Raw genomic sequence first — 144179 nt, 5'->3', positions numbered from 1 at the left:
ATTGAGAGAGAAGAGAGAATGGTGAGTAGGGGAAAACTAGCAACCTCTGGCATGTATGACTATCAGATAATGGGAAATTATCTGATTTAAATAACTGATATTCTAAACAAATCATATCTTTGCTTCTTACTAACTGCACCTCCCATGGGTGTGTTTTCTTGTTCAGGAAATAAATGGTGATTAGTATTTATGAGATGTCTGTTACAGCATCTGGTACATAGAAGCAGTCAACAAGGAAGGGTTTGTTTCTTCTCCCCTTTCTAGGAAGTGCATAACTCTCAAAATCCTATGAGGACATTGTATTGTACAGCTAGCTGAAGGCTTAGAACCCAGATCTTTTCATGGGAATTTCATCTTCTGGCTGCACATACACACTGAGAGACAGCAGCTGGAAAGCTTACGATAAATGATTTTGAAAGCTTCTCTCTGAGCATACAGAGCTCACAGAGATTAAAAATAAAAGCCATAAGGCAGCAGGATGTATAGTATATCCAAAGCTTGGTAATCGAGTTAGAAAAGTATGTTTCTTCCAACATACTAGGTTGGAAACAGAACCCCCTAGAGTGGATAAGTTGAGGCTCAATCAGGCATTAATGCCTCTATAACAGAGATATCTACCCAAAAGATTAAAAATAAATAAAGGGAGCATTGAGACTTTCTACACCATGAAAATGGAATTTAAAGGTCATTTGTCATTTCCCTGTTATTTTGCCGTCTCCACGAGCAAGCCAATGCCTCCACCCCATCCAGCAGATGGGCCCTCCTCTTACCTGGGGCTTCAGTGGCTAACTCCCTAGGCTTTGTTTCAAGGAGGGATTGGGGAAATCCTAGAGGCATGGGTTTTATAACGATTGCCTCTAGACACATGTCAAAACAGGGCTTTTCAGCTTTAGAAGGTGCTGCTGTATATTCTAGAAATCCACTCCTTCCTTTGACTTGCCCAAAGACACACAATTCCCAGGTCACCCTCCCCCACCCTCCCAGAGAAGAGTGAACGTGTGTGTGTGTGTGTGTGTTGGCAATGCCTCTGGAGTTCAAATGCAGCAAATCCCTAGTTTGGCTTTATCATACAGAAAATGTAAAGTCATGCTTGATTTTTTTGAACAACTTTTTAAATGTAAATTCATTTGTTTGTTATTTTGAAGTCAAATAAGGCTGGAAAGAACAGTGTTTTATTTACATTACAGCTCCTCTACTTTCTAGCTTTCTGAACTTGGACAAGTGACCTCCAAATGCTTCTCTGTGTCACAGTTCTGCATTCAAACCCTGCCAGCAGAATGAAAATGCCATTAAAGTACATATGTTTTCCTTTTTTGACTAGTGACGTATCTGTTATAGGTAAATGGAAATAATCATTCTGTCTAATGGGATTATTTTGAAGTTTAAAAATCATAAATACGCAACACACCTGGTCCTGAGTATGGCTCTTAGTGACTTGTTTAATGGTGACTGTCATTGTTTAATGATGACTGTCATTATTATTTGGGAGTATAATACTGTGTTGATTAAAAACATAGCTTAAATGCAGTTTTATATCTCATTTTTCAGACACCATGATTACCTATCGCCACCAGGAAGATATTGGCAGAATCTGCCCACACTCTTGTATCTGTGACCATAATATATGGGCACATTCCATCAGCATTCCAATGAAACTACCCTTGTCAAAGCAATGACTTCCATGTTGCCAAACCAATGGCACATTTTCAGTCAGTGCTCACCCTCCATGACTTATCAACATCATTGAGGCAGTTGGTCATTCTTCCTAAAATGCTTTCTTCACCTGGCATTCAGGACACCCAAAACTTTCCTGAGTTTTCTCCTACCTCCCTGGGCTGCTCCTTCTTGGTGTTCTTTCCTTGTTCCTGTTCTTCTTCCCAACGTGTTATGTTGACTGTCCCAGGAGCCAGTGCTTGGGATCCAAGGCCCTCTATCAATATTCTTTCCCAGCATTGTTCAAGGCCTGGACAGGAGAAATCTAGGTCATGTCAGGAGATCTTAATAATGGGAATTTTGATGAAGATGTGAACACAGTTTAGGAACATCAGTGATCAAAAATCCACTCTTCTGGAGTTAAAAACAGTGGGGAATCTGAAGGGCTAGAGGCAGGAGTGGTTACCAGAACCCAGAAAAGGCCACAGAATAAGTGGGCTGACTGATGGGAGCTATGGCCTTTGATACATAGTGGGGGGGGGGGGAGGTAGGTAGGGGTAGGGTAGAAGAATTGTTCTAGATTAAAGGAGACTAAGACAATAGCACAAACAATTGAATGTGTGAGCACTAATGGGATCCTGGATTTTTAAAGAAAATTTTTAAAGAAAAGTTTCTAATGTTTATTTATTTTTGAGAGGCCAGGGGTAGGGGCAGAGAGAGAGAGAGAGAGAGGGAAACACAGACTCCGAAGCAGGCTCCAGGCTCTGAGCTGTCAGCACAGAGCCTGACACAGAGCTCCAACTCATGAAGCATGAGATCATGACCTGAGCCAAAGTCGGAAGCTTAACCACCTGAGCCACTCAGACACCCCAAGATCCTGGAGTTTTAAAAGTCAGCTCTAAAGAATTATCATAAAGATAATTAGTGAAAGGTGAATATTAGGTGGCTATAGTTAACATTATTGAAACAATATTAAATTTTAGGGGCATGATTACTTAAAAAAAATACAAAAGAAAAACACTTTGTCTGCTAAACATCAGCCAAACTTGACTCTTGTGCTTGTCTGGGTTCTTCCCACCCTGTTTGTCTTTGATGATATAAGAGCAGGTATGCATTTTGACAGATAATATAATGCACCCAAATACCAGGATCAGAACCCTAATGTTTACAAGGCTCCTACCCTTTGCTGACCATCTAGTCTTCCTGTTCCCACTCGTTTCAATCACACTTTTTAATTTTTAAATTCTCTTTAAATCAAAGTTAGTTAATATAGTGTCAATTACATTTTTTAAGGGGCTCTGGCTAGTAAGCTTAAGAAGGCAGGGCTCAGACTTCCTGGGTGGCTCAGTTGGTTAAGTGTCTGACTATGGCTCAGGTCATGATCTCATGATCCGTGAGTTCAAGCCCCACATTGGGCACTGTGCTGACAGCTCAGAGCCTGAAGCCTGCTTCGGATTCTGTGTCTCTGTGTTTCTCTCTGCCCCTTGCCTGCTCACACTCTCTCTCTCTCAAAAATAAATAAACATTAAAAAAAAAAAGGCAGGGCCCTTTTCCATTTTATTCATTGAAAGACTATAAACATCTAGAAAGGTGGCACATACCAAGTGCTAAATAAATACTTGTTACTGAATGAATTAGATACAGAAAGCCAACTGATATTGGCACATTGATTTTGATATTGAGCAGAAGAGTGGAACCCACGTATTAACTCTACATATTTATAAATTATCCCTTGAGTTTTCTTTGTGTGGCTGTGAAAAAGGACGTTTTGTTTTTTGTTTTTTGTTCAAAATCCTTGCAGATTTTATTTTTTTTCTTACTATGCTGACAGGATCTCTAATACAATGTTGCCTAGAAGTGCTGGCCACAGGCTTCCTTGCCCTGTTTCTTACTTCAGAGAGAATGCCTCTAACTGATTACCACTAAGAACAGCACTCTGTGAGAGTTTCATAAATGCTTAAAAATCAAGTTAAGGAATTTCCTCTCTACTTCTGGTTTGCTAAGAGCTATTACTACTACTACTACTACTACTACTACTAATGGATGTTCTCACTCATTTTATACCTGCTGTTTTGAGGAACAGTCTTCTAATACCACTAAGAGACTGTAGATTTGACTGTGAGGCAACGGAAAGCAAACAATTTTTCATTAGTTTTCAATGAAGGAGGCACGTCTCCCCCTTTATCTTTGGGGCACCATAAAGCATGTCAATATGGAGGAGCAAATCAAAGGTTTAAATACTGGCATTGGGTCAACCTCGTCTTAATGTCACACTGCATTACGGATGAGCCACCAGGAATAAGACACTCCACTCTGAACAAAATGCATACAAATGTGAAATATACATTGCATGTTACAAGTCAGCTGGCTTCTGGAGCTGTAGGGTGAGAGAGACCCCGTATCTCTAGGATCTTGACTCTTGTATTGTATGTGTGAATGTGTTGCATTGCTAATTACCATAGCCTGGAGATCTCAGCACAACAACAGGATAACAATGACAGCAGCTAGAAGACTCAGGGAGGGAGAGCGATTGATTTTATTTTTTTGAAAGTCGATAAAAATTCAACTGTAATCTATTTCCTGAAAGGGAGTTAGCAAGCCAGCCACTCCCTGTGGCTGCAGGAAGCTTAAGAGCTCAGCAACTCAAAGCAGGGTTTCAGAATTCTCTGGACTCCACTCCCTTTCATTTCTTGTCATTCTACACCCCCACCCCTGCCTCCCCTACCCTCTCAGTCCTTGTCCTGACATCTGTTTTTTTCATCACTGTCAGTGAAAACAAGTGTGTGCTGTCTGAAACCCTTGAACAGCAACCTCCAGGGAAGAAAATATAAATCATAGGTGTGTAAATCATCATCCCCGAGAGTTAGCATACCGCCGCCCCGCATTAGAGACTGCATTTTCATTTAATGCTGGAAATCAGCTTTTATGTGTATGATTGCTGGCGGGGAGGGTGGATATAGAAGACACAATGGTTTCAGTGACTCAGAACTGGCAAAAGCCTGTGTGTGGGGAGAGAGAGATTGGTGGATTCATTTTGGCATCTAATCAGTCCCTGAGAACAGTAAGAAAATGAAAAGGGAGCCAGCTTATCAGCATACTGACTCGCAGTGAAAGCCCCTGTTAAGTATTTCCCAGTTCCCTGTGCAGAGGGAACTGGGCAGGAAAGCCACAGTCATAGGAAAAAATGATTTGCCTGAATATTCTCTTTAACGAGTAAATGTAGTCATTTTCTGGAGAACACTCTCATTTTGTCTCTATCACATGAGAAGAGCTGGCTAGTGTGATTAATTCCAGAGAACACCCATCAATTCCGTTAAACAACCAGTGGGGAGGAAAACCCCCAGAAATCAATAACAGTTGTTTTCACTGGATTGATGGGTTACTTCAAGTCGTTCAGAGCCATCTGTTGGCCTGTGTGTTCTGCTGCTGCCATGTCTGGAAAGTGCCGTAGGGGCTCCAGGCCAGGGTAGACCTTGCTGGAAGGCCTGGAAGGTGTCAGGGGACAGAGAAACAGGCTCACCCTGGCCAGTGGGTGTGTCCTTGCTGGGAATGACCTTGCTGCTCTGTGGAACCACCATCAGCATCGCGGGCAGCTTGCCTCTAGTGAGCACCGCTTGCAGAGTGCCTTCTGGGAAGGAGACACGCTACAAACATTACTACTTACCTTTAATAAACCAGCCAAGCGGGAATTATAGTCTCTCCCTGCTCTTTTCTTGCTTGAAGATTTTATTTGATTAAAAAAATTTTTTTTAACATTTATTCATTTTTGAGAGAAAGAGAGAGATAGAGCGTTATTGGGGGAGGGGCAGAGACAGAGAGGGAGACTCAGAATCCGAAGCAGGCTCCAGGCTCTGGGCTGTTAGCCAAAGCCCGACACAGGGGCTCAAACTCACAGCCGGTGAGGTCGTGACCTAAGCTGAAGTCAGATGCTTAATCGACTGAGCCACCCAGGCGCCCCACTTGCTTGAAGATTTTAGAGAAGTCATTGACTTGGTTAGCCAGCGGTGGAAGGCAGAGGCGGGATTTGAACTCACCTCCGCCCAGTGTGAAAGCTAATGTTCTTTCCAGGATACCGCCTGTGTGTTTGCATAGCATAGTACCCAAGAACATAGGTTCCGAAATCTGAGGGAGATGGGTTCAAATCCTGACACTCCTTGCTGTGGGACCTTGGGAAATTCACTGAACTTTTCTGAATTTCAATTTTCCTATCTGCAAAATGGGTATAATGCCTATTCATCAAAAGAATGTATATAAAGTCCATTGTATAGGGACTGGATCATTATAAATATGGAAAAGGTTTTTTTTTCCTTAGCCATTATTCTTAGTAATATCAATAAAGGTAGTGACATGAGAATGCCTTGAGTTCCTCTTATGGCTACAAGCCTTCCTCTTTTCTCGTTCTTGCCACCTGCAAATCCTTGGCAAGGCCTTCGTAAGAGGCATAACACAGGTGTCAATATTTAATTGCCTATTGCTGAATTTTAGTGAACATTTATTAGCCCATGACTCACTGAGGCTTCTACTAAGCCTGCTTTATTCCTTCAACATTTAAAAAAATGTCATTTGGCTGTTCACTCACCTGCCTGGAGGAAGGCAAGGAGTGCCCATGAAAATGCTGGCAGTAAAAATCCCCAAATCTCATTTCTATGAAGTTCAACAACAGGCAACACTAATCTAAGGCAATAGATGTCAGACCTGTGGCTACCTCTGGGGGTGGGGGTGGGGATTGATGGAGAAGACGTGGGGGGGCCTTGGGGGTGCTGGAAATATTCTATAGCTGGACCTAGATATGCACATATCATATTTCAGTTTATATTTACGATTGGGTCCTTTACTTGTGTGTGCTCTTCCTCAATTAAGGAGACTTCACAACTTAACTGTGCAAAAAGCACCACCTGTGCTCAGTAAGCAGCAGGTGATGACCGAACTGTATTCATCTACCTCCGGGAAGGGGTAGCAGGTGGGTTGATGACTCCCTTACAGTGGAGGACCAGCCTAATGAATAGTAGGTCAGGGCAGGCAATTACACTGTGGAAAATGGAAACACACCCTATCCCCAGCCACGCCGAGGAGCCAAATGCCACTAGATTCACTAGTGCTCTCTAACAACAATAATAACTACTTTTGGTCCAGGACCTATTTTGAGCTAAGTATAGATACACATATTTTTTTCTATAGTCTTTATAATCACCTTAAAAGGTAAGGTGTCTTTTGTTCTATTTTACAACTGAATTTAGTTTAGAGAGACCTTATCATAAGTAGTGAAGTAAGGATTTTTTTTTTCTGAGAGAGCATGCGCAGAGGAGGGTCAGAAAGATAGGGAGACACAGAATCTGAAACAGGCTCTGGGGTCTGAGCTAGCTGTCAGCACAGAGCCTGATGCGGGGCTCGAATCCATGAACCGGGAGATCATGTCCTGAGCCGAAGTGGGATGCTTAAACCAACTGAGCCACCCAGGCACCCATGAAGCAAGGATTTTAACCCTGGTCTGTCTGGCCTTTTGATATGGAGCACAGGCTCCAGAAAAGAGTACCTGGGTTTTGAGTCCAAGGTCTGCATTCCCTAGCTGTGTAACCTTGGGCAATTTCCTTGACCCCTCTGTGCCTTCATTTCCTCATCTGCAGAAAGGCAGATGATAACTGCAGCTACGTATCACAGCATTCTTCTAGGAGTTGAACTATGCAAAGCACTTAGAACATCGTATGCACTTGGCATATAGTGAGAACCATAAAAGTACCAGCAGTTATTCTGTTGCGTCATGCAATCTCCCCAAAGTGGAAGGGCCAGATCCAGTGATTTTCTGAGATATAAAGTAAAATGTTCAGGCTACCTATGCCATGTTTGCCCTCTGTCTCCTGTCCTAAAGGTTCAATAGCAAAAAATCCTAAGTATCCAGTAGGCTTATCTGCTTACCTCTTTCTTCAGGAGAGCTCCTGTGTTACCCTTCAGGTAGTGCTGTTGAGGTCTCTTGCTGCTTCAGCTTTCTGATTACACCGTGATTATCCTTAAGGTAACCTAAGAGAAAATGTCCCAGGCTTGTGGGTAGTCCCTCCATCCTGTTGGACACAAAGGAGGACACATCCTGATGCTACAAGGATTTTTCCAGTGTGTGCCATCAGGATGTGTGCCTGGATCTCCAGCTCCATTCCCACCCTGATGCTGGGAATTTCCCCCTCCCAGATCCACCTGGGGACTGTGAAGGTCACTCCCCCAGAAGTCAGGATTTAGAAGAAATGTTCATGTCAGCCTAGCTGATCTTTTTAATGGAAGAGATTGGAGTTGAAAAGCGTAGACAGCCACTTTCCACCTTGTCTCCTTGAAAATATACTGAGAAAGGCAGCGTGCAGCAGGAGGGGGAGAGGAGGCAGGTGCTCAGGGGAGAGCAGAGACAAGGTGCAGAGACTGAGAAAGACTTGTCACTCTGAGACCTGAGACTTGTGACTACCGTGCGTGCTCATCTGTAAATTACCCCTCCTTCCCAAGCTGGCCCCACCAGTAGCTGAGGAATCCAAACCAACACACCGGGGCGGAATAATTAAGAGGAATGAAATTCACTCTGTGAGTTTTTCTAGGAAGCCTTTCCTGACTCCATACCTTGTACACCTGACACTTCCCTCGCACCATAGATTTAGCTTGTGTTAGCCCCAGTCACATCCTTTTTAAAGCTTAAACCTCCTGCCTTAAAAATGCATTTGTCTGTAAAATCCTTAAAGAGTTTCCCACATGGAGTCATATTAGATGTGCAGTGTCTAGATTTTTGTCTGATCCGTGCAGTTTTTGCATTATTTGTTTATATTCTTAATATTTAATTTAGATTTAGTTTGTATCTATTTATGTTTACATGGCTTTTTTAAACTGAGACTCTTCCTAACAAATATTTAAGAATCCGAGGTTTAATATTTTAGATATATGTTTTCAAACATACGTTACAGTGAATATGCATCTTTTTAAAATAAAAGATATTTATGCATCACCTGACATCATCTCATGCACCATCTTGGAAACTTACAACCCAACCTCTGAGCCCATTGAAAGCACGGATGATAACGTATGCATGATCAACCCCCCACCCTTGGGTCTAGGGCTCAATGTTTCTCTGTTACAAAACTTGGCCTAATAAACTGTTATACGTGCAGTTAATTTACTGCCTGTAGGACCCTTGTCTGCATCATTTACTGCTCTGTCCTCACTGTCCTTAACTAGGTCTGATTCCTGGTTGATGTTTAATATAGATGTAGTAAATGAAAGCATACATTGGTAAGTGAAAACCAGTGGAATGTTCTGCAGCCACAGACGCCAATCCACGCTGCTCCTGACTGGTGGTGACACTCCCATTCTGTGCAGTGCTTTTTGCACTTGCACCTTGGTCACAATAGTAGGTCCTGACCTTAAAGGCTTCAGTCTTTGGTTTTGATGGCAGATTGGAAGCAGTTCTCCGATGCTGACGATTCACATCCTGCTTGGTTGTGCTCAGAGCAGCTCCATGGTTTTCACAGCCCAGTTTGAAATGAAAATGTTTGTTCAAAAAGCAGGAAACTGTATAATCCAGCAATTCCACCGCTGGGCATATATCCAAAGGAATTGAAAGCAGAGTCTCAGAAGAGATACCTGCATGCCCATGTTCAAATAAGTGTTATTCACAGTAGCCAAAAGGTGGAAGCAACCCAAGTGTTCATCGGTGGATAACGGGATAAATAAAATGTGGATATCAAAATGACAGAATAGCCTTATGGAGGAAGGACATTCTGACACATGCCACAGGGTGGATGTATCTTGAGGACGATGTGCTAAGTAAAATAAGCCAGTCACTATAGGACAGACATAGTATGATTCCACTTATATATGGCACCTGAAGGAGTCAGATTCAAGGAGACAGGAAGTAGAATGGTGGTGTTAAGGGCTGGGGATGGTGAATAAGGGACACACCATTTAATGGGGAGAGGTGCAGTTCCACAGGATGAAGATGGTTCTGGAGATGGATGGGTGGCAGTTACCAATCATGTGAACATACTTAACACTCTTGAACTGTGCATTTCAAAAGGTTAACATGGTAAATTTTATGCTATGTGTATTCTGCACAATTAAAAAAAAATGCAGGAAAAAAGCTTTCTCCTTTCCTTTGTGGTCTCTTTCTTGGCCTGTCATGATTTTCTATTTGGTATTTAACGTTGCCCTCCCTTGGCCACAACAACGCATAGGTAGGTGCAGATTGTGATAGGTGCTCAGGATCCCATCTGCGACCCGATGTGCAGGAAATGTGTGTCTGACCCTGATCCCCCCAAGCCCATGCCCAGACGCCTATGGGGGCACAGAAGGTAGCAATGGTTACTGGGCAGGGCCAGGGGTGGGTGTCGGAGAACCAGTTCTGGGAAGGTGCTGGGGGGGGGGGGCGTGTGAGCTCGGATACCAAGTCCACAGCAACTGCTCTATTACCCCACCAGTCTTCACTTGTAAAACACCCACTCAAAGATGAGATCATTAACGACTTTTTTAAAGAATTATTTTACCTTCATTTATCTGAGAGAGAGAGAGAGAGAGATCATGTGTGTGGGGGAGTAGAGAGGAGAGAGAGAATCCCAAGCACTGGCAGCGTACAGCCCGATGTGGGGCTCGAACTCATGAACCGTTAAGGTATGGCCTGAGGTGAAATCAAGAGTTGGATGCTTAACCAACCAAGCCATCCAGGTGCTCCAAGATCATTGTGGATTTTAAGACTGCAACCAGAGCACACTAACCCATCAACCCCTTCTGAGTGTGGGCCCCAGTTGGGAACACTGGATTCACCCCAACTAAACCAGCTCTCCTTGGACTGCCTCACAGGGCAGGGCACTGTTGGCCGAGTGTCTTGCTCTTACTTAAAGCAACCAGACAAAACGTGCAGGCATACCCATGGGGGGAGACCACTCTAAAACACCGAGCACTGGCAAATCCCCAGGGAGTGGACCCTCACGTTATCTGTCCTTCAATGCTCCCTCCAGCAGCAGAAGCATCTCCAGGGCCCCCTGGGGCCACGATGCACCTCTCGTATGTGTCAGAACCACAGCCAACCAGGGACGTGGCTCAAGCACCCAAGCCTCAGAGCCTGGAAGGCCCAGCTGTGGACTTCCAAGAACCCAGGTCCCAGACATCAGCATTTGGGTTTGCCGGAGCCACCCTGACCTGTTTTTGCTAATGGCAGGAGGAATAAATGGAAGCTCAGTGATTCGAGGACTTAGCTATTAGAGTAAATTATTACGGGATTGAGGTCAGTGAGCAGGAGACAAATTTCCTCCGTTAGAATGCTAGGACCGAAGCCACATTTCCTAGGAAACAAACAGGTGATGTTTGTAACCAAGCTTTTCTGAAATGAAGCTCGCCTAACGTGCACGCAGGAGGTGTGTGATCCCACTGTGACTGTGGTGCCTATGTGCATGTGGAGAATCACACAGGGTGGGGGCACACCCCTCCGAGCACTGCTACACTCAGTCCCTTCCATCAAGCCTATACATATAGGCAATTTCTAGAAGCTTGTTTCTGCAGTCTCCACTGGGTGGTGAGCATGGACAGTGATTCTAAGTGCAATGCCCATATGAATCATCTGAGGAATCTTGTAAGAATAAAGATTCTCACTCAGGAAGGCTGTGCCGGGCCTGAGATTCTGCATTTCTAAAAAGCTCCCGGCTGATGGTGATGCTCCTAGTCCCTAGACCACCCTTTGAGGATCAAGGGTCTAGACCAGTCTGGAAAATAAAATGTTTCCCAGTTCAACATTCATGTCTCTGGGTGACTGAAAGGCTCTGGGACCATATGGACCTGGAGCCCTATAGATTCTCCAATCGGCTGTCTGGGCTCAGCGGAAATACCTCCCCTCCTCCAGGAAGCCTTCCTTGACTCACCCAAACCAAGGAGAGAACACATTCTGTTCATTGCTCCCTCAGGGCTTGGTGCAGGATTTCAGTGCATAGCATGTTGCTTTGACTACATGTATGCATTTTTCTGTCCTTTTTGGACCATGTGACACTGGAGTACTGGGACATCTTGGCACCCTATTATAGCTGGCTCAGTGCCTGGCTCATAGAAGTGTTCACTTTCTATTGCTGCTGCAATAAATTCCCAGAAATGTAGTGGCTTAAATCAATACAGATTTATTCCTTGGATTTCTGTAGGTTGGAAGGGTAATATGGATCTGAGAATCTGTTTTCTTTTCCAGCTTCTAGAGTTTGCCCACATACCTTGGCTTGTGGCCCCTTTCCCCGTCTTCAGTGTGTGCTGAGATCTTCTCATACCACATCACTCTCACCTCATCTCTCGACCCTTCTTCCACTTTTAAGGACCCCTGTCAATACAGCGTCCTTCTAGATAATCCAAGATAATCTCATGGACTCATACTGATTTGCAATCTTAAATCCATCCATCTCTAGGTCCTGGAGATTAGGACATAGATGCTTTCTTCTGATGGTGGGTAGGGGTGTCATTATCCTGTCTCTACAATGCATGACTCTTTGGGATCAGCTTAGAGCAGAGGGGTTCTGAAAGACTGACAATTTGATAGTTCTGGACTTCCTGTGGCCCCTTTTACGGCATTTCTGGTATTTTTCATTCAGCCAGAATTATGTCATCCATAATGAAAACCATAATTTGGTTTCCATTCTGGGCCAAAAAATAGGGATGGAAAGATGATTACTGTCACAGGGCTCATTGTGACTATCTTTCTGGTGTCATAAGGAGTGATCTCTAGGCAATCAATGGGCTCATCTGGGCCAGTCCATTTCATTTATGAGGATGGTCAAAGCAGCTTTCTGGAGAACCAGACAGTCTCAGAAGATGTTTATAGTTAGTACTGCTGAGAGTGTATGCAATTTACACAGAATTTGTGCCAATGGCGACAAGATACATGTTTTAGCTGGTGACCAGGATGGAGAAGTGTATTAAGGGAAGCACTTAAATTTTTTTTTTCTTAATTCAATTTTAAAATGTTTAGTTGTGGTAAAATGCATCCAATATAAATTTTACTATCTTAACCATTTTAAGTTAACTTAACACACAATTCGGTAGTATCAAGTACATTAATACTGTTGTCCGGCCAATCTCCAAAACTCTCCGGGAAGCACATTTCTTCACGGCCACCTTTCCAAATGAGTGATGTTCTAACTTTACTTTCTATTGGACCATCCTGAGTTTGCTGCCGGCACGTTCTAAAAACAAAGCCCGGGGGTGTCTGGCTGGCTCAGTGGGTAGATAGAGCAGGAGACTCTTGATCTAGGGGTCATATAAGTTTGAGTCCTACACTGGATGTAGAGATTACTTAAAAATAAAGTCTTAAAAAATAAACAAAACCAGGGGCACCTGGGTGGCTCAGTCGGTTAGGCGTCCGACTTTCGCTCAGGTCATGATCTCACGGTTCGTGGGTTCGAGCCCCGCGTCAGGCTCTGTGCTGACTGCCAGCTCAGAGCCTGGAGCCTGTTTCAGTCTGTGACTCCCTCTCTCTCTGACCCTCCCCTGCTCACACTGTCTCTCCCTCTCTCTCTCCTAGAAATAAATAAAAATATTAAAAAAAAAATAAAACAAAAACCCCAATAGCTACGTCCCTTACCTTTCTCAGTAGGTGACGCCTGTGGCTATAAATTTGAGTGAAAATTATGAAGTACAGTGACCAGGCACCCAAGGATGTTTGTCTGCATGATGATGACAAAATGCCCAAAGACTACCTGTTAAAAACCTTCCCGATTCTGAGGAAAGTTGGGAGTTCCTTGAAACAGGTTCCTAGTAAGTAAAAATGTGAACAGTACAAGTTTATCCCATGGTTTTGTCTCCTGATCATCTTCGAAGCATGCTAATGACTCCTTTTGTAGAGTCCTACGATGTTAGTTCAGAAGGGGAAGGTTCCTTGAGCTGATTTTGTATCTATGAAAGCTTCACGCTTCCAAAGTTTGTTTGCTTCTCAAGTATCCTGTTCATACACGCAAAGTTTATACATGCAAAGATGTGAAAAAATGTGTATCTTGTATCTGTTTTCTGGAGAGTTCTGTTTCTTGGGCTAAATGTGGACTCTGAAGAGAGCTGGTGTCTTTCTGTTCCGGTTACACCCCCACCATCTCAGCTCTGCTCCCACATGTCAAAGAAGGTGTCATTACCTACCCTCATTCTTACCCAGTCCTTTTGGTTTGTGTGTCTGGGGCTAATCAGTTGCAACCAGGCTACCATTCATCAAGCAAAATGATGACAATGACCAGGCTGAAGGACTTTTTCAGCCTGGTTGTCCAGAGTTAATGCCTCTGGCCTGTCTTACGAGTTAAGCCACTTTTCCAAATGGCTCTTTACGTAAGGGGTCATTTTCTAGCGGACTACATTTGTATCCATAGTTCAGATCTGCCATGTTTGTTGTGCAAACATCTTCACCCTATCACAGTTGCTAATCAAGGAAGGTATAGATGAAGCCAGATTTCCAAGGGCTTCTCTGATTTCAGCCTATGGCCGCTTCCTATAGAAGATCTCTCTCTGCTTTGGAAAAAAATTTCTGAACAGCCTTGAACCAAATGAAATGATTGGAACTGTGAGCTGCACAGGTGAAGGGCGCCATCTAGTGGTAAAATATGAAGCTGCTACTGCAGTTATGGAGTGAAATTAGCAGAACCCTTGACATTCCCGGCCAGCTTTTCCTGTGGAGCCCAAGGAGGGCCCTGCAGAAGCCTCAATTCCAAATCTTAAAGAGACCAGCCTTTCTCTAAAAGTGAGTGGGGCAGCAGTGGGCGGTCCAGGAAATGCTTTGTCAAGGGAAGGAAAAGAGGCTTCATTTATGTTCCAGGGAGATGTTCCCTGTGCCCCTCTCCATAGTAAAGGGAAGCCTGATCTGGAGTCAGGAGCAGTCAGCCTTCAGAGAAGCCTGGGCCGTTGGAAGATTCTGGAACCCCCGGGAGCCTCAGCATTGGGGAGCTACAGCATGGTGGGACTAGCCAGGGACAGTCAGGGCCCGTCTGGCTAGAACCCAGGGGGAGGAGCACACTTCCTGGGTCCTGGTGCCCGAGGGGAATTTGCACCCTCTGCGGGTGAAGGGGTTTTACTCCTCTCTTTCCTAAGGCAGGTCTTGCCCCTGGGAGTAGATTCCTGTCCATCAGCTAGAAGCCCTGCCATGTGGTGGAGGGAAGTCGTCTCGTTCCTTCTCTGCACCACAGATCTGATCCTTAGGTGGCCATCCCACACCCTAGTGGGGCCTCTGGTGGACCCGTGCAGGCTGCTGTCCATTTGTGAGTCTCCTGCCTCCTCACAGCTCTGCTTCCCTTTTAGTTTATAGGTCTCCGCTTAGATGTCCCCCCCGGGGGGACTTCGTGACTCCAGGGGCTTTCACCTCCGGCTGTCACCACTGTTCTCTGCACGGCACCCTCTGCTTTCCTCAGTGGTGCTTATCGCAACTTGCTGTGTTGAGTGTTTCCATGTTTGTCGTTCTCTCCCCAGTGGGGCAGGGACTGTGTCTGCTGCAGTGCCCGGCCCCGGCGTGGAGTTAGGTGCTCCGGTGTGTGTCTGAAGGGATGGAGAGGCTGGAGCCCAGCGGCTGGGAGGCAGGGTGGTGGAAAAGGCCCACCAAGACCACCTCTCTGCCAGCCCTTGCGTGTTTCCAGTCCTCTCTACTAGAAATAATACTCGCGGTACAATTTACCATGGGTTGTTAAGGAAATCACATGGGCCCTGAGTGCTCTGCAAATGCAAAGTGTTATCAAGTGCTGTTTCATTTCCATTTGCTCGGTTCCATTTACTGTAAATGCATCTGCTTTCCCGGATCCCTTTATTGGGGGAAAAGAGGCATGAGGTAGGGGAGGGTGTGAGGTAGGGGAGGGTGTGAGGTAGGGGAGGGTGTGAGGTAGGGGAGGGCCCACCCTCTCCCAGAGCCCAGGGTCATACAGGGATGGCAAATGTCACACACAGGAGGGCCCTCGGAGATCCCCCCATCCAGGGCTCCCCAAGCCCGTCGGCATGCCCGCATCAACTGAGCAATGTGCAGCCACAGGCCCGGGCCTCACCCCAGAGGTTCTGATTTAACTGGTCTGCAAGGAGGTACAGGCACAGGCCTGAAACAGCTCTCCAGGTGATTTTAAAGTGCAGCCATGGCATGCAGCCCCGATGCGAGCCCCCTGCGCTTACAGACTAAGCAGAGACAAGGAGGATGACCCTGGAAATGTTTCCCAGGGCACCTGCCTCACAGCCCGTCCCCCTCTCACCGCGCCGGGAAGGGAGCCACCAGACGCCCCAGTGCGATTTGCTCCATACCAGACTCATCTGATAGGTGGGTCCCTTGCATTTAGGATAAGAGAGGTGTCCCAGCACGTCCAGCCCAAGGTCGGAGAGCAGCTCGTAGACTCCGTGTAGATATGGAGTGGGAACCGGTGCAGCACACACATCTGGGCAGAGCACCGGGATGGGGCAGGTGGTCTGGACCTGCAACTTCCTTGGGATGGAGCCCCGCCCAGCCCCTGTGAATGTTGCTAAACTCCCCAGCGCCCCCGCCTGTTGCTGCTGTTTCCTGCTTTCTGGAAGGGCCTTCTGAGGGTGAGGTAAGCTGGGGAAATACGGAGCTTTCCCGCCGGGCGGACCATCCACATGAGCCACTGGAGGCTGAGAAATCTGGCCAGATGATAGATGGAGCCCAGACACACACTGAGATTGGGGGAAACCAGAGCTCTTGGCAAAGGGCAATTTAGTTTACATGTGAGGGGCAGAGAAACACGGCTCATGGATAGCGAAAGGGTGAGAAGCCCTCTGGTGCTCAAGTCAGTGTCTGCTGTTATCGCAGCCTGTGGTGGGGTTCTGAAAGGTCTTGATTTTGCAGACACTCGTCAGAAGCTCTGGGGTGTCAAAGGAGGGACAGACCTCTTCTACTGTTGAAATACCTACTACATAAACAATTTAGAAACTCCAAAACAGATGCACCAATCAGGGTGAATGTATAGGTTTATATTTAACAAAGAAGTGCCTTTAACAGAACCCCAAATGAGCAATGCAAAATAACCGTACTGTTTACGAGACAATAATAAGATTTATAAAAGTATGGAATCATAATACACGTTAGGGGTGTGGTCTGAAAACAGGCAACAAGGTAAAGTCCAGTAGTGCACATTTTTCCGTTTTGTGGATGCAGCTATATGACTGGGGGGTCTTAGTCAGTGAGGGCTGCTATACCAGCAAGACCAAGTGGCTTGAACAACAGACATGTATTTCTTACAGTTCTGAAGGCTGCAAACCTTAGATCAAGGTGCTGGCTAATTTGGTTCCTGGTGAAAGCCCCTTCCTGGGTTACAGATGAGAGCCATTTTCTGTCTTCACATAGGAGAGAGAGAAAGAGAGAGATCTAGTGTCTCTTCTTATAAGGACACTATTCTTATCATGGGGGCTCAACCCTCATGATCTTCCAAAGGCCCCGCCTTCAACAATGGGGAATAGGGCTCCAACATATGACTTTTGGGGGGACACAATTCAATCCATAGCATAGCATTTGAGAATCCCCCCAATGGTCTTTATTTTGAGACCCTCTGTGAATGTGAAGCTTGAGTCAAAGTGACCCCTGCCCCTCCTCTCCAGGGCCTGCCCCAGCTTATTTATGTTTCACAAGAATGGAGGACAGAAAGTAGGGAAGGAGAAAGGGAGCTGGGCTGTGAGGGGGTCTGGACACTGACAATCACATAGATATTGATAATGAATATTATGGAATATTCATGAATATTACTTGTGTAATCAGACAACACATATATATGTGGTCTTAAAATATTAATGTGAAGGAAAGGAAGAAGAAGGAAGGAAGGAAAGCAGGATGGAAGGAAGGGGGAAGACAGAGAGGAAAGAAGGGAGGGAGAGAGCCCATCCCTCCCTTAGTGCTTGGTTGGTTGATTGTCCCTCTGTCCAGGGGCCCCAAGAACTGGGAGACAGAAAAGGACAGAGATGCCAGCTTGGGGCATAGAGGGGACATACAGTCCTCAGGACTGTCCTGTTCGTCATTCCCTCCCCCTAGCGAGGGAAGGTGCAGATGGGGTCTGTGCTGCTAGGTGGCACAAGTCACAGCCCCCATCAGGCAGGGCGGGACCCTGGAAGCCACAGACTCAGCCTGCAGCCTGCCCGAGATCTGCTGTCTCGGGGGACACATGGGGACTCATGGATGCTCATCCCAGAGGGCCGCTCGGGCTTTGATTCCACTGTCAGGTGCCTAAATCTCAGTTATTAGTGATGGAGCATGGCTTAGAGGTTCAGCACAGGGCATCATTTTGGTTAATTAGTCGGTATAAACACATACACTGTTTATCAACATAAATAAATTGCATAATGGGTTTGTTTAATTTCCACATGCAGTCTCTTTGGTTTTTAGGATAACCAAAAGCTGCACATGTATGTGGCTGTACTATACCCACAGAGGCACAGACATACACACACACAGACAGGTAGACAGAACACACATACAGAAACACACATACAGATAGACACACACACACATACACACACAGCTCTCCTCTCTTATGGGGCCAAGTGCCCAACTCTTGCCGCTCTCCCCCTCCTCCCTCCCCTCCCCCTCCCTCCACCACCCCTGCCGTGTCCCTGAGGAGCAGAGGCAGCCAGGAACTGACCCGGGCCAGGGCCACACGGTCTCTCTGACCACGGTCTTCCCACTACCCAGCACACTGGGTGCTTGGTGCATGTTTTCTGGGTGAACGAAAGATGACATGAGTGCATTCCCAGCACTTCTGGTTTACTCTTGGCCTCTGGGGGCCTGGCCTTGGGCAGGTCAGCCCCCTGGCATCAGCGTCCATCCCCCAGGGCTGTGAGGAGGTCTGTCTCTAGTGCCCTCGTCCCCTGGCTGGTGCTCTCTCCCAGCGGGTACCGACTCCGGAACGCCTGACGATCATTTGGGGGAGCTTCTTTGAACATTGAGGCTGAGGCCCGGGAACCTCCCTACCATCAGGCACTTCTGTGGCCCGTGGTCTTTCTGGGAGGTGCCCTTTTACAGTGTCCCTTCTTTGGACAGCCGTCAGGAAGAAAACCCGCTGAACTCATTCCCAGTGCCCAATGGCTCAGAATCGGACTCAATGACTGTGTACTGAGAGCCCAGTCCTGGGTCGGCGAATTCTCTCCCGGAGAATGAGCAGCAGCCGGGGGTTCTCTGGAGGATGCGACCCCCCTTGCATTTTAGATCCAAATCCATCTGGGTTTCACCTTGCCTCTTCTTTCCGGTTGGGTTGAATATTCTGTGTCTTGCCATCACAGAAGTGAAATAAGTCAGCCCAGGGTGGTTTTGAGGGCCACGGGAGAAAAACGAAGTGCCCAGCAGTGAAGAGAAGTCCAGCAATGAGAGCCGTTGAGGGGGGGTGGGTTACCCCACAGGCTAGGCTGGGCCAAGGGGGGCTGGGAGACACCGGAGGGCCTGCTGAGGGCACGTGGGATGCTTGCTAGCGGAGGCCGCCCCTCCAGCTCCTGGTCCCCGACTCTGGTCCAGCTTCTAGCAACACAGGTCCTCTAGGCCCCCAGCCCAGGAGCGCAGGTGGGTCCTGCGGTGCCAGTGGGGCTCCCCTAGGGCCGTGCCTGCCGCCTTGACTCCTCCAACACGTGGTGAGCAAGCCCCTGAGTTATAGCCCCCTGCTTAGACATACCCATCGCCCCTCGGTAGGGGCTGGATCCTGACCCGCACAGAGGGAAAGTACTATGGCCTGGAAAGGCGAGCGGGCGGGACTGACCGGGCTCGGGGGCAGCTGCGGGCAGACCCCCAGAGCCCTGCCAAGCACAGGGGTGGGCAGGAATCTCAGAAGGTGGAGGGCCTGGGGGTTTGCCCACGAGGCGGAGGCTGCTGAGCGAGGCTGGGCTGGGTCTCGGGGCCTCCTCCCCAGCCCCTGGCTGCCCTCCTCCAGGCGCGTTGGGTCCACGCGGTCCCGAGGCAGAGCGGCCCCTAGTAGGGCAGCCTCTGTCCCCGCACCTCTTCCCTTCCAGACGCTGGGCGGGCACAGCACTGAGGCCCGGCTGCCCAGGGGCGCCAGAGAGCCGACTGGGGCCCACTGTGACCGTCAGAAGCAGGCGGTGGGTGGGGCTAACCTCACATTCGTACCCTTTCTCCCTCGGTGGCCCAGAGGAACCCGCTTTCTTGTGTTTGGCTGTGGAGCAGTGGCCAGAGTGGGACAGGTGGCCAGTGCCTGCTTCCCCCCACCTGCTCCCCATCTCTGCCCTTGCTCTCACTGTCCTTGGGGGTGTGGGTGGCTAGAGGGAAGGCCCGGTGACCTCCTGTGGGAGGCAGGAAAAGCGGGTGGAGGCCGATCGTGGAGGCCTCGAACTCCTCTCTACTTCAGCACTACTATCAGGACTGAATGAGTCGATAAATTGTCTAGACTGCTGCCTGGAACTTGGTAGAATTCATAGCTGTTGGTTGGTAATCCTTCGCGATGTGTCTACAATTTCCCTGCAGCCCCTTTCCTTTCCTCCCCTCTCATCTTTTAAAATTCCTCACGCACCAGGCACTTGACCCCGACTGAATTCCTCATTTGTCACAGCAGTCAGGTCTGGTCTTGGTCTTTGTCCGTCAAAAAAATAAGGGGTGCGGGGGTGGGGAGAGTAACAACGGCCAACCCCGACCTTGTGTTCAGAACCCCTGTGGCAATCCAGTCCTGCTGTCTCTGGCCATCTGTCCCGTGGCAATCTGTCCCCTGGGAGGCCACTTCCCAGGCTAGGAAAGAGAAGTCAACACTCTCACACATCTCTATTTTGGACCCTGTGAAGGGCTCCCATTTTTTTGCACGATACCTCCTATTTGCAAATCTGTTACTGTTTGCAAATAAAGCGCCCCAGAACCCTGGGATGCATGTGGGCAATTTAACAAATGGATCAGAAGCTAATGCTTTTTAAATTTGCAGCTCAATTCCAGAATGTCTTAACTGCAAGGAAATAATTTGAATATTCTCCGCTACATCCCTCTCTCATCATCAGATCATTAAAATAAAATTTGCCTGGATGCAGTTCCTCTATTTATTCTTTATATATTACTATTAACAAAAAGATGTTTATCAGCCAACTAAATGGGGCCAACAAAATTAGAGTGAAATGCTTATTTTAAGCATTAAGACAAATGCATTTCATTGGCACTGGTCTTCATGTAAAAGTATTGGTTACAAATAATCCCTTATTAAAAGACCAATTAGGGGCACCTGGGTGATCAGTCAGTTAAGCGTCCAACTTCAGCTCAGGTCATGATTTCACGGTTTGTGAATTGCAGCCCCGTGTCGGGCTCTATGCTGACAGCTCAGAGCCTGGACCCTGCTTCAGATTCTGTGTCTCCCTCTCCCTCTGCCCCTCCCGTTTGTGCTCTTTCTCTGTCTCTCAAAAATAAATAAACGTTGAAAATAAGTTTTTTCATAAAACAAGAAACACATTTCTGGTATGTGGTTGTTACTCAGTAGTAACTCGACCCTTTCTGTAGCTTCCAAGCTGTGGTTATACACATTTAGCTCCATCCATGAATACAGATACTCGCACGCACATTTAGCTCCATCCATGAATACAGATACTCGCACGCACATACTTGAAATTTGGGCACACGAATCTGGACAGGTGTCGCTCATCCCAATTCCCGTTCACCTTTAGTATGAAGGTGTGGATGGTTCTTGCTTTGCTCTCCATGCGGACCAGAACTGGGCCATCTGTGTGAAGGTGCTGTCCTCTGGTGGAAGTTAGAAGATTTGCATGGTTAGCTAGATGAGAGAAATTGCAGGCACCACAGTAAGAGCCAGTTAGCTAATCACGTCAGGGTTGTATTTATTTAATGACTGACAGGAAGGGGAAAGTCCAAGGAGACAGAGAAGGAGCAGCCATGGGAAACCCCCCACAAGAGCCTGGGACAGCAATGAGCGCAGAATGACCTCCAGAAAATATTTGTTGCTAAGCCTGGGGGTGGGGCTTGGGCACCTGGGTGACTCAGTCAGTTAAGCCTTCGACTTCCGCCCAGGTCATCATCTCACGGTTCCTAGGTTCAAGCCCCGAGTAAGGCTCTGTGCTGACAGCTCAGGTTCTGTCCTGCTTCGGATTCTGTGTCTCCCTCTCTCTCTGCCCTTCCCCCACTCACACTCTGTCTCTCTCAAAAATAAACAAACATTAAAATAAATAAGTAAATAAAAAAGCTAAACCTGGGGGCTGTAGATACTGAATCATAGATGGGGGTGGGCTCTGATGCCAGCAACCCAGGTGACCTAATCCTGCACCAGCAGTGAGAATTCTGCTGCACTTTTTTGTGAAATTTGTCAATACTTACTTCCAGTAGTGGCTTAATCCACCCACCGCTGTTGCAGAGGTGTGAGGCTTCTCTCCATCAGCTCTTCGAGCTACAGCATAGAAATAGCGAGCCATTTTCCACTCGGAAGGAGTGAAAGGATTTAGAGAGAAAATATGCATTCTTGAACAGTGCGATCTATGCCCCGGAAACCACAATTCAGTCAGGCATCAATATGCAGGGTACGGGAGCAGTTTCCCTCAGATTCCGAGCAGAGGGAAATAACATGCTTTGCCGGAAGGGACGAGCCAGGACACTGAGAATTTAGTCAGAAGATGATGCAATTTTAGGTCAGGAGGGACAGGTCTCTGGCACGTTTGCCAATCTTCTCGCAAACCTTGGAAAATTTACTGCTTCTAGCTACACCTGTTCCTAATTTACTTGTCATGAATAAGAGTGGCACCTCTGTCCAGGAGAGAGGCTGTCAGTGCATGGAGAGACGAGGCAGGTTGCTGGCAAGTCCAATGACACGGAGTCTGAAACCATTCTTCAGGCCCCCTTTTCAGCTCAGACTGGAGGAGGGAAAGAATAGCAGATCTTACATAGAGAGTTTCCCTCCAGAGTCAAAGTAACATGTTTCTTTGGAGTATGACCAAACCCTCCAAAAATTTCTCATTGAACTCTTGGGAAAGATAAAGGATGACTCTGGATGTTATGGGAATAGAGGTTTAATATGGGAGTTAGGGCTTACTTGAAGTGAGAAGAGCTGAGGGGGTGAAAGCAGCTGGAAGGTCACAGAAACAGCTGGAGAACAGCCTCAAACACCGAGGTGGGTGCTTCTCCAAAGTGTGGTGAGAAACTGCTACCATTCTCAAGAATCCCTGGGAAATCTCCTGCCGAGTCTGGTGCTGGCTAGGAAGCCCGAGAACCTGGTGTCTAGTCTGAGCCCTGTGACCTCCTGAGGATAATTGCCTCTCCTCATTTCCATCTTCCAAAGCTCAGGCAAGTTCCTCTCATTGAAAACTCAAGTGGGATCATGGGAAAGGAAGGAAAGGAAGGGAAAAGAAGTGGATGGTGGTACAGCAAAGTTGACCACTGACCACACAACACAAGCCAAAGCCGCTGCGTTCTTGTATTGACTTCCTCATTAAGTGAGACAAGTTATTAATTCATTAATTCAATAAATCTTAAGTACTTTCGGTGTGCCAGGCACCAGGCTAGGTGATAGAGGCAGAGTAACTCTGTAGAATTGATCCCTGCCCTGTGAGAGCTCACATTGTACTAAAGGGGAAGACCGAAGGTCCACACCAAACGTTAGAATGCACAGTAGGTATTAAGGCTGCTCACGAAGAGTCTGGCTGTCATGCAGGCACGTGCTAGGTCTGCCTTTCCCCACCTGATAGGAAGCTGGGAAAGAGTGTGTGACTTGCTTCGGTCAATGAAGTGTGGGCAGAAGTGGATGTGTAACTTGCACTGGAAGGCTGAGGAACAACACACCTTCCACCCTGCCATCTTCCACCTGCCATGGTAAACTCATCTGGATGGAGCTTCTGTCAGCCTGAGGCCCTGAGAAACTAAGAACAGAGCCCCCGGCCAACTTCAAAGGACGTTGGAACGTGACCGAGAGGGAAGTCTGTGTCACAAGCCAATAAGAGTTTGGGGGGTTACCTGTTACCACAGCAAAACTCGCTCATGCTACCAACACATAACACATGAGTGAGCCTGATATATCGTGAGGGTGACTGAGGTAGAAGGAGGGATGGTTGCTTCTGGATCAATACACTGATTGATCATTTGCCACATGTGGCTCACTCTCTGGGGACAACCAAAGAGAGTCGATTGCTGAAGGAGGTAGAGCAGTGAACAAAACAGGCACAGAACAACCCTCCTCTCTCCCTCTGTCCTCACCACACAGCCCCCTCTCACTGCTCTGACTTTAGATGACAGTGAACTGATCCATACAAGATTGGTGGGGATCAAATGAGAAAGAGAGTTCTTTCAAAGATCATTTTAAAGTGATGATTGGGAACAAGAGCAGAAGTGAAAAAAAAGAAGTGATCAGAATAAAGACCCACAGGGTCCCAAGGATGTACGTTCAAGCAAGATTCATCACAGGTCACTTGGGGAGGAGCTTAGTGTATTGGTAAAACCTGTTTATAGTGGGTGTGAATTAACTAAAAGCTGGCACGTTATAACAAGATGGTAAGACTTAAAACTTTTTTTTTTAAGTTTATAAGTGCTTTCATTTTCTGATCCTATATTCTGACCATACATATATGTATATTTCTGTATATATTCTTTATATAAATTCTTTATATATTCTTTATATAAATAAATAAATATATAAAAATGAGACCTATTCCTTTTTTTAAAGTTTATTTAAAGAGAGAGGGTGCACATGCAGAGGAGGGGCAGAGAGAGAGAGAGAGGTAGAGAATCCCAAATAGGCTCTGTACTGTCAGCATAGAGACTGACATGGGGCTTGATCTCATGAACCGTGAGATCATGACCTGAGATGAAATCAAGAGTCAGGTGCTTAACCGACTGAACCACCCAGGTGTCCTGAGGCCTATTCCTTTTTTTTTTTTTTTTTAATTTTTAATGTTTTATTATTGATTTCTGAGAGAGAGAGAGAGACACAGCGTGAACAGGGGAGGGTCAGAGAGAGAGGGAGACACAGAATCTGAAACAGGCTCCAAGCTAGCCATCAGCATAGAGCCCGACGTGGGGCCAGAACCCACGAACCATGAGATCATGACCTGAGCGGAAGTTGGACGCTTCACCGACTGAGCCACCCAGGCGCCACATGAGGCCTATTCCTATAGAAACTTATGACACTTGATTTTGGATAACATAAACTATTTGGCCATTAATCTTAGCTGAATATGCTTAGAATGATAAACTGACTGGGGAATATACTATACCTCAAGTCAAGCATAAGTAACTGTGAGAAAATGCTTAAAAAGGAAGATAGGGGATTACCCTTAAAAAGGCTGCCCTCCAAAGAGGTCCTCACCCCTCCCTGGCTGGCCGTCACGGCTCCCTAACGGAATGTGGCAGGCTGTTGTCCTGGTGGCCTCAGTGGGCCTGTTTTCTAGTACTCACATCCTTGGGTAGTCCCTCCCCTTCATCTGAGCTGGCTTCATCACAGAATGCGGTGGAAGAACAGGGAGCACACTCGCAGCTCGCAGCTTAGGCCTTAGGACTGACCTTTGCCTGTGGTTGGAGGCCCTGAGCAGCCAGGTAAGAATTCTGGCTACCCTGCTGGAGGGTCTGTGTGAAGAAGAGAGGCCCCGCTGTCCCAGGCCCCCAGCTGAGCCCAGCCCTGGCCTATCCACGGGTTGAATGCGGGCATAGGGGTGCCACTGACATCCCGACCAAAGCCCCGCTATATTACAGAACTGTGAGCAAATAAAATGATTGTTGTTTTAAGCCACTGAGTTTTGGGTTGGTTTGTACATAGTAATAGATCAACGAGCCACTAACTTTTCTTAAATCTTATGGAACTCTTACTTTAGGTTTCTACATGGAATTTTCTCACAATCCCACTTGCCACACCATCTTCTGCTATTAAGTTCTTAACCAGTCAGGCTTGTCATATACAGTTATATGGGTTGTGCACTGCACCTGAGTACCCAACAAATGGAGCCAATGGGGACTGCTTGCCTGGCCTTCAATTCAAGAGGGCATTTTTTCGGGGTGCCTGGGTGGCTTAGTCGGTTAAGCGTCCGACTTTCGCTTAGGTCATGATCTCGCGGTTCGTGGGTTCGAGCCCCGCGTCGGGCTCTGTGCTGACTGCCAGCTCAGAGCCTGGAGCCTATTTCAGAGTCTGTGTCTCCCTCTCTCTCTGACCCTCCCCTGCTCACGCTGTCTCTCTCTCCTAGAAATAAATAAAAATATTAAAAAAAAAAAAAAGAGGGCACTTTTTCTAAATTGCATGACTATGTGTTAAGGACTCCCAGAGTGCTGACAATTAAATTCAGTTGAATTGAATTCAAAGTTGTCCTTCTGGCCTCCAAGCCTCCTTTTCACTGCCTAATGCCACCTTTGCTCTCCCGTCTAACTTTCCCTCTCACTCCGCGTCTCCAATCTTGGCCCAGCCGAGTTAGCCTGCCTCCCATCCTGCCTCCCAGTTGGCGGATATTCCCAAACTGGGGTTGTGTCTTCTAGGTTGTGCGTTCTACAAGTGCAGCCACCGGCACTCTGCACTCAGGTCAGGGCAGTTTTAGTCTTGGGAACCCCAGAGGACCTGATATTTGCTTCCAGGCACATTTTAAGAGATTTCCAAGCCTGTTAAAGCACAAAGGCACAGCGAAGCCATCCGTTATTCCATTTTCAGGCTCCACATGCAGACGGCCCAGCACCGGGGGGCCTGAGTTTCTCTGCTTCCAGAAGGGTGGCGCTTTACTGGACAGAGGTCCAAAGGCACGAGATTCCGCGTCTGAGCCACAGGAGCCTGTCTCTGGGGAAATTCTTTTCCTTTCAATTCATAGCACAACCCGAAGGCAAAATGTTCCAATACGGTGTGCAAGTGGACCAACGTGACACGGGATACGCGTCATCAAACTTCGTAATCTTACCCTCCATTAAAGATTCAGCGTGGACGATTTGATCTCTTCCTTTTCTCAGCTCCCCCCTCTTCCTCTGCGTTCCCTCCTTCATTCCTCCTCTCTATTTACCTGCCTTCTGAGAAGTGCTGACTCAGGGTCTCTTTCATGTCAGGGACACAGCCAAGGGGGTGTCCAGGCACGGGATGTGTGGACAGACCATCTGCTTTGACTCAGGACTCTTTACAGGAAGGGCGGTTGGTGGGAGTGGAGAAGCAGCTCCCTTAGGATATGTGTCCCCCGCCAGGGCCACCTAGGTTACAGCACAGTAATGGTCAACATACCCAACTGTGAAATGGTCAGGTGTTCACCTGGCTTTGTGCTGGAAGGGAAGGTATGCCTGGCCATGTGCCCTCGAAGCAGTGGGCTGCTCGGGACAGTTAGCATCCCTGGAGAAACAGAGCACCATCCAGGACAGAGGGCTCAACCAGCGATTTCCGTGCCGACCTTTCCCAGGGCTGGCCTCAGGCTGTGATAGCTACAAATACTGAACGTTTAGAGGCAGAATATTTGCCTATGACAATAGTCTGGCAGCTGCAAAAATAGTACTAGTAGCAATAATATCTTTATATTATTGTAAAAGTTATTGACACTTTTGACCGAGCAACTATGACTTGTTAAGTATTCCCTCTCTGGGGCGCCTGGGTGGCTCAGTCAGTTAAGCGTCCGACTTCAGCTCAGGTCATGATCTCAAGGTTCGTGGGTTCGAGCCCCGCATCAGTCTCTGTGCTGACAGCCAGCTCAGAGCCTGGAGCCTGTTTCAGGTTCTGTGTCTCCCTCTCTCTCTGCCCCTCTCCTGTTCATGCTGCCTCTGTCTCTCTCAGAAATAAATAAAACATTAAAAAAATGTAAGTGTTGCCTCTCTATCTCCTCATTTAATCATTATTACAACTCTATGAACTAGGTCATATTCACTTTTGCAGATGAGAACACCAAAACTCAGAGGTTAAATAGCTTTCCTAGGCTGGGAGGTGGTAGATCTGTGACCCAGACCTGATTTGAGGGAGGCTTATGCTGGCATTCTTTCTAGACACCTGCCCTGCTCCCAGGGCCACAAGCACGGTGGCAGCTCTAGCACAGACTAGGCTGGTGTGAAGCTCCAACTCTCTCCCCTGCGCCTCCCTCCCGTGGTCACCATCACCTGGCATTGGCATGGACGTGGAAGGAACCCTCTGGGTCCCTCTGCACCTCTCTGCTGCTGCCTTGGGATTCTGCCCTTGCAGTTTGAGAAACTCTGGAATCAAGCAAGGCTTGATACACTGAGTCACCTTATGCCCATTCTCAGGGGCTCTAGTCAAGCCACAAGTCTCTTGAGACCTACTCAAACACTAGGTGTGCTCTGTGCTGAGTGAGGAACTCAGCTCCAGGACCAGCTGGCTCCTTCCTGTGCACAGCAGGGCTGGTGTGAGGGGCTGGGCTGGGGGGTGAGGACGCAGGCCGAAGGGCCTTCCCCCCCTACGTGCTTGCCCCGTATTCTCCAGGATGCAATGGAAGAGTCAAACCTGGGGTGCCTGACTGGGATTTGATGGGCATTTGTAGTGTCCTGGAAATATAATTTTTAAGACCACAAGGTGATTTTATACCCATTTCTTTTGAAGGCTATGAGAAAACCTAAATGAGGTATAAAGGCAGGTATAAAGACATCTTACTACTTAAGATGAATTTTCTTGAACAGAGACCAGTATTTTTGTAGGGAGAAAGTACCCTCTCCCTTCAACTCTCTGAGCAGGAGCTCTGGAGAGAGAGGAGGCTTCGAGCTGCTTTGATAAGGAGGTGAGAGTCAGCTAGCTGGGCTGTGCCTACTGCCAATGTCCTGTTCTTTTGTTTTCCTGAAATGCTCTGCTAGTGATGTCACTAGAATTGTCTTATCAATTTTTTTTTCATAAGGTTGGTCCTCATGAAGAATCTTAGATGGGAAGTAGGAACAGAGAGGAGAAAAATATACAGGAAGATAGTTTCATTCTCTTTGTGCTCAAGAAGTTAGGTTCTTGGGATGTTCTGGATATGATATTGATTAGAGTTTATTTAAAAATTGTTTCTTAACATTTATTTAGTTTTGTGAGACAGACACAGAGCACGAGCAGATGAAGGGCAGAGAGAGAGAGAGAGAGAGAGAGGGAGACATAGAATCTGAAACAGGCTCCAGGCTCTGAGCTATAGCAGAGAGCCTGATGCAGGACTCAGGCTCACAAACCTCAAGGTCATGACCTGAGCCAAAGTCAAATGCTTACCTGACTGAATGACCCAGGAACCCCTAGACTTCATTTTTTATCTATTTAAACTTTTTCTAAATCTATGTAGAATTAGTATCATCATGAGCCCACTTATGATGAGTGGCTGGGAAAGGTCACAGTCCCTGGATTCCTCTAGGAAGAAGTTCTGTCAGTTCTTGTCTATCCTAAGTGCTCTGATATCATGCTTGTGTGGATCCAGAGAAATGGGCAGGATAGAGACTCTCTCCCCTCCAGAGACCTCAGAGTGTGTGATGTCACAAGCTTGATGAAGGAGGTTTGGGTCTGAGGACAAGTTTCTCACTCACCAATTTAGACATCTCCCAACTGCTCCAGGCTCACCTTCATCTGTGAATTGAGGACCAATAATGACAACAGGAAGGACGCTTCTCTCCTAAGGAAGCCATGATGGTTCAGTAAATCAATGTGTATGGAAACATTTGATTAGCCCTGATGCACTCTGCTAATGTACAACGTTAAGGACCCCTGCACATTCCAGGTCATCTCAACATGGTGCCTATAAGGTCACATACAGAAGATGTGCTCAATACAAATATACTTACAATGGCCTTTGCTAGCTACATTTCAAAGAGCATAGTTATTGCTCTGAAGCAGTATATAAACATTAATTTTCTCTGAGTATCTGACAAACATCACTGACGCTTTCTCTCCCTCTCTTTCAAACAAACAAACAAACAAAACAAAAACCCAGCAAAAATAAACCATGCTGCTACACACATCTGGGAACACTTCCCATACAATGTCTGGGGTCTCACCGTCTTCTGCTAACACCTATCCCAGCTTAAGCAATGCCTGTGCTAGAGATTCAGAGGCTACAGCCCTCTGAGTGGAGTCTGAGAGAGACACAGACTATGTAGAGAAATGAATGTAATAATCACGTTTGCCATTTGCCTGAGAAAGATCCTTGTGGGGCACATCCCTGAGATTCTAATGTATTCACATGATGCTCCTGGAAAAATAGCTTGTGTCGGATTATAACTAGTCTGTTTAAATGAAAATGTGTTCAAGTTAAAGAATGGGACTGCCCTACATACAGGGCCACCCTCCGCTCACTGAGGCTTTTGTGCACAAAGTTGTGGTCCCGATATCTGAACCCTCCTGTGTCCACAATGGGCGGCTATCCGGTATCTGCGGCGAGGTCTCATTACGGGAGGGCCCGGCGCCTCCAGGACGCTGGCGTGCCTGCTCAGGGCCCAGCTTATCGAAGATCTGAGAGCCTCCTGCCAACGGCCCGGGCCGCGTCCACCCTGGCCTCTCTCAGGGGACTGGATTTTACCTTGAGCCAACACACGGCTTTTGGCTTCACGGTGCTTCTGCGAAGTAGGATTCCATTTTGGACGCGAGGCGTTGGGGACCAGAGCCAGGTCAGCCAAGGTGGAAACGTAAAAAGTCCACACCCAGATCAAATCGGGCGGGGTGAGACCACGTCCAGAAATGGAAAAGGAACAGGAAAGAAAATAGCTGAGCAGGAAAGGCTTTGCTGCCCTCTCCACATCCAGCCAGAGCCTTCGATGGAAAGGCACAGAAGGTATTGGCCTCTGGTAGTGCCCAAAGGCAGCCTGGGCCCTTGCTTTTAAGCTCCCAGGGCACGACCTCATATTTCCGGGTGCTTGATGGCATCTCGGCTGTTGGATGTAAATGTCCCCCCCATGAGAGAAGCCCAGGCAGCTCGCCCGGCCGGCCGAGCCCGCGCTCCCTGGGATTCCAGAGATCCGAGGCCTCCTGGAAGGCAGATGGCGAGAAGCCCGCGCGTTGGCGCCTCTGCCCCCAGCTAGATCAAGTGGCACAGCGCAGGCAGCTGGAAGGCACCCGCACGGGGAACTCGAGCACTATGCTCAGAAAGCTGCACTCCCTCTTTAACTCCGGCCCGCACAGGAAGGCGGAGGTGGCCGAGAATTCCTGCTACGATAGAGCCAGCCCGGCCGTGAGGCTGATCCGCAGCAGCTCCATGTACGTGGTCGGGGACCACGGGGAGAAGTTCAGCGAGTCCTTAAAGAAGTACAAAAGCACCAGCAGCATGGACACCAGCCTGTACTACATGCAGCAGGAAGGCGACCGGGCGTGGATGTACTCTCGCACCCAGGACTGTCTGCAGTACTTACAGGAGCTGCTGGCCTTGCGGAAGAAGTATCTCAGCAGCCTCCAGGACCTGAAGCCCCACCGCGCCCAGGGCGTCTCCTCTACCTCCTCCAAATCTTCCAAGAGGGCGGAAAAGGCCCCTGGCCAGTCCACCTCCAAAGAAATAAAGGTAAGTGCTGTTGAGATGCACAGTTTAGATGAGAATTCTTCCAAGAGCCTAGATGCTGGTTGGAAAGTTGGCTCGCCTCCCCCCCTTTTCCCGTCCACGCACAGCCTAATTAGCCTGCACGTTCTGAACAATGGCTCAGTCATCCTAAGACTCTCCGCGGCCACCTCCTCGGCCTGAGGAAGGTCACCGGTACCAAGTTGATTGTTTTTCAGGAGGAGGTGATGGGGAAGAGCAGTTAGTGGTATGGACAGAGCAGCCTGGGTGGGGAGGGCTTGGGCCTTGGTGTCAGGTGGTCCTGTGTAGGCATTGTACCTCTGTCATTTACCACCCACTTTATGGATGAGAGAGTGCTAGCGTGGCACCTAAAAATCCCAGTGAAAAGCAAAATCTTCATGAGCCTTAGATGTTCTCAACTAGCTAGGTGTTTGGCTGCGTGGGAGCCGAGCAACTGGAGGGTTTGCTCTGTCTATACCTCTGGCTCCGGGTATGCTGGGAACTCAGGCACAGCCTCGAGGGTGCCCGTGGCTTCCTGGAGGTTGCATGACCTTGCTGGGCCCTGGAGGCCTCAGGCCCAGACACACCCTGCGGGCAATGAGTGCAAGAAGTAACTGTCAGTGATCTTGCTGTTTACACTTACCGTGGTGTTTGTACACATCATCTTTCTTGGGGCCATCTAACAATACCGGAAGGTCAGCAGGAGAAACTCCCGTGTCACAGCTAAGCGAGCTCAGACTGGATGACCTGTTCCGATAGGACCTTCAACTCATTAGGTGACTCATTCCTTCATTCCTCAAACTCTTTTTTTTTTTTTTTTTTTCAAATGCCTGAGGTTTCAGGCTGTTTTAAGTTCCCATCAGATGTTTTCCTGATGACTGGGCTCCATGGTACTCCAAGCAGACCTGTCTTTCCCACATCCCATTTCCCTACAGTATGTCCTAAGGGCTGAGCAAGCCTCATTAACATTGAATGACTGATTAACCGCCTCTCAAATCTCTAGGGCTTGGTCTCACCCTGCTGGTTTCTACTGTCTGTATTTTATCCCAGGTGAGGACAGCTGAAATAATCACTTCAACTCCCAAAGTATGTCAGTGTCTCAGTACCTACCCTTGGGTTCCAGGACTGAATCCATGGCCAGCCAGCTGTAGAAGTGTGAGCCTGACACCCCTCCTTCGGGGTTACCTCCCATGACAGAAAGGGCTGCAGTTGGTTCTGGACTCCCAGCTTGAGTATCCTGGGGTTCTAGATCCCGGTTAGCTTCCCTCCAGGCACTACATTTTCCTGAACCAATGGCCTTCTCTCTTCATAAAGCCTACTTCCCTTTGTCCATGCGCTCCTCTTATAGTTCAGCTGTCTGAAGATACAAGAAGGGCTAGGGGCAGAGTAACCAGCTCCGGCCAAATGGGAATGGCTGTCAAGGGAATGACACAAAGCATGGATGTCCTCAGGAGGTGCCTCTTGCCATGGTGTAACCAGAAAAAAGGTTTTAAAATGGCTTTGAAGGCAGTCAGCTAACACTGAATTTTAGTTCTGAATTCACCCACTGTGTGCCTTTGAGTTCCATTGGCCTCTCTGGGCCTTCGTTTCTGTAGCATACAAATGGAAATAAGCGTACACCTTGTGAGGAAAAAGCAATACCCTGCCCGTGATAGGACCTGGCACTTATTAGGTCATCCAGTGTTTACTAACTCTGAAATGGAAGGTGCAGGAGACTTTTTATCCACCTGCAGACAAGCAGTCTCCTTCCTGGCCCCTCAAGAAAGAGCTGTGTGCTGGGTGTGCTGGAGAAATAATGGGTGCCATCTCTGAGGCTAGCAAGGTGGCCTGTGGCTGCCTGGCTCTGTGCATGGCAGGGGGACCAGAGGGGACCAGAGAGTTCCTTTCTTCTGGAATGCTGTCACCTTCCTGTGTTGGTAGGAAATGCACACTGATGCTCAGATTTAGGGCAAACAACATTCGTTTCCCTGACCCGCTGCAATGTGCTGACTTGTGTCTCCCCAAAATCATATGTTGAAGTCCTAACCCCCCAGTACCTCAGAAGGTGACCTTGTTTTGAAATAGTCTGATTACAGATGTAATTAGGTTGATTGCAAGTGTTAGGATGGGCCCCTAATCTGACACCACTGGGGTCCCTATAAGAAGGGGAAATTGGGCCACATACACACAGAGGCCACCGGGCGAGGTCTGAAGTTGGCTGGCACACGCTGAGGGCCCCCCAGAAGCTGGGTGAGCCCTGGAAGTGGCTTCAAAAAGAACATGGCGCTGACAAGATCTTGGTCTCAGGCTTCTGGCTTCCAGACTGAGACAATAAGTTTCTGTCGCGCTAAGTGGCCCAGTTAGTGGTACTTTGCTCTGACGGCCCTGGGAAATAAGGACGGCCCTCCACAGAGCTAGCCTTTTCTCTTCTCCAACATTAGTCTACACACATCTCTGTTCTAGCAGTTATCCCACCCTACTGTGGCTTGTTAGCATGTGTGTCTCCTCTGGAAGATGGCGGCCACTCTGGTGAGCTTGATAAAGTTGAAACAGTATCTTGGCCATTCTTCTATCCACAGAGCACAGCAGCGAATACTTCTTGGTCGCTGATGGATGCTTTATACACTTTAAAGTCTGGTCTTCCATGCGTAGATTCTGGAAGAGCTGGCCCTCATGTGGGGAGTGAGCAGTGTTCTCTGGGCACCACAGCACCATGCGGAGACCTTCTCTCCCTCCCCACAGATACCAGCCCTCAGCCTTGGCCACAGAACTTAAGTTCCCCTGTCTGTCTCTCTTTTCTGGAAAGATAATGGCTTTTAGACTGTTCCACTTAAAACCCTCAGTAAGGGGGCACCTGGGTGGCTCAGTCGGTTAAGCGTCCGACTTCAGCTCAGGTCATGCTCTCACGGTTTGTGGGTTCAAGCCCCGCATCAGGCTCTGTGCTGACAGCCAGCTCAGAGCCTGGAGCCTGTTTCAGATTCTGTGTCTCCCTCTCTATCTCTGTCCCTTCCCCGCTTGTGCTCTGTCTCTCTCCAAAATAAACAAGCATTAAAAAATTAAAAAAAAAAAAAAAAAGAAATATATTTTAGGTACTGACCCAGTTGACTCAATACAAACAACCAAAACAAAAATTTCATGAAATACACATATTCCTGTTCTCTGTTTGGTCCTCTGATGTCTTTACAAAATATTCTATACAATTCTTGCTTGTTTCTAATGTTGGTCATGACACACTCAGTTTATTTCACAAGCTACTACAGGGTCAAGACCCACGGTTTCTCATACCCCAGATGAAGGCATTCCAGTAGAGCCTGTTGAAATGTTAACAATGTCTAAGGCGTCTACGGCCATACCACCCTGAATGCGCCCGATCTCGTCTGATCTCGGAAACTAAGCAGGGTCGGGCCTGGTTAGTACTTGGATGGGAGAACAATGTCTAAGGCATTAGACACCAGGGTGCCAACCGGTGTGCTGTCCCAGCTTTGGAGATAAGACAGACTGGATGTCCCCACGTGCATAGATGGGAGGAGGAAGTGAGCACAGGCCAGAAGTGAGGCAAGCCTGGGGTGGGTGTGGGAAGCCCCGCCTGGGCCCCTGCATGGGGAGGTCGTGGCCAGGCTCTGTGACAATCTGTTTCTCCCTCAAAATAGGAGATCATTACAAAAATGAGCGAAACGCACATTTTACAACATTTTGAAATCAAAACAAAAACCCCACATCTGAAGACTTTTGTTGTCAGTATTCGGTATGAGCTGTAGTCTGAGACTCATTGTTTAGAATTTCTGACACAGGGGCGCCTGGGTGGCTCAGTCGGTTGAGTGTCCAACTTCAACTCAGGTCATGATCCCAAGGTTTGTGAGTTTGAGCTCCACCATTGGGCTCTCTGTGCTGACAGCTGAGAGCCTGGAACCTGCTTCGGATTCTGTGTCTCCCTCTCTTTCTGCCTCTCCCCCACTCATGCTCTGTCTCAAAAATAAATAAAGCATTAAAATAAAAAAGAATTTCCAACACAGTGTAACATTCATGCGGCAGAAGGAGAGCCTATTTGAAATGGGTCCTGTCCTGGAACATAGAGTTTCCGAACCAATAAGGCAAAGCCAGTCAGCCCCTGCCCTGGGCACCTCAGGTGTTCCTGTCAGGGAAGAGGAGTGTTGCCAATCTCCTCCACACACCGCCCCCTCCTCCGTCACCGCTGCTCCTCTGCCACAGCCCAGGCACAATCAGGAACCATCAGCAATCATTCCTGACTTCTAATCATCCTCTAAACCCAGCATGTTGAGTATTAATTAGTCCATTCTACAGATGAGAAAACGGGGTCAGACATTAAGTGATTTATGTGAGGTTGTGCACCTGATGAAGAGAGAGCCAGGATTTGAACCCAGTGTGTGTGCCAGAGCTCACACTCTGGTCAATGTAGCCACAGCGCCTCTCAGACAGAAAACACATTTTGAGCTTGTATAATAAATATTGATGGGGGAGTGTGCACCTCAGGATGAGGTAAGCAGGCTTCTTTAGCCTGCACACCTGGGTCAAGGAGGGTCATCGGAGAGGAACCAGCCTCCTACTCCACCCAGATTTTGTACTAGGGCAAAGCTCTCTCATGGGGACTGAATGGCTTAGGACTCCCTTGTCCAGGAGAAACCTAGGCCAGAAGCATGCCCAGAAGGTACACATCAAGTTCTCTTCCCTCCACAATCCAGGAGTCAAATTTCCCTCCCTCTCCCTTCAGCTTCCCTTCACATGGCTACTTCCGAGTCCAAATTTCACTCTTGGTCTCTGTAGCATTGAAATTCTGAGTTTGTAGTGCCTACTCTTGCATGAGGAAGAAGACTGGGTAAACAGTGTGAACACAGCTACAAGTTCACGATGGGACAGATTGTGTCCTCAAATCATTTCAACAGAAATAGCTTTTCATTCTTCCTAACTCATTCTAAGTATCTCAGGCGAGCCACATACCAGCAGAAAGAGTAGCAGCAGAAATTGAAAAGTTGGGAGGCACTAAAACATCAACAGAAAATCAGGAACATTCAAAAGACTATGCAGATTATACAGCTAATTCAGCGGCTATAGATGAGCTTTAGATCTGGTTCTGCATCTCTTGGACGCTACAATAAAGAAAGAGCAGGACTCACTGAAAAATTCTGAGAGGAATCATACCCTTTGGTTAGTGGAAAGGAAATTTTTTTCCAGCTGTAAGTCCCCAATTGCTCATATGGGTCCTGATGAGAGAACCATGTGTGATGTGGTTTGTAATACCTTCAATAATATTTATGTAACAACTTCCTTCCTTCTTTCCTTCCTTCCTTCCTTCCTTCCTTCCTTCCTTCCTTCCTTCCTTCCTTCCATTGTCCATCAATGTATATTGTTGTTGTCAGAAACAGGGTGTGTGCCAGCAACTGTTGTAAATACGGGTGAGCAAGTCAAAGTCCCTGTCCTCATGGGTGGTCACTCTTGTGGGAGACCTAAGGCAATAACCCAGTACATATGTTGTGTATGGTGGCGACTTCTCAGAGCCCCTGCTGTGACAACCCTACACTGCATCTTAGTGAGGGTCCGGGGAGTGGCACCTGGGCACATAAGCTCTGCCCGTCCCTTTCAGATCCAGCAGAGAATTCAGATGCCACAGGCATGGATGAACCCCATGCTCTCCCAAAGATCTTTGTCAAAATCCCCTGAAGGCGTGGTTGCATTCATGAGAGAAAAGGTCTGTGAAAAGTAAAAAGCTATCCTGTTATGTTTCTGGCTATTTTTCCCTCTTCTATCAGCATCCCTGAAAACAAATTTCTCCCCTTGCACTCTGTTTTGGGGTCTTGTCTGGGACGTGACTGGCCTCTGCTCTGTGTTTCTCTCCTCCCCTGGTTCTCTAGGAAATTTCTTCCAGATGCGGGGAGGGGTGCTGGGCTATTTGACTTCTCTCTTTCCACTCCTCATAAAAGCCACTTCTCTCAGCTTGGATTTGTTTTCTGAAATAATAGCTTTAATTTACATACCATGAAACTCACCCTTTAAAGTGTACTACTCGGTGGTTAGTATATTCGAAATTGTGCAACCCATCACCACTATCTAATTCTAGAACATTTCATCACCTATTTCAGTTGTGTGTGTGTGTGTGTGTGGCAAAATAAACATAATACGTACCAAAGTCAACATGGTACTTCTTAGCACCTTAAATGAGTGCTTTTGAGTGTCCTGATTATGGGTAATGAAGTATAATGCAATGAATGAATTCTTAAGAAATTGTTTCTTGGGGCACCTGGGTGGCTCAGTCAGTTGAGCGACCGACTTCGGCTCAGGTCATGATCTCGTGGTTTGTGGGTTCAGGTCCCGTGTCGGGCTCTGTGCTGACGACTAGCTCAGAGCCTGGAGCCTGCTTCAGATTCTGTGTCTCCTCCTCTCTCTACCCCTCCCCGGTTCATGCTCTGTCTTTCTCTGTCTCTCAATAATAAATAAATGTAAAAAAAGAAAAAATAAAAAATAAAAAAAAGAAACTGTTTCTCTTTGGATGATATTATATAAATTTATTTTGAAGAGAAATGTAGGCACCTTTCAAGTTGTTACTCATCAGACAATAACCAGAGTTCTTCACACTATTCTTTCATGAATTTTTCCAAATGACTGTTTATATACGCCCACAATAATTCACCCAAGAGACTAGTAAGCCTGAGTTAATATATTTTTAGAACCTTTATGAAATGTATTAGTAGCACACTAGAAAATGAATCCATTAAGAGGTCAGGGAGGCTCTAAAAATATTTCATTTAGGAATCAGGAAAATGCTTTTACATAAGGTCTGACAATTATTTCTTTTTTTTTTTTAATTTTTTTTTTAATTTATTATTTCTAGGAGAGAGAGAGAGACAGCGTGAGCAGGGGAGGGTCAGAGAGAGAGGGAGTCACAGACTGAAACAGGCTCCAGGCTCCGAGCTGGCAGTCAGCACAGAGCCCGATGCGGGGCTCGAACCCACGAACGTGAGATCATGACCTAAGCGAAAGTCGGGCGCTTAACCGACTAAGCCACCCAGGCGCCCCTATTTCTTTATTTCTTAAAGTGTAAAAGCCTTTTCTAGTAAAATAAACTTCAAAAAATTTGACCACGTTAACCATTTTCAAGTGTGTAATTCCCCGGCATGAAGCGCATGCACACTGTTGTGAAACTATCCATTTCCAGAACTTTTCCATCACCCGGACAGCAAGTCTCCATCCAAGAGACAATAATGCTCCATTGTCCTGCTCCTCCCGCCCCTGCTAACTTCTACTTTCTGTCTCTACGGTTACGCCTGCTCTAAAAATCTCTTCTAAATGGAACCGTACAGTATTCATCCTTCTGTGAGTGGCTTCCGCCATTCCGCATGTTTCCACGTTTCATCCCTATTGCTGTGCATGTCAGAGCTTCCTTCCTTTTGTACAGGCTGCTCAGGCAGCCTGGGTTTTGATGGGTGGTGAAGAGGAACAGTTTGAGATTTTGTTGACTCTGACCAGAGTCCTTGTTAGCATTTGGGGTTCTAAGGACAGCTCCCCGCATTGTTAGGGCCAGGTAAACAGGTCCACAGCAGGCATCCTTGCCTCTATGAGAACTGGGCCATGTCAGTGGACCCCAGTCGAGGTGGCCTCAGGGAGGCTGGCCGCAGAGGCTAGGCTGGCCCACGGAGGCAGCTGAGGACTGGCTGCAGTGCCCCAAGGAACACTGCCCAGATGGTTTGGGTTGGTCATTTTCCAAAGCCAGGAATATCAGTCACCCACCACAACCAGAAGAAATGTTATTAATTCTCCATGAATCATTTGGTTCTGAGCAGCTTGGATTCCTGATATGTCTGCCTTGACGAACTAGCTGCAGATGCATACCCATCCCTGCACCCACCCCACCTCGCTCCAGCTAAAGAAATTCATCTGCTACAATGGTTTAAAAAGAACCAACGGAATTCTAGAGAATGCTTGCCAAAAGAAATTGATTTTTATTTAAAGTAGTTTTATTCTGGCCATAGTTTGTTTTCAGAATCAGTTTTCTATTGAGGCCATCCAATCCTGCTTCATCAAATAAGACCATGTCAACAGCAAATAGAAGATTCTTTCTCCTCTATGGCAGGAGGATCCGAATCCAATTCATCTCAAAAGACTCCAAGTCATCCATGTATAATATGTCTATATAATTTCATATGGGATAGAAAGTAGGTTCTAGATCTATTTTTACACCTCTAGGAATTACTTTTCAGATCTATTGGGAAGACTTTATACAAACACAGCAATATTAAAATGCAGGTTTTCTGTGAGCACCAGTTACCGGGAAAGTCTCTATCACTTGGCCTATGTCTGGTTTGCAGATTTGAAAGGCAGTACTAATTCAATATGAGCTGCAAGGAATATTCTATTTTGCTTGGCAGAGTTCTCTACAAGATGACAAACAGTATAATAATGATTGATAAGAAAGCACATAGTTCCTGTAGCCCCTCTCAGTTAGACTACAGGATGGGTGATTATACTCCCCAATCTATTTCCCAGGCACGTGCTGTTTGCTCAGCCTAGAAATAGTACTTCCTCCTCCCTTTTCCCTCTTCACCACACCCTATACACCTGGCTCTCTTCTTGCCTTTTAACAGCAGAGACATTATTTCCCCAGGAAGCCATTTCTCACATCCACAGTCTAAGACAGTGGACTCCCCCTCCTCTTGTGTCTGACCCTCATCTTAACGTGTAGCACCCAGCACCCAGCACTCAGTACCCAGTGCTGTAATTGTCTGTTCATTTGCTATTTCTGCTACTGGCTGTGAGCTCACTGAGTGGGGCCACTGTGCCTTATTTATCTTTTTACCTCCAACCTCTTGCATGGCTCCAAGCACATAGCAGACATTCAATAAACCAACAAGCTGAGAAACTCCGACTGTATTTTAAGAAGGATTAAGAAGAAAATTGTTGCAAAATTTGGTGGAAGATAAACAAAAGTAGTAGTTCTGTTGTTTTCACTTAGTGGAAATGTTTCTCTTATTTTTAGAGGCGTAGAATATAGTTTGAATATATTTATATGGAATCATATCCTAATATGAAAACATCCAGTGTGTAATGGCTCAGAATTTACCATCAAAAGGACACTGGGTAAACTTAAAAAAAATGGGTGATAAAATTATATTTGCTCTTTAGCTGAAATGTATAAAACACAGAAAAATATAAGAAATAAAATAAAAATGACTTAGAATCTTACCATTTAGAGATAGTCACTATAAAATATTTAGGTATATTTTCTTTCAATCATTTATTTCCTGTATATTTGCATATATGTATATTAGGGTTGTCAGCTAAAAGGATGCTTATTTAAATTTGAATTTAAGATAAGTGATGGAATTCTTTTTGTATAATTATGTCCATGCAATATTTGATATATATTTATATTAAAAAATTATTCATTGTTTATGTGAAATTGAAATTTAACTGCTGTCCTATGGTTTGCTTTTTTGTTCTTGTTTTTGTTTATTTGTTTTGAGAGAGAGCAAGAGTGTGAGTAGGGAGGGGCAGAGAGGAAGGGGGAGAGAGAGAGAATCCCAAGCAGGCTCCATGCTCTCAGTGAGGAGTCTGACGTGGGGCTCGAACCCACAAACTGAGATCATGAACTGAGCCAAAACCAAGAGTTGGCCACTTAACCAACTTGGCCATCCTGGCTCCCTTGCTATTCTATATTTTTATTGGCTAAATTTGACAACCCTAATGTATGTGTATCTATGAATTTACTAAATTTGGTTTATACCATATACTTCTTAATAATCTCCTTTAGTTAATATTATATTTTATGGATTCTTTCCCTCTCACTGAGTTTTTTTAAAAAATTATTTTATTTATTTGAGAGAGAAAGATAGCATGAGTAGGGGAGGGGTAGAGAGAGAAGGAGAGCAGATCCCAAGCAGGCTCCCAATGCGGGGCTTGAACCCATGAAGATGAGAGATCAAGATCTGAGCTGATACCAAGAATCAGATGCTGAACTGACTGAGGAACCCAGGTGCCCTCGTAGTTCCATTTTTAAAAACCCAACTTTTTTGTCAATCAGCAATGTATTTTGACATGAAGTGGGAAGTGAGAATCCAACTTGACTTCTCCCCAATGGCAAAGTTTCTCAACACCATTTATTGACAAATCCATCCCTTCTCTCACTGGATTGTAATGTTTCACTTGCTGTACATGTAGGCTTGGTACTATGTGTCAAGGTTATTCTTTCAATTTAATCAGGCTTCTAACTGATAATTGTGAGCCAATTTTTTTACTCAGTGGGATGATCATTTAGATGACATGTAAGGTGAGCAGCTACCAGCTGTTGGCAAAAGAAATAATGGTCTAAAGATGAAAAGGCAGTGAGAAAAAAAACTGAACCTATCAACCCGTGAGTCTACAATCTCTAATGTCAAAGACAGGCGATGTGTGCCTATACTCCCAAAATGATTGTAATGTTATTTATGATAGGTAATGCCAGAGTTGAGTTATCCTAAACTTTGTGGCAACCTTTTTTCTTCTTTTTATCTCTTTGGAGTGACTTTCTCAGCTTTCTTGTCTACTTTGCCAGTCTTTTTTTCAGCTCAGGCGAGGGTACCATTTAGCTTATCTGTTGAAAAGGTGTATATGGGTATATGTATGTATGTAATTAAATTTCAATGATTGTACTTTTTTCTAAGTTGCCTTTTCTTTGCTTCTCATAGCTCAGTTCCTGTATCATAAACATCCATTCTTTCTTTACAACTACCCCTCGATTAGGTATACACTTCCTTAGGTGTTGGAATATAAAAGGTAAGTTATCACTTTGGACTTGGTCTTAAATATGCATTCCAAGACGACAGAAGGCAGAGAAGATGTATTAGAGCTTTTAGGGTCTGTCCTCAAAAGCCTCAAAAGCTCTTTTTTTTTTTTTTCTTTTTGGTAATATTAAGTTGCTTGTGAATAAACTTGAGCTGTTTTGCATTTAATTTCACCCAGCTGAATGGTCCGAGGAAAAATGATCTCCCCAAGCCAGACTAGTTCCCCATTTGGTCCTGGAAATTTCATCACGATATACTGACATTCATATTTCCAGATATTATATGCTCTAGAGAGTATTATCAGTACTCCATAAAAATAAGCAGTATAGAGTTCTTAAAAATTGCCAAGTTAAATCCCAAAGGACACATTAGTAACATGCAAACTGATTCAAGAATATAAACATTATGTAATGGCATGTATGTAGCATATATTCATCCACTCAATGAATAATCACTACCCTGTGCCAAGCACTGAAACAGGTGCTCGGCATTCATAGGTGAAAAGGCAGCGTGTCTGCCCTGACACAGCCCATAGTCTCAGGCTGCAAACTTCACATAACTGTCTGAACCACACTGGTGTGTCGAAGTTTCTTGGCAGAGAAACAGGTAGAGTTTCAATCAGAATGTCGGGAGTTGTGTATATATCCCACAACCTAGCTCATATAGGCAGTGGCTGGTGGTGAGCATCTATCACAAGAGTCGTATCTGTGAGTGTTAATTGACGAAGCATTGCCAAGGAAGAGGTGAAAGATCAGTGGTCTAGTGTGGGGCTACTGAGGACATAATCCAATGTGGTGTAGTGGACTATCCACACCACACAGAACATGTGAAGAGGTAAGATATGCCAGGTCTGTGTGCTGCAGGGAGGGGAGGTGACATAGGAGCTGGCCCTCCTGAGGATGTGAGGGGGACGCCCAGCCAGGGCAGGTGAGAGGAAGGTAGATGTTTAGTGGCGGCCATCTTGGCTTTGGGTGGGTTTAGAAGGAACCCCGACTCTAACCTCTGACAAAATCTTACTGTTTACAACCGGAAGTTTTTGGAGAATCCAGACTTCTCATAGACAAATACTGAGAGATCCCAGAAGAACAACAACAAATTGGAGAAAGATAGGACCCCGGATGGCAGATGAAAGCAGGCAGGGTGGCAGCTGATATGAAAGGCAGAAAAATATCATAAACTGCACCGAGGGACTCAGAAATTAGACGAGAAATGCAGTGGAGTTTGGTTTGGGAAAATGCAAAGGGCTCTATCTGGGAAAAGTAATCTGAGACCCAGGCCTGGTGCGAGGGGGCTGGTTCAGGGAGGCTTGGAAAATGATAACCTCAAGGCCACTGGAGGTTAAATGTGAAAAGCAAATGGGATTGGAGTCCGCAATGCAATCCAGATGCTTTCAGACCAGGTTCCTTCTCCCTGGGGCTGCTGTGGGGCCGATATCAAAGGAACATGAGCCCTGTGAACTGGGGCCTGAGCAGGTGCAAGAGGAAGCCTTTCCAAAGAAGTAGTTAAAAAATTCTGGGCTAGATGGGGCACCTGGGTAGCTCAGTCGGTTGAGCGTCCAACTTCGGCTCAGGACTGATCTCACCATTCGTGGGTTTGAGCCCCACACTGGGCTCTGTGCTGACAGCTCAGAGCCTGAAGCCTGCTTCGGATTCTGTGTCTCCCTCTCTCTCTCTCTGCCCCTCCCCTGCTCATGCTCTGTCTCTCTCTTTCTCTCTCAAAAATAAATAAACATAAAAAAAAGTTCTGGGCTAGGAAAAAGTCAAGACTGGAAGCGAAGCAGTCCTCTTGTATCTGGACTTCCAAATTCAGAGAGGGAACAGTAACTGTATCACACCCCTCCCAGGAGTGTTGATGATTCGTGTCCCATTTTGTACAACTACCTCCTTGTAAAGTGGATTCTGCTGTGATATTAGCCTGTGGCTTGAACCCTGAGCCTCAGTTGTCACTCTTGTGCTAGCGAGAGAATGTGGTAGTAGAGGGGGAAAAGGCCCACGGAAGCTGTGGGAGGCAAAAACAAAAAGCTAGAATGAGTCTGGCCTTAACCCGGCACTTGGAAAGGCCCGGGGAGAACAGACTTGTAGCTCAGCCTCGGTACTCAGAAAAATCGCTGCAGTGTCCATTTGGAGACACGTAAAAGTGTACGTTCTAAAGTATAATAGAAACTCTGTGAACCAAATGCCATGTAACTGACTTGCCGGGTCACTTGCTGCTTACCATGCTCTCCATGAAGCACGTACACAGAGAGCTGAGTACTTAGTTAGAAGCCTACCCCAAGCTGGGGTGTTACTGGCAAAATGCAAGATGATATATGCACATAGCACTACCTTGAACAGCAAAAGATTACAAAGAAGCCAAAGATCTGACAGCAGGGCACTGTGGCTTATTTAGATGGTGAGTCTGCACACACTGGAGCGATAGGCAGGTTTACCAGGGACGAGGAGGATCTCTTCTTCTGCTGGGAAGTAATCCTCAGGATACACTGAGTGAAGCAAGCAGTGTTTACAGTGGTATGTTGTGGGCTACCTTTTGTTTTTTTTTTTTTTAAAGTGGGTAAACACAAATGTAAGTCCACATGTGCTTATATTTTCAAAAGTTAACAATGGAGAGATAAACAAGAAACTTGGCATACACCCAACATGAAGTCTCGCGGAGGTGAATGGCAAACATTAAACCCAGGAAGCAAACAAAGTTGCGTGAATACAGGGAGAGGGGATGCCTCCCCAGGAGGTGATTTTAGGTCAAGTTTGGGGACAGGGACAAGAGGTAGATGTTCGGTACATCCCTGTGGGGGATGCTGTATACTCCCTGCTGGTACGGGGAGAGGATCAGAGGGCGGACGGAGTTGCTTTACTTGGCCCTCCGTGTGCAGAGGACACAGGGGATCTGGGCCCTGAAATCCAGGGCTTTTGTCCTCTTTCTTCAATGACCTGTGTTCTATCCCTTGGAGTCTTGTTCCTTGTGTCCTTATCTTGATAGAGACATTCCTGTCTGCTCTTGAAAAGCCAGGGAATATGACTGGCACTTAAGATTTCTATCCTAAATAATACCTTAAGATGGGGATTTGTGGGTACCTTTGTTCCGTCCCTGATGCTCGGACCCCTATAGAGCGGTGGTTCACAATTGCTGTGTATTAGGATCACTTGATTGTCTGAACTAACTGGTCTGGGAAAGGGCTAGGTACAGACCTTCTTTTACAGCACCCCAGGAGATTCTAATGTCCCACTGGAATTGGGCTCCCCAGTTATGGAACCACCCTGACAAGGATGCAGGAGAGGTATACCATCACCGTCTCCTAGGCCAGGCTCTCAGACTCCTTCCAGGGATGCCACTTTCACTTGCAGGGAAGGAAGACAGGGCTAAGGAAGGAAAGCAATTATTCCTTCATTTATACTTATGCTCCAACTTTATCCCATGAAGGGCCTGGGGGGACCTGATGAAGGCAGTTGGGGCAAGTGGGAAAAGTTCTCCTTTAGGGTGAGACTGGGTCACACAGGTATGTCTGGGTCAGCCACAGATAATGTCACCAAAGTTTCATTCTCTGGACACACCACGATCCATAAGCTCTTTTAACAGAAGCAAGTTTTATAACGGCAGGGTAGTGGATGGCCCAGCAGAGACTCCAGAAGTGGGATCTGGAAGAGCAGAGCCTCCAGAGCTGGCTGAGGAGCATATCTGTTAGGTGTCCCCAGAAGGCAATCACTTCTTAGCCTGGCATAAAGGGCAAGGCATGGGAGGGAGACCTCAGTCTAAAATCCTAAAGCTTGAGGCTTTGGAAACAAGCAGTATAGTTGAGTATTTGGTGGGAACAATCAACAAGTGTGGAGCTGAAAGGGCCCTTGTCCACTAGTTTTGATAGACAGAAAGTACAGTGGGTAAGATGGCAATACATATGGTAGTGATGTATTTCTTAATTTGAAAATGTGATCCTCAAAGGACAAAACGTGACAAGGTTCTGGAGATGTACAAGAGGCCACAGTCAAGGACACATATCAATGTAACTGACGGTGGTGAGCTCATTGGTTTCTGAGCTCATTGGTAGTTAAGACACCAAACCTGACTCTTTTCTAAACTCTTTAATAAATGAAAGCAGCTGTTTCAGGTTGCTTTGAGCTGCTGGCCCAAGTCTACTTCCTGAAGACGCTACAGAATGAAGAGCTTAGATCACGTTGTAGGGTGACCCCCCTCAAGAAAAAAGAATGCAATGCCCACATGTAAGACTGAGACCCTTGTATTAAGCCAAACATTGATGGAAGTCGCTGTCAGAGATGTAGAGGTGCTCTCTCCATGGGTTCTGAGATACAAAGACCTACAGACTTTGTACTCCTATTGAATTACATTTATCCTTCCTTTTGGGGTTCAGTTCAGATTGTGTACTTTCCCCATTCATTGTTTCTCACTTTTTCACTTCACAAAAAAATCTCTAAAATGATATGTGTCATAGAAGAATTAGGTAGGGATGAAGACCATAGAGCCTAGAGGAGAGAACAGCCCAGGAGAGGGGCGGTCTACCTGGAGAATGTGCTGACCCAGCCAGTCTTGATGGATGAATAGGACTCAGCTCCATGAGATATTCAAGGCGGAGAGACCAGTAAGAAAAAACAGAGGCAGGACAAGAATATTGACTTGCCATCAGGGATGATTCCTCCTGTCACTGGCCTGAAGGAAGGACGCCTGGTGAGGTGACCTGCTGGGCTCATACAGATGGCCAACCAGCCCTTCAAGTTTCAGTCCTGCGTCCCACTCCCAAGCCTTGATGTACCTGGTGTCGCCAAGTCTGGTGCATTTCCTGTTCCCGAGGGTCAAACTGTACTCCTTTTAGGTGCTTCCCTGACCCATGTTCTGGAAGTCTGGTCCTTTTGCTCTTTTACATCAGCTTGCCCTCTTCAATTGCTTAGCAACTGCCAGAGGCTTTTGGAAATATCTCTTTCCCTGGTGGCCCCTCTTTTCTCTTTGTCATTAGGGGCTTCTTTTTCCTGCTCTCCCTGCTTTTACTTCAGTGGGCTCATTGAAGGATATGTGGATAGTTTTCCACTTTTCACAGAGAAGATGTAAGTCTATGTTATGCTTATTTAAAATTTTCCCCAAGAAAGCCCCTCACAAATATAAAAGGAAAAACCCCACTATTTAAAAAGATTTTCTAGTAGTACAAAATGCATGCATTTCACCAACATCTTGTATGTACATACAGGTGTCATCATTTTATTTCCCAACATTCCAGTCTGTAATTTAATCATATTTACTTTTAATATCATCCCCCCTTTAAAAATGCCCACAACATGGCACAATAACAGATGCATGTATCAACGGAACAGAACGGGGACTCCAAAAATAAACCCATTGTTATAGGGTCAATTAATCTATGATGAAGGAGGCAAGACTGCACAATGGAGAAAAGACAGTCTTTTCAATAAATGGTGCTTGGAAAACTGGACAGCGACATGAAAAGGATGAAACTGGACCACTTTCGAACACTGTACACAAAAATGAATTCAAAATGGATCAAAGCTCGAAATGTGAGACCTGAAAGCATAAAAACCCTAGAAGAGAGCCCAGGCAATAGTTTCTCTGATATCACTGTAACAACATTTTTCTAGATATAGTTCCTAAGGCAAGGGAAACAAAAGCAAAAATCAACTTCAAGGTAAAAACTTTTTGCAGTCATGAATTTAAAGAAAGACGAGTCTAGGGGAGCCTGGGTGGCTCTAGGGTTACGCATCCAACTTCGGCTCAGGTCATGATCTCACAGTTCCAGGTCATGATCTCACAGTTTGTGGGTTTGAGTCCCACATTGGGCTCTGTGCTAACAGCTCGGAGCCTGGATCCTGCTTGGGATTCTGTGTGTGTGTCTCTCCCTCTGCCCTTCCCCTGCTTGCTCCTGCTCACTCACTCTCTTTCTCTCTCTCAACATAAATAAACATTAAAAATAGAACTCCCCTATGACCCAGCAATAGCACTGCTAGGAATTTACCCAAGGGATACAGGAGTGCTGATGTACAGGTGCACATGGACCCCAATGTTCATAGCAGCACTCTCAACAATAGCCAAAACATGGAAAGAGCCTAAGTGTCCATCAATGGACAAATGGATCAAGAAGATGTGGTTTATCTATACCATGGAATACTACATGGCAATGAGAAAGAATGAAATCTGGACATGTGTAGCATGTGGATGGATCTTGAGGGTGTTATGCTGAGTGAAATAAATCAGGCAGAGAAAGACAAATATCATATGTTTGCACATATAGGAGGATTAGGAGGAACTTAATGCAGGGCCGTGGGGGAGAAGAAGGGGGGAAATAGTAGGGGAGAGAGAGGGAGGCAAACCATGAGAGACTTTTGAATGTTGAGAACAAACTGAGGACTGATGGATGGGGGGGTGGGTGATGGGCATGGAGGAGGGCACTTGTGGGGATGAGCACTGGGTGTTATATGGAAGCCAACTTGACAATAAACTATTAAAAACAAAAGAAATAAATAAAAACATTCTAAATAAATAAATAGATAAATAAATAAATGAGAAATAGGAAGGTATGTTAGTTCTCAAGGGAGGGACAGAGAGAGAGAGAGAGAGAGGAAATCTGAAGCAGGCTCTAGGCTCTGAGCTATCAGCACAAGAACCCCATTTGGGGCTCAAACTCAGGACTTGTGAGATCATGACCTGAGCCGAAATCGGAGGCTTCACTGACTGAGCCACCCAGGCGCCTTTATTCCATATACTTTTCATACAATCATATTAATTTCTTTTCAATTTATTCCATGACTTGAGCCTAACTTGGCCACTTTAGGTACTGACAACTCTTTTAGAGCATTTCTGGCACCTTGTCCTTTCTTTCCTGCCACGAACATCTCATTGCCTTCCTAAGAAGCTGTACGATCTCCTAACAGTCCCCTAACTGCTTACCAGCAGGGAAAAAGTCCAAAGGAAGACTAAGTATTTTGCTTCCAGATCAATAACAGTCCCTGAGCTAGAAAGAGGTAGTTCTTATTATTCGTCTCTCCTTGAGGTAACTGGAGAGGTAAATTGTGAGGCCGGGGCATTCACCTTCCTTCCACAGGGCACTTACTCAAATTTACCTTTTAAACTCTGCAAATTCCTAACCTCACACGCATTAATTTCGGCAACAAGGAGTTCTTTTTGGCAGTTGTGGCTTGCTTATGTGTGGGTCCTCAGCGGCTGGCTCTGGCTACTCTCTCTCTCCTGCCCTTCACCTCTAGCAGAAAGCAACCACAAAGAAGTACTCCCAGTTCAGCGCGGATGTGGCGGAGGCCATGGCCTTCTTTGATTCCATCATTGCAGAGCTGGATACAGAGAAGAGGCCGAGGGCCACTAAGGCTGACCCTCCCAATGAGGACGTGGACTTCGTCGGTGAGTGCAGCCCGGGGCGGCGGCGGGGGGGGGGGGGGGGGGGGGGGGGGGGGGGGGGGGGATGCGGGAGGGGGAGGGAGGTCTCTGGAGTGGGCTGTAAAAGGAACCCCACTGGAGGGAAACTCGCACCTGCACTCTGTAGGCCCAGCCTGGGGCTCGCTCTTCTCGGGGCCCCTTGATTTAGTTGTCTCAGCTGCCGGCACCCAGCCTACCCTGGCCATATTTGGACAAGTATGCAATCCACTGGCCAAAGCTGAGACAAATGGGTCAAGAAAGGGATTGGAGGGGCTCCTGGGTGGCTCAGTCAGTTAAGCGTCCGACTTTGGCTCAGGTCATGACCTCCGGTGCACGAGTTCAAGACTCTCCTTTGGGCTCTGTGACTGGTGCCTGTGTCTCCCTCTCTCTCTGCTCCTCCCCCACTAGCGCTCTCTCTCTCTCTCTTAAATAAACATTAAAAAATCTTTTAAAAATAAATGAAAAATAAAATCGTTAAAAGAAAGGGATTGGAGGGGAGCTGGTGTTAATGCGTGGAAAGATAGAGGTTCAACATTGCAAGGTGAAGACTGGACAGCTGTCCCTCAACAATGTGAATATATTCCACACCCCCGCACTGCACGCCGGAAGATGGCTCAGACGGTAAATTTTATGTGTATTTCACTAGTTTTTTGTTTTAAAAGAAGACAAAGGGACAGAGAAACTTTTTAAAAATCTGTCTTTTGACTCTGCCTGAGCTAGTTTGGCGCCGTCCGCAGGACCGGCTCTGGACTCATACACATTCTGCCATATCCCTACCCTATAACTGCAGGGTCAGATCATCCCCCTCCCCCCATGCTCGCCTGTCCCAGCCTTTCTAAGCATCTGCTGTTGTATCCAGGCATTTGTCGGAGGTTCTCAGCCTGGGTCACCCTCTCTTGCTCCTTTCTGATGGCGAGTCCCTCCTTTCCCCGGGCCCCTGCTTGTCTCTTCCAGTGGCCACTAGCTCCCGGGAACACAGCTTGCATTCCAACTGGATCCTGAGGGCACCGCGCCGGCACTCTGAGGACATTGCTGGGCATACCGTGCACACGACAGATGGCCAGTTTCGAAGGAGCATGGAGTGCAGGACCTTTGGCACCCAGAGGAGGCTCGAGAGGCACCCCATTTACTTGCCCAAGGCTGTGGAAGGGGCGTTCAACACCTTGAAATTTAAGCCCAAAGCCTGCAAAAAAAAGTAAGTGCTTGGACCAATGGTACAGCCGAGATATTTTCATGTCCTCCAGAGTCCTGGGGTAGTTCTTAAGGTGCCTTGAGTCCCCATTCTATATACCAAAAATGATTTTTATAGATTTTGGGGGAAGGTGATCTTGGTTAAAGATTTATTTTTTTCCCCTAGGGCTGCCTGGGTGGCTCAGTCGGTTGAGTGTCCAACTTCAGCTCAGGTCATGATCTCATGGTTTGTGAGTTCAAGCCCCACATTAGGTTGTCAGCATAGAGCCCACTTCATGTTCTTGTCTGCTTCTCTCCCTGTCCCTCCTCCACTCGTGCTGTCTCTCTCACTCAAAAATAAATAAACCTTAACAAAAAATTAAACGATTGTTTCCCCTTAGTCTATTGATATACTCCAGTGTGGTTCACTGCTGTCTCCTAACTGTGACTTCCGCTCTGGATCTCCCTGCCTTTCCTTCTGGACTACCTAGCCTGCATGCTTTGTGCCACTCTCTTTCACTGTCCGCTCCCCCCCTCCCACCCAGTGCCACTGGCACCCTGTGTGCTACGAATTTTTTATGAGAGTTTAGGGTTGAGGAGGGCATAGCACCAAGAAGGAACCAACACCAGAATACTCAGATGCCCCTGCCTGGGAAAAGCATTGGCCGTAGATGGAGAACTTGCTGGCCGGGCTCCCCCTGGCCACTTTGTCATCATCTCTCGGCCGTTTTCCCTCCAGACCCAACTCTCCCAACACTAGTTCCCATCTTTAGCCTCCAAATTCCTGTGACTACTCATGCGGAGCAGTAAGTGCTCTCTTGCTCTGGCCAGTGCAGCCCATGCTGTAGGGACCTCACCTTTCACAGCAGAAGGGGGTCTATCTAGGTTCAGGTTTGTACAAGAGCCATTCAACTCTGATGGATTCAGAGCTTTTCTAAATAGCACTTTCCTCCCATAATAATGGACTATATACTGGACGTACTGAAACCAGGGCCCAGCCCTCATCATCCAATCATCCAGGCTTCCCCCTCAAGGCCAGCCCAGGGTCCAGCCCCCATGATGATACTGCTTTGTCCTCCACATGGCCCAGCACCCGGGAGCATCTGATGGTCTCCATTGGAATAGTGGATCAGAACATGGCTTCTCTGTGCAGCCAGCCACACCAAACTTAAACCCTCTGCCTCATTCCTCCCTTCCAGCCTGGGGAGCCCCAGACAGATCCTCTTCAACTTTTCAGGAGAAGACATGGAGTGGGATGCAGAGCTCTTTGCCCTGGAGCCCTCGGCGTCTACGGGGGAGGACTACCATGAGACAGAGAACCCCAGAGGGCAGTGGCTGCTTCGAGAGAAACTGTGGGAGCGAACCGTGCCCTGAGGCCCTTTGGGCCATTCAGCTGGATCCCTGAGAAGGTGGCTGCTTCACAGTAGCACAAGTGTTTGGTAGAATTAAAAATGCAAGTTGGAACAAAGTCAAGCCCATGAGCCCATCGGCACTGCCTGCTGGTGCCCAGTTAGTGCCAAACACACGTGCGGCCTCCCAGAGAACCAGCCTTAGGAGATTCTGGAGTCTGGCTCTCCTGGGACAGCAGTTAGCAGGTAGTTACAGCCCAGCTAGTCTCCTAGCAGGGAGTGGGAGTGTCCAGGCTCACTCCCTGGCCTACCCTGGCCTGTTTCAGTTCTCTGTGCATCTGTCCACGTGGCTGCTAACATTGTGCTCAGTTCAGGAAATGAGCCCACCCATGGCTCTCTGGCCAAAGTTTTCAGAAAGGTGGTTCCTGTCTCTACAGGGCTCAGAAATACCCTGATTACAGAGGTTGCCTTCCTTTGTGCGGAACACACTTCAGGAAGCACCTCCTTCCGCACTAACACTTTCACAGTTTTAGAAACTTCTAGAAACTTCTGCAGGATTATACTGAATATGGGTCTAGTGCCCTGGCATTGGGAAGGAGTGTCCCAGGCCCCTGCCTTGGGACCACACTATCTCTCTCAGCCCGAAACCCAGCTCTACTTCCCACAGGTGGTGGGCTGGGGATGGAGGGAGATGAGTGGTGCTTTTCTTCTAATTATTGTCCAGAATATCCTTGAAGACACCCATACAGCCAGTTTATGGCAGGCTGTGCCTCTCCCCTCCCTACTAAAAGGGAAAATCAACATCCTTGAGTTCTTTAGGACTAGAAAGGATTTGTGATTTTAGTAACTATCTGAATTAGAAAGAACTACATCTTAAATATATTCTTTGCATTTCTCATATACTTTTTGCATTTTTGCCTGCTCGAGTTTAAGAACCACTGGCTTGGAGAACACACTGCATTTTGCTCATTCTTATTATTTCTTCTGGTATTTTCTTATAAAGAAAGAAATTGTCCAGTTAGTGCATGCTCATGAAATGCAAGAGTGCTCTTGGGGGTAAAGGAGGGAGACAGGCTAGGACAAACCAATAATCCAAATTAAGCCCAAGATCCTCTAGGCTAAGGTCACTCTGAGAACTGAACAGAGCTTTCCTTCTGCCAGCCCCTTTTAATGATAGTCAGATTGTTCAGTTTTTTATAAAGAGTGCTTTATTTATGTGAACTTGACTATCTGAATCTAAGTATTTAAAACTCCTATGAGAAAAAAAACCCTAAAAATTACGTGGCATTCTTAGCAATTTTATATCAACACATTTCAGATGAAAATATACTGGAAATGTTTTAATACTTGTCTTTAGTATTATTTTCTTTTTGAGTGCCAATGTCAATGTTTAGGAGATTTCTTTCATTTTGTTGCTTATCCTAAGCCCTCTCTAGCCAGAAGCTTGACTGAAAAATAAATGTTTGGGAGATTTGTTTTATAAACTGCATTAAAGCACACCAAGTTAATATCACCATGTCTCTTTCTTTTCCCCAAATGTGGCCTTGTTTTGAAGCCCCACAAATAAAAGTTCACTGCTAAGGATAAGTTCAGAATGAAGGTCTCTTTACCCTGCCTCTTATCAAACTACAGTTTATCATTGATTCGACCCTGACATTATGTGGTGAAGACTCTGTGTACATTTTGCTTTTACAGATAAGAAAAAAATAAACAGGACAGAAAGGATGTTTGGAGTCTCGATTTTTTTTTTTTTTAGCATTTATTGCTTATGGGACATGAAGTCATGCTTTTCTCTTATGCTTCACATTTTGTATATTTTTGTCTTTAATGAGACTATACACAGACTGCCTGAAAAATCCCATGATTCAGAAACAGAAGGCTGGCAAGTCTTTGGGATGATTTAGGTATTTGAAATTGGTGATAAACTGCAGGATCTGGGCTTTGTCTAGGGAATCCCGAGATGGCATCTACTGAGGTCTTGAGATAAATAAAATTCTAGGCAATATAAGTCAATTCAGTAAAATCAGCTGATGTGATTGATTCTTTTCCCCCATGGATTGGCCAGTTATTCAATCAGCTGCTCCTCGAGGCATTATGGTGGCTCTACCTTTCTTAGGATTGTCTTGGTTTTGATTTAGGGAAATCTACCTATCTCTAGACCTCTGTCTAAAAAAGAGGATGTGAGTTCCTGGCAACTGGCTTATACTTTAGGCTTTGTTTTCTACCTCCCATTGCAAAATGTCTTCTTCATGGAGGAAGATACATGAGGAGTTTAATTTAAATGGTATATACTCAGCCCTTTGCGCGTAGCTCTGCAACACAGAACATGGCTTCTGGGACAGAGCTTTCTGGGGTCCACTCTTAGACACAGAACCCAGGTTGGTTCTAACAGGAGGCTACGTTCCTGTCATCATGGATGGCCTTTTCATGGTGAATTCGTTTCCTCCTGCTGCTGTAACAATGACCACAAATCTAGGGGCTTAAAACCATACAAATTTATTCTCTTAGAGCCTGGAGGTCAGAACTATAATCAGGCTGATTGAGAAAAGTCAAGGTGTGGGCAGAGTTGATTCCTTCTGGAGGCTTTGAGGGGATCATCCACCCCCTTGCCTTTTCCAGCTTTCAGAGACTTGTGTGTCCTGCCTTACATGACCCCAACGTTCTGCTTCTCGCTTCACATCTCTAGCTACTCACTCTGATCTCCTGCCTGCCCCTTATATGGACCTCTGTGATTACATCAGTCCCACCTGGACGACCCAGCATCGTCTCCCCATCTCAAAAATCTTAACCGAATCAAATCTACAAAGTCCCTTTTGCCACATAAGGTAACCTTCACAGATTCTGGGGGTCAGGATGCAGACATTGTGGGGAGGCAATTATTCAGCCCACCACACACAGTGTATTCAAGTCCTTCAAGACTAGATCAAACTATCAAGTCCTTATTACGAAACTGCTGTCTACCAAGCAAAACAGTATAAGACGCACTTTCTGTCCTTTGGTAATTGGCACCTCAATGGGGGAAGACAGGACAAACACAGATAAAACAGTGCTGAGCACTTGTTGCTTTACGGAGCACCTCTGTCCACCTGTAAGACTGCCGGGAGCCTACTTAGCTCAAGATGTCAGGGAGACCTTCATGGCAGAGGTTCTCCTGAAAGACAGCTTTAGTCTCTGGCAGAGGATCGCTAAAGCCTGTCACTTCATGTAAAAGGACGGTTATTAGGAAAGTCACAGAAATGGGAGTGGCCAGCAAGGTGATGCCTTGACTGAGGACAAGGTTTTTACTGAACAGCCATGGAAAGCTAGATTGATAGAGGTCAAGTAGAATTGATCAGATGGGGATAAAGAACTGAGTGTTATCTCATTTTGAGCCAAAGTGTAGAGAACAGAAGCCTCAAATGATGCAGTACAGTTACGGGGGTTGAGCCTGGAGACTGGCTGCTGAAATGCTGTGGGATTAAACCAGTCCCAGCTTCTCATAGTCTCAGGAAGTGAGGCTCTCAGGCTCCAGATCTGACTTCTGTGGTAGATCTTGTCCCTGTGTGGTTCACATGCATTCTCAGGTGGTATCTGTTTCCAGCTGTGGTAGGTATCACCCCCCAATCAAACACAGAGTGTTCTAGTCCTCCCTCCCCCCCCCCCATTCCTCATCAACACCCTGGGTCATGGCAGCTCTCTCTGAAAGCAGCAGGAAGAGTGTGGTGGTGGTGAGGGGAGGGTTTGGACAGACACAGTGTGTAAATAAATTTATGTAGCCATTTTGGTTGATCTCCCAGGCCACGGAGGATGTCAAAGCCTGCTGGTGATTCTCTTGGGGGAATTGCCCCTGTTCATTTATCCATTTGCTTGTCATTTGACAAAGAATGCTGAGCATGTACTATGTCCCAGCCTATGTCTGGGGAGAGAATAGAAAGAGTCTCTCATGGAGCTTTCAGTCTGGTGGGAGAGACAGACCTTAATCAAAGGATTACACCAGTGCTCACAGATCAGAATTGCGGTAAGGGCTGGGAAGGTGTCACAGGGAACTTGTAAGGTGGGAGGGGTGTCTGAGCTGACTGGGGCAGGGTGGCTTGGGGAGGGCTTACTAGATCCCATATGGCTTCATTTGCCTTACTCAAATACTCAAATGTCACCTCCTCCAAGGGGTCTTCTTGACCACCCTATCTCAACTACCACTGCTCTTAATCTCTACCATGCATTAGCTGGCTACACTGTGTTTACTATGATCTAACACGATTACACACACTCACACACACTCACTCATATACATTCACATATGCATGCTTGTCCCCATTAGATTGTGAGCTCCATGAGAGCAGGAGCATAGTCTATTCTGTTCATGCTCTATCCTCTGTGTCAAGAACAGTGCCTACACCAACAACTGTTTGTTGACTGAATGACTGATTGACAGATTGCATAAATAAATGAAATGACAGTGAGTTGAGATCTTTCGGGGAATATGAGGCATCAGAATGTAAACAGTTGGGGGCTGTAGAGAGAGATTCCGGCTGAGGAAATATCATGGGCAAAGGTTCTGTGCTGGAGGGAGTATGCCATTGGAGTGAGTTCAAAGACATCACTGATTTATTCATAAGGTATTACTGAGCACCCATATATGATCGGAAATCTCCCAGACCCTGAGAGTAGAACAAGAAGACCAGATCCTGCCCTCAGAGCTTATAAATTTGGTGGAGAGAGGTGTGCAGGCAATAAGTCAGCATACGTTACGCAAATATTGAAATGTAATAATGTGTCAGGTAATGATAAATGATGTGAAGTAAAATAGAAAATGGGCTAGAGAGCAGATAGGCAGAAGGTGGGGCTTTTAGTCAGAGAAAGCCTCTCAGGAGTGGTGATACTTGAACAGGGCCCTGAATGAGAGAGGGATTACATGATATCAGGGGAAGGACTGGTCAGGCCAAGGAAGGGGTCCGCACAAAGGCCCAGCATCAGGGGGCCTTGATGCAGGAAGAAATGTATTGGATGATGCTTGGAGGGTTCTGAACAGGAGAGTAGCAGAATTTGATTTAGTTTTTAAAAGAGGATTGTGGCTGTTGGATGGGGATCTGACTAAAGGGCTCAGAGGGACAACTTGGGACAGCAGCTGGGTCACTCTGGAGTGAGCCAGACGAGAGACGAGGCTGGCTGCCTGGATGGGGGGAATGGACTGGGTTAGGAGAGAAGCAGGACAGGTGGGTATTTAGGCTTGGCTGCGAACTGGATACAGAGACACAGGGCTCTCTCTTGAGGTACAGGTGACCACAGATTCCCTTTATTAAGCTGACTGACAGAGGGGCTGGTTAGCAGGATTTTTTTGGGGGGGGTGGTGGTAATCAAAAGCTATATTTTGGATGTATTAATTTAGAGCCTTCTGGGCACTTCCAGCTGGGGAGTTAGACACCTTTGTGCAGAGCTCCAGGGAGGGGCTGGATCTTGAGGTGCAAAACTGGGAACTGGTACCATAGAAACAGAATCTGAAGCCACGAGGCAATGCAGTCACTAAGAAACCCCATGGAGATCTGAAAGGACAGTGAGGTGGCAGATCAGCTGGAGTACCCCAACATTTAGAGGTACGGAAGAGAGGGAGCACGTGTGGTGTGAGGTAAAGAAAATGCTCCAAGTTTGGGGGGGCAGAACATAGATAGTGGAGGGGGGTAGTGCAGAGCCAGCGGGGCGTGCACCAAAGCCAGGCGAGAAGGACAGTCTTAACCTTGATTCAAAATAGTATTGTCTATGTCCAGAGAGCTCACTGACCCTACTCACAAAGCCCAGCTCCAGATTCCTTCTGGCTGTTTCTAAAACTCAAGTGCTCCTGAGAGGCAGTGGAGTGTAATGGACCAGGGCTGCAAGGATCTCACAGGGAGCCGCAGTGTCTGGGTGGGGGTGGGGCTGGGTGGCATCACACCCTGGTGGCTGACCCTTCCTCCTCCAATGAACAAGACCGGCTCTCACTCTGTGGCCCTCGGCAGACCATACAGGCCCAGGGTAGAAATGTAGGCCAGTGACTTAGGCTCCCTGGGCCTCATTTTTGTCAAACGTGAATTGGGTATGATAACACTAGTTCTTAACTTGCAGTGTTATGATGAAGGTTAAAGGGCCTGCTAGATAGTAATCGTTAACTACGCATATATTAAAGGATGATGCTTTGCCATCAGAAGAGTTAAAACTTCTGCCACACACTCTGAAAATAGCTATAAAAGAGAAATTCTAAAATGTTTAAGACCTGATTAGAAGTCGTTTAGCCTCCTGAAATAACCATTTGGAAGAAGACAGCACTGAACCAAAATAAGGTTAGAAATGTGCTCTTGAGTCAGCGGTCTAGCTGGTATCTCAGCTCCTTCACCCAGCAGATGTTTGGCCTTGGACATGATACTTGACTGCTTTCCGCCTCAGTTTCCTGATTGTAAAATACCACAGGATGAGTGACTACCTCACAGCTATACAAGCACCTAATACAAAAATGCACAGAGTACTCTGTATAGTGTCGGGCACACAGCAAGCACACCATAAATACTGCAGTTAAGGAGTGCCTGGGCGTCTCAGTCAAACACCCAACTTGGGCTTAGGTCATGGTCTCGGGGTTCATGAGTTCGAGCCCCGCATCAGGCTTTCTGTCTGCTGTCAGCACAGAGCCTGCTTCAGATCCTCAGTCTCCCTCTCTCTCTGCCTCTCCCCATTTGCACTCTTTCTCTCTCAAAAACAAACATTAAAAAAAATATTACTATGAGGCCTTGAAAAATATCAATATATAAGTTATTACAATGTGACAATCCTTTATTGTCATGCTTCCTTTACGAATGGCTTCCAGATTGTCCCATTTATTTTCCGCTTTCCCCAAATTAAATGGAAGTGTAGGTTAGGTGACATTTGAAGTTTGCTGAATTTGGTGTTAAATGAGTCTTTAAAGGAGTGTCAGAACTATCATTTGATTTGACTCCTCGTCCCCAGGCTTGCCTGGCTTCTGTATGTGACTTGTACAGGTGAACATGTCTTCACTTTTCAGTTCCTGGACTTCCACCCCCCTGGAAATCATAGCTCCATATTACAGTGAGGGGAGCTGCTCCTTGGGAAAGACAGATGACATTTTCATGATTAATCCAGACTTTGGGAACCAGTCCCAGAGGGAGAAATCAGAGTTGAGTCTACTCTTCTGAGCTGTGTTCCTCCACTTGATCTGGATTTGTGGCCATTCAAAGCCACATACCACGGCCTCCCTTACAGCAGAGCAATTATACGGCAGGCTGTTGGAATGTGGTCATTTGGCCACATGGTGGCACTTCATGCCTAGTAATTCTGTTGGTCCTCTTTCCACATCCCTGAAAGTTTGAAATTCAAACAGAAAGAGAAAGAAGCAGGACCTCTTAGAATGGCACAGACACCATTGTCAGAAAGCACAGAGTTCAATGAGGAAAAGCGTCAGTGTTTGCTATTTTCCTCAGTTCTAAGAGGAAGGCTTTGGCCCCAAATGGGAAGATCCAGAGTTCCACACTCAGAGCCCATTTTCCAGGGCTCTCCACCCCCCAACATTGCACCAACTCCAGGTCCAAAGTAAAATGTCATCTACCAGTATGGCAGATAAAAGAAAGGGGGCCCCCATGGGCCAGAGTTTGACTTTCTTGGAGAAAGATTTTTCTGAAGATACCACCTGACTTCAAGAAGCCTCAGCTTCTGAAAAAAGGAAAAGAATTATTACCCACCGTTTTAATTCTTTTCTTGGAGGTTATAGAGACTTGGGCTTGACTTTGAATACCAACTCCGACATTAACTGGTTTTAGAGCCTCAAGGAAGCTACTTAACTTTCTCTGTACCTCATTGTTGTCACCTTTAAAGGGAATTAACGATAATAGGACCTACTTTATAGGATTGTGGTAAGGATGAAATAATATTACGTGGAACCAAATGAAATTGCCAATATTCAAGTTGTTGGCCCACAGGAATAGCAATTTCATGTAGTTCGTGCTATAGTACTTTGTGCCAGGCACATAGTAAGACTTGGTAGAAATGAGGTATTATTATCACAGCTTGCATGTTATTTATCACAATAAACATTTATTGTGAACATTTAGAAAATAAACCATGACAAATGAAGATAAAAGCATCACATACAAGTACTTGTGGGATGCAGAGAAGCAGTACTAAGAGTGAATTTCATAGCAATAAATACCTACACATCAAAAAGTAAGAAAGATCCTGAGTAATCAACACAACTCTATGACTTAAGGATCTACAAAAAGAAGAACAAACTGAGCCTAAAGTTAGCAGAAAAAATAGAAATAATAAAGATTAGAGCAGAAATAAATGAAATAGAAAGTGGAAAAAAATAGAAAAGATTAACCAAACTATAAATTGGTTCTTTGAAAAGATAAACAAATTGACAAAGCCTTAGCTAGACTAACCATGGGGAAAAAAGAAAGGGTTCAAATAAAATTGTAAATGCAACAGGAGACATTACAATCAATACCACAGAAATCCAAGGGGTCATAAGAGACTACACAAATAACTGTATGCTAACAAACTAGGCAACTTAGAAGAAATGGAAAAATTCTTGGAAATACACAACTTAACTAAGACTGAAAAAAAGAAAGGACTAGAATAGAAAGAAAGGAAGAAATAAAAAATCTAAATAGATTAATTATTAGTAAGGAGAGTAAATCAGAAATAAAAATCTCGTGGTGCCTGAGTGGCTCAGTCAGTTAAGCATCCGACTTCAGCTTAGGTCAATGATCTCACAGTTTGTGGGTTCGAGCCCTGTGTTGGATTCTGTGCTGACAGCCAGCTCAGAGCCTGGAGCCTGTTTCAGATTCTGTGTCTCCCTCTCTCTCTGGCCCTCCTTTGCTCATGCTGTCTCTATTTCTCTCTCAAAAATAAATAAAACATTAAAGAAACAAAAATTCCCCTAATGGAGAAGAGCCCAGGGCCCAATGGCTTCACTGGTTAATTCTACCAAACATTTAAAGAAAAATTAACAGCAATCCTTTTTAACCTCTTCTAAAATATTGAAGAGGAGGGAACACATTCAGACTCATTTTATGAGGCCAGCACCATCCTGATACCAAAACCAGAAAAGGACACTATTAGAAAAAAAAAATACTAAAGGCCAATATCCATGATATATATGGATGCAAATATCATCAATAAAATATTGGCAAACTGAATTCTGTAGCACATTAAAGGATCATACACCATGATTAAGAGGGATTGACTCCTGGAATGCAAGGAATATTCAACATATGCAAATCAATATGATACATCACATTAACAGAATGAAAGAAAAGAATTATATAATCATCTCAATAGACACAGAAGGAGCATTTGAAAAATTCAGCATCCATTCATGATAAAATCTCTTAACAAATTAGGACAGAAGGAATATATCTCAACATAATAAAGAAATATATAGAAAACCACAGCTAACATCATACTCAATGGTTAAAAGCTAAAAACCTTTCTTTTACAATCAGAAACAAAACAAGGATGCCCACTTTCAACACTCTTCTTCAACACAGGACTGAGAGTCCTAGCCACAGCAATCAGGTAAGAAAAAGAAATGACAGGTAAAAATGAGTAAATAAAATAAAAATAATAATAGGTATTAGAAAATAATAAAAAGATAAAAGGATTAGAATTGGAAAGGAAGAAGTAAAATTGTGCCTACTTGCAGATGATATTTTACGTATAGAAAATTCTAAAGACTCAAATAAAAATCTACTAGATTTAATCAACGGATTCAGTAAAGTTGTAGGATATAAAACTAGCATACAAAAATCAGTAGCATTTCTATACACTAACAAATGTTCTGAAAAAGAAATCATTTCACTTCATTTACAAAAGCACAAAAAAATAATAAAATATATAGGAATAAATTGAAAGAAATGAAAAATCTCTACTCTGAAAACTACGACACTGATGAAAGAAACCAAAGAAGATACAAATAAATGGGAAGATTTCCTGTGTTCATGATTGAAAGAATTAATATTGTTAAAATATGATTACTACCAAAAGCCATCTATAGATTCAGTGAAATCCTTACCAAGATTCCCATGGCATTTTTTTTACAGAAGGAGGAAAAACATTCCTAAAATTTATATGGAACCATGAAAAATCCCAAAGAGCTAAAGAAATCCCAAGAAAGAAGAGCAAAACAGGAGGCATCATATTTACTGATTTCAAGCTATACTATAAAGCTATAGTCGTCAAAACAGCATGGTATTGGCATAAAAACAGACAAACCCATGAAATAGAATCAAGAGCCCAGAAATAAATCCAAGCATATATAATCAACTAATATTTGACAAGGAAGCCAAGAGTACTTAATGGAGAAAAGACAGTTGTCTCTTCTATAAAATGGTGCTGGGATAATTGGAGATTCACATGTACAGGGATGAAACTGGATCCACATATCACACCACCCAAAAAAATTTACTCAAATGGATTGAAGACTTAAAAAATTTTTTTTTAATGTTTTATTTATTTCTAGGAGAGAGAGACAGCATGAGCAGGGGAGGGTCAGAGAGAGAGGGAGTCACAGACTGAAACAGGCTCCAGGCTCTGAGCTGGCAGTCAGCACAGAGCCCAATGCGGGGCTCGAACCCACGAACCGCGAGATCATGACCTAAGCGAAAGTCGGACGCTTAACTGACTAAGCCACCCAGGCGCCCCTGAAGACTTAAATGTAAGACCTGAAATCATGAAACTCCTAGAAGAAAACATAAGAACAAAGCACCTTGACATGGGTCTTGGTGATAATGCTTTTATATATGACACCTAAAACGCTTAAACATAAGCAACAAAATAAAAAATGAAGAAGAGAAACTAGATCAAACTAAAGATCTTCTGCACAGCAAAGGAAGTCATCAACCAAGTGAAAAGACAACCTACAGGACGGGAAAAATATTTGTGAACTATACATCTGATAAAGGGTTAATATCCAAAATATATAAAGAATTCATACGACTCAATGGGAAAAAAACCCAAACAATCCAATTAAAAAAACGGGCAAAGGATCTGAATAGACATTTGGCCAAAGAAGATGTATAAACGGTCAACAAGCACATGAAAAGATGCTGAACATCACTAAGCAACAGGGAAATGCAAATTAAAACCACAATGAGATATCACCTCATGTCCGTTAGAATGGCTATTATCGAAAAGACGGGGTGATAAATGCTGGTGAGGATGATGCTAATGGGAACCTGTGTGCACTGTTGGTGAGGTTGTACACTGGTACAGCTGCTGTGGGAAACAGTATGGAGAATCCTCAAAAAATTAAAAATAGAACTACCAAATCATCGAGCAATTTCATTTCTTGGAATATATCCAATGAATATGAAAACAATAACTTGAAAAGCTGAACCCCCCTGTTCATAGCAGCATTACTTACAATGGCCATGGAAACAATCTAAGTGTCCATCAATGGATGAGAGGGTAAAGAAGTTGTGGTGCGCGCGCGCACACACACACACACACACACACACACACACACATGCGAACACAATGGAGTATTACTCAGACATTAAAAACAAGGAAATTCTAACGTTTGCAAAAACATGGAAGGACCCAATACGGAATTAAGCTATGTGAAATAGGTCAGACAAAGAAAGACAAATACTGTATGATCTCACATATATGTAAAGTCTTTAAAAAAATCTCATAGGAAAAGAAATCAGACTTGTGATTATCAGAAGTGGAGGCCGGAGGGAGGTAAAACTGGAAGAATGTGGTCAAAAAGTACAAATTCCAGTTATAACTAAGCACTAGGGATGCAATGTACAACATGATGACTGTAGCTAACACAGCTGTGTGGTATATAGGAAAGTTATTAAAGGATTATATCCTGTAAGTTCTCAGCACAAGAAGAAAATCGCTTTCCTTTTTTATTCTTTCTTTTCCTTTTATTGTATCTGAGAAGTGGACATTAGCTGACTGTATTGTGGTGATCATTTCAGACGATAGGTAAATCATATCATCACGCTGTACATCTTAAACTTCTATAGTGACGTATGCCAGTTATTATCCAATAAAACTGCCAAAAAAATTTAAAAAAGGAATCACCTTGTCTTCTGGAATTTTTTTCCTGAAGATTCTTACTGCTAAGTGACCCTGCTGTGGGCATATGCTAAAGTTCCAAATATGAAAATATGCCTGAAAGAAATCTGGCTCTATTTCGCAGCCCTACCTGTAGCCAAATAATCTCTACCTCAACCCATCTTTCAATGAGATATTAGTCCCACCGGGAGGAAATCAAGGCCAACCTCAAGGCAGCACCCGTGGTGTGAGTTAAGGAAAGTGGTGTAGAATCACCCGTCCCAGGGAGCACCCTCTACCTTGGGCTTACAGTGAAATTCCTCCTCTGTCTCTCTGATGCACTCACATCAAAGTTTATCTCTTCTATGTGTCAGTGCCTCTCAGCAAGCCAGGTGAATACTAGCTAATGCCAGTTTCTTCCTCTTGGGCTCACCCAAAGTAAGGCAGCTACACTCCTAGAAATGCAAAAACAAACAAAAATCAGTTGATGGTGATACTTTATCAGAGAAAATCTTCCTCCCACATTCTCTTTCCTTGCCCTCTTGTATTTCTTTCCTCAAACTATACAGATTGGTCTAGTAAACTCCCTATGGTATCTCACCTTCCCCCCTTTTTATGTGCAAAATGAAAATGTGTGTTTCTCATTACACACAAGACACAGACTGTAGACCACAAGAGATGAGAGGTGTCTTATAGGATCTCATTAAGTATCATAGAAGATGTATAAAGGAGCATGCGTTTACAGACATACATATAATTTGGGGAATGAGTGTCTTCAATACGCCAAATGTGGGCTAAAAGTTAAGAAGCCAGATAGAGAGGAGAAAATGCTGTATGATTTAATTTTTATGAAGTTCTGAAGTCCAGGAGCCAGCACAACTAATCTATGGGGATTATCAAAACAGAAATTGGGGGTGATGGGGCTGATTGAGAAAGTATGAGGTATGTGAGGATGGAGATGGTTTATCTTTTTATTTCGGTGACAGTCTGTGAGCTACACAGGTGTAGACACTTGTCAGAGCTCATAGAACTGCACACTGAAGACCTAAAGAAATAGCAGTGAAAAGTGCCCCCCCTCCCCGCCCCCAGAATAACAATGACAGTCAGGGTAGGAGGCCCCTTTTGTCATGGAAGAGAGAAGGGAGTTTCCATATATGGGAAGTTCCTCACCACGCTGCTGATGCAATTGAAAAACATATAAAATGTCAGCCAATTTTCCAGACACTTTCAAAATCCAGAGACGTTTTTCTCCACGCACACACTGCCTATGTCTTTTCAAATGTTTACAGAGTATTTACAAAAAGTAGTCCTTTGGGTGGCGGTTGTAATTAGGAAAACTGGCAGTGAAAATTAACACATACCATAAAAGACAGATAATTGCTTCACTGACATATACAATATTATTATCAAATGGTGTTCACCAAAGAATCCAATTGGTCCATACGAGCTCAGTCTCATTGTTCTAAGAAAGATGGCCCTTTCCTTATTACCCTGACACCGCTCACGAATGATACGCCATATGGTACTTAACATCAGAATCAGAATGAGCTTGTGCTTTTTGTGTGAGATACTGAAATTTATTAGAAAATCAGAAAGCCTAATTTCCACCAAGTTCCTGAGACCTGCCATCTGCTGCGTGAGAAAGAAAATGGAGATTTTTTTTTTTTTAACCATTTACTTATTGTGAAATCTAAGAGTGCTGGCGTGTTTGAAAAAGCAGGGTTGAGGGCTGGGGGTGCAAACGAGAGAGCCAGAGCAAGCCCACTTGGCAGGGGAGAAAGAAGACTGTCAGCTGAATGGTGGCAGAGGCTTGGGAAGCATAATTATGGAAATCACCTATTCCAGAGCCTTTTTTTCTCCTCCTGAGCACATGTTCCTTCCACACAGGAATAGCACAGAGAAAGGCCAGCTTTTGAGAATAAGCAGTCTTCACTTCAGAAAGGAAGAAGAAGGGTCTTAAATAAGTACCCGTCTGTCTATTAGGTCTTACCGTGGAGGGGGTAGTGTGAGGAAGACAGGAGAGGGTGACAGACAAGGGAGCCAAAAAGGCCTAATGGGTGGGGAGGCAAGGAGAGCTTTCGAAGGGGGTGCAGAAAGAGGCGGAGGCAAGATGGGAGAGGCGTCTGAGTGGGGGTGGGGAAGGAGAGCCTACTGAGAAGGGAGAAATCTTTCAACATCATTTGGAATTTGACTGTATGTGTTGGGTGCTGGGGGTACAAAGATGAAGCTGCTTTGTACTTTAAGGAGGGCACGCCAGATGTCCGGCATTCGTTTCAGAGGAACGCCTAGTGCCTGGCATTGTAGGCTCATGAGATGCTGCCATGGCCATGTGTCACATCCACATAGCTGTCCTTCACCTTCTGCAGAGCAGGGCAGTGCAAGCTCAAGGGCTCACCCAACCCCTTGATCTTACTGTATTTATTTTTACTCTTGTTTTTACACCAACGCTGGCGTGTCTGTTGGAACCGCTGTAGGCAACATTCCCTGGACACGGTTGGTGACTGCGTTTCTCACCTCTGATGACAACACTGAGGAAATAGACCTCCTAGGAAATAGGTTACCAGAGCCTGAATGGAGCAGGGCTGGGGAGGAAAGTAAGGCTTTAAGGCACCGGGGAATCTCACGTTATATTATAGAGTCAAGTTCTGGTCAAGGCAGGCCATTTTTGGACCATGTCCAAGGAGGTTTAATTAAAGAAGAACTAAAGAGATCTCTGCAAGGCAGACTTGCAGCAGGATCCCAAGGGCATCCTGAAAGTCAGGGTCAGGGTTCTAAGAATGCTCTGGGGCACAGGGCCCTGTGACCGGCTACCTGAGAACACATCCCCATCTCTGGCTCTGTAGGCCACAGGTGCTCACCATGGTGACACCGCACAGATGACTGTGATCTGTCACATGAAAGGATGAAAGACTTAGTGATAGCTTCCTGGGCTTCAGGAATCCGGGCCTCCCACTTACGCCAAGCTAGGAAAGAATGCGTCATAGAGAATTCGATGCCAACCTCTCTGTGGGGGAATTGAGTGGGAGAGGGAGCCAAGTAAGGTTTTGAATTTGCAGCAAGACTAGGTGGGAAGCAAAAATAAGGTGCGGAGTTCAGCATGATGAGGATGTGCTCACTCTTGGAGCCTTGTCCCCCACGAGGGGAGCAGACTGGTGAGGGCTGCCGCCGCCCCCTGGGGGCTCTGCAGGCCTCCTCTGGCTCCAGGCTCTGGGGGCTCCAAGCTGCCGGCTTGGTGCTGTTGTTGTGTTGGTACCTCTGGGAGATGTTCAAGTTTCAGGCTTAACCCCCAAGGAATTAGTAATGGGGTTATGCACCCCTAGGGGAATCTGGCAGCGGGTCCTATGCTTTAGCTGGTGGGGGCAGCCTTACTGTTTGCTCCCTTGGTGACTGAGGACTCAGCAGTTCGCTCCTTGCCTGAAGGCTCGTGAACAGCTCCTGATTTCCCTGTGGATGCCCAGACACTACAAGACAGGCTTCAGGGGAAGCCAGGGATTCTTCTGAATGACCCAGGGCTGACCGCTAGGTCACGGGCTTGGTGCTCCCCCACAATTGCTGTTGCCTGAAGGCAGCTTCCGCAGTAACATGGTAAGACCCTCTGGGCATCCTCTGTCCTAACTTCCCCTTGGCTTCCATTTGTTGAGCAGCTATTGTTCAAAATGCATATTATCTAAGAAAAATGGCTATCATTTCCTGAGCACTTGCTATGTGTTAAGTGCCTCATATTTATGTTCTCATTTAATCCTTACTACAACCCAGTGAGGAAGGGGTCACTGTCATCCCCATTTTCCAGATGAAACAACTAAGGATGAATGAGATTTGGTGAAGGTCCAGGGTCAGGCAGCTGGTAAAATGTGGAGTTGGCTATCAACCTGGGTAGCTGGAATCGTTACCCTATAACCCTAAAAATCGTACTACAAAAGAGTAAGCACTATCATTTCACTTTAGCTCTTAAGCAGACAGGGCTCAGAGAGGTTAGGTAATTTACCCAAAGCCATGAAGCTGTAAGGCACAGAGACAGAAAGCCATCTGGCTCCAGAGTGCGAGCTATTTCCTATAAGCCATGCCCCCTCTCTGGGCTGAGGCTGTATTATATGATGGGGCTCCATCCCCCAGCCGACAGATGGCGGCCCAGGGAGCTGGATTCGATACAGAACATGCAAAGAGATCTTTACAGGAGAAGCATGTAGCTAAACTTAACATTTTCTGACATTTTTTTTTAAAAAAGGAAATGATTACTTCTTTTGAACACTGATGTTTCTTAAAGGTACCATAGCTACTATCCAAGGAGCTCTCAAAAGATTTGGATGCCGCCAGCCAAGGAGTGTTCCTACAGGCTTGATGATCGAGCTAGTTTAATAATGCTAGTGCCCGAGTGTAAGAGAATTTGGGTGCTATTTGTCATTCTCGCCCATTCGAATCAGGCCCTCAAATGTATATAAGAGCATATCTTAGTGAGAATCCCTGTGATCTGGTGGCGAGAAGCAAACACAAAAGCAAAGTCGTGTGTAGGACCAGCCTATCAGTTGCCTTTTTTTGGTCTCTCCAGGGGCAGAGAAAGCCCCCTGATTGTAGCATTTAGGAGAAAGGCACATTTATAACTAGCAGAGGGTGAGGGGGCTGCTCTCTGACCTAAATGTTCAGAGTCCCCAAAGGACTATCTATGCCACTGGCTTCAGAGACCACTGAATGCCAAAGACCAAGTGCTGGAGCACATGCCCCACTGACCCTAAATTCATTAAAACTTGAGATACATTATCCCGTATGGTTATAACCCACCAGCAGACCTCTGGGTTCCCCCGTGCCTTGGTTTCCTTTGTTCAACACTGGGAGGTTTAGGCAGCAGGCAAGATATTTTCACTGGCCTCCGCACTCTTTTGCAAACATTGCTAGGATAAACAGTTGCTATCTTTGTTAACATTGAATTGATTTTAAATGCCTGGAGGTATTTAAATTTTTTCATGCTTTCAAACTCGATGCTTTAATTCAGTACTTCTTTTTTTTCAATAAGTATTTCTTAAATACCTACTCCGTGCCAGGCACCCTCTTGGTACTTTAGTTGAAATACAGATAAATTATACCTAGACCCTGAGGAATTTATAATTTAGCAAAGAAGAGGGAAAAATAAATGTAAAAATGATGTGTGTGTGTGTGTGTGTGTGTGTGCGTGCGCATGCACATGTATGGGTTAATAGATATGTAGATAGATAAACAGGAAATATATATGTGCACATGTGATATGACATGACATGACATGACATGACATGACATGACATGACATAACATGCCTGTGGTGATGAGGGCACGGAGAGGTCCAGCAGTGATTCTGGGACACAGGGAATGCCAGCCAGTATCTGCTCGGGGAAGAGGAACTGGTTCTAGAGACAAGACAACAATGGAGCCAAGGCACTGAGCAAAAGGGAAGGAAACACTATCAGAGAAGTGCCATCCGTATTTGGGGAGAAGAGAAAGGCATTTTGGGTAAGCCTAAGGTAGCAGTGGTAGGGATAATGGAAACACAAATTTAGAGGCTTCTAGAGACTACGTTGAATGCCAGGCTACAGTGTGGAGTTGTAATGAGTCTCTTGTGGGGACAGGTAGAGCCAGGAAGAGATGGAGTGAAGGGAAAAGACTGAGTTTGGTGTGGTACTTACTGGAAACAGCCAAGTAGGGCATCCATTCTGTTTCCAGAAAGAGCTGTTAGAGCTCAGACCCCTCTCCTTCTTGTTGGCACTGGCCTCTTTCCTTTTAAGAAATCCCCACATATAAACATCCAAACTTATAAGTCTTGAGCCTGATATTTGTGAGAGAGAAGGATTTTTTATTTTATGAAGATTTTTTTTAATGGAGTTCCCTTGAGGTTTTCAAATATAATCCAGTCACCACAGCCCTTAGTTTAGGTGTCCCCATGGTGTGGAGATAGGTGACCTACATAGGCTGCACTGCTCTTCACCAGGCAGAGGTATTTATAAGCCCTTTTTTTATTTAAAAAGTTTTTCCTTACCAGAAGAAGGGAAGAACAAAGATCACAGATTAAGGGGCCAGGTAGAAAACTCTGTTAACCCCATTGTTCTTTCTTTGTTATTGTTTTTTTCTCCCTTTATTTTCTTTCACATTTTATATCTTTGTCCACAAATATACTCATTCCTGGCTTATTTTTATAAAGAAAATTGTCCTTTCACTGCCTTTTTGACATATGATGTGCGTGCGCTTCCTCTTCCCCAAATCTAACCCCCCGCCCCATGCCCCTGTTGCGTTTTTGAACTCTTTGTTCTAACCAAAGGATTCCTTATTTTTAGAGAGGATTACAGGGAACCTCTTTTTTTTTTTTAAATTTAAACCCAGGTTAGTTACCATATACAAGGAACCTCTTCTAATTCTAGTCTGATTTCAAATTTAGCTCCTAGGTTTTCTCTGCGGAAATGACTTTCTTGTAAGTTGAGAGAAAAAGCGTAACTATCAAATAAGTAAACTCAGGAGTAACAGGGGAAAGGTACAATTAATTTCCTCCAGAAGATGCCTTTACACTTGTCCTAAAAGACACTGTTCAGATGTCTATGACTGCGAATTTCATGCTTCATTATCTCTATTTTCCCTCTCGTTTTGTGTTCTAGTATGGATTTATCAACACCTGTCTTCAATCTCTTGTGATAGAGAAATTTGGTGAAGAGACCTGGGAAAAATTGAAGTAAGTATATTAAAGAAAGGACAGAGAACCCCTGGGGATAAGCCTCCAGTGTTCTGAAGGTCATGGGTTTTTACTAACCTTTTGATTAAGACAGTTGTTACTAGGGTCATCAATTCAAGCACCTCAAACATACCAACTAGGTACAGGAAAAATCTGCTATACCATATCTACCATTAAGGAAGGTATCAGTCTTAGTTACTAAACCCATCTTTAAATCAGGGTCCCCATGTGAATAATTATTCTACTTTTAATTTCATGAATGAATTCTTATTTCTTCCTTTTGATCATGGAAGAGAAAGCAACTACGTTAATTCCACTGCACATAAATGGGGCTGTTGAAATCCCGCAGAAGAGGGGTAACCCTTTTGAGTTTAGTGAGAATCCCTGGATACGGATTCTTCAGTTACCTGTTAAAGTTTTTCCTCTCTGCCTCCACCCAGCAAACGCTGAACACGGTTAATTACATCTCCACGTGGTCTCCTGTCTGACTCCTGTAAACTTGTACTATCCATCTGCCTTCCTGAAGGCTCCCAGCCTTAAAATGTTAGAGGATTGGGCTGAAGGGTCTCCTAGATCTCCTGGTTTTGTGAAAAGGGAAGAGTAAAAAAGTATGGAAAAATGATTGGCTTCCTTAATTAATCAATGGCATGCAAATTGAAACAATTTGGCATTGCTTTGTCTATTAAATCTACAAAATGCTGAAATGATAATGACCAATCCTGGTTAAGATGCTGCAAAATGGGTAATTGCTGATGGCAATGCGAGTCAGTGCAGGCTTTTTGGAAAGCGATTTGACAACATGTGCCAGAAGCTGGGGAAATGATGAAATCTTTTAAAGCAGTAATTTCATTCTTGAGAATTTGCTCTTGAGAATCTAGTCCCTTAGAAATAAACATATCTACACACACACACACAGATGTAACACAGCCCTATATTTATAAATAATAAAAGAAAACATATCTTTAGCTTTCAAAAACAAATCAACAGACAAATGGAATAACAAGAAATATGCATCATTATATGTGATGCTTGCAAAGATTATGAAGCAACTTGTAAAATATTATAATATTGTCAAAAAGACAAAAAAACAAAACAACCACAACACAAAAGAAAAAACCCCACAAGACACAAACTTCCATAGTTACTAGATAAATCACAAAAATGAAGAAAAAAGAGAAAGACCATACAAGTAATGGACAGTAATTGAACTAGAAAAATGACGTGTTGGATGACTTTTTTGCCTAATATCTGTTTCCCAAATTTTCTATATATTTTCATTGCTTTTGTAATGTCCAAACAGCTTGAAATGCTTAGTGCAAACTTTCCCTCACCCCTTCCTATTTCCATTTTACAAATAAAATAATTAGAGCCAAGGGTGCAGGGCACTTGCAAGCATGGGGCTAAATTAGAAGGAACCAGGCAGGCCCGGAGCCCTGGACCCCCACTGCACGCCAATCACAGCAGCCAACTGCTGACGCATAAAGCGCCAGACCCTCTTCTGGAAAGGAAGCCCCACGCCATTTCTACAGTATCTCTGGGGTAATTTTCTTAAAGCACCACAAGTTTGGGTGGGATCATGGATCTCTGGCTCCTAAAGGCCAAGAATACTCATGTCCAAACATTTCAAGGAGTGCTGAGTAATTATGATCAGAGAAAACTTGGCCTGGTGGGTGCTTGAGAGATCATCTGGACCGGATCTTCTCATTATAGAGATGAGAAAACTGCGGCCCAGAGAGGTTAAGTGACTTGCTGAAGAGTGCACAGCAAGCAGGCAATAAGGCCAGGATGCAATGTCAGTATCTTAAAGTGTTCCTTTTCAATCCCGTAAGCCACCCTGAGGAGAGAAGCATTTGAAGACTCTGAGACTGTCTTTTTAAACTGCAATTCTATTGCATAGAGTAAAGTCAGCAAGAAAAGGAGGGAAATAATAGTCTTATTTTAGGCACTTACTTTGGGCCAGGCCCCTTCCATAAGGATCTTATTAAAGCTCAAGAAGAACATAGCATGGCAGGTTATTGTCTCTGCAAAAAAAAACCACTGGAGGATTAAATAATGAAGTCAGCCATTTTGCCTGGGTGATTTTAATAATCTATAGAAATATATATCTATATATATATATATCTGGAACATAGGAACTGGGTGCGAAAGGCCCATGTCAGATGGGAAACTGGGACCGTTTGCTCTGCCACAGAGCAGGTCAGCCTGCCTGAGGGCCAGCTGCCCTTACCAGGGTGTGGTCAGTTTTAGGAGGAGGAAAAGGAATGAAGATGTGGGAAGGGAAGTCAGGCCATTGGGTGGACACTGACATGGACTGGGAACCAACTTGGGAAAGATGGTACATGTACTGTGAGAAGTCACCAGATATGGCTGCAGGAACCTAGGAAGTCACAGTTGGTGTCAGCAGGGGCTCTGGAGCTACTGCACTTGGGGATGAAGCTCAAGTACAGTCCATGGGACACTGGGCAAGTCACTTAACCACTCTGTGACCCAGGTGTTTCATTATAAAACAATGACAATGGAAGTAGCATGGGGTGGTTGTAAGAATTAAATGAGATAATACCAACAAGACACTTAGAAAAAATGCCTGATCCATGGTAAGCACTCAACAAATGTGAGGTTAGTGAAGGTGGTGATTATCGTTCACTATTTTCAAGATGCTGGTCCTCAGGCAGGCTGGGGAGGGGTGGAGGGGCAGTAAGGTGTGCATCCCACCGGAATGAAGTTCTGGCTCTGCTGCTTGGAGCTGTGTGTCCTAGAGCAGGTCATGTCACCTCTCTGAAGCTGCTTTGTCATTGATTAAAGGGGGGTGAGGCACTCATCTTCCAAGGCCAAAGAAAGGATTGAGTGGATACTCAGTAAGCCTTGTTTCCGCTCCAATATGCAGGAGTCACATTAGGATTAGACTACATTCAACATTAATAGGCAGTACTCCATGGCAGGTCAGATAACTACACCTTCCATCTTGAAGAGAGGATGTTCCTCTAAGTTGTTCTCGTTGCCCAGAGAAGGAGACTTGATATTAGCATCACTTGGTGGATGTCATTGCCACTGTTCCTTTTTTCGACTGGTCCTCCCAAAACCCAGTATAGGCATTGCCCAGCCCTGTCTTGAGAACCCCCATAAATACTAGTGACCAGCTTATAAGGCAGAGGGAAGGGAATTGACTTTTGTTGATTGATTTTTGATTCATGATGCTTGTACCATCTGAACTCCTGGTTAGAATGTTTAGCCTTAGCTTAGTAGGTAGCCCAAGAGTCTGTCCTGCCCAGGAGAAAGGCCAGGGCTCTGGAAATAACCAGACATAGCTGGAGCATTTAGACCTGAGTGGAGGTAAAACAGCAAATGTGTTCCACACTGTTTATGGAAGGCCTCTTGCGCTCCCCAATGTCACTGAGATGAAGCATGACCAGCTACTAGAACCTGGATCGGCTAAGATATTCAAAGTATCTTTGCAAAGTCAGGAAAAAAAAAACAACCCAGCTTTTCATGTGTAAGTAGATAGAAGTGGTTTCTTCCTTTTTGGATCCTTGGGTCTCCACCGAGAAGAATAGGACATTTCCTCCTCCTGCCCCTGAGGAACATTTCTTATGGCATGTTCAAACAATCAGCAAGTCCTGGAATCTGAAGGGACTCCAAGATGACAGGACACAGAAGGAGGGATGCAAAAGACTACAAGAGAGTCAGAGAAATATGTCCAGGAACAGAGACCCCAGAGAGGCCATACCTGGAGTCTGTACAGCTAGGCTTTACATCTTTTAATCTTGAAGTACCAACCCTCTGCTTAATTGAGTCTCAGAGGATATATTTGCATATATGGCACTAGACACCTATGTGATCACATTGGGAATGCGTCTTTAAACCCAAAGCAAAAGCTATCTAACAAGCTTAACCAGCAATGGAAATTGCATCATATTAGAACTCATTAAAAAAAAAACGATAGTGCAGAAAACTCAACTTACATAATGCAAATTAAGGCAAGATTATTTGCTGTGCAAAAGGATTTGCTTCAGGCTACATTTAAATAACAAGTTCCCTGGTGCTTTTAAAATAGAATTTTAGCTGAAAAAGAAAAATCCATCAATTCCTACATAAATTTTAAGAAGGAATGATTAGGTAAAATGAAGTATGTCTCCAGACTTTATGACATAAATTGTATTTTATATGATATAATCAGAAACAGATGTTTCTCCTCCTTTGCCTTCATTGTTTATTTCTCTCTCATATAACCTAGATTTATAGATTTCTAATTACGAACGACTCTTTTATAACCTTCTGGCTAAATCTTTATCAAACTTAACAATGAGAAGCAGCTAAGAGGTTGGGAAGAGTAAGGCCTCTGGAGTCAGATCAACGTTTACATTTTGCCTGTATCATTTACTAGCTGTTTGACATAGGCAAGTTTATTTATTCAAGTATTTGTTTAGCTCCTAGTATGCGCCAAACTGAATTCCTGGCACTGGGGACAGTGATGAATGGAACAGATGAAGGCTCTGTTCTTTGGGAATGTGTATTCCAGCATGGGGCTGGAGGCAGACAATATGCAAGCATCATAATAAGTGCTGTAAAAATATATGGTACTTCTTAGTGACCGGGGATAGAAGATGCCAGTTTCCTTGAGGTGGTGAGAAAAGGCCTCTCTACAAAGTGATATCTGAGTTGAAAGGCAGGAAGGAAGCCAGCTTTGAGTTAGGGAGGTATGTGTGTTCTAGGCAGAAAGAACAGCAAATGCAAAGGTCCTGAGGTAGGTCTGGGTTTGGTAAATTGGAGACCTGAGAAAAACTCACTGTGACTGGAGTATCATGACTGAGAGTCTGGTAGGAGATGGAAGTGGAGACATGGTTAAGGATCAGAATATACATGTGGTTAAAGAGGGAAAGGGGTGGGAATTTTATTCTGACTGCAATGGGTTACTGAGGTCTTTGGGTCTTGGTGCCCTCACTTCTGAAGGAGATAATAATGGTACTCACTTACCCCCTTGTGAAGACTGAGAGGACTGACATAGAGAAGAGTTGGGAACTCAGTCCAGGACTTTGCTTGCAGAGATCAGCAATTCATTCTGTGGGCTAAAGTTTAATGAAGTTAGTCAGTTAGGAGCCAGAGGGTAGAGTTAGTAGGATTCACAGAGCTCAACTGTGGAAAGCACAGAGAGACCACAGAGGAAATAGAAGGTCAGTGGCCTTTCTACAGCTCATGTATCTTTTTATATTTACTCTATTTTCCTGTCTCTCTCCGCACATCTCTTACTTTTTCTCCCGATTTTTATATGCCCTTTCAATTCAAGAGGTTGATAGACTCAGTTTCTCAGTATCTCAACTCAAGACACCCGAGGCAGAGGATTTGATGGGCTGACTGGTCAGGAGCCCATACCTGGCCCAATCAGGTGGACATGAGAAGGTAGGATCCCTTTGAAGAGGTTCTGGATAGAGCCAGCATGAATGGCATATTCTCTCCATTGTAGAAACAAGTGCGTGGGGGAAGGGATGGATGTATGGATGATTTATGAGGAATAAATAAATGCTTAGATGGGTGGATGATTATCAAGTCAAAACTAGGAGAGATGTGGATGGGGCTACAGGGCTTCTCTCTGTGTTGTAGGTTCTTTTTTTAAAATTTAAATCTAACTTAACATATAGTGTAATAATGATTTCAGGAATACAATTTAGTGATTCATCGCTTACAAATAACACCCAGTACTCATCCAAGCAAGTGCTCTCTTTATTGCCCATCCCTCTGTTTGTTCTCTGTACTTAAGAGCCTCATAGATTGTCTCCCTCTCTGTTTTCATATTATTTTCACTTCTCTTCCCTTATGCTCATCTGTTTTGTTCCTTGAGGTCCTCATATGAGTGAAGTCATACGATATTTGTCTTCCTCTGACTGACTTATTTTGCTTAGCGTCATACCCTCTAGTTCCATCCACGTTGTTGCAAATGGCAAGACAGCGTTCTTTTTGATCGCTGAGTAATACTCCATTGTATATGTATACCAGATCTTCTTTACGTATTCATCAGTCGATGGACATTTGGGCTCTTTCCATACTTTGGCCATTGTTGATAATGCTGTTATAGACATTGGGGTGCATGTGCCCCTTTGAAACAGCACACCTGTATCCTTTGGATAAATACCTAGTAGTGCAATTGCTGGATCATAGAGCAGTTCTATTTTTAATTTTTTGAGGAACCCGCATACTGTTTTCCAGAGTGGCTGCACCGGTTCGCATTCCCACCAGCAGTGCAAAAGAGATGGTTTTTCTCCACATCCTCGCCAACATCTGTTGTTGCCTGAGTTGTTAATGTTAGCCATTCTGACACGTGTGAGGTGCTATCTCATTGTGGTTTTGATTTGTATTTCCCTGATGATGAGGGACGTTGAGCATCTTTTCATGTGTCGGGTGGCCATCTGGATGTCTTCTTTGGAGAAGTGTCTATTCATGTCTTTTGCCCTTTTCTTCACTGGATTATTTGTTTTTTGGGTGGTGAGTTTGATAAGGTCTTTATAGATTTGGGGTACTAACCCTTTATCTGATATGTCATTTGCAAACACCTTCCCCCATCCTGTCGGTTGCCTTTTAGTTTTGCTGATTGTTTCCTTCACTGTGCAGAAGTTTTTATCTTGATGAGGTTCCAACAGCTCGTTTTTGCTTTTGCTTCCCTTGCCTCTGGAGATGTGTTGAGTAAGAACTTGCTGAGGTCAAAGAGGTTTTTGCCTGCTTTCTCCCCTAGGCTTTTGATGGCTTCCTCTCTTACATTTAGATATTTCATTCATCTTGAGTTTATTTTTGTATGGTGTAAGAAAGTGGTCTGGGTTCATTTTTCTGCACGTCACTATCCAGTTTTCTCAGCACCATTTCCTGAAGAGACTGTCTTTATTCCGTTGGATATTCTTTCCTGCTTTGTCAGAGATTAGTTAGCCATACTTTTATGGGTCCATTTCTGGGTTCTCTATTCTGTTCCATTGATCTGAGCATCTGTTTTTGTGCCAGTTCCATACTGTCCTGATGATTACAGCTTTGTGGTACAGCTTCAAGTCCGGGATTGTGATGCCCCCAGCTTTGGTTCTGTTTTGCAAGATTGCTTTGGTTATTTGGGGTCTTTTCTGGTTCCATACACATTTCAGGATTGTTTGATCTACCTCTGTGAAGAATGCTATTTTGATAGGGATTGCTATATTTGTAATTTTATATTCTTTTTATTTTGTATTATTTTTTAAAGGATGATCTCCAACTTACATAAACTTCAGGCCTTATAATATCTGTTTCTACTCCTGCTAAATTTACCTTCCAATTTTTCCTACTAAAGAAAAATGTTTTCAAGTTTTACTTTTGATGGCCGTTATTAGAAAATCAATTTCTGTTTTATATATGTAATAATATGACTGTATTAAATACTTTTTAAATGTTCTAAGCTCTTGAATATTCTGATATCTTTTGAGAAGTAAGTCCCCCGACTGAGACATACTAACCAAATTGATTTTTCAAGGCCCTTGTGATTCTGATGACATGATTTTAGGCAGCCAGATAAATCAGCAAACACACTCATGGCCAGGAATGAACTGAGAGTGGGGAGACAGACAACATTCCTCAATTAAAGTTAAAACATAGAAACTGTCTGCTTTCAGCTACTTTTTAACCAAACCTTTTTTATGGGAAAAGCAGAGAAGATGGAGGGAGTGGGTGAGGCTTATTGAGTCTATGGGATGGAGGTGGTTTAACAGAAGGGGTGTGAACAGAAGCCCTCCTGATTATTTGTGGCTTGAACTGTTTTTCCGTGCATTTGAAAGTATCTGTTTGTTTTTAAGTGTTTATTTATCTTAAGATAGGAGGAAGAGGCAAGAGAGGGAGAGAGAGAATCCCAAGCAGCCTCTGCGCTGTCAGCACTGAGCCTGATGTGGGGCTCAAACTCATGAACTTGAGGTCATGACCTGAGCCAAAATCAAGTCAGACACTCAACCAACTGAGCCACCCAGGCACCTCTGAAAGGGTGTTTTTTAAGATGTTAGAATGTCAGGGGCTTTTCTTATTTAGTAAGAACAAGATCCCAAAAACGTAGAGGCAGGGGTCCTTAAACACTGTAGGTCATAGAGCTCTTAAGGATTCTGATGAATACCATGTACCCTTTTCCCAGAAAATACAGGTAGACACATGTACGCTTTTTCAAAGATGATTTCAAATGTTCTCAGACCTTCTCAAGCTCATCCATGAACCTCAAGTTAAGAACTCACAACACATCCTCTCAATATATGCAGAAAAGACATTTAACAAGTACAGCATCCTTTTTTGATAAAAGAAAGTAAGGATAGAAGAATCATGGGGCGCCTGGGTGGCTCAGTCTGTTAAGCGTCCGACTTTGGCTCAGGTAATGATCTCATGGTTCATGGGTTCGAGACCCATGTCAGGCTCTGTGCTGACAGCTAGCTCAGAGCCTGGAGCCCGTCTTTGGATTCTGTGTCTCCCTCTCTCTCTTTCTGACCCTCCCCTGCTCACACTGTCTCTATCTCTCTCTCAGAAGTAAATAAAACATTCAAAAAATTAATTAAATTAAATTTAAAAAAAAAGAAGGATCATACCTCAAGATCATAAAGGCCATATATAAAAGACTCACAGTTAAATATCACCTTCAACAAGGAAAAACTGAGAGCTTTCCNCTGTTAAACCACCTCCATCCCATAGACTCAATAAGCCTCACCCACTCCCTCCATCTTCTCTGCTTTTCCCATAAAAAAGGTTTGGTTAAAAAGTAGCTGAAAGCAGACAGTTTCTATGTTTTAACTTTAATTGAGGAATGTTGTCTGTCTCCCCACTCTCAGTTCATTCCTGGCCATGAGTGTGTTTGCTGATTTATCTGGCTGCCTAAAATCATGTCATCAGAATCACAAGGGCCTTGAAAAATCAATTTGGTTAGTATGTCTCAGTCGGGGGACTTACTTCTCAAAAGATATCAGAATATTCAAGAGCTTAGAACATTTAAAAAGTATTTAATACAGTCATATTATTACATATATAAAACAGAAATTGATTTTCTAATAACGGCCATCAAAAGTAAAACTTGAAAACATTTTTCTTTAGTAGGAAAAATTGGAAGGTAAATTTAGCAGGAGTAGAAACAGATATTATAAGGCCTGAAGTTTATGTAAGTTGGAGATCATCCTTTAAAAAATAATACAAAATAAAAAGAATATAAAATTACAAATATAGCAATCCCTATCAAAATAGCATTCTTCACAGAGGTAGATCAAACAATCCTGAAATGTGTATGGAACCAGAAAAGACCCCAAATAACCAAAGCAATCTTGCAAAACAGAACCAAAGCTGGGGGCATCACAATCCCGGACTTGAAGCTGTACCACAAAGCTGTAATCATCAGGACAGTATGGCACTGGCACAAAAACAGATGCTCAGATCAATGGAACAGAATAGAGAACCCAGAAATGGACCCATAAACGTATGGCTAACTAATCTCTGACAAAGCAGGAAAGAATATCCAACGGAATAAAGACAGTCTCTTCAGGAAATGGTGCTGAGAAAACTGGATAGTGACGTGCAGAAAAATGAACCCAGACCACTTTCTTACACCATACAAAAATAAACTCAAGATGAATGAAATATCTAAATGTAAGAGAGGAAGCCATCAAAAGCCTAGGGGAGAAAGCAGGCAAAAACCTCTTTGACCTCAGCAAGTTCTTACTCAACACATCTCCAGAGGCAAGGGAAGCAAAAGCAAAAACGAGCTGTTGGAACCTCATCAAGATAAAAACTTCTGCACAGTGAAGGAAACAATCAGCAAAACTAAAAGGCAACCGACAGGATGGGGGAAGGTGTTTGCAAATGACATATCAGATAAAGGGTTAGTACCCCAAATCTATAAAGACCTTATCAAACTCACCACCCAAAAAACAAATAATCCAGTGAAGAAAAGGGCAAAAGACATGAATAGACACTTCTCCAAAGAAGACATCCAGATGGCCACCCGACACATGAAAAGATGCTCAACGTCCCTCATCATCAGGGAAATACAAATCAAAACCACAATGAGATAGCACCTCACACGTGTCAGAATGGCTAACATTAACAACTCAGGCAACAACAGATGTTGGCGAGGATGTGGAGAAAAACCATCTCTTTTGCACTGCTGGTGGGAATGCGAACCGGTGCAGCCACTCTGGAAAACAGTATGCGGGTTCCTCAAAAAATTAAAAATAGAACTGCTCTATGATCCAGCAATTGCACTACTAGGTATTTATCCAAAGGATACAGGTGTGCTGTTTCAAAGGGGCACATGCACCCCAATGTCTATAACAGCATTATCAACAATGGCCAAAGTATGGAAAGAGCCCAAATGTCCATCGACTGATGAATACGTAAGATCTGGTATACATATACAATGGAGTATTACTCAGCGATCAAAAAGAACGCTGTCTTGCCATTTGCAACAACGTGGATGGAACTAGAGGGTATGACGCTAAGCAAAATAAGTCAGTCAGAGGAAGACAAATATCGTATGACTTCACTCATATGAGGACCTCAAGGAACAAAACAGATGAGCATAAGGGAAGAGAAGTGAAAATAATATCAAAACAGAGAGGGAGACAATCTATGAGTCTCTTAAGTACAGAGAACAAACAGAGGGTTGCTGAAAGGGTTGTCAGGGGAAGGATGGACTAAACGCGTAAGGGGTATTAAGGAATCTACTCCTGAAATCACTGTTGCACTATATGCTAATTAACGTGGATATAAATTAAAAAATAATTAAATTTTTAAAATTACAAATAAAAACTTAGCTACAAAAGTGAGTACTTATTTAAAATGAGAATAAAAATTTAAAGCTGACAGATAACACATTAACATGTGTCCAAAGGTAACATATATTTATTAATACTATCATTAATCATTGATCTACCTTTCTATTTTACCCTGCATCTTCGTCTGCTTTTGGCTTACCTGTTCATAGGACAGTGATTTAATGAGATCTTTTTTCATCAAGAGAACAGAATGAAAGTTCCCATAACATGGTTGGCTGAAAATTGTTTTTGTTGTGTGTTACTTTTATTGATAACTCAAATTCCTTCCTGTACATCTGTAACTTTCTAGGAAGTTGCTTCCCAGGTGTGCTTCTTTCCTGATGGCAAGATCTAGAAGAATTCCATCCCTTTATCTACTTCTGTGGTCTCACCTCTCTGCCCCCACCTTCCCACTGCTGTTTTAGGGCAGTTCCTCTCTGCAACAGGTGGTCCCCAATTAGGGAGCTGAAGTCTCTTTCAGATGCCTCTTTTAGGGGTCACATTAAGGTCTGGATGCTTTTGAGTCTACCAGGAGGAGATGGCTCTGGGAGCTGGCTGGTCTCCAGTCCCTCCCAGAGGGGCCTTACACCATCATCAGGGCATATAGGGTGGCCTTTCCACTACCCTCCCAGACTGGGGCGGCTCCAAGCAAGGGAGGCTGGGCAGGGCTGTTTCTTCCCCAGAAACCTCAGCTTCCTTCATTCCCAAAGCAAACCTGATTCACTTCGGGTTTAAATTAGAAGCTCTCAAACAACTTGGCCTTAGGAAACCTTTTTAATCTTAAAAACTATTGAAGACCCTAAGAGCTTTTATCTATTAGCCTTTGCTATATTGGGAATTAAACTTAAAAATTTTAATAAGTGGTTATTTATTGATTTGCCCAAAAATAGCAATAATAAACCTATTACTTGTGAACATAAATAACATATTTTTATGGAAGATAACTATTAGCCAAATAAAACAATTAGAAGAGAGACATTGCTTTACATTTTTTGCAAATATCTTCAATGGTTGACTTACTAGAAGAGAGCTGGATTCTATTTTCTCTGCTCTATCTATTGAGATCTGTGTTTTCGGTGAAATATATTAAGAAAATATAGAAGGGGGAAGTACTTTAAAGCTCTTTTCAGATAATTGTGGAGGTTCTTTTAAACTTCACCAAAGCTCTGCCTTGGTAGTTTCTCAAAGATGAGTTACAATGTTGACTGTGAATCCTTTGGCCGGTGTTGTATGTTGAAATATCTTTCACCATCATTTTGCACTATCACCATTAGTCATTTGGAAAATATGAGCTGACAGAGTTATGTAGATCTTATGAATATTGCCCTAATGCAGTATATAATATCAAAATCACGTTTGTTAATATCACCACACTCTCATCATGGGAAGCTAATGAGCTCACAGTAGCAGATGCGAGTTTTCCAAAATTCCAATTCTCATTTGAGAGCTTGAGCTTTATCTCTGGTAACAAGTTCTGTCAGTTAGTTTTCTTGAAGTGACAAGTCAACTTTGCTCTGTTTTTTTAAGAAAATGTCTGCCAGATATCCAATTCTGAGTAACTGTGGTCTGTCAGGGGTTCCGTCAAGGAGACATGATGTCCCATGAAAAGAGTAGCTATTTCAGCTCACAAAGACCATAGTAACAGTTTTCTTCCTTGAGCTGACCATCATTCTTTTGTATACAGGAAAGTGTTTTCTGTGGATGTGTGCTTCCCACCTTGTCATGCAGAACGTTCACAAGATGTGTACTGAGGGCCAAGGTTTAACAAAATTGACCAGTTCTGTTACATCTTTTTAAAGAAATGTTTATATTTGAGAGAGTGCGTGTGCAGGGAATGGGCAGAGAGAGAGGGAGACAGTGAATCCGAAGCAGGCTCCAGCCTCTGAGCTGTCAGCACAGAGCTGACACAGGGCTCGAACCCACGGACCATGAGATCATGACCTGGGCCAAAGTTGGATGTTTAACCAATTGAGCCACCCAGGCACCCAGTCTTATTGTGTCTTTAAGGATAATTTGAAGTGAAACCAGCTTTGTTTTTCTTTACCATGAGTGTGTGGTAGCGAAGAATACAAAAACTTCTCAGTACAGTTTAGCGCCACTGCCTTGATTCATGCTAAGGCACTAGCAGATCTACTACCAAGCTTTTGAACCAGTAGATCACATTTTAACCCGCAAAAAGGCCAAGCAATGTCTTAATTTTAGTATGAAAATAGTTTTGACCTCATGGACCCTGATAAGCCTTTTATGGTCCCCCCAAGGGTTCCATAGAACATACTTTGAGAACTGCTGGTTTAGGTGTGAGTCATTCTCAGTGAATCACATTGTATGTTGGCTGGGAAGAATGGAGGACAGGGAAAGGAGAGTTGTACATCAAATTCTCCTTGGAATCACTGACCTAACCTAATACTCTCACTAAAAATGAAGAAATGGAGGCACAGGGTAATTTGTTTCAAGTCATCCAGCTCAACTGTGGTAGGACCAGGATTCATTTCCGGATCTTCTGACTCACAGGCAGTGGATATATAAGCTTCTCTCAAGTTAGGTCTCTCACACTTTGTAAACCTCTTTTAATGACCTATCTGGCTCCTATTGTATGCCAGGTATTAAAGATAGGAAATCAAATGACATTTTCCTGCTCTTTGGGGCCCACAGTCTCAGAAGCCTGCAGACAGGTAAATCAAAGGTTACAGTGCAGCCAGTGTTGAGATAGGTAAATAGTGGAGATTCAAGGGCTCAGAGGAGAGATGCTGGAATCTGACTGCAGCTCCTGATGACCCGAGTTGGTGATTCTGAGGCTGAGCTGGGAAGGAGGAACAAATGCCGGCCAGATAAGAGGGAGTGAGGACCTTCCAGTTGGGGGAGAGACCATGAGAAGGGTCTGGCATGGCGGGTGACAGAAACTTTGAGCATCTTGAGGAATGAGTAGGGGCGGGGGGGTGGCTGGAGGTGAGAGGTGGAGTGCAGGGGTTGGTTCTGGAGAACTGTGTGTGTCAACCCAATGAGTCTGGACTTTTGTCACGAAAGCTTTTGTGACATTCTAGCTTGGCTAGAATAACAGGCTGGGGCTTCTTCTAAATCCCAGGTGGTCATGATACCAGGACAGGCCGTCCAACTCCTAAGGGCTCCTCTTTCCCAACTACACCTCGAGTCACATGTTTACACAAGTTTGTTACATGGATTCTCTACCTACCAGAAAGAGACTCTTGAAGGAGCCATTTCCCATGGCTTAGAATCGGTCCCATTTTCTTGGCCTGAAACTTGCTACAACGTGCTATTTATTTTTCCTGCGGGCTTTATGGCTCACTCCGGACTCTTAGAAACCATTACAACAGTTGTGAACAATGTAAGATCTATAATTTGTAATATGTGGCCTTGCCAGACTGAATCCTAGAAAGTATTTCTGAGTGGTGATTTTTAAGGCTTGGAGAGCCATCTGAGATGAGCGGTTAAATAAACATAAACATGGCACCACCTCCAAGGCCCAGGAATCTTTATGTTTATTTTGATCCCCAAGTTTTTCTGGAGTAGACAGTCTGGCGCTGGTTTTCTGCCCAGTTATTCCAGGTATCACTAGTTAAAACTAACTAAAGAGGCACATACATTTATTTATTTTTAACATTTTATTTATTTTTGAGAGAGAGAGAGAGAGAGTGAGAGAGCATGTGAGTGGGGAGGGGCAGAGAGAGGAGACACAGAATCCAAAGCAGGCTCCAGTCTCCAAGCTGTCAGCACAGAGCCCGACGCAGGGCTCAAACTCACGAACTGTGAGATCATGACCTGAGAGAAGTTGGATGCTCAACCAACTGAGCCAGTCAGGTGCCCCACGTGCATTTAATAGCCCACTATTCCAGTTAAAGACTGATTCGTCAGATCTCCTGAATATGTGTATATGTGGCCACCTCTGTGGTTGGCATTTTTCACTTTACATGAAATGTGCTCCTCTTTGTGTGAGTTTGAAATGGTAACTTACTTCATTTCCCACACTGCTTCTCCAACTCCCAGTCTTTTACAAATGTTTTCCAATGGCCATTTTTCTCTCCTTGATATCAGAGGTTTTGCCATCCCATTGAAAAGTTATCAATTGGTTTATTTATTTATTTTTATTCTTATTTATTTATTTATATTTATATATATTCTTGGTTTATTTTATACAGTGAACATATTGTTTCACTGTAGCAGTTTGAACGACTATGTACAAAGTGTACACTGACTCTGAGGGAAGTGTGATATATAAGATCATGAAGATCAATAAACAAGGCTGACAATTCCTGTGTAATCATAACAGTCTGGGCATGTCTGGCATCCCAAAAACGTGCAACATATATACAAACCAAATAAATATTTGACACTAACACATTATCAGTTCAGCCTATAGGGAAGAAGAGGCTTCCAGATTCAGACAGGGATGGATGGGTGGTCCCACCAGAAGCCTGGGAGGTGACCCAGAGTTTATTACATTTCCAAGGGTCTTGGATATGACATAATCCCTTGGGGGGCCTTCTGAATAAATTTTGATAACATGTCAAGTTTTAATTTGCTCATAGTGTTTCTATTTTACTCATAGGCATGGAAGCAGGGTCCAAGGTTTCACAAAGGCCCACAGGCCCTGGGCAAGTAGATGGAGAGTGATGACAACATGGCAGAGAGCCTCCCACCAAAGAGAGTAATGGTGGTTAGCAGCATCCTTTGTTTGCCCTGGGCCTCACATCTAGCTTCTCTGAACAGTTCCATTTGATGATGCTTAGAAAGCACTGTACAGACATGGACCAAAATAGGAATCTTAGAAGGGGAGAGAAACCCGGAGAGGTTCTCTTTCATGATGGTCAAGTGCCCCATAGGGCTCTTTCAGAAGCTCTAGGAAATATGTGAAGGGTTAGGAGGGGAACATGGATTGAAACTAAAGGTTTGGGTGCCTGAGTGGCTCAGTCAGTTAAGTATCCAACTTCAGCTCAGGTTGTGATCTCACAGTTTGTGAGTTCAAGCCCCACATTGGGCTCTCTGCTGTCAGCACAGAGCCCACTTCAGGTCCTCCATCTCCTTCTCTCTCTGCCTCTCCCCCACTCTCTGTCTCTCTCTCTCAAAAGAAATAAACATTAAAAAAACTTTTTAAGGATTTTTTAAAAAGGTTAAGGAATGCTGATCTCACCAACCACCTCCTTTACTTTCCCAGTAAGGATATCGAGGTGCAAAGAGAGAAAGTCATCTTCCCTCAGAGCTCATTTGTATAGGGGATAGATTTGGAACCAGAGTTTCCTGACCCATGGCTAGGCTATCCCTGACACAGGATGCCATCTCTGTGCCCTTATTTTGTCACTGAAGCTCCTCCTTGCATCTGTGTTGCACTTATTCTCTCCTTTCACTCCAGCTACCCTTTTTAAGAGAGAGAGAGAGAGAGGGAGAGAGAGAGAGAGAGAGAGACAGCATGAGCAGGGGAGGGTCAGAGAGAGAGAGGGAGACACAGAATCTGAAGCAGGGTCCAGGCTCTGAGCTGTCAGCACAGAGCCCGATGCGGGGCTCGAACCCATGAACTGTGAGATCATGACCCGATCCAAAGTCGATGCTTAACCGACTGAGCCACCCAGGTGGCCCCAGCTAACCTCTTTTATAATCATCAATACTCCTGCCAGAAATGTGGGACAGGTATAGTGAGGAAGATGAAGTCCAGGAAGATAAAGGAGTGTCTAGCCCAGGGAGGAGAAAAAAAGCTTTAGGAATGAATAAAGATCTTCAAGTATTAGAGGGCTGGTATTCAGAGGTGGGATCAGTGCCATCGGCGTGTCCCCAGGAGGCAGATCCAAGACCAGTGAGGGGAGCTGCCGTGGCAAGTTTCTGGGGCTGTGTGGGCTTCAGAGCTCAGAACCCAAATCCCTCACAGCTAGGGGATGCTGGCAAGAGAACCTCTCTGAGCTTCAGGTTCCTGAACAGTAAAAGGGATGATCAGAAATAATCTGTCATCTCCATGGCCAAAAGCAGATGCCCAACAAATAGAAGGTATTACCAATGTCTAGAAGTAGGCTTTGGTTCAACATAAGAAAAGACTTTCTATCCAAGAGAGCAGTCTGTAAATGGAATGTGCTGCCTTGCAGAAGAGTGAGCTTCCTGGCACTGGAGGCCTTTAAGAAGAAACTAGAAGGCTAGCAGTCAGAGGCAGTATAGGATGGGAGAATTGGACAACTAGACAATTTCACACTTCGTCTGATTCCAAGATTCTGTGATGTGTTCTGGGATAAACTCAAATGTCTTGTATTCTTCTTGGTCCTTCAAACATTCTCTCTGCTGCCTTGGAGGCTATTCACTCTGTCCAGAATGCTCATCTTTGCCTATCCATCCTTCAGTCTCTGTAAACCTCCCTTTCTCAGGGAATCATTCCCAAGCCCAGCCTCTGGAATTGGCTCAATATCTAACTCCAGTTTAATGGTTCACACAAGGAGCGAGCCAAGAGCATAACTCCCAGGTTAAGCCACTTTTAACCAGGTTTGGCTAACTGTGGTAAGACCGAAGTCGGTCAATAACTCCTAAAATATAGCTAACCATGTTGCAAAGCAGTGAGATTCTCAAGTAGCTGTTTTACTTGCTTTAGAGAATGAGGTTCTGTGACCACAGAGTTCCATGTTCATTAACACGTATTAGGTTCTTAACATTAGGTGCTAACCATAGTACCTCCTGTTGGGGGTTCAAAAATAAAAGTTAGTCACAATGCCCATGGTCAAGGAGCACAGTTTAGGGGAGTAAGACTAATAATATTGATATAAATTAGGGAAACACCTAGCCTACCCTGGATACCTAAGAAAGGAGCTTTTGTCTGAAGCTGGGATCCAGAGAAGACTTCTTGGAGGAGAGGACATCTAAATACTCCATTTTCTCCTGTTCCTTATGATCAAGAGTGCTATTGCTATATTATATCTCATTGGCTTACTGAGTATATCCTTGAGGCAAAGCTCCAGTTTCTGGGTTTTTATTGCTTCATGGTTTATCTTTCAGAACTTCTGCAGAAGTGCAAGATGCCTTCATGACTTACACAGTATATGATGACATCATCACCATTAAGCTCATCCAAGAGGCCTGCAAGGTTCTTGGTAAGTCTGAAGAGGGCTTTGTTTTGGTTTCTTAAGGCTGCGGTAACAAAGTGCAATCAATTCTCATCATCCACAGTAGTTCTGTTCTATCTATCACGGCAAAAGTTCTGCGGTACTGATTGGGGGGTTACAGATACATTTTAGTGAGTGAGTCAATTTGCAAATATGGGATCTGCAAAGAATGAGGATCGACTATACCACAAATTGGACAGTCTAAAACAACAGGAAATTGGGGCGCCTGGGTGGCTTAGTTGGTTAAGTGTCCGACTTTCGCTTAGGTCATGATCTGGCAGTTCGTGGGTTCGAGCCCCGCGTCGGGCTCTGTGCTGACTGCCAGCTCGGAGCCTGGAGCCTATTTCAGAGTCTGTATCTCCCTCTCTCTCTGACCCTCCCCTGCTCACGCTGTCTCTCTCTCTCTCTCTCTCTCTCCTAGAAATAAAAATATTAAAAAAATATAAAACAACAGGAATTTATTCTTCGTAGTTCAGGGGACTGGAAGCCTGAAATCAAGGTGTCAGCAAGGCCACGCTCCCTCTGAAGTCTCTAGGGAAGGATCCTTCCTCTTCCAGGTTCTGGTGACCCCAGGTGCTCCTTGGGAGAGCATAACTCCACTCTCTACTTCCATCCTCACGTGGCCATTTTCTCCCTGTGACTATGTCTCTACATCTAAATTCCCTGTTTTCATAAGGACCTTGGTCGTACTGGATTTAGGGCCCACCCTAATCCAGGAATCCATCCTTTCTGTTTGAATAGCCTCTTACAGACAAACATCATGAGTGTTACTCTGAGCTTTATCATCTATACACCGCTTTCATGTTTGGCCTTGATGATGGCTTTGACAGAGGTAATAACTTTGAAATGGATTGTCACGATTAGCCCGGGTATCAGGAGGAACAGCATTGAAAATCTTCTTATACAAACCACACGTGTTTATCTAGAAATGTTTTTCTCATTGGTCTATGAGAATAATAATATCTACCCCTCAGACTTATTTTGAGGATTAAATGAGGTGAGATATGTGAAAATGTCTAATGTGGTCTCTGCCATAATAATAAGCTCTCAAAATACATTTGCTTCTCTCCTTCCTTCCGCCTTTCTTCCCTCTTGCTTTCTGCATTAATTTCCCATCTCTAAAGAAGGTTACATTTGGAGGTTCCAAGTAGACATGGACTTTGAGGAGACACTTCAACTCAGTGTACCCTCCTTTCCTTTACTCTCCCTTCTCGCCAGCATGGCGCACACAGTGAGCTGGGGCCTGGAGAGGAAGGCAGGACCACCAGCCTCTGCTGCCCAGGCTCCAGGGGGCTTGTGCAGAAAGCAGAGAAAGTCCCCCGGCATCTTCAGGTTCTTTTACAACACTCCTCTTCTGGTCCCCATTGAACTTCCTTTGCCCATTCCTTCCGCCACTGTGGCTTTGGGTCATGCTGAGATGGTATCTAGGGACTATGGTTGGCACACACTGTGTCAACATCCTTGCCTGGTACCCAAGACCCTGGGGCAGAATTGTTGGAAGTGTGAGTGACTCTTGGGAGCTTCAGGCTGGTTCCTGTGCAGCCCATGGGGGTTGGGCAACAGGGGCTGTGGTTTCCAGCTGTTCTTCATGGAGTCTCTGAGGGCCCAGCAAGTCAGCCTACATGTCCTCAGGACCTCCTCCACGGGGGCGTCACAGGGAAAGGCCACCCCCAAGCACACAATACCTAGTCCAGCAGATGTGCTTGAGAACACCCCAGGGCAGTTGGTTAACACTAAGCTCGCAGAGACAGGTGGCTTCTCCAGAGCACAGATGTGTAACGTGCCTGTGTTGGGCGAGGCAATGAACTTCTTTCTCTTTCCTCTGAATATCAGAGGAATTCTCTGATTTAAAAAAATGTGCCAGCTTTAACCCCATGCACCTGGATCCAGTAGAAAAGGTTTTCCCCTTGTTTTCACCCAGCAATTTGACAGCTGTGTCTCTTCTCATGTTACTGGTCATTTCCTGGATGCAGAAAACCTTTCAAGTATCTGCATCTGGAAGAAGCCCCAAGTCTCTGCAAAGCTGGCTGTGGGCGGGGGGAAGCATTTGAGGGTGAGGGAGGTGAGTGTGCATGAGGAGCAGATCCTCTGTGTTAAGTGACTGTCCTCTGAGACCCCTGGCTCATCTGGCTATTCTGGTCTGTCTTGGAGCCACAGGGCCAAGTAAGGGCCAATAAGGGCTGGTGGGATGATGACAGTTGGAGCTGGGAGGAATCCAGGCTACAACTGGTCATGAACTTCTAAGCAGATGTGTGTTAGCTCCTGGTCACTTGCCACCCATACCTCCTAAAAGAACTAGACAAGGTTGTGTCTGAGACTGGACATAAGGTAAGGAATGAACTGCTCATTTCCTCCTTCAGCTCTTGGGGCTTGGGCTCCAAGAGCAGCAATGTCTCCTGGATGTCTTCTAAAGACAGTGCACAGCCTCCCCCTGTAGTGATCCTTGAAGGAAGGCAAAGGAAGTTGGCAGCACCCATGTGGCATCTCAGAATCATAGCTAAGCACCTGTCCCCACTCCCCCTTCCAAAGAGGTTCACAGAGAGGGTTTCTATAAAAAAGATGAGCCAAGGCCTGGGGTATCTCAATAGCACCTATGAACCCCACCTCTACCCTGTCTGACTTGTTTTTAGGGGGCTCCTTTGAGCCCTTTGCCTCTCCTACAGTTGATGCCAGTGGGAATTTATATGGAGCTTGGGCTATCAAAAAGCAGGTGGAGTCAGGATTTCAGGAGGAGTCTGACCCCAGGTCAGACTCTTCATAGTGCTGTGGGGCCCACCCAGGGCTGGGAGCCCGGAGACCCACCTTCTAGACCCAGCTCACCTCCTGGGTAGCAGCCTTTCTGCGTAGCCTGCCCGCACCACAGCGAACCTCTCAGCTTCCTTGTTTAACACACCTGCCAAAAAGCTTGTGTGGTTTATTTTCTTACACATCACTTTTTAGTATTTTTAAGTATGTGATTATGGTATTAAATATGATTTTCAAACCACACAGGCAGACCCCTTCCTAATTCTGATTTGCTCTACCCCACATATGCAAGGCCTGGCCCTCACACAGTCTTGTGGGCCCCCAGGCAAGTCTGAGAGATTATAATGGCCACCTTTCTCCCAGATAAAGTCAAGAAAGCATCTGGTTACTTTTCTCCTATAGAATAAAAAAAACATGAGGTGGGGGTTTTGTACTGGGAGGTGGTTCTAGACTTGGCCTGTAAAGCTAGAGTTTTGACAGAGTTCAGGAAATAAAAGGTCAATATAGCTTGAACTAGATGGTGTAATGGAGCTCTTTTTCAGTCTTTTCTTGATTTTCTTTCAAGGGATCCCAGCAGCAGGGGGCTGTGATGGCTACATCATGCAGTTTTGGTTTGGTTCCAAGCCCTCTGTCAAAGGGCATCCTATCAAATTCTAGAATGGGGGCCAGGGGTTGGATTCTGCTCTGTCATATCAGCTTTGTGACCTTGGGCCAGTGATAGAAATTCATTGACAGTGGTACCTGCCTGGGTGGCTCAGTTGGTTAAGGATCTGACTCTTGATTTTGGGTCAGGTCGTGATCTCACGGTTCATAAGATCAAGGCCCACATTGGGCTGCTCCTCACTGACAATGTGGAGCCTTCTTGGGATTCTCTCCCTTGCTGTCTGCCCATCCTCCACTCACTTGCTCATGCTATCTCAAAATAAATAAACTTAAAAAAGGTCACTGAGAGTTGATCTCCTCCTCAAAAAGAAATCATACTGACTTCAAACGGTCATGGGAAGGAAGAAATTAGTTCAGGCAACAAATGTGAGGCACTTGGCAATATGCGTGGCCCAAAATGGGTGTGCAGCAGATGTAATTTGAATGGTGAGACTGAAAGGAAAGCAGGGACATTTCTATGTTTTGGATCTCTGGCTGTTGTCCCCTAAAAGTAGAGATGAGCTTTGCTGTTCACCTCAAACGACTGTGGTATAATGTTCTGGGCCCTCTGGGCAGTGATTGGCAAACCATATGCAGCCCAATGGCCAAATCTGGCTCCCTGCCTGTTTTCGTAAGTAAAATTTTATTGGAATTCAGCTGTGCCCATTTGTTTACATATTGTCTATGGTTGCTTTTGTGTCATCATGGCAGAGTTGAGGAATTGCAACAGAGACCTGGAAAACTGAAAATATTTATTATTTGCCTTTTACAAAAAACAGTTTTGTCATCTAATGCTCTGGAGAATGGATCTTTTCAAGATTTTTTGAATCCCTTTTTATCTGAAAACTATTATGGACCGAATTATGTTCAATCCCCACCAAATTTGTATATTGAAGCACTAACCCCCACTAATGCCCACTGTGATGGCATTTGGAGGTGGGCCTTTGGGAGACAATTAGATTTACACGAGGTCAGGAATTAGTCCCCTTATAGGAAGAGGTATCAGACAGCTAGCTCTCTCTCTCTCAGAAAGCATGGGTGTGTGGTTTCTCTCTCTCTCTCTCTCTCTCTCTCTCACACCCTCAGCCCCACATCACGTGAGGAAGTGATGAGGAACCAAGAAGAGAACTCTTGCTAGAACCTGACCACACTGGCACTTTCATCTTGCACTTTTGGTTTCCAGAATTGTGAGTAAATAAGTTTCTGTTAAGCCAGCAGCTCACAGTATGTTGCTGTAGCAGCCCAAGCAGACTGGTGTAGGAGCTCAAGTAAGCTTTACATCTCCGGAAAGAAATACCTCCTACGTCTGATATCACACTCAGGCCATTTTGTAACCATGTGTGAACATGAACACCATTTGGGGTGGTAGTACTTTTAGTAGAAAGATGCCTTCCCATACCTGCCCTCAGGCTTTCCTAGTTCCAAACCAATCAATGCATTTAGAGGCAGCAATGACTTTATAGACTTTTAGAAACTTTATAGTTTGTGGGGCTTTCTACCCAAAGCCAAAGCCTATTATTGAGATTTCTCTAACTTCCAGTTGCGTATCTCTGTAGCACCTCTTGGCCTATACCTGAAGGGGTATACACATATGGTGAGTGCATTTTTCAAAGAAAAAGTCAGGATGCAAAATCAAGTGAACACGTGCATGAGTGTTGGAATCTGGATGGCTCTGAGAAACATGGCTGTATGGTTTCTCTCTCTACACACACACACATACACACACACAAATACACACATACACATATATTCCTTGAGTCAGAGAGAGCATGGCCCTGCCAGGGGGAAGTCTACAGAAAGGACATTTAACAGTTTAACAAAATATACTGGTCCTTTGAGACAAACTCTTCCCTTAGACAAAGAAAAAAAGCATGCTAGTTACTACTAGTCAAATGCTTTGCCTTCTGAGTGAGCTCCAGAATGCAATTTCCCTACCTTTAAGCAATTGTTGGGACTTCTCCAGACCTCTCTGCCACTGCATAGCTCTGTGCTTCCAATTAGCATAATTCAGGATGGGACCAGATGGCAGGTTAAGCATTGCAGAAGGAATTGTTCTGTACATGAATAAGTGCCTACTTAGTGTGTAAGTGGGTTATTAGTGATCCGAAGTGACAAAATGCAAAACAACACACAACAGCCATTTGGCACAGCTGTGTCAGTCTAGACTTTGCTTGCTAGGAAACCAATAGTAAAATGTGTTTCAACAGTTAGCTAGCAGCAAATGCCAACAAGCCTTCTCTGCGCTCACTCCTTTTAAAATAAGAGTAACAGCATAAAATTTACAAAGTCCCCAAATTGGGCATTATAACGTTTGATCTTTCCCATGACCCTCTGAGGTGGGACAAGTAACCCAGGAAAGGTGACTAACTGAAAACAAAGACCTGAACTCTGGCGCCCTGGCTCTAAGCCCTGTGTTGAATGGCACAGGCTGGAGGAGGATTTGGCTGGTGGGCATGAGGCCTATAGCAAGGACTTTGGGATCGGATGGACCTGGGTAGAACCCTTGGCTGTACCGCCCCTAATAATGTAACCTGGGGCAAACTCCCCCTCAGTAAGTATCCGTGATGCCTGCCTCCCCTACCTCAGAGGACTGTCCTAAAGATTAAGCACAATCACGTGAGCAAAGTGCCTCACAGAGAGTGGATACTCAACAAGGCAGACGCTTTGCCCTGTCCTCCCTCAGCCTGACCCAGTAGACCCTGGTTAGGCCAACTTCCCTGTTCCAAAGTCTGCCAGGAAGCGGGCAGTTTGTGATCTACCAGGCTTACGTGACCCTGCTTCATCACCGCAGAGGACCTCCCACTTGAGCTGGTGTGATCTACGGCCAAGCTGCCTTTTCTTTATGCCCTGGGTAAACTTATTGCTACCTCTGGACCCCAACCCTCCCAACGTAAAGTCTGTTTCCACCTTGCAGCGTGTGGTACTCACATGGGTAGCTGTTTCCTGCTTTTCTTCAACTCTTTTCTCCTACTCACAGAAGATTTTCACCACCCGTTATCTCATGCCTGGCTTACGTGATATTATTTGAGGAGAGTAGGCTAGATGAACAGGCTCTTTGCAGACATTTGAAGCTTTACTCTTTTGGATATGTAAGCCTTGGGGGAAAATATGCCCATTTTCAATGGAAAATTTTCTAAAAGGTACTGCATACACTTCCCTGTCTTGTGGAAGAAAAGATGTTTTCTCTGGGTGCCTTGGGTGGGTCCCTATGAGGAAAAGCTCTTGTCCTCTGTATCTGGGTGATGGGAGGTGGGCTCTATCTGGGTGGGCCTTGTGCACAGGAGGCCCAGAATAGACAGCTGTGTCTCTGGCATCCCTCTGCCTATCAGCCCCCACTCAGGGTTTAGCAGGTATCTTCTCCCCTGGATAGCCCACCTCTGCTCTTTTCAGTCTCTTGAGCTGTCACCCAGGAAGAAGCAAACATTTCCTGGTGCTGCTGAAGTGCCAGGCTTATTACGTCAGAAAATCTGAGTTTATACATCATTCTAATAAAAAAACTTCTTAAAAGGCTCCATACTTCTTCTGGGAAGGCAAGCATTTAGAAAATGGACACTTCCTGACAGTTATTTTTCTGCCAACAAAGAAGTCTTCCATTAAAAGAACCCCAAAACAACCCTTTTAATAGAATATTTCACACACACACACACACACACACACACACACACACACGTAGAGAGAATTGTACATTCTAGTGCCTGTATCCTTCACCGAGCTTCAGTAATTATTAATATTTCACCAATCTTGCTTCATTTCTCTGGTCCCTCCACTCTTTTTCTGGTTTTGTTTTTGCTGGAATGTCTTAAAGCAAATCTCAGGTTTCCCATAATTTTACCCATAAATATTTCAGTATGAGTCTCTAACAAGATAAAGACATTTTAAAACATAATCATAATGCCTTGATTATACCTAACAAAATTCATAATATTACAGAGGCCCAGAATCCAGCTGTATCTCAGCTGGCCATGCATAAATGTGGTCTTTGTGGTCTTTTTATATTAGATTTGCTAAGGTCTTTTCAGGACAATCAGCAAAAACTTCTACTTTGACATAATTTCAAACTCACAGGAGGTTTGCAAGCATTGCACAAAGAATTCCCATATACTTTTCATCCATATTCCCCAAATGTTAACATTTTATTATATTGGCTCTATCTTTCTCTCTAGATCTATATTGTTTTTCCTGAATCATTAGTATGTTGCAGATATCTTGTTATCCCTAAAAAATTCTCTTACATAACTACAGAACAACTATCAAACTCAGGAAATGAACATTTATATAGGGCTATTATCTAATCTAGAGACCTTATTGAGATTTTTCCAACTGTCCCCATGACATCCTTCAGAACAAAAGAGAAACCTTGGATCATGTCAATTGTCATATCTCTTTCATCTTCTGACATATGGAATAGTCCCTGAGCCTTTGTTTGTGATTCATAACACTCGTGTCTTTGGCGAACTCTGGTCAGCTGCCTTGCAGAATGCCCCTCAATTCCAGACTATCTGATAGTTTCTCCTGATTCAATTCAGGTTATGCTTTCTTGGCAGGAAGCCCACAGAAGTGATATTCTGTCCTTCCCAGTTCATCATAGCAGGGGGGATATGATGTTCTTTTGTCCTATTGTCCCATTACAGGTACTAACTTTGATTGCTTACGATGGGATGTGCCAGGTTTCTCTATTATAAGTTTCTATCTTTCCCTTTTAAATTCAGTAGCTCGTGAGAGGATACATTCAGACTATGCAAATGTCTTATTGCTTCTCAAACTCCTCCCTCCCCAGTTTTAGTACTCATTGGTGATTTTTGCCTGAAACCATAATTATGGTGGCCAAATGGTGTATCATTCCTTTTATGTTTATTAGTTGGATTTATACTATAAAGAAGAATTTCTCCCTCTTTGCCATTTATTTATTTTTAGCAATGTGAACTCTTGATTCTAATTTTTTAGAATCCTTTGCTTTCATTATTTCTTTTGATGCTCAAATTTTCTAAGATTTATACAGTGGGGGCCCCTCCACCTTTGACATGTCATCGTTCTTTGATTACTTCATTTTTTATATATTTATTTCTGAGAGAGAAAGAGAGAGTGCAAGCAGGGGAGGGGCCGAAAAGAGAGGGAGATAGAATCTGAGGCAGGCTCCAGGCTCTGAGCTGTCAGAGACCGATATAGGGCTCCAACTCACAAACCATGATTTCATGACCTGAGCCTAAGTCAAACACCCAACCAACTAAGCCACCCAGGTGCCCCTTTAATTGATTACTTCTGTACTTTATGGCATGACTAGATGTTATAGGCTCATCTTATCCTTTCCCCGGCCCAGCCTTGAAATCTGCCATTTCTCCAAGGAGACCTGAACACACACACATTCTCTCTCTCATTCATTCATACACACACACACACACACACATCTATCTATCTACCTATCTATCTATCTACCTATCTATCTATCTGCCTACCTATCTACCTACACATCCATCCATCCATCCATCTATCCAACCATTTAAAAGCATGATGGGTCTTGTGCTTTTATTATGATAGATTTGATAATCCACCCCCAAAAGACTTCATTCCATTTTCCCTTTTCCATAATTGTAACTTCTCACACAGTGAGGAAACTGTTCCCCATTATTCATAATATATTTACTTATATTTTTAATCCTCAATTGTTCAGAACATCATTTCAGAATTCCTTACCAATACCAGTCAATTATTTGTTTAAAGTTTTGCTTTGTTTTGTTTTTGTTTTGTTTTCATCTTGAGCCTGAAGACAAAGCAGTCTTAATCCTATGTTCAAATGTTACGGGGTTAATTTTTTTTTCCTGGGTAATTCAATTATTCAAAACTATTCTGTTCAAATACTGTTCTGTTAATCTGTTTCTGTTTGTATTCTATCTCAGGGTTTTCCCTATCCTTATCGACTGTATTTATCTTCTTTATTTTCACTACACTAGTCATTAACATGATTCCCCAAAGCCAAAATTGTTCAAAAAGTTATGCTCAGAGCACGTCAGTCCCCCAACCCCCACCAATTTTCTAGCCTTTCTACCTGATTCCCACCAATGCTCTTTAGGTAAGTAATCTCAATAGTCCCTGGTTTACACTTCTGGTGTTTAATTTTGCACAAATAAGCAGATGCACATTTCCTTATTTCCCCTGATCTACAACACAAAAGATAAAACACTAAACATACTACAGATTTTCCTTTGCAGTGTCAAAAAATATGGGGCATCTGGGTGGCTCAGGTCATGATCTCATGGTTTGTGAATTCCAGCTCCATGTCACGCTCTGTGCTGACAGCTCCGAGCCTGGAGCCTGCTTCAGATTCTGTGTCTCCCTCTTTCTCTGCCCCTCCCCTGCTCACACTCTGTCTCTCTCTTTCTCTCTCAAAAATAAATAAACATTAAAAGAATAAGGGGGCGTCTGGGGGCTCAGTGAGTTAAGCATCTGGCTCTTGATTTCAGCTCAGGCCATAATCTCATGGTTCCTGAGATGGAGCCCTGCGTCAGGCTCTGGCTGACAGTGCCTGGCCTGCTTGGAATTCTCTCTCCCACTTCCTCTGCTCCTCCCCTGCTCCTGCTTGCGTGCACTTGCTCTCTCTCAAGATAAATAAAGACACTTAAAATATATGTTAAGGCACCTATGGCTTGTTTAGTTTTCACATTTCCTCGCCATTTCCTATATGTCTCTGACTCCCTGTGACTTAGAGAACTCATGGAATCCTAAATTCATGGAGAGGACACTGTGTACCAACACAACACAGATGTTGGTTTTTAAGTGACCTTTGTCCTCTGTTAGACAAGCATTCTCCACCAAAAATCTGAGAAGCCCTAAACCCAGCACAGATGGAAAATGCTGCATCCAAACCCGAGGTCCGTGCTTAAGCAACCGTCTCTGAGCCAGCCGTCCTTTCCTGTTAACAGAGCTGGGTGCCCAGAAACAAAATAACCATGGTCTGGAACAAGCATCTTCATGGATTTTTGTAGGGTTTACAGATTTAAAAGAAAAGTTAAGCAGATAGTCTTTCTACACAAGCCTGCCTCTGTCACCTTACTGTACCTTGCGTGGCTTGCAGACAGCCCAGTCCTCCTGAGCATGGTTCCCGGGAGAAGGAGGCCTCTGGGATGTGTGCTTTCCTGGCCGGTAACAGGATTCACCTGCTCAGAACTCCAGCGTGGGGGACGCACAGCACAGCTGTTTTTTCTCATCTTGAACAAGCTAGATTTAACAGGAAAGGAGTGGGTGAAGGAGGGAAGAGGAAGGAGCAATCCCACACCTGTCCATGTACTTTTCAGGATTTCTCCTTCCGGGGACTCATTGCAATGGAAAGGACTTGAGTGGGATTTATCTCAGTTCCTTGGGGCTTAGCAGGTGGCTCTCGATTGGTGTTCTAGAGAAGCCTGCCTGCATCCAGTTAGGGAGGGACCTATAAGCAGAGAACCCAACAGAGGCAATTTGCATAAGCCATTACCACCTCCACCCTGCCATCCCAGGCTTTGTCTAGATTCAAAAAAAGTTGGTTGATACATCTTTAGGATGTGTGCACAACTCATCCCTGATAAGACCAGACCAACTCAGTGGAACTTTAATCTAAGAACAATCTAATTGTTCTTAGATTGCAGAACAACTATCTGCCCAGTAATCCCAGATTACCAGCTACAGGTAATTTGACCACCTCTGGAAGCAGGCAGAGGCTGGGTAGGGCCCAGACCTCCTCTGACCCCCCCTGCCACCCGTGCAAGAATTGCTCTTACATGTATACTTCAAGAGACTGGAAAGCTCTTGCTGTGAATTCCAGATCCAGCGAGAGCATTACAGGATCCAGCCAGGGATTACGGTGATTGTGAATTTTGCAGGGCTCCCATAAACCCAGGCATTCCAGACCTTCTTCCAGCCCCCAGGACCTACCAGAGTCACCATCCCACAGGAAATAAGAGAATGTTCTCTCACAGATGTGCCAGGCCACCAGCATCAGTGAATTCCCTGTCTCCTGTGTCAGTGATGACAAGCCATCAGTAGCCCTCACCCTGGGGAGAACTCTTGTTTCTTTGCTGCTCCAGAGGCTGTGGGATATGGTATGGAAATCACCGAATTTAGAGTTAGAGCGTCTGCCATTCTGCGTGATTTGGGTGAATTCACAAAGATGACGCTCAACCTCAGAAAGGGGACATGATAATAAGATTACCTACCTTACAAGGTTCTGGCAAGCACTGGGCAAAATAATTGATGATGTTGATTAATGAGCGTTTAATGATTGAGTGCTTCAGGAACTGTAAAATATCCTTAAAAACACTTCTGGCTCTCTATAAAGCCAAAGATCACAAGCTGTCTATTGCAGCAGTGCAGACAGGGGCAGCAGCCCCAACTAAAGCCACAAATCTGCCCCAAGGTATTTATTAAGCATCTGCTCTGTGTCTCACATAGAAAATGTACAGAGTGAGGTCATTGCCCCACAGAGTTATCACAGAGTCAGGAAGAAGATCAAATGCCACACTTAGGAAGAGTACTCAGTGTGATGTAGGATATTCAGAGAAATCTTTATGAAGGATGCGATGTGAAAAGTGTGCCCCACAGGGACACCAGGATGTGGAAAGGGGGAGAGAGAAAGGGGAAGCCACTGAAAGCTTTTGGTCTCATCTTCTGGGTAAATCAAGGTAAGTTTGTCAGTATTGTTTTGTAGTCACAGTATTATTCTTTCTCAAAGATGGCTTTTTATTTTGCTTAAAGCCATTGCATTTGAAAACGTCCAGAGGCTGTAGGGGAGACCACAGAGGACCATACACCACCCTGCCCAGAGCAAGCCTCTTTCTGGGTGCCAGACTCACCATCACAGGAATATGAGAGCTTCCCATCCCCTTATGGACCAGAGAGGGATTTATGCTATGGGGACTGCAGAAAAGATTGGGGTAAGGGTAAGAGAAACTCCAGTTTAATGAGCACCTTCCAGAAGCCAGGGCTTTACTGGGTTCCTCACGGTGGCCCTGAGAGAGGGATATCATTATTGGCATTTTACTGATGACCAAAGTGAAACCTTAGGGAGATGTTCAGTCATGTTATCACATAGTCAGGATTTTGTCTCTTTTTTTTAAAAGTTATTTCTGAGAGAGAGAGAGAGCGAGAGCGAGCGCATGAGCAGGGGAGGGTCAGAGAGAGAGGGAGACACAGAATCTGAAACAGGCTCCAGGCTCTGAGCTGTCAGCACAGAGCCCAATGCGGGGCTCGAACCCACAAACTGTGAGATCATGACCTGAGCTGAAGTTGGGTGCTTAACTGACTGAGCCACCCAGGCACCCCAGGGTTTTAACTCTTTGAAAATCAATGAAGACACCACCACCCCTGAACGAGAACAAACATTTTCCAGGTGCTTTTATTTTGGGGGTATGCTTTGGCTTCCACAGGTGTCTCCATGGAAGTCATTCTGAAACTCTTTGGAGAATATTTCTTTAAATTCTGTAAGATGTCTGGCTATGATCGGATGTTACGGACACTGGGAGGAAACCTCACCGAGTTTATTGAGAACCTAGATGCCCTCCACAGTTACCTTGCACTGTCTTATCAGGTAAGGCTATCTGAGTCCGGTCTGGTGGCTTGGTGAGGAAGCAAATGCTTGTGGAGGTTCTGGGTCATCATCCCACCTCCCCCAAGAGGGGTGCATTTGGAAGGGATGTGCAGGATCCCGGTACAAGGTGTCAGGAGCCCTCTGGGGGAAAGGAATGGAAAGTGAATACCTGTTGGCCACTCTTATTAACTGGCCAGCAACAACCAATGAGGGACAAGCTGAAGACGTTGGCTTTGTGACAGAGGATGGTCTATTCTGATAGTCGCTGATGTGGGCTTCGAATTAGATCTGGAAGATTGGTCACAGTGGGAACAAAGGCCGGGAAACAATCAGGTTGCAGTGGATTTGCAAAATCTCTCCTCAGGTGGAAATCCGGCTTGGATGGAGATGATAAATAGCTTCTGTAGCCAGATTCATTTATTCATATATCAGAAGAACAGATTTGATAGGGCCAAGAGCCAGAGTCGGAAACCATCCAATGCTGATTAGCCCGCAGGGTGATCGCCTGAGGTGTTAAGAAACTAATTTCCCTATTGGGATATATCCTTCTGGAATTCATTCCTTGGTTTTCTTTTTTGTAGACTTCGTTGAAAATATTAAACGCCTAGACTTCCTTTTCTTTTTCTGAAAAGAAAAAGCCTTATTAAAAAGGCAAATAGGCATTTACATATTTTTAAATAATAGTTTATTATTTTATATAAATTGTTTATATTTATTTTTAGGGCCCTTTCTAGTTAAAAAATTTAATATTTATTTTTGAGAGAGAGAGAGGAAGAGATAGTGTGAGTGGGGGAGGGGCAGAGAGAGAGGGAGAACAGAATCTGAAGCAGGCTCCAGGCTTTCAGCTGTCAGCACAGAGCCTGATGTGGGGCTCGAACCCACAGCCTATGAGATCATGACCTGAGCTAAAGTCAGACACTTAACTGACTGAGCCACCTGGGCACCCTTAGGGCCCTTTATAGTTTACCAGGCTCTTTCTCCACTATTTTTATATTTAATGCTCATAACCACCGTTGAAGGGTTGTCATGAAGATAAAATGGGATTAGATGCGCTAAAGTGGCTCATCAACCATCATGCACCTTTATATGTGTTCAATGGGAAAACGATTATTTTCTCCATTTTTCACATGAGGCATAAGAAAAACTTTATCTGACTTCAAGTGGGATGAGTATGTGGGTCTGTCCTGTTGTTAATAAAGTGAACTACACAAGGACAGAGAGAATAGAAAGAGCCCTGGACACGGGGTCAGATGCACCTACTGTGCTGCCTGACCAGCTCTGCAGTTTACTAGCTGTGTGACCCTGTACAAGTTATTTGCCCTCTCTGGCCCTCGATTTTTTCACTTTATTCACTTCAGGAATACATATTGAGCATTTACTCTGTAATAAGCCCGTTTTTAGGCATTGGGCAAACACAGAGACGAAGAGGAATAAATAGGAAAAAAACCCTGTCTCATATATCATGTGAATTAGAAGAGATCACCCATGGAAGTCTCAAGGATCATAATCAGTCTAGAGAAGGCATTTCACAAATCATAATAACTTCCTTCTTTTCCCTTTTCTCTCTGTTCAACATGGCTGGTTTAAAAACTACAATAATTTATATGGCAACTTCCTTTCAAATTTCTTAGCTAAAGCACTGCTGTTAGGATACAAAGAAGTACAATTAGGCTCCTTCCAGAATCTTCCGTAAGATTCTTTAATATGACATCTTTTATCTGAAAATTTGGCTAATATTTCAAGTCACAGTTCTAGAAAAAGTTAATACTCTTCCATTCATGTTAGTGCATGGATGTGCTCAGAATCTGTACTCACCATATTACCGCCACTCTTATGGGTGAGTGTAAATGGGACTGAGAGTCTGACGTCCCAGACTGTTGTTTGCACATCCGCTCCTACCACCTTTCCTCTGGGGCAGTCATCGGTCATTCCTTCACGTGCCAAAACCCATGCTAAAGAAGAGGACATTTTGCACATAATGAGATGAATAAAAAGCTCCCATGTTATAATATGCAAGCTGTAATAAATGCATGCAATGATGTCCGGTGCAGATACACAGTGTTTTACACTGGATGGAAGGTTATGTCTCTTTAGGCAAAAATAAAATAAGGTAATGCTGACTTTTTTTATGTCTGCCTCTACTAATTTGCCAGTGCCTTAAGGCATACATTTCTGATTATAGCTGTGCCTTTAATCCTTTTTTAAATTTTTTAGCTAACTTACACTGGGTGCTAATTATAAAGCAGGTGTGGGGCTAAGTAATTGATAAACATTTAATTATCCTCCTTACACCGCTAAGATTAGGTACTCTAATTTTTTTTCTCACGATACAGATGAGCGAACAGGTTCAGAATGGCCAAATACTTGCCCCAAGTTGCTGGGTTGTGGTGGCTGAGCCCGGCCACAACCCTACGCATCTGTCTCCTAAGACCAAGCTCTGGTCTGTTTCCCATTATTTTCCCTTTGCCCTGATTCTCTACTTTCATAAGACCCTATCAGGGAAGAGGCCTCAGCTGGGGGTGGGGAGTGAGGTCAGAGTTGGTAGCAAGAACATATGAATTTTCATTTTAGCCCTTCTGGACTCTTGTTTTGTTTTGTTTTGTTTTTCTTTTCTGTTATCCACTGTATAAAGTTTGATGTAAGTTTTTGAAATAGCCTTAATTTCCTGTCTTATTCCATACTTTTTATATGTGCCGCCTCAAATCCTTTTAAGATTTAACCAAGATGTCAACACGCATACATACATATACTTTCTCTATGTATATGCTTTTGAAAGATAACCATTTTTTTAAAAAAATAAACTCATTTTAAGTGGAAACCCTCCCACCATAGAAGGAAGCAAAGATCTTGGTAAGAGCCCACCTCTGGAATCTCTTCCCTCACTCAAACCACAGCTGTCAGCCGGGGTACTCAGGTACCTACTCATCAGGATGGGGAGAAAGTTGTTTCTCTCGGGGACTCCTGCAGGCAAAGTCTTCATCCTTAGTTCCTGACATACATCTACCATGAGACAGTGCATACTTAAATGTCAACGTTTATTCCTGGAGACACAGGATCTCTTCTGATGTATTTTGATTTTTTTAATGTTTTTTATTTATTTCTGAGAGTGGGGAGAGAATGAGAGCGTGAGCAGGGAGGGTCAGAGAGAGAGGGAGACAGAATCGGAAGCAGGCTCCAGACTCTGAGCAAACTGTCAGCACAGAGCCTGACGCAGGGCTCGAACCCACGAACTGTGAGATCATGACCTGAGCCGAAGAGGGATGCTTAACCGACGGAGCCACCCAGGCGCCCCTGACGTACCTTGATTTTCTGAATGTGTAACTTTATACTGCAGAGGGCATTCTATATCTGGGATGAGAAATGAACTCCTCTCCAAATTGCTCTGAGCTTCTGATCTTCCTGAGGGTGAAGACGCCTGCGGTCCCTTGATCCCAGGCCAAGCACAGCCGCTGGTCCCGCCTTGGAGTGCGGGCAGAAGCGGCACGTGTAGTAGAAAGGCTCAAGCGGGGTCCAAACATTGTTCCTCAGTTACTTTATCCTGGACCTCACTGAACCTGTTTCTTCTCTTTAAAAGGGAGATAATACTTGCCATCTAGGGTGGGTTAGGGAATTAGGGAAAATATCAAATTCCTGACATACCATGGCCAAAGCCATAGTGGATTTTATGTGCTTGGGGGTATAATTCTATGTGCTGTCATGGGTAAGCCCTGTTGTTTCACAAAGTCTCAGAGCCTAATTTAAACAACCTGGGTTTACCGGGAGAAACATGTCTTGTCTTTTGGGTAGGAGATGAACGCACCATCATTCCGCGTGGAGAGAGGAGCGGACGGGCGAATGCTTCTCCATTACTACTCTGATAGGAGCGGTCTGTGCCACATCGTACCAGGTATGGGACGTCTTAACCAGTCCCACAACTTCCAGGGCTCCTGGGGAATGGTCCCCTCAACAGTTCTCCAGGACGGCTAATAGCCTGCGCAGCCCTCCATAATCTGATTCTTTGCTGTCTTGACCATTACTCCCAAAGTCTTTGGGCCTTTAAGATAAGTTCCCGAACTGCCGAAAGAAGGAATCATTTCCATTTTTAACATTTTAAATTAGGTATTTGCATAGTTATGATAATTCTGCATATATTATTTTGTATCAACCTTTCTCGGGTACTCAGCATTATGGAGAAAGAATCCCTCCATGTTTTTACATGGCCTTTAAAATCCATCTTCAATGGCTGAATGCTATTTCATATGGTAATTAACTAGGCCCCCACTGTTGAATTGGTAGTTGATGCTACTCCTTGGCTATTGTAACCAGCGCTGTGGTGAATATCTTCATCCGTGCTTTTCCCATTTTTATATTATAACCCTGGGACAGATTTCGGGAGGACCTCTTTTTAAAAACATGACCCTTAATGCTTTTACAACTAAATTTTGTTTACATTATCTCTCGAGTTTGCTTGTTTAGTGAGTTAAATGCCTTCTTGAAATAAATGAATAGATGCTGAACTAGAAATTAGAGTGGCAGGGATATATTTGGTATCCAGACATGTACAACTTAAACCTCTACCTGTAGGTTATTTTATTTTTGAATTTTGTTAATCTATCATATGCTGCCTGTCTTGAGGCAGGGCCTGGACTTGGTGAACCCTAGAATGTTCATCAGAAGTTGTGTAACTTGATTATTTTATGACTTTGGCTGCCTCTTGCCATCCCTCACACTAGGTGTCTTCCTGCTGCAGGTATCATTGAGGCCGTGGCTAAAGACTTCTTTGACGTTGATGTGACCATGGATATCCTCAGCATGAATAAGGAAGAGGAGCGGACAGGAAAGAAAGAGCATGTTGTGTTTCTGGTTGTGCAGAAGTCTCACAGACAGCGGGGAAGGGCAAAGCCAAACAGGTTACAAGGCAATCAGGACATCCAGAGAGACCAAGAGGTACTGGGTTTGCTATGTCTTCAGAAAGCCCAGATCCTCCTAGTGGATTTACCAGTCTTAGAACAATCTATGCAAAGGACAGAACCAAATGTACCTTCTGATAGTGGATTGAAGGCAGAGTTTCTCAATCTCTCCATTATTGGCATTTGGGACCAGATCATTCTTTGTGATGATGGGCTGCCCTGTGGATGTGTAGCCACATGCTTAGTCTACCCACTAGATGCAAGCAGCACTCTGCTCCCCACTCATTCAGCTGTGGCAATCAAAAATGTCTCCAGGCATTGCCAAGTGTCCCCAGGGCAGGGGTAGGGGACAGAAATCATTCCTCACTGAGAACCTCTGGGTTAAGAAAACTTGGATAAACATTGGGAAGTATTCTGGGATGAACCTTAGCCTGGAACATTTTCACCTCTGAAAACACCAATACAAAGGCTGAAGATTTGGATTTGGTGGCTTATTTTGCAATCCTTCTAAAATAAATTGACCTTCTAAAGTTCTTAGTGCTCACTTCCATAGCTGGGGCCAGTTAGGGGTCTTGAGTCAATTCGCCATCCTGGGATTGGCTTAGTTGCACTTTGTGGAGTGCACATCTATTTCGGTACTACATATATTAGGTACACAGCTCTCTGTCCACATAGCATAAAAAATATCCAGATAATTCTGTGATTTCTGGAGCACACGGTGTTTATATCTTAGAGCATTCAAAGCCCACCTCAGAGTCTGTTTGCTACAGAACCTTCAACCACAAGAAGACAAGATGTTCATGTGTAATTTTTCTGCCAGCCCTGTCTTGAGATTTGCAAAAAAGTTCTTGCTGCCTTTGGCAGAGAAACACCATGAGGATTAATTAGATAAAAATCGTGGGGATAACAATGTCTCGCTAAAAGTGACCTTGCAAGGCCTTGCTGTTCCTCTGGTCCCAATTATAGTAGAAGGGGCTTGTGTGTCTCCAGTCACATGACCAGTCACATGATCAGACACACATGCTTCTCTCCCTGCTGTCTGTAGGCCCTGGAGGCAGCTTCCCTGAGGATGAAAGAGAAATATTTGAGTGTCTCTGTTTGCCCTGTGAAGAAATCCCACTGGGAAGTTGTGAGAAGTATAGTCATGTTTGGAAAAGGTGAGTGGGCTGTTTTCCCGACCTTGGCTCTCAGAGCAGAATCCTTGCTTGGTGCATACAACTGGGCAAGTCTTCTATGATTATGATGTCACTGATTTCTGCAGAGCTTAGATTTGGCAGGCATGATCTTACACTTTAAAACATCAGATTCTAGGGGCACCTGGGTGGCTCAGTCAGTTAAACGTCCGACTTCGGCTCAGGTCATGATCTCACGGTTCGTGGGTTCGAGCCCCACGTCAGGCTCTGTGCTGACAGCTAGCTCAGAGCCTAGAGTCTGTTTCGGATTCTGTGTCTCCCTCTCTCTGACCCTCCCCTGCTCATGCTCTCTCTCTCGCTCTCAGAAATAAATAAAACATTAAAAAATAAATAAAACATCAGATTCTAACTTGCCTTCCTTTGCCCCTTGTATTTGTGCTGGGTGGCACAGAGACACAGTGTCCCCAGTAATCAGGGACAGTCACTGGAGAGAGGAGGGGAATCTGTCCCAGCTGGTAACTGTGTTGAAAGGAAGGAGGAATGAACACTGATATATTCTCAAGAACATGAATTTTCTCCAGCTTCCCAGGTCTTCTGGACTGGGATGCATTTCAGGCCTGGAAGTCTGTGGTTAATGACCACAGTATCCAGTAGCGCAAAGGATGCTGGATTAGGAGCCAAGAAAGCAGATTGCTGGCTCTGTCCCTGAGGAGCTGTATGGCCTTGAGCAAGGGCCTCCATCCTCCATGTGAAAAATGAAGGCATCAGGCTCTCAAGGTGCCCTTGTTGACACTGAGCCCATCTCATGATCAGCACCTAATGGCTGAGCCAGCACGAGAGCCCTGCCCCTCCTGGAGCCAGGAGCTAGAGCCCTCCCCATCATGCCCTGTGGGTCACGGTGACATGCATCGGAGAGGAGGTCTGCAGGGCTCAAAAGGCTGCATTTTGAGTCCCTCAAGCCATGGCAAGCGAGTCAAACATGCAATTGACATCCTTTGTCTGGGAGATTTTCATATCAAAAAGGCTCCATTTCGAATCTCTACCCCCTGCCAAATAGGGCTGTTGGTTAAATTTTCATGTGCCACCCAAAACTGTCAGTCTAAAACGCTCCATGGCAAATGTCCCTGACGCTGGGCTGGGCACACACGCTCTGCTCTGCTAGCTCATTGTCTGGCTGTCACCGTTTCAATGCCGGCTCTGTTTTCCTGGCGAGACGTACTCAATTGGCCCGGAGACTCTTCAGCAGCGGGCAGAAACTTGGCAGGGGCTTGGGGGGGGGGGGGGGGGGGGGGGGGGGGGGGGGGGGGGGGGGGGAAGGCTGCTTCTCAACCCAGTAGCAAGTTTTCTATTTGTTTTAATTTGGAAGAATCGCTGTGGCCATCTGGAGACGCCGAGGGGGCCTGAGATAGAGAGTGGGGACTGCTCTGTGGCCACAAAACATTTAAGACACCCTCCCAAGCTCTGCTCTGCACCAGGTTGGTGGTGTGAGCAGCCTCTGAACAGGACTCTCCTTTCCTACATCCAGGGCATCTCGTGAACACCTTTGTGCCAGTTTACCCCGAGCGGCTCTGGATTGAACAGAAGACGTTCTGCAATGCTTTTCCTTTCCACATTGTATTTGATGAATCAGTAAGGGGCCCTTTCCTTCTGTAGCTTGGACTGGGGATAAACTGGAAAGGGAGCGTGTTGTATAGTCTTTCACGGCTGGTGGGGACTTTCAAGTCCCTGAGTTGTCTCCAGAGTTTGCGAGATAAGGATTTAGCCTGGCATGACCATTGACTTCCTTTTCACTGTGGCATCCTACAGAAACCAGAGTGCAGGGTCTTCTCTATAGACATGGGGGGTGGGGGGGCGGGGCGGTGGGGAGGCAGCAGCACCAAGGGTCTGCACTGATGAGTGCATGGGAAGGTTTGTCATTAGAGAAAAATGATGGGACACCAAGAGAAGAAAGAATGCGGTCAGTAATGGCAGGGTGGAATTCTAGACGTGACCCCCTCCGCTCGCCATCCTAGTGGCCTCTGTGGATGTCTCGGTCCCACTAGGGTTCTCTCTCTGCATCTGGAAGGCAGGGGAGAAGTCTGTGCCAACTCATGCCACTGTCCCGTGGGAGCTGTGAGGATGACCACTGATGGCAAATGTTTGGTTGTTATCAATTTCCTGGGGTGAAATATAGATCAACTGAAGTGATTATGAGCTCATTTCAAAGGCAATTAGGCAAAATCAATTTGGTCAAAAAATCAGTTAAAATGGCTTCAGGTAATTGTGATTTTCTCTGCTATTTATTTGAATGTGGAGATGTGTTTGAATGATCACCTACCAGTTGACTGCTGGATACAGATTCTAAGAAATTTACTCATTTGAGGGTAATCTTTGGTTGCAAAGAATTGATCTAACTAAAGAAATCCAATACTCTTATAAGAAACAATTAGGGAGGGGCACCTGGGTAGCTCAGTCCGTTAAGAGTCTGACTCTTGATTTTGGCTCAGGTCATGATCTCAATAACTAGGGAATTATAAAGTAATATACTTTGGCTTTCCTCCAATAACATGAGGATATTATTATTACTATTATAATGTTTTAAATTCTGGTTTACTTTTTTTTTTTTTTTACTTTTTTATTTTTGAGAGAGAGAGAGAGAGAGAGAGAGAGAGAGATCCCAACCAGGCTCTGCACTGTCAACACGGAGCCAGACTTGGGGCTCAATCTCACAAACTGTGAGATCATGACCTGAGCTGAAATCAAGAGTCAGATGTTTAACTGACTGAGTCACCCAGGTGCCCCTGATGTCCTTTTAAAACCTCTTTTTCTTTTTAAGTTTTCGGCAGAGAATAACATAAAATTTGATGATAGTTATTTCATAATGTGAAGTTGATTTCTGCAGCCTGACAGAGTGCCTGTGGTTAGTGAAGTTATGTATTTCTGGACAGCTTTTGCAGGCATGGGATATTTTATCTACACTTTGCTTCTTTCTTCTGTGTGTTCCCTGGAAACAGCAGTAAAAAATGTCTCCCCGCCTCCATGATGAATGCCTTCACCTGGGCCTGGGTGTCAAATCTAAGTTACAGAAGTGGCTAGTTTCTTTATTAATGAATTCTGAGAAGTCCCACAAAGCTAGGGAAGAACTGTTAATCCAAATGAAACATTTAACCTCTGTTTCTCATTAGTCAATGATAACGCTTTCGAGCACCCCACACTATCCTTTCCTCTTTCAGAGATTAGCTGCAGATTTGATTTTTAAATAATATTCATTACTTCTATGGTGTCTCACCATTACTGATCCCTTTTAGTGAGTCGCAAAGCATGCAGGATGATGTTTGCAAAGGTAAGTTCATGGGGCAGGCTGCTTTCTGTCCCCGGTCTCACACCTGTCCTCTGTGGATAGCTGAGGGTCAAGCAAGCTGGAGTGAATATTCAGAAGTATGTACCAGGACTCCAAACCCAGAAGATTCGAATAGATGAGTATTTCTCCATCGTTCATCCCCAAGTTACCTTCAACATTTTCAGCATCTGCAAATTTATCAACAGTCAGTTTGTCCTGAAGGCACGAAGAGAAAGAATGCCCGAGGCATGGAAAAGTCAACCCGCACTCAAACTGCGAGGTAAGTAACTCATCCTTTCCCATTGTTCTCTGCCCTTTGGGAGATTGCTCAGAAAGGGACCAGGCAGTTTTCCGATTTCCTCAGAAAAGTTGGAGGCTGCCACTGGAGAACTAGTGAGAAGCCTTAAATGTTTATTTTTATTTTTGAGAGAGCGAGTGAGAGCACACGCAAGCAGGAGAGTGGGAGAGAGAAGGGGACAGAGGCTCTGAAGCGGGCTCTATGCTGACAGCAGAGAGAAAGCCGGACGCGGGCCTTGAATTCACAAACTAGGAGATCATGGCCTGAGTCAGACGCTTAACTGACTGAGCCACCAGGTGCCCCTAGTGAGGAGCTTTAAAGCACTGAGTGTAGCAAGCCACGGCCAGGGGTGGTGACAAAGGAACAGATTCAGGAGATAATTAAGGCGGAAGTTGGAGACTGGATACAGGCATTGAAAAAGAAAGAAAATATTTAGGAAAACGATCAGCGTTTTTGCCCCTGTACCTGGGTGATGAAGGTGTGATTAACTGAGAAAAGACATGATATGAACTCCTTCGAGGCAGGGACTTTGCCCGTTTGGGTCACTGCTGTATCCTCCATGCCTAAAACAGTGTGCCTGGCTCACAGTAGGGACTAAGTACATGTGTGATGAAGTAATTAAACAGAAGATTTGCAGGGGAGCTTGAAGGTGAGTTCACTTGCAGACTTCCATGTATCAGTATTAATAGGCAATTTAAAAAAAATCACTGTTGATGGGAGTATAAATTGTCACAATCCTTTTCGAGGGCATTTTAGCAATATGCATCAAAAACATTTAAAAATGAGCATATTCAGGGCGCCTGGGTGGCTCAGTCGGTTGAGCATCCAACCTCGGCTCAGGTCATGATCTCACGGTTCGTGGGTTCGAGCCCCGTGTCGGGCTCTGTGCTGACAGCTTGGAGCCTGAAGCCTGTTTCAGATTCTGTGTCCCTCTCTCGCTCTGCTCCTTCCCTGCTCATTCTCTGTCTCTTCCACTCTCTCAAGGATAAATAAACATTAAAAATTTTTTTAAAAAATGAGCATATTCTTTGCCTTAGTAATTCCATTTCTAAGATTATATCCTTAACAAAATAGTCACTATTATACACAATGACTTACCTTAAGCTTGGTCATTGCAATGCTGTTTATAGGCTGAAAAAAGGGGCATAATATAATCAATGCTAGCTAACTGCTTAAATAAAATACAGTATAATCAATATAGCCAAAAAGTACAATGTAATCTACATTTATGCCATGGAAGGATATATCTATTATAAATTTTAAGTGAAAAAATTCAGATTCCAGAAAAAAGATGGCAGATAACCCCATTTTTTAGTAATTATCTGAGTGGTGTGATTATGAGTGATTTAAAAAAAAGTTTTAATTAAAATATTTTTAAAGTTTATTTTTGAGAGAGAGAGAGAGAGACAGAGTATGAGTGGGGGGAGGGGAGAGAGGGAGAGAGGGAAACACAGAATCCGAAGCAGGCCCTAGGCTCTCTGAGCTGTCAGCACAGAGCCCGATCTGGGGCTCAAACCCACGAACCACAAGATCTTGACCTGAGCAGAAGTCTGGCACTTAACCGACTGAGCCACCCAGGCTCCTCTATGGGTGACTTTTATTTATTTATTTATTTTATTTTTAAATATTTTTTAATGTTTATTTATTTCTGAAAGACAGAGTGTGAGTGGCAGAGGGGCAGAGAGAGAGGGAGACAGGGAATCTGAAGCAGGTTCCAGGCTCTGAGCTAGCTGTCAGCACAGAGTCCGCTGCGGGGCTTGAACCCAGGAACTGTGAGATCATGACCTGAGCCAAAATCGGACACCTAACTAATTGAGCCACCTAGGCGCCCCCTATGGGTGATATTTATTATCATCTTCAGCAGTTTTCATTTTCTGCAATGCATGTGTACCACTTTTTAATAAAATAATAAACAGATCTGTTTTTAAGGAGTCCAGGATCTTGAGTCCAGGAAGCAAGGTTTCTCTGGAAATTCAGATTCATTGTCAGCATGGTGTAGGATGCAATTGTGGGATACTAAGAGAGAATACCAAGACAGAGCCCCAGGGAACACCAGCACTGAAGGAATGAGCAAAATAATCTAAGGGGAAAAATTGAAAGAAGTGTCAGGGAAGTTCCTGAAAGTGAGGTTTCAGGGAGGGAGCTCTGCACACCATCCTACAGCAGAAGGCCTCAGCAAGGGAGAGAGAAGCAGACCCGTATTGGAGTAGGTAGTCTGGAGGCCATAGATGGGGCCACTTCCAAGTAAAATAGGCGCTGTGAGCCAGAGAAGATGGGTAAGTGGAGACAGGATGTATAGACAGACGGCTCTCAAAGTTGGCTAAAAGGGAAGGGGTGAGACTGTGCAGTGGATACAAGGGCATATTGTGCGGGTGCTGATCTGGTGACGTGCTATGTTGTCACTTCTCTCTGTTACGGGAAGGCCAGATGATCTGGATGGAGTCCGTGCGGTGCATGATATACTTGTGCTCCCCGAAGGTCCGCAGCCTGCGAGAGATGGAGGAGCACAGGATGCACCTGTCTGACATCGCCCCGCACGACACCACCCGGGACCTCGTGCTCCTGAATCAGCAGCGGCTGGCTGAGATCGAGCTGTCCAGCCAGCTGGAGAGGAAGAAGGAGGAGCTGCGGGTCCTCTCCAAGCACTTGGCCATAGAAAAGAAGAAAACAGAGACCTTGCTTTATGCCATGCTGCCGGAACATGTGGCCAATCAGCTGAAGGAGGGCAAAAAGGTCGCCGCAGGTAAAGCACTCCCTCCCCTTCGTGGGGGCCTCTGTGGTCCAGGGCACAGGCTCCGAAACCAGACAGATCTGGGTTTGAATTCTGGCTCTGTCCCTTGTTAGCAACATGATCTTGGGCTGGTTACTTAAGCTGCACGTCCTCAGTTTTCTTCTCCCAACATTAAGAATAATAAAAGTAATACCAGAGTGAAATGTGGATTAAATAAAAGTGCCTGTCAATGACACCCACCTACAGCACATTCTCTAGGACCTGAAAGCCATGGCCTGAGACTGGCCTTTTTGTTAGTGACCACGAATAGGGTTTGTTACTCTAACTGGAAAAAATACACCCACACATTAGCTAAATCACGGGGTGCCTCTGAAGACCATTCTGGGAGGGCACGCCATTTCTGGAGGAAAGGATGTCATGTTTACTCTGAACTCACTTTCCATTTGCGATGGGTGCGTGTTCACCCCCAGACATGCGTGGTAAACTCAATGCCAGGGTGCTGCCAGGTTGTGAGGACCCAAGGAGTTCCTGGTCTTGTGGGTTTGACAGGTATACACAGAATAATTTCACCGGGGCAGTGGTAGCCAAAGGAGAGGAAACTAATGTGCATTAAAGAGCAATTATTGTGCCAGGATCTGTGTTAGACATTTTTATACGTGCCATTTCATTTAATTCTCTGAACTTTCTATGAGCGAGGTGTTATTATCCAAAACAGCTGACTAATCTACGTTCACTCCAGTTTATGAGTAAAAGAGCTGAAAACTCATCAGAAGTCTATCTAACTCCAAAATCCATACTTTTTCCATTACAAAGGTGTGGAAATAGAGATGCCAGGGAAATTAATGATAAATAGATGTCAGAAAGGAAGAGACAGGGGGCAGGGACTGTGAGGCTTTGTATATATCAAGTATATGGCACTTGAGTTAAACCTTGAGACTTTATTTCAGAAAAAAAAAGAAGGGAAAGGTACTTTGGGAGAATGGGATTATAGGAGCAAAGGTGAGGCAACCTCAAGATAAATACCGTAGAGCACTGTCCGTGGAACATGGGAGTCCATGGCAGAGTGGTGCCAGGTGACGCTGGGCACAGAGGGTGAGGCTCAGGGGAGGATTCCCTGAGGTGTGGCTTTTTGTTCTCATTATAGGGGAAGTTTCATGATTAGTTTAATGAATAGGATTTTGGCTGCAGTAGAGGGGGGCAGCCTCAAAGCCAATCACGGTGCAGGTGAGTGATAGTAAAGGCCTGAATTAAGGCAGCACAAGTGGGGATCAGCAGGATTTTCATCACGGAGAAGACAGGGAAGGGAAGAGATAGGAGTCAGTGTTGGGTGTGATGTTTCTGGCATAGAAACACGTGGTACTTTATTCTGAGGCAAAACTAGGAAGAAGGGCAGGTTTGAGGGGAAGGTGGGACGGTCGGCTTTAGAAGTGCTGAGTTTGAAATGCCTGTAGGATCCTCCGCATGACACGACCAGTAGGTAGTTAGGAACTGCGGGGAGATCTCAAAGGAAATTCCCAGGGTCAGCTATCGATCTAGGAATTATTGCAGTGTGGGTGGTGGGTAAACACTGACTCTATGAGCTCTAAAGAAGGTCATCTAGGGGGCATGAAGGTGAGAAGGGAAGAGAGTTAGGTTTTGGAGCTTAAGGAACACCTATTATTTAAGAAGGAAGAAAAGTCAGTGGAATATGTAAAATAAGGAGCTCAGAAGGATAGGGAGACTATGAAGAGAGGGTAGGCCAGAAGCCAGAAGGAAGAGAAAGTTCCATGAAGGAGGGATTATCACCAGAGGTATAAATGATACAGGGGGCACCCAGCTGTGTTCAGGCAGTCACATGTTTAGTCATCCAACAAGTTTTTATTGAGGATCTACTATGTGCCAGGCCCTGCTCAAGGTGCTGGGGATACAGCAGAGTACAAAGTCTCGTCTCGCGGAGCTTACAGTCCAGTGGGGAAGATAGATGGACAGTAAGCAAATAAAAATACCATATAAAATATGCCATGTAAGGCTTAGGGGGAAGGGAGCAGCAATCAGGCTAAAAGGATAGAGTCTAGGGACTCTTATTCTAGATAGAGTGGCAAAGGAAGATCTCACTGAGGTGGTTACTTCTGAGATGTGAGACAGTGCCCCTTGGATACTGGAGAAAAGAGAGGTCAGAGAAAAGAGGCGGAGGAAACAGCAGGTGCAAGGGCCCTAAGCAGGAGGCACTTGCGAACCCCCAAGGAGGCCAGTGTGCCTGGAGTGGAGTAAGTCAGAGAGCAAAGAGACATGAGATGTGGGGTGGGGACAGAGGAGACCCCTTATTGGCCATGATAAGGATTTTCTTTCCTTTGTTTGTTTGTTTCTGAGCAGGAGAGAGTGCATGAGCAGGGAAGAGGCAGAGAGAGGGGCGGGGGGCAAGAGGGAATCTTAAGTAGCACAGAGCCTTGACACAGGGCTTGATGTGGGGCTTGATCCCACAACCGGGGAATCATGACCTGGGCCAAAACCAAGAGCCAGGCACTCAACCGGTTGAGCCACCCAGGCACCCCAAAGATTTTCTATTTTAGTCTCAGTGCGCTGAAGTCATGGACTTGGAGGGTCTGACTTAAACAGATCATCTGACTGCTGTATGGCAATTAGCAAGACTGGGAGCAGCCCATGGAGTTAGGAGGGCGTGCGGAGGACATGGTAGCTTCCCCGTCACACACAGATAGTGGAACTCACCACCTCATGTGACCAGTCTCTGTGAGCCCCAACCCGGGCCTCCTGTAGTTCAGGCTCTGCAGCAGCCTACCTTCCAGAAGCTTCTCTGTAAGCCAGTGCCGACCCAACCTTTTCTGTCCTGCCACGGCTCTCATCACACCTTACCGAGTATTTATTTACTCTTACGTCTCCTTTACTGGACCGGGAGCACCTTAAGGGCAGAGGTCCTGTCTGCTCCATGTTACACGCGTCTCCTGAATGATGACTAGCTCATAGCAGGCACTCAGTGAGCGTCTGTTGGCTGAATGGAAGTGGCTCCTTTCTCCCAAGGCTCAGTCAGATTTGGCATTTGGATCTAGAATTCATAGAATGATTATCCCATATCCTCGGCTCTCACTGACACTCAGTTTATGTTACAGGAGAATTTAAAACCTGCACAATTCTTTTTAGTGACGTGGTGACATTTACTAACATCTGCGCCGCCTGCCAACCTATCCAAATAGTGAACATGCTGAATTCAATGTATTCCAAGTTTGACAGACTAACCAGCGTCCATGAGGTCTACAAAGTAAGTGTTTGTGGACTGTGTGTGTGTGTGTGTGTGTGTGTGTGTGTGTGTCACAGTGTGTTTAGGCCGGGCGGGAACTTGGTTATAAGTCTTCCTCTGTCTCTCTCTTCACTGCCCTATGGTTTGGTGTCAATGGGAGCGGGGTGAGGAGGTAGAGCTAAAAGGGAATTGGAGATATTTTAGCAATTTTTGTTTTTTAGGAATCCTTTTATAATACCCAGTGCTAAAATGCCTTTGAGGGCACACTGTTTTCCCAGAGAATAACTTTACCCCTTCAATTCAGCAGAGAGTCTAATCTAAATAATGTATGTCTGATATATAGCATCATACACTAACTCAGGAACTTTGTCTTCTCTGGAACTTCCACCAGAAGCAGAAAGTCTTTGGGCTATCTCATGGTGGTTTTCTGAGTCACTTTTCTTCTCATCCCCTCCCTTATGTTCCTTATCCTCCTGGCAAATCACCACCAGTTGTGATAGGGTCTTTCTGTCAAAATGTGGACAATGACAAAAATATATAGTGGGATATATTTGATGTATTAAGGAAACCATCTGAATATCCCCTTTTTCCCCCTTACAGGTGGAAACAATAGGAGATGCTTATATGGTGGTAGGGGGTGTCCCTGTGCCCATTGGAAGCCATGCTCAGAGAGTGGCTAACTTTGCCTTGGGAATGAGAATTTCTGCAAAAGAAGTGATGAATCCTGTTACTGGAGAGCCCATCCAGGTAGAGAGAAACTGAGTAACTTTGCTTGCTACCAACCATATCATACACTAAAGAGGAGAATTCTGTTTATTAGTCTGCTCAGATAGCTACTGGGCATGTTAAAGTAATTATAATGGGTTATTTTTCCCAACTCTTGTCTTCTCTTGCATAGGTTTTAAGTAATAGAAATATTAGTAAGAGTATTATCATCCCAACTTTTCTTAAATTTCAGAGGAGGCTTTCAAGCTTGGGATTTTCATGTGATTTACCACAAGCTTCTTTCTCTATAATTTGGGACAGTGCTGAGCACACCTCTCCATTTACTTTGCAAGACTCAATCCATCTTGATATTGGGCTCTTTTATTTAAAAAAATTTTTAATGTTTATTTATTTTTGAGAGAGATAGAGAGCAGGAGAGGGGCAGAAAGAGAAGGAGACACAGATCCAAAGCAAGCTCCAGGCTCCAAGCTGTTAGCACAGAGCCTGACACAGGGCTTGAACCCATGAACCACAAGATCATGACCTAAGCTGAAGTCAGGCGCTCAGCTGATTGAGCCACCCAGTAACCCCTATATCTGGCTCTTTTATAATTCCTGCTTTTTTATTTGAGCATTCCATTTAACAAGTGTTCACCCCCTCCCGCCCCTGGGGAAATTGTGTCCTCAGCCTGCCCTCTTCCAGGTGCACAAGTCAGGCTGAGGCGGGAAACTGCTTCCAGCCAGCAATCCATGCACCAGGTGCCATGGGAGGCTTAGAGTAGCATTCCTCTACTCTCTCCTTTCTCTGCTCTCCTTTCTCACAAGAACCTATTCTTCGAGGCACGGACGTTTGTTCACACTATAAAAGATGGACAATTCTGGAGACAAAAAGTAGGTGTCCTCTTCTGTCTGCTCAGCAGATTCTTGCTGCCCTGAGATGCCTTAGAGTGGGGCTTCTGCATTTTAAAATGGAATCCTGGGGCACCTGGGTGGCTTAGTCGGTTAAGCATCCGACTTTCGCTTAGGTCATGATCTCGCGGTTCGTGGGTTCGAGCTCCGCGTCGGGCTCTGTGCTGGCTGCCAGCTCAGAGCCTGGATGGAGCCAATTTCAGAGTCTGTATCTCCCTCTCTCTCTGACCCTCCCTTGCTCATGCTGTCTCTCTCTCTCTCTCTCCTAGAAATAAATAAAAAATATTTAAAAATAAAATAAAATGGAATCCCTTCTCTGATCCTGGCAGCCAGGTCTTCGAAATAAACTGTAGCCAACTGAAAATCAGGAAGACAAGTATAAGACTGAAGGGGATTTTTCTAATTATGACCCCTATATAGGAGATTCTGAAGACGCATTCTGCGCACCCTCACCACGAGTTAGACGCTGAGAATCACTGAAGGTTCTGGTTACTGTGTGCGTTGCAAGAGTCTGAGTAAGAGTAATTTCATGTAGTTGCAGGAACTACATATCCACAATATTTGGTCCATTGTAAACACACAGATACAGCTATTGAATAAAAGCCCCTGTATCATAAATAAAAAATCAAGATGGGGGGGGATGAGGGAATGAGATAAGAATGTCAGATAAGAGATATGTGTTTCAGTTACAGGGCTCTATTATAAGCCATGGAAGAAAAAAAGAATTGAAAATATATTATTGTTGTGTAAATTGTGTATGTGCAGGCATAGCTATAGAGATGAAAGTAATGCCCTACCAATAAGAATGAAATTAAACAATGAATTCCTGGAAACTATCATAGTGAAATACCCAGAAGAAAACAGGAAAAGATGTTATCAAGTTTAAGATAAGAACAGGGACATAGTGAGGAGCATCATTAAATATCTACCAGAAACAACACACCATGTGGATTTATTTAAGGAAGTAGGGAAAAGGACTCGAAAGATTTCTCTCTCTTAAAAGAACTGTGCTGCCATTTCAACAATTTTTAAATTAGTACTCTTTGAGATCTTCTATTATTTCATTCATATTTCCCTCAGTATACAAGTAATGAGGTCCTACTCTGCATGAGACAGTATGACTCGGTGTTTGACAGGCTCATTTTCCTAGAGGAATGTATCTTCTTATTTCAGGGAGAAGAAAATCTGGCATGAAAAGATAACTAAGTCTGGTTAGGATATAGAAAGCTGCAAGAGACTGCTTTTCCCATACTAGTAGTTAAAAAAAATCAGTAAGCAAAGAAATATAAATGAATTGATTTCAGAAAGCAACCAGCTTTCTGGTTACGTTCATGTCTAGTAGAGCTGCAGGTGAGGAAAGAAAGAAACCAGTCTGAATTTTGGTGAACTTTAATGGCCACATGGAGGCTAGCATGATAGGTTAGAATTTCAAAGATCCTGTCTAGCCACAGAATCTGTACCCATCTACCAACTCTCGCACAGCCTTCACCAAGTACTTGTGGTTATTCAGCAAAGGTTGGGGCTAGGGGAGGAGAGCTGAGAGAAACCCCCAGTCCCTGAGGTATGTGAGGCCCTCTCCACATGCAAGTCAGTGGCCCATGGATGGGTAGTGTTAGAGTCAGAGAACAGACAGAAATCCCTATGAGGTATTCTTGGCCTTTACTAAGTACACTACAATGACACTTTGAAGTCTGGGGGCAGAGAAGAATGGTAAAGAGAAATCTCCCAATGTGCAGAGAGCCAGCATGAGACTAAAGAGCAAGGAGACCCCCAAACACCTCACCTTGCCATTAGGCTGTAAATCAGAAAGAGATCTTCCACAATTAAAAAGCTGGAGACTTGCTGTAAAGTATAAGGAGGGTTTGCAGAACCTTGCTGGTGCTCACATCCCAAGCCCTGATGGGGAGAAAGTCCTGATCTAGCCTTCATAATATTTGAAATCAGATATTGCATGGAATCTAGCAATATCTTTGAAAAAAAGCCCAGATGCAACACAAATACAGATGAAATTCAATCAATCTCCACTCTAGCAGCCTGCCAGAGAAAAGATTTGAACCTTACTGAGGATTCAATATTCTCTACTTCAGTCTCTACTGTACTTTCACACACAATATGAGAAATATGATGAAATAATTAAAAATATGAGATGCAAGAGAAACAAGAAAAATGTGGTTCAGTGTATAGCCAAGAGAGGAAATAGTCAACAGAAGCAGGTCTAAAAATGGCTTGGATGTTGGAATTATCAGACAGAATCTTTTCAATAACTACAATAAATATTTTACTGGATCTACTAGAAAAGGAAAACTGGCTTGAGCAGACGGGAAATGCATGCTCTTTATCTATAACTATCTATTAATCTAACTATCCAATGAAAATGAAAACCATGATATCAGAAATCAGGAACAAAGAATTCATTTTATGGCTTTAACAGAATCTAGACACAGTAAAGGAAAAGATGAAGGATTGTGAAGACGGATAATAAACTGAAACACAGAGAAGGAAACAAGGTGAAAACAGTGAAACAGAACATCCTAGATCTGTAGGAAAATATCAAAATGGACTACCATGAATGGAACCAGGATCCTAGAAGGATAGAGTAAGAATGGGTCAGGAGAAATATGTGAAGGGGCGCCTGGGTGGCTTAGTCGGTTAAGCGTCCGACTTTCGCTTAGGTCATGATCTCGCGGTTCGTGGGTTCGAGCCCCGCGTCGGGCTCTGTGCTGACTGCCGGCTCAGAGCCTNCGGGCTCTGTGCTGACTGCCGGCTCAGAGCCTGGAGCCTGTTTCAGTCTGTGACTCCCTCTCTCTCTGACCCTCCCCTGCTCACCCTGTCTCTCTCTCTCCTAGAAATAAATAAAACATTAAAAAAAATTAAAAAAAAAAAAAGAAATATGTGAAGAAACAATGATTGAGAATTTCCCAACATTGATGAAGGATATCAACTTATATATCCAAAATCTTAGCAAACCCAAACAGGATAAATACAAAGATAAGCACTTCTTGCCTTTTATACCAAAAGTCCTACTCAATGCAATATGGCAAGAAAAAGAAATATAAGACACAAAGATTGGAAGGGAAGACGTAAAATGATCTTTTTACAGAGACCATGGTACACTTAAAAAACCTCAACAAACTATATCAAAATATCAAGCTCACAGGACATAAGGACAGTTCACAAAAATTAGTTAAATATGTATATACTAAGGACAAAAATTTGGAAAATGAAATAAAAACAAACTACTTAAATTTAGTTTTAAATGTTGAAAAATAAGAAAACTGAAGGAGTTGCACTACCTAATTTCAAGACTTATTCTAAAGCTACGCTAACAAAGTCAGGGTGAAATTAGAAGAAGGAGAAACAAATAGATCTCTGGAGCAGTATAGAGAGCCCAGAAAGAGACTATATATTTAACGCCAATTAATTTTTGACCAAGGCACAAAATCAGGTCAGCAGGTAAAGGAATTTATTTATTTTTTAACTTTTTTAACATTTATTTATTATTGAGAAACAGAGAGAGAAAGAGCGTGAGCAGGGGAGGGGCAGAAAGAAGGTGAGACACAGAATCGAAAGCAGACTCCAGGCTCTGAGCTGTCAGCACAGAGCCTGACACAGGGCTCGAACCCACAAACTGCGAGATCATGACCTGAGCTGAAGTCAGAAGCTTAACCGACTGAGCCACCCAGGCGCCCCAAGGAATTTCTTTTTAAGAAATGGTTCATTTCTGGGACCCCCTGGGTGGCTTCTTTCTCTTGTATTCCCTCTCTTTCAAAAAGAAATAAAAATATTTTAAAAATTAAAACAAAAAGAAATGGTTCATTTCAACTGAAAATCCATACGGAAAGAAAAATGTACCTCAAATCCTTCATATATAAAAATTGATTTGATATATATCACAGACCTAAACATAAATGCTAGAACCATAAAGCTTTTTGAAGGAAATATGGGAGAAGAGCTCCATGAATTTGGGGTAAGCACTGATTTCTTAGATTGGACACAAAAGATACTAACCATGAAAGAAAAAAACCTGATAAACTCATTGTTGTGGGCCAAATGGTGTTCCCCCTGAAATTCATATGTTGATATTTTACCCCCAGGGCCTCAGAATATAACTATATGTGGATATAAGGACTTTACAGAGGCAGTCAAGTTAATGAGGCTGTTAGGGTGGGCTCTATCCCATTTGACTGGTGTCCTTATAAGGAGAGGAAATCAGGAATAGGAATAAATACCAGGGATGCACATGTGCACTGAAAATACTGTGAGGACATCCATAAACCAGGGGAAGACTCTTCAGAGGAGATGAAGCCTGTCAACACTTTGATCTCATAGTTTCAGCCTCCAGTACTGGGAGAATATAAATATTTGTTATTTAAGCCACTCAGTTTGGGGTATCTTGTTGTGGCAGCCCTGGCATACTAATGTATTCATCAAAATTAAACATTTGTGCTTGTTAAGGGAAACGAATGTACAGAATGGGAAAAACATTTGAAATACGTGTGTATCACACATCCAAATATATAGTAGAGAACTCCTCTATATTCACAATGAAAGATAATCCCAGTTTTTATAGGAGCAAAACCTTGAACAGACTTTTTAAGAAAAAAGATACAAGAACGAACAATATCTGCATGAAAATGTGCTTGACATCATTAGCCGTCAGCAAAATGCAAATTAAAGCCACAACGAAATATCATTTCACACCTACCAGAAGACCAAATGATGGCGAGACTGTGGAGCAACTGGAGTGTCACATTGCTGATAAGAATGTAAAATGGTACAAACACTTTGGAAAATTGCTAGCAAATGCTTTTTTTTTTTCATAACATTAAATATGCATCTGCCTTGTGATCCAGGAATTCCACTTATCTAAGAAAAATGAAAATGTATGTCCACAAAAAGATCTGTATGAGAGTGTTCCTAAAAGCCCCAAACTGGAAATAATCCAAATGTTCACGAAGAGAAACCTGGACAAATAAACTGTGGTATATTCTTACAATAGAACAGCTTCAGTAATAAAAGAATGAATGAATGATACATACAACAGCATGGATGAATCTCAGAAACATTCAACTGGATACATGAAGGCAGGTATAAAACAATATACCCTATGATTCCATTTGTGCGAAGTCCTGGAACAGGCAGATATTCTTTGTAAAAGAAATAAGGAAGCGTTTACCCCTGCAGAGAAGGGAAGACTTAACTGGAAAGGGGCATAAGAGAATTCTGCCAGGTAACGAAAGTAGTCTGTATTTTATTTTGGATGGTGGATTTTAGGGTAAGTGCTCTTGTCAAAACTCATGGAGCTACATACTGAAGATCTGTCTTTTTATTTTATGTTAATTATACCTTAATTTAAAAAGGAAAGCAAGAGTATTCGATAGCCCCTTTTCAATGAGGTTCTATCTGTACAGATCAGAGTGGGGATCCATACGGGACCAGTCTTAGCAGGTGTGGTGGGAGACAAGATGCCGCGGTACTGTTTGTTTGGTGACACTGTGAACACAGCTTCCAGGATGGAAAGTCACGGGCTTCCCAACAAAGTGCACCTCAGCCCCACGGCCTACAGGTAGCCATTCATTTATTCATGCCTTCCTTTGTCTTCTCCTACTTCCAGAATGCACACAGTGCCTCGCAGCCATGGGATGGGGGTAGTGAAGGAAACCCGTGGTGGTTTTCCTCTCGTGCCACACTGGCTTACAGAACACACCGTGTCAGACAATAAATATTCTTCAGCCTCTTCCATAAGATAGTTTTGCTCCCAAGGAGCATACAGTCTAAAGCAGGGATTGGCAAAGTATGGTCATTGGCCAAACCCAGTCCACTGCTTGTTTTTTGTAAATAAAATTTTATTGGAACACAGCCACGCTTTTTTATTTACACATTGTCTGTGGCTACTCTCAGGTGACAACAGCAGAGTGGAGTAGCTGTGGCAGAGGCTGTATGGCCTGCAAAGCTGAAAATATTTACTCTTTGGTCATTTACAAGAAAGCGTGCTGACCCTTGGTCTAGCAGAAAAAGAAAGAAGTATTCACTAACAATTATTTGGAAGTGTGATAAATACAATGGTAAAGATAAGCATAAAATAATACTTATGGTTTCTTGACACCTTACAGGAAGCCAACCAAATTCTGTTCTGAGTTCTTTTACATATGCTCACTTACTCTTGCAACAGCTCTGTGAAAATGTACTGTATTATTCTTATCTATGGAGGAGGAAAAAAAAAATCAGACACAAAAAGTCAGCAACTTGCTTCAGGCCCCAAGTAGGTTAGGAAAGAAAATAGCCCAGATACGATGTGGGGGTCAGGCTCTGAGTCCCCGCTTTATCCACTGTACTCTTATGCCTGAGGTAATTCGAGTGTGTGTGTTTTAAGAGCCTAAGCAGGAGTGCCTAATCCAGTAAAGAAATCCTTTGGGGAGGAAGAGATTCCTGAGCTGAATCTTGAACAAGGAGTTCAGAGTAGGATTTAGCCAAAGCTGAGGTTCTGGGCGTGAAAACCCAGCAGTACAAGTACAGATGTAAAGTAGGAGCAAAGAACTACGAACAATTTAGCTTGCTTGAGTGGACAATGTGGAGCACAAAGTAGTGCCGCTGGGGAGCTGAGATTGGAGAATGGCGGGGTCAGGGTCCTGTTTGATGCTGACACTCAAGGCCGTGCAAGGACAGGGGCCACCCTTGTGCCTTATTCGGTTAAACATCCTACTGACTCAAGTGATGACCTCATGGTTTGTGAGTTCGAGCCCCGCATCAGGTTCCGCGCTGATGGTGTGGAGCCTGTTTGGGATTATCTCTCTCTCCTCTCTGTCCCTCCTCCACTTGCTCTTTCTCTCTCTCTCTCTCAAAATAAATAAACTTAAAAAAAAAAAAAGAGTGCGCAAGGACAGATTTGAGCATCAGGAAACAAGACAGAGAAGGTCTATTAGGAGTTGGGTTTGGGGGCGCCTGGATGGCTCAGTCGGTTAAATGTCCAACTTCGGCTCAGGTCATGATCTCACAGTTCATGGGTTAGAGCCCCAGGTCGGGCTCTGTGCTGACAGCCAGCTCAGAGCCTGGAGCCTGTTTCAGATTCTGTGTCTCCCTCTCTCTCTGACCCTCCCCTGCTCACACTGTCTGTCTATCTCTCTCTCTGTCAGAAATAAATAAAACATTTAAAAAAAAAAAAAAAGGAGTTGGGTTTGAACCAGAGCACTGGTGGTGGGAATTCTGGGAAAAGTAAAATCAGCTGAACCTGGTAATTGCTAGAAATGGAGAATGAGAAAGAGGGAGAAGTCTTGAATATCTCCCAGGCCTCCATCCTGGGTGACAGGGACCTGAATCTCACCACTGGAGACCAGGACAGGTATGAGCGCTTCCAGTTCACAGTGGCAGATGATGAGTTCGGGTTTGAACGTGCTGAATTCAAAGGAACCATGGAGCATCCTAGGTAGAGGTGCCACTACACGCACGGATGAAATCTGGAGTCTGAGGGGCTGGTGCACACACCAGCATAGAAGACATGGTTGCCACACCGTGTGGGCTGTGGGTCTGAGCAATGTGTTGGAGGAAGGGAAGATGGGATAGTCATGGGTTTGGGTGGGTCCCTCGTGCACTCACTCTGCCTTTGGCACCCTGTTCAGCATATTTGAGCTCCATGCTCACTTCTCTCCCCAGCTGCCTCTTTGCCCCACTCAGCTGGTCTGGCCAATGTCCTGGGATCACCCGCACCCCCAGCCCATTGTGCGCCCCAGGACCCAGACTTCTCCTGCATCGCCCTCTCCGTTGTTGCCAATGCTCAAGTTATAGAGCCATGATTTTTGATATCTGATGGAATTTTTTTCCCTCTCTGCAGAGCTCTGGAAAATCAAGGGTTTGAAATAATTGAGAGGGGTGAAATCGAAGTGAAAGGGAAAGGGAAAATGACCACGTACTTTCTGATCCGGAACCTGCATGCCTCAGAGGAGGAGATCATGGGTAGACCTCTCAGCCTGCTTGATCACAAGGGTGAGCACAACAGAAGCTGCATCTCAGTGTCGGATGCTTTTTCCACTAACAGCTTCAGATGTGTTTAGTGTGGCCCTCGGGAATGCAGGGTCAGCATGGGTGGGTCACCCCTTTGCACCACTCCCATTGGGTAGAGGCTCCCACGGGTCAGAACACCCAGGATGAACACTTGCATCTGGGATAGTTTGATGCCCCCTGAGTTGGGCTGATGGGTCCAGTCTAAAGGGTCCCTCATGCATTCATTTTCAAGGTTCTTGCCTGTCCCAGAAAGGGGGTCTTTTCCCATCCGCCTCGCCTGTAGCTGGGGGACTTGAGAATCTCGCGCTCTGCTCCTCAGCCTCCGAGTAGGCTCCAGGACAGGATTTCCCCTCACACAGAAACCTTCCGCCTTTCTCATTTTCTGCTGGCTTCTAAAACTGGGTAGAAGGACAAAATCTGTGACTCACGGGGCTCCAGGAAGGACGGGAGGGTGAGTTTAGATTAAAACAACCCAGTGCTAAGCCAGCCCAGGGATCACCATTTGGCTCTGGGTGCCGTGGCAGCTGGAATCCTCTGAGGAGGTCTCCATCAACCACCGGGGGGGGTCCCTCCACCCCACGTGGTCAGGGCCCTGTAACATCTGCCCTGGTCAGTGCTGGGGGGGGTGCTGACCCAAAGGGGAAAGCCAGTAGCAGGAGGCAAACCTCCCTGAGCCTCCAAAGTAAAGTGGAGGCGGAAATGGATTCATTCTGACAGGAGCTAATCTTTAGTTACTCCAGGGGCCTGCAAAGGAAAAATCTCAAAATCCAGAGGTTTCTCATTGCTCATATGTGCAGGAAGTCTCTTCGGGACACATGAATTAAGGTTACTATTTTCTTTAAGTGGGTCAATCCCAATAAAGAGATGGGTATTGGAAGAACTTTAATAATTGTTTTCATAGTGCATTCACCTCATGTTACCATCCCTGTGGGCTGCGATGGGATTGGGGTCACATTTTACTGATAAAGACACTGAGATAGAGAGATCTAAACTTAAACATTAGGAATAGCTTTGGCTAGGATAGAGCAGAGGGCACCTTTAGCGGAGTTTTTGGCCTCTAAATTTCTAGGCTTAAGGTGCCTCACCCATGACATCACCTTCTCTCTCTCACCAACATGCCCTCCCCACAGGCAGGATTGCTAGAAAGGGGTAAGTAAGGTTTTTCCCCCTTTTCTTTTCTTTGTTGTCAGAACTAAACACAGTAAGTGGGGAGAGGTGTTCTGCCACCTGATTGTGGGAGAGAAAAGATGGAGCTGGAGGCTTTAGCATCAGGACAGGGCAGAATCCTGCTCAGACGGTGCACCCAGCTCAGACTGGGTATTGCTTTCTCCCTTGATGTCCCTGCAGGAGTTCTCAAATGGGAACATTTGAGAAACGGGATTCTAGAACATGGTGTGTGTCAGTAGACTCTTAACCACTTTCAGTTCTGAGCTGGGAAAACAAAGTCAACAGTATAATATGAGTAAGGGTGCCTCAGTTAGAGATTTCACTGTAAACCTTGAGAAAGAGAAAAGATATGTGTGTGTGTGTGTGTGTGTGTGTGTGGGTAGCCCATTAGATCCCTTCTGGATCCTAAACAGAATCGTTGTGCAAACTAGGAAAAAGCACACTTTGGAGGGTAAATATCTCCCCAGGTATGGTTTATGGTAAAGGAAAGTCACCCATTCCTCTGGGCAGATGTCAGCCCCCTCCTGACCTCCTTGGCCAGGTATCTCCATGCAGAGAAATGGCAGAAAGATCTCAGCCTCTTTTCTTTCCTTGGTTCTCTCCACTTGCCTTTCCCCATCAGCCTGGGGTCACTCCACTTTCGCCATCAGCCTAGGATCTCCTGGGTGAGCTGAGGCTTGAGCCCTGGGGGAGGGAGTGCCTGCCCCTCCCACCCCCACTGCAGTGCAGTGCTGGAGATGGCCCAGAACATGATCCCATTAACCTCCAGGGGCCAAGGGACTTTGTCCCACACAGCAAGACCGAGCCTCTCAAAGCCCATGATGGAGGAGGGGGACACAGAAACACTACTATGAATGCTAATGTTCTTCCCAAATTGGCCTCTTTCCTCAGATTATCTCCCATAGGACATACACATTAGCTTTTTGGGTGATTTGGGGGAAGTGCGGGACGAAGTCCAAGGAGATGAATGTGAGTAGATTGGAATTGCAGCCAGCGCTAAGAACTCTGGGTAGACTGTAGTGGGGCAGGGTGAGGGGGCCTCAGTAGTGAGCCCCCAGTGTCATTGCGGGTCCGAGCTCCTCCCCCACCTGGCATGAGGGGACACATGTGAGGAAAAAGGAGCAAGAAAGGAAGGCACCACAGAGAGCTCTTTCTCAAACCATTCTCCTTCCTCCCTTTTGTTCTACAAAGCAAGTGCATTTACTGATTCACCTTCTAGCTGGTGAATGCATGAAACATACTAAATGTCATACAATCTCCCCAGCAGTGACATTTAACAGTTGGAACCGCTGTGCAGTAAGTCCTTCACACGATGGGCACCCGAGGAAATGCCCCTGGGGCTGCTGATGTTGAGAGGCATCAAAGAAAGGCCCCCACCTCTGCGGCTCGTGAGGTCGGCTTGCCATCCTCCCTTTTCCTTCCCCACGTGCTTATTTGCAGAAGCAAGTGCTCAAGGTTGTCAAGACAGCACAGCTGTTGCCATCATGCAGTACAAGGACAGCAGGCAGTTGTCCCTGAAGAGTGACACAGCAGATGGTGAGTCCAGTGACCACTACAGACACTCCCCAGGGCTGCAGGGCACATAAGGAGATTGGGTGGGTTCAGAGGTGTGGCTCGTGGGGGGTGGGACAGCTCAGGTGGAGTCTGGGGCCCTGGGGCAGGCTGCTTCTGATGGCTGCTCACTGCACTTTGAATGTGTTCTGTTTTCATACTCCCTCATCCCACCCACCTCCCCACCCCAAGAGTGCCGGGGCCCTCATTCTGGAAGGGCTCTCTGTGCCCCCCTCCAACAGAATGTCTAATACTTGGAAAGACATATTGGTCTCCAGATGCCCACTAAACAAAGTTTCTCTGGACATTATGCCCTCAGTGGCACGCCATCTGTGAATAAGGAATGCCAGAGACTTCCACACTTTTCCCATCACAGGGTGCTCAGAGCAGCAACAACAGAAGTACGGTCCCGGTGACCCTCTTCTCTGTTTTCTTCCTGAAGGAGGTAGGGGTAGAAGGCTTCCCTCAATCCATGTCCACTCTTTACTGCCCGGGAGAGCCTTCCACTCAAGAGCCATGCACAACTCAGGTTTGAGGATGGGTTTTAAGGATGGGGACACCAAGCGGTGACGAAGACACAGGGATGAGCCTGCAGAGTGAATTGCTGTCACGGCAGTCCACCCCCCAACTTTTCCTCTCTGGCTTTGTGCAGCCACTGTCACCTTCTTGCTTTCTGGAAACTCCATGTGAGAGGGTCCAAGGCAGGATTAAGCTTTTGAGGCAAGACAGCAGTGTCTGTTACAGAGGACTATCTCTCAAGGATTTTTCCAAACCCTGCCTGGTCACTGAGACCATTTCTAAAGAAAATGAGACAACCCGTGTGAAGAGTTAGTACAGGTTAATAAACTCTATATAAAGAGTTTAGCCATAGGTATTTTTATTAGACAGTAGCTTTGGAATGTTGCTTGAGCCCTTGGCATTGGGTATTGTTCCCATGTCTGAACACTTCCTTCTAGTTCGATCCCAGAATCTGAGATTGAGGGACTGATGAGACCCTTGCATTTAATTCTGGTGAGAGGAGACAAGGCAAAACATCCCTTACTCTGATTGGGGCCCAGGGCAATCTTGGATTCTGGGTCATAAGAAGCTCTGAGTAGACTTTCTGCCATGACCCAGAGGTACTCCCACCCCAACTCCCTGCCTTCCTACAACTGCATGTTTCTGAAAAATGGTCAAGCCGTAAATCGTATGCAGCGTTCACAGATTAATTCAACAACATCTTTTAGAAAACTGTGGATGCTCCAGGGAAACAGAGAGTGGAGGCCAGGACCTATGCTGGGATCGGCCATTGCTCACTGAACAGAAGACATGAGTCCTTAACTTCATACAGCCTGCATTTTAGTAGTGGGAGACACACACCCTAGAGGAAATACATAAGATCACATTAGGTAGTGACAAATGTTAGGAAGAAAACGAAAAACTGAGCAATGGAGAAGAGGGCAATGAAGGCTTCTTTGGGACAGCAGCATTTAAGCTGAAATGCATGGTCAAGGGCCAGCCGTGCGGCAAGTCATAGCCATGGGACTTTCAGACAGCTCCAGGCCCTAAGCAAACATGAGCATGGCCAATTCAAAGAAGAATAAGAAGGCCAGTGTGTCTAAAGGGGGGCAGAAGAGGAAGGGACAGTAGGGGACAAAAGGTGAGCAGGAGCCCTGGCCAGTGTGGTCTTGAGCTTTCCTGTCCACACATAGAAAGTCTGAGTGTAAGTAAGGGGCAAGGCAGGAAGCTATGGGAGCTCCTTGGGAACATCCCATGGGAGAAGCCTGTGCCACTCGAGTACCTAAATGACTGCTCCATAAACAGCTCAGAATGGGAGGCCTAAGAACGCTTCATGCTCTAGGAAGGGAAACAAATTCATTGCTCAAGCTTGTGCTTCCTGGGGATCCCTCCACAGGAGAGATGAACAGGGCTGGGCAGGGGCCGGACTTCTTGTGGAAAATGGAGACAGAAGTTTCTCAGTTGGGCCCCTGATACAGTATCTCCTCCAACTGCTGCTTTCCTGGACATACACCAATACCAACAACTATAGAAGGAGAAACTGAGGTCGCTTCAGTTTGGAGGTGAAAACTGGATGGGTGGAGAACTGGCATTTGTGGGGCAACTAGTTAGTCTTGGGCATTTTGCCCACTTATCTCATCTGACACAAGAGTCCTGTGACTGTTCCCCTAACAGAGGTAAGAAAGTTGAAGTTCATAAAGGTGACAAAATTTCAATGAGGTCCCACAACTTGGAAGAAGTAGGACTTGATCTTTATGCTTGTTTGTCTCAGGCAGCCTGTATTCACATGAGCAATGGACCAAAACGATTTCAGTTTCTCCAGGTGGTAGGCGGCTCGCTGCATGTGGACCTCCAGGCTTCACAGTGCTCTGCCATGTTTCTCTCACATTCTCTGGGCTCTGACTGAGCCACTTTCTGGTCGTTTCTGGGTGCGATTCGCAGGCGTATTGGTGAGGACCAGCTCACACAGTGTAGGTGAATGATAAAACGCGTGGTAGGAGTCAGAGGCTTGGAAATGAGGACAAAGCACAGCAGAGCCACTGGACCTCCCTCTGGCTATCCAAACTCAGACCTACCAGATCAGAAATTGCTTTTAACAACTTCCCCAGGGAATTGGAGTTGAGTTTCCCATGATACACAGGCTTCTTCCTTATCTCTGATGGTTGGCAGCAGACATAGAATTTCCCCTTGAAGGATTCATGTTATCTGCTCCCTGGACCTGCCTTGACATTGTGATTTAGGTCTCAGTTCTCGTGGGTTTGGGGCTACATCTGATAATGTCATGCTTTGCACTGAGCTAGGTGAGGGCTGCCAGAAGGTCACTGCAGGAGCCCCCACTCTTACCTCCAGCCTTGGGGCCCTTCCACCTGGCCCCTATGTGGGCGTTAGTATGGGAACATGCTTCTATTAGTAGCCAAAACCTGTCAGAACCCTGAAGATTAGGATATTGGCTCTTGTTACCTCCGAGTTTTGCCGGTTTCCCAACCTCTAGGCAGTCAGGAGGACATTTAAGACTCACCTCATCGGTCAAATCCGCCATCAACCTCACCAGGTTGTCACCTGGTGGCCACATTTCCGATCATGTTCCAGGGGCACTCATTTCCATCTGACCTGGCTCCCAGATGTGGGAAGAGGCGCTGCTCTGCCTCGCATTCCCCCTCTCTGCACGGAGCTCAGAGGCCAGGAGCAAACCACACAGACCCCTCTCTGCGGGCCAGCTGAGATGTGACACTCACCCCTTTCCGAGGCCCTCTTTCAAAGGGGGGGTCTCCCTGAATTCTGTGAGCCCCAGCCAGAAGGTCAGCCTGCCCTGGCAATAGGAACCACTCCAGCAGGGCCCGGGCCTGCAGGCTGCACCCAGGACCTCATTTGCACTTCAATAATATTCTTTTCTTTTACTCCACTCTGTATTTGGGTGTTAGAAGTGTCAGGGGAGAGACTCCCCAGTGCAATTAAACAGGAGTACTGAGCCGGAGAGAAATCAGTGTGTGTTGACTCAGGTATTTAAGCAACCACCTTTCAGTATTGACTGAAAAATTGGCCTTCCAGCTTGTCCCTGCTGGCAGGCTCTTCTGGCATCTCGTCAGACCTCTGTTAATGTGTTTTTCAAATTTCAACTTGCTTCAACTTGTCTCCTAACTGATTCTCCCGACAATTATAATAATGGGTTCCAGGCTGACCTGCATACAGCACTTAGGCACGTAGCCCAGGCTCCTCTCTGGAGGTGACCCCTTCTTGTAAATCAGTCCAAGGGTGTCCACTTGCTGGGTTCATGGCAGGTTAAGTCAGTTTGGAGGACTTGTTACAACTCCTACCTGCTCCGCTGGAGGGTGTTAGTGACAGGGGTCTCCCTCGGAGCTTAGTGGTCTACCTGCTGGGGGCTTCGCCCGTTCTCTCAAATCTGACTCAGTCTTCCCGACAGGAGGAACTTCCCCACCCCATGCAATCCTCTTCATGGGTGGAGGAGTCTGCGGTCACTTAATTGGCAGGTCCTTGCACCTCACTTTGCAGGGTCTTGACAATACAAGTTAAGTGCCTTTCCCAGATGCGTCCAGTGAGCTGGGGCCCAGCTGGTTGGGAGCCAGGCGAAGGAGCCTGGGCCTGTATTCCTGGCCCTCCGACCATTCAGCGGCCTTTCTGAGGCCTCTCTAAGCATGGCTGTCAAGTCTTCCTGACCTTTTCTACTTGGGGCTGATGAATGGCACAGCTGTTTTTGCTAGAAGACTGGTCTTCATATTTATTTATTTATTAATATTGAAGTACCGTTGGCACACAATGTCACATTAGTTTCAAGTGTACGACATAGCGATTCAACGAGTGTGTATACATTATGCTCTGTTCACCACGGTGTGACCACCATCTGTCACCACGCTATTACAGTACCATTGACTGTATTCCCTATGCTGTGCCTTGTATCCCTGAGGCATAGCTGTTTTTAACCTCAGGCTTTCTAGAAGTTGAACTGTTAACCCAACAATGTTCTGTAGAAGGAAGATGCTAGAAGTATAAATGAACTCTTCACAAATGAGGAGTTTACTAATGGAAGAACATTGTCAGTGTGAGGACTGGCCTCTAGAGTCACCTATAAGCCTTGGCATCATCGACTAGGATGTAGCATCAGGAGCCAATAGGCATGGGATGGCATCAGACTTGGATGGCTGGGCCTCACCCCAAGAGTGACTTAGTAGGCTCAGAGGGGGTCTTTTAACTCTGGTTTGTTAACCATCTCCACAGGGCATTCTGACGAGCTGCCAGGCTAGGGAACCACCATCATGGTAGAATGGGCATTAGCTTCAAATCAGAATTCCTGGACCTGTGTCCACATCCTGGTGCCGAGTAAGCAGCTGTGTCAGTTTGGTCAAGTCCACTTTGTTTCTTGTTTCTCAGCCTGAAAGCAGAGTGCCTGCTTTACTGGTCACTTTGAGGAACATTTGAGAAGCTATGTATTATCTGAAAACTGTAAAGTGCTGAAGGCATGTCACATATGCCAACTGCTTAGTCAATTAGGGACCTTATTGTCGGGAATCACTCACTTAACAAATATGTGATGGCAGGGACAGGCAGATCAAGGATGTGGCCTCTTCTCTGATCTCTGGAGAATGCAGGGGCTTCTGGAAGCTGGAGATCTAGTTTCTCCAGGTCGTGACCTCTTTTGCCCATGGACAGAAATAGGAGACAAGGGGGAGAGGAATTCTAGAATGGCAAACACCCCCATGAAACCTTATGGCCCCACTGCACCATTTTTATCACTAGATAAAATTCTCTCACTGGTGGAGTTTCCTCCAAAGAATATCACTTCTAGAATTTGTGACTCCTTTTCCTGCTCACACCTATGAACAGTATGATGTGGTCAGTCTGACTTTCCCCTAGTGCAGGTGGATTCATTGGAAAATTAACTCAGATTGAACCAAGGAGGAGGAGAGACAGTGTTCTGCACACATGGAGATCATTTGGAGTAAAGGCCAGGTCAGGTGAGACATACAGGTGGGAGGGGACCCCCAACTACAGGCTTCATGTGGGGAGCACCCAAACTGGGTGAAGTCCTGGGGACAACTGAGAAGACCCAACTGAGAGTCAGACTTCAGGCTTAGGCCAAAGCCCCTGCCCCAGTCATGGAAAATCAGAACTGAAACTAAGACACAGTTGGGGCGCCTGGGTGGCTTAGTCGGTTAAGCGTCCGACTTTCGCTTAGGTCATGATCTCGCGGTTCGTGGGTTCGGGCCCCGCGTCGGGCTCTGTGCTGACTGCCAGCTCAGAGCCTGGAGCCTGTTTCAGTCTGTGACTCCCTCTCTCTCTGACCCTCCCCTGCTCAAGCTGTCTCTCTCTCTCTCCTAGAAATAAATAAAACATTTAAAAAAATTAAAAAAAAAAAAAAAAAAAAAAAAAAAAAAAAAAAAAAAAAAAAGAAACTAAGACACAGTTTCCCACATCTTATTCTATCTAGGAGGTTCATACAGGTGCAGAATGCAGACAAGGAATTATTTCAGTCGCAAATGTAAGACTCCTTCTTATAACTCCATGTCATATTCTTTATGACTCACGGAGTCCTGTTTGTAATGACCAGCCAGGGACCCAAATTCCATGTATATTTCCCAAGGCAATAACATTTCCCAGAACTCCTCTTGGCTACCACTACTGAACTACAGCACCCCCTAAGTTCACATGTGACAATGCTACATAAGCAATAGTTATTCCCGAAGCCAGGGAAGGTTCTTTCTATAACCATTCTTTTTACTTAATTCATTTTTAATAGATATTGAAGTGGGTTTTGGTGCTGCTTTTAATTCTTTCCTGGGCTGTGTTGGTTTGTTCAACTGAACATTATTTGTTTATTCATTTATATTATAGAAGGAATATTTGATTATTACCATTATGTTAAAACCAGAAAGTGCAGATGAACCAAAGGAAGAAAGCAAAAGCACCTGTAATTCCATCACCCAGAGAGGCTACTACAAATGTTTTGATGCCTATCTCCCAAACTTGAGCATGTTAGGGTCCACATGCATGTGTATATGTGGGCGCTTCTCTGCACAGAACGGGGACTGTCACACATACGCTGTTTTGTAACTTGGGAGGTGATGGATTTCTTTCCCTTGAACATTTAAACACAGTTCAAAACAGAAGAGGGACATTTTAAAAAGGACATAATGTGCTTGACGTGATATAGTTGTTTCCCGTGTGATTTGCGCTGTTGTAGACCAAAAGCCAATTTACATCACATCAAATGGAAACTCCAATTATTGTGTACTTCTGCAAATTTGTAATACATCTGTGAGGTCCCTGATATTCTGTGAGTCCTAAAGTTGCCTCTAAAGTTTCCAGGAAAGACTAACAGAGTTCAACTTAGTTTTGACGTCTAGATTATTTTAGTTACCTCGATATCAGTAATCCATGGAAGATGCACATTGTAATACTCAAGCAAGAAACTTAACCATAGCACTACATTTCCCAATGATGCACAATAATGAACATTAATGTAGCAAAATGATGATACTAGTAGGCAGTCCTGAGGGGCTGTGAGCAATGGTATTATAGGAGCAAAAGGTGATGAATGAGAACTCATCTCACGTAAACAAGGAAGTTCTTTCCTCATCTGGAATGTGGAATTGGATTGGGTAGAGTGTCCAATATATATGAGTAAAAATTCAAGGAAGATCTTGCTATTCCATGCCGATCAAGGCTTGTTTGGATCGTCAGGTGGCATTGGCTTAAGTAAAGCTGTGTTGGGCCTGGTAGCTTTCAATATGCTGTCTCCGTTCTCCCAACACAATGCTACCTGGTCATTTTTTCTCTCCTTGTCCATCAGGGACTTTTTCTTCAAGGACAGAAAAAGGAAAGAGGAAGATAGTGAGTGTAATAAGAGTGCAAGGGAAATGTGGGTAGAAATGGAGAAGAGGACCACAGTTACACACAGGCGAGAAAGTAAAACAACAACAACAACAAACTGACCAGGTTAGAAGAGAGAAAAATGTGCCGTGGGAACGAGAGAAATGAAGCAGTGAGGAAAAGTAGGTTGAAAACTTTTTAAGAAGAGAAATTAGAAGGAAGAAAAACATGAGAAAGTATCAAATAATGGGGAGATTAAAGGGTCTGTGAAATATTATTTCCTAGTGTTGAGTTTACTCCCAAATTCTTTGGGAGAAGCAAACCAGAAAACAGATTATTCGTCTTGGTTACAAAGAAATTATGGTGCTGTCAGGAAGCACGGGCACATCATAAACAGAGGCTCCCTGTCGATAGGCAAAGAAAAAGGTTTCCTTTGCTGGATTCCCTTATTTTAGCATCTCCAACCCCTTCTTGTTCTGTTTGTATCTTCGCTATGAGGGACCCCCGCTTTTGGTACAATTCCAAAGACACAAAACAAATTTCTGCGCTCACAATATTATCTTGTGGAGATTTTCTCTTACAGGTTCTCATAACTTTTCTATGAGTTGAGTGGGAGGCAGATGTATTGTGTAGTAATCCTTTTACATTTGGAGAAACTGAGGCACAGAGAGACATTAGATGGGGAGTTCCGTTGCCCCCTTTAGTGCCGATGGTTAAGTGACAGACCTGGCTGTAGCCATGTCCTCTCAATAGCAATCAGCTCTGTTCCTCTCTGTTTGCCATTAGGCCACAGCAAAACTGATCTCACACTTTTCAAACACATTGTCCTTATCATTAATCTTGTGTTTTCCATTTTTTAAAACTTTGCTTCCTTTTAAAGATTATAATAGTGCTTATTTTACAAAGAAAAGCTATACTGCAATAAGTTCTGTGATTCAAAGTGAAAGGGATGAAGCATATTTAGAGTAAGAAAACTTGTAGAGAATTAGCAAAACACAAAAACAAAAAAGAAACACCCATATCTGAATAATTAACAGTTTCCAAAGAGCATAATATTGCTAAGCATGATTCAGTATTTTGCAAGGCAGGGGTGAGAGGGGGGAGGATGTACTATGGAGTTCAAATGAACATATAGCTAATGGCATCCCCACTAAAGTAACTCCTGTTTGGCTATACCCTATAAAGATGCCACATGTGAGGGTCTTACAAACCTTGATTCCTTGTCAGATTAGCCCCACCTTAGGCATGAGCTGAATACTCCTCTATGAGCCATCACCAGGAGTTGCCCCAGTGACATGGTCCTAGAATCATAGAACTCCCTCTTTGTTTGCTCCAGGGTCCTTTCCCAAATTCTCGCCTCATCCTGGGCTAGAGACAGGGAAGAAACTGGCGACAGGCCCAGTAAGCCCAAATTTTTCCACATCATCATTAGTACATCATCACTACCGTTCTTTAATGACCAGAACATCAGCAAACTGTTTGTGCTGAAAACTACCCATTGCTTTTAAGTTCTTAAGGTTTATCACTGAAACGGGTTCAGGAAGAAGTCTGAAGTGCTAACAGTCCCTAATGGTGAAAGAAGTCATTCATTAATTTGGGAGCAGAAGGCTGAAGATAGAAGCCCCTCCCACATTTCCTAATTTCTAAAACAATAGAGCCGCAAATCTAATATGTGAACCTCTCTGAACTTGAATGTCTCTGGAACAATGATTAGTGTAAAAAAAAAGAGAGAGAGAGTGAGAGAGAGAGAGAGAAACAGGAATGATACATGACTTTAAAATCTTAGATGCTAACTTTTCCAAATGAAACCACAGGGAAAGCAGGAAGAGATGGAGAGAAGGTCTTCCATCAACCTTCTTGCTTCCGTTTCTTCTCTGAGTCCTGTTCCCCACCCTTCCTCCCTGTGTGGCTCATTCCCAGGGGTAGTTCTTTTCTAGCACCTTCTCTCCCTGGGCTCTCTTCCATACTTAGAATAAGAACTGGCCTTTTGAGTTCATACTCTATATTATCATTGCGTTCATCACCTTATATAAATCATCTGATTTAGTTATTCCAACAGTCTTGCGAGACAGGTGTAATCATTATTTCCCCACTTTTCAGATGAGGACAAACAACGCCCAGGGAGGTTAACAATGAATTGTGGCCATACTGGGTGTGACCCTCGGCCTTCTCATACTGCTGCTCAGACTTCCTACACAGTCACAGGGCCAGCAAGTTTGGAGGCTTAGTGCTAGTCTGTGGGTTACACACAAGTAAAGATTTGGTATGTGACCAACAAGATGACACAATGTAAGACAAAAGAAATACAACAGCAGCAAGGCCGAGGCCCGTGTGGGCTTTCTCAGCCTTGGCTACGAAGACATTCTCCTGTTTGGGAGATAGGAAAGGAAGCCCAGGGTGGCCACACTGTGTTGTCTGGAGCCTGGCTCAGACAGAAGCCAGTCCGAAGCTTGACTGATTTGCTCACCTCATTGTCTTGTTTCAGCTTCTGATGAAATGACACCTGAAGGGAGTTCAGAGGCAGGACAGGGCTCCGTGGAGGCAGCTGACAGACAGCGGTCTTCAGATCAGACAGAGACACCTCACTTTCCTAATGACGCTCTGCCGTCTGGTTTCTGCGCTCTGCTGTAACAGAGGGAAAATGAACCCGCTGGCTTAATTTTTCCCTTACTCAGTTCTATGGAGACAAAAGAAAGTAACTTCTTTATTTCTCACTTCAAAACGTCTTAAGCTACATCTCTTCCTCATGGTTCCTTTGAGAATAAAAGTCTAGAAATGAAACCCAATCCTGACAAGTTTGGAAAACGTGCTTTTACATTCTCAGTTCAAAGCTACCCACTCCCCCCTCCAACTTTGAGACGGCGTCTTGTTTGCTCCCACAGATGAGAAGTTCAGCTGTGGGGCCTCTTTCTGTTTTCTTCTAACAGGGGTGAATGGCTTTCACGCGCTCATTGCTAGGGTTCCACCGAATCTTCGCCTCTGAGCGAAAGCCCCAGTGGCCATCTTCAGAGGACACCCTGACCTCTGAGCACACTGTGTGCAATGTCTTGTTTTAAATGATGGTGGGAGGGAAGGGGGAGGAGGAGGCGGAGGAAAGAGACCCAGACCCTGCAGTTTATAAATCACCCCATAACACAGCCGGGACGTGAAAGGCACTCGGCCAGGGGTTGTGAAAGGAAATCATTTTCATTCCCAGCCCTGGGAATTGTGTGAAGCAACAGAACAAAAGCTGCATTCCCCAGAGATTTTCTGAACATAAGGCTGAGGGGAAAATGTGAAAATCACAGGAAGGGCAGACCTAGGAAAGATAGGGAAGCGGAGCAGAATGAAGCCAGACACCCAGGCCCCTTGGTCAGCTGCCTTCACGACACAGAAGGCTCCTCTACTACTTGTAGCTGTGGGTACGGAAACACCTTCTGCTGCAGAGAGTGCTGGAGATGTTCTCAGAGACGTGGGCTGCGGGCAGGCGGGAGGCAGAGATGTGGTCTATGGACCCTGTGTCTGCATTTGGGGGTGGCCAGGAACTTAGCATGTATACTTTACCTAGATAATAAAGAAAACCTGAAGGCACGCCTAGTTCTGGGATTCATCATTGCTAGGACCTTCCTTGTCCCAAGAGGCATTGACTGTCTCTGACAATTCCCAGGATGGCTCGGTCAGGACCTGACTCTGTCCCCCAGCCAATCCCAGGCGCTGAACGGGAGGGGAAGGCAACACGAGCTAAATTCCTCGCTCCATCCTACTGGGAGACAACTGTGTCTTGTGTCTAGAAACGGGCAGGTACAGCCTGCAGGTACGACCGCTCAGTCAGATTAGACAAAGTGCGCAGTGCAGAGTCAAGAGATATGCGTTCTTGTCCTGACTCTACCACTTGACATCTTGGTATCTCAGTCTCACCAGCTATAAAATAGGGTTAGTGACAGCTGTCCTGCTCATCTCACAGGGTTTCTTTTTTGGTGAGGATTCAGTGAAATACGAGCACAAATATGACCGTGATACTCACAATAGTAGTAGCTACTAACGTATATTGGCCACCAAACACATGCTAGGCACTGGCCTCGTATATATGTTACACGTTACCTCTGCTGCTGGCAACAGTCCCATAATAAGTCAGCTCTTGAGGTTCCTACTCAACAGGTAAGGAACAAACTCACGCAGATTCAGCAGCCTGAGATCACACTGATGATGGTACTGGCAAATAGCCCACCCAGGATAGACACATTCTGCTCAATGTTCTTGGGTCAAATAAATGCAGGATGGCCTGAGGTATGGACCCTGGAGCCAGGTGGAACCAGGTTTGAACCCCACTTCAGGATTCAACTTACCAGCTGTGTAAGTTTGAGAAAGTTGCTTAACATCTCTGTGCTTCAGTGTCCCTTTTGTAAAATGGGGATAATTAGAGGACCTGCCTCATAGGAATGTCATGAGCTATACACACAAAGCATTTCGAAGAGGTACCCATGCTTTGCAAGCCCTCTTCAAATGCTAGGAATTTTTGTTCTCTTTAAACACGCCTATTAAACAAGGAAAAAATGATCCGGCTCACAATTCTTGTTCTTTCCCCGTATACTTTCCTTCAAAGTCCTTTAGCTCAGCTGTGAGCCAGAGCCCAACCCAAGACTATGAACACTGTTAGGTGGCAGCATTGCCAGAGAAATGAGAGCAAAACAGCTGTTTGGTGGAGTGGCGGCTTTTTGTTTTGGTTTTGGAGGGAGGAGAGCAGGAGCCTGCAGCCTGGGCTCCGCGCCGGCACCTTGCTTTGCTTCCTTGGCCCCAGTAGAATATGCCCCTTGAATGCTCGGTTTTTATACCTAAGACTGCCAGCAATTGTGAAGCAGGTGCCCTAGCCTTGCATGAAAATGGAGAGGATTTTGTTCAGTGTTTATTATGATTGAAATAATTATTTCCAGCTGTAAATGAATGACTACATCCTGCATTTGGTATCCCTCTGGAGCCTACTATTTACTCGGGAGTATACACTGGTGGAGACAAACTTCAGGTGTCCGGGGAAACCCGGCCAGGCTGCCGCCATGCTCTGGGAGCCCCCGGCACTCCCCAGGGAGCACTCTTCCTAGGATGCACTCCTCACTGCTGGAGCCCTCGGGAGCCTCCTTGCCAAGCGGGGTGAACATCCGCTAAGAGGGCAGGTCGGTGTGGGGGATGCTTGCACCTCCGTACGCCTCTGCAGGTGCTATGCTCTACCTACAACCTCTGGGGCTCTGCCCGATGTCCATCAGCTGAACACCTGGCTGTCACTCCAGAAACAGACTGTTATTTATGAGCCGCAAATGCTTTGCTCACCAGGGAAGGCACAGTGAGTCCACACGGAGCCCCCTCCGGGCCTTAGGACCTTGGAGAGGGACCCTCCCACACCTACCACCTGTTAGGTTCATTCCACCCAGGCACCCCGTCTGGTGCCAGCCCCTCAGCTCCCCTCAGTGCAGGCCACAGTCCTGGGCACGGCAGACTCAGGTCTAAGCAGCGGGCTTCTGACCCGGTCTTGCGAGCCAAGGACTATTACAGACTCCCTGGCCTCCAGCCCATGGAAAGAGGTGGATATTTTAATTAGTAAGAACTTGAAAACACCAGCCACCATCCTTTCCCAAGGGAGCCCAGAGCTTAATCCTGTGGCTTCTACAGGCAGCCAACCTGCCAGCCCTTACACACCAAGCCTCTGGGGGTGGAGCTCATGGGCGAGGGTGGAGGACATGAGATGCCAGGATGCGCCTCCTGCCACCCCTTATCCCATCCACTTGGGCTTTTTCCAGGGCCACCTGAGCCTGGTTTTCAAACGCTGGGGGCTAGCAGGGGCTGGGGCCTCACCCTTCCTCTAGGTACCAGTACTCATTCTTTACCACGGCCCACCTCCTCCACCTCTTCTTTCTCACCCTATCTCCTATTCCAACTTTCCTTCAGCCCGAGAAAGAAGGCAAACCATGTGCCTGGCTGAGGAATGAGATCATTTCTCTCCCCTCTTAGCAGGCTTGCTGTCTGCTAGTCGGGGTTACTGGAAGAAGGCGGGAAAGCTCGATTTCCACAGAGAGCCATCTGGCTCCACAGACTCACACGGATGCTAATCTGTTGGTTTCTTTTTCTTTAGTCTTTTTAAAAAAAAATTTTTTTTTTAATTGTTTGTTCCCAAGGAACACTTCATCTGCAGCTGTAAACTGAGACCTGGTCCGTCTGAAGGCGAGCGTGCAGTTGGTGCGCATGTTGATTACAGCATTATGCACCCCCGCTCCCTTGTAGATGTCAGGGCATCATTGTTATCATTGGTGGGTCTATGTAGCTGTAACGTCAGGGCCGCACTTTCAAATGGAAATCAGGCAATTATGCTCCACATGGAGAAATCTGACAGATGCAGAAGTTTTACACCACTGGCTGTGTCATGGGGACAAAGGCGACCAGTGCTCCCAGGGGATGGTTAAATAAATAGAATATTTTTCAAGAGTGCAGAAAAATCGAGGAATAATGAGCTGTGTGATGCGAGTTCATAGATCCTGTGGCTGTTTAACTTCAAAACGTGATAATGATATGTCAACGAACTGCTTAACTCATCCCCGTGAAGGCAGCATTAGAAAACCGATTACAATGTGCATTCAAACACAGGCGGACGCCCCTCTCCGCCTCTGTTTTTCAGCTTCCTAATGCACAGCTTCAGAGTGTTTTCACTTGTTTTGCTTCCCTCTAACAGAGGGCTCCAGTTGGCTTAAAGAGGAGAGGAGCTGGTGGTAGCCTGAGGTCTACGTGACGAGCAGTTTCCTGTCAACACTCAGTGTTAGACATATAGGTGCTCATGCTGGCTGGGAATCGTGGCTGCAATATTCTCATGGCTACCGCTGGTTGCATACATGTTAGGTGCCAAGCCCCAGCCAAGTGCTCTGGTCCTATGAGTGTGAGGTGGGCACTGTTACCATCCAGCGTTACAGAAGGGGAAGAGGCACGGAGCTGAGGGCAAGAAATGGGCGTCAGCTCTAGCCCCTGACTCCCACCCCAAGTCTGGTCTCAGCTCTGGCTGCTTGGGTGCAGCCTCTCTGACCTTTCCACAGACAGTCAGGGGGAAGATGCATGCTTGCTCCTGTTCTCTTGAAAAAGCCCCCAGGGTCAGACACATATAGTTGGAGGTAATTAAATAGGAGGTACCTAAATGAAAGTTAAAACTGATTTTTTTCCCATAAAATATCCAGCAGTTTAAACAAATGGTTAGTTGGAGCCTGAAACATGAAGTAAGATTCATCGCTCAATGTGTCTAAAACTGAGTTTAAATTCACTTATATTACCAAGAAGTAAAGTGCCCCCAAATCCTGATCATTGCTCTCTTTTGTTGGGGAAGAAACAACTCAGGGCAGGCATTGGCCCATGGCTTTGGACTTGAGCAGTCCCTGAATTTTCCCCATGACTCGGCTGTCTTGGATTAACAGGAAATAATGATGCCAAATAAAACTGAGAAAAGAAGGAAAGACATTTTGTTTTTCAGAAACCGTATTTTTAAACTAAGCATCTGACGAAATAAATAAAACAACTTTACATAGGAATCGCCAATGCTTTCTCAGATCAACAAGTGCCACTTTGAAAGTTCATGAAGCACCACTGCAGGGAGAAAATATTAATCCAATGAAACCAGAGGTGTCTGGAGGCAAAAAGTTGGCTAACTGGCTAGTGACTAATAAACACCAGTCACACACACATCACCCTCTGATCGTGACTCGTTTTACCCTATTCAAGGGTGGAAAAACATTTAAGAAAGATTGACAACTTTTTAGACTATTAGCTTTGTCATAGGCTAGGAAATAAATTAAATTTCTGCTTATG

At 45.0% G+C, this 144179-nt stretch overlaps 2 protein-coding genes and 1 long non-coding RNA gene across 3 annotated transcripts; 2 read left to right on the top strand and 1 right to left on the bottom strand.

The window, feature by feature from the left end:
• Positions 1-16634: 16634 nt before the first annotated feature.
• LOC120234316 lies at positions 16635-21987 on the bottom strand. The gene is made up of 3 exons (XR_005529056.1): positions 21896-21987; positions 21226-21338; positions 16635-16941 (listed from the first exon to the last, which is right to left on the bottom strand). It is a non-coding gene; the product is annotated as an uncharacterized LOC120234316 (long non-coding RNA).
• Positions 21988-30543: 8556 nt separating this feature from the next.
• On the top strand, positions 30544-51626 carry CUNH13orf42 (chromosome unknown C13orf42 homolog). Its single transcript, XM_039236080.1, has 4 exons — positions 30544-30960; positions 48920-49067; positions 50037-50277; positions 51452-51626. The coding sequence occupies exons 1-4, from the start codon at positions 30544-30546 to the stop codon at positions 51624-51626; spliced, it is 981 nt and encodes a 326-aa protein (XP_039092011.1).
• A 5518-nt stretch (positions 51627-57144) lies between these two features.
• LOC120234311 (guanylate cyclase soluble subunit beta-2-like) lies at positions 57145-138998 on the top strand. Its single transcript, XM_039236114.1, has 16 exons — positions 57145-57203; positions 70237-70310; positions 88067-88161; positions 100953-101113; positions 104900-104999; positions 105843-106039; positions 107048-107159; positions 108661-108764; positions 110518-110734; positions 113175-113495; positions 116588-116736; positions 117316-117462; positions 123740-123894; positions 126157-126308; positions 128934-129029; positions 138853-138998. Exons 3-16 carry the CDS (start codon positions 88095-88097, stop codon positions 138996-138998), a joined length of 2124 nt encoding a protein of 707 aa, XP_039092045.1. The 5' UTR covers positions 57145-57203; positions 70237-70310; positions 88067-88094.
• The last annotated feature ends 5181 nt before the right edge of the window (positions 138999-144179 follow it).

The sequence above is a fragment of the Hyaena hyaena genome, unplaced genomic scaffold (assembly GCF_003009895.1).
Source record: "Hyaena hyaena isolate Hyena2069 unplaced genomic scaffold, ASM300989v1 scaffold_106, whole genome shotgun sequence".
NCBI lineage: Eukaryota > Metazoa > Chordata > Mammalia > Carnivora > Hyaenidae > Hyaena > Hyaena hyaena.
This window is presented reverse-complemented; position numbering and strand designations above follow the sequence as displayed.

Bases quoted from the DNA above. Each gene is read 5' to 3' on its own strand.
- LOC120234311 (XM_039236114.1), top strand. From the start codon at position 88,095: ATGACTTACACAGTATATGATGACATCATCACCATTAAGCTCATCCAA. The intron at 88,162-100,952 runs GTAAGTCTGAAG...TGGCTTCCACAG, and splicing joins AGAGGCCTGCAAGGTTCTTG to GTGTCTCCATGGAAGTCATT. The intron at 116,737-117,315 runs GTAAGTGTTTGT...TCCCCCTTACAG, and splicing joins GCGTCCATGAGGTCTACAAA to GTGGAAACAATAGGAGATGC.
- CUNH13orf42 (XM_039236080.1), top strand. From the start codon at position 30,544: ATGCTCAGAAAGCTGCACTCCCTCTTTAACTCCGGCCCGCACAGGAAG. The intron at 30,961-48,919 runs GTAAGTGCTGTT...CACCTCTAGCAG, and splicing joins CCACCTCCAAAGAAATAAAG to AAAGCAACCACAAAGAAGTA. The intron at 50,278-51,451 runs GTAAGTGCTTGG...CCTCCCTTCCAG, and splicing joins CCCAAAGCCTGCAAAAAAAA to CCTGGGGAGCCCCAGACAGA.